The sequence below is a fragment of the Ovis canadensis genome, chromosome 24 (assembly GCF_042477335.2).
Source record: "Ovis canadensis isolate MfBH-ARS-UI-01 breed Bighorn chromosome 24, ARS-UI_OviCan_v2, whole genome shotgun sequence".
Taxonomy (NCBI): domain Eukaryota; kingdom Metazoa; phylum Chordata; class Mammalia; order Artiodactyla; family Bovidae; genus Ovis; species Ovis canadensis.
In genome coordinates, this window is record NC_091268.1 from 18,491,591 (window position 1) to 18,635,769 (window position 144,179).

Sequence of the window (144,179 nt, forward strand, 5' to 3'; positions counted from 1 at the left end):
TTTCTTTTTCTTCCCCCACCCCCACTTCCCTCTCTCTTTCCTTCCCTTCTTCTTCCTTCCTTCTCTCTGAACTTCCTTCCTCCCCACTTCCCTTCCTTCCTTCCTTCCTTCCTTCCTTCCTTCCTTCCTTCCTTCCTTCCTTCCTTCCTTCCTTCCTTCCTTCCTTCCTAAACTGGAGGATCCCCTAACTGAGGGGCCGATCAGGGAAGCCAGATGTACCTGGATGTTCCTGGGCTCAAGCTGAGTGAGTGGAGGCCCCCAGGAAGTGGGATCACCCAGCTCTGTGGACTGAGCGGCCCCGATTGGGAAGGGACGGTTTGTTCTGGAGCTGAGGAAGCTCCTTTCTCCACTGGGGGTTTTCTGTGGCCTGTGTGCCGCTGACCGGTCAGGATCCCCCTTGGGCCCGGCCTGTGTGGAACATGTAGGGGCCAAGGAGTTATTGGCAGAAACACAAGAGCAAAATTAGCTTTCGTCCTCTGAGTCTGTGGCCGCCGGCCAGCATCTCCTTCCAATGCGAACCTTCTCATTTTCATTCGGGAAGTTTTTTGTCAGGTTTATTGCAAATGAAAGGGAGAGCAGACAGAAACAAAGTGACATTTGCTGAGCTGGCTGGATTGTTTCTAAATCTATTGTCAAGAGCACACGAGTGTGTGTGTGTGTGTGTGTGTGTGTGTGTGTATGCGCGCACACACGCCTTTCCAGGGCACTTGCCTGGTGGGTGCTTGAACTCAAGTTGCAGACAGGCCTTATTTTACAACCAGCCTGGGGTCCCCGTGCTTGTGCCTGTCCCTGCATGCATGATACGTGGGCATGAGGCCGATGGATGGCAAGTGCCATTGTCAGCCACCGCTGGAAACATATGCAGGATAGATGGGCACTAAATCCACTGGATAATGGAGAATTCTAATCACTTTCATTGGCATCAAAACTTTATGTTCTGTAAACTTATGAAAGCCATGAAATTAAACTGACTGCTTCACAACAGACCAGAGTGAGTAATCTGACTGAAAAAAAAAAGAAAAAGCCCTCCAGAAAAATTAATTGCTAAACCAAAACGCAAACTAATGCCCTTTTAAAAATGGAGACTGGGATCCTTCAGTCTTCACATTTATTGCCAGATCCCTTTGGCTGTGAGAGTTCGTTATACAAGGTCCTTTCCTGTTTTCCAGAGGAACATGTGGCCTAGGTATGCAGGCTGCGTCTCTCCGGTTGGTGATGGACAAGGAAGGCCCCAACTCCGAGCACGCAGGGAAGGTCTAGGGGCCACCAGGTGACAATCCTAGCATCAGGAGGGCCACTGGGCCACCAACGGAATGCTACTTAAAGGAATGCTTTCTGACTTCCACAAGAGCTTGATAAATGGAGGGGAGAGGTGAACAGTGTTTCCTTCGTGGACAAAAGCCCTCTGCCAGCAGGGCATTTGCTAATATAAAACATCTAAACACCCTTCTCCTCTCCTCCCGTGCACATCGCTTGCTGGCTAGGAGGGTAAGGCTTTTCTCCTAATAGATGGTTGGTTTGAATTTAAAAGTGAAAGAAGAGTTCGTTCGGTCTTCCCCCAGGAGGTGCGCAGCTTCTCTGTGTATCATGTTTGCTAACCAGGTTCACACACCTGTTCACCCAACGCCAGCTAAACAAAGTCAAGCTCAGAGTGAAGAGCGACATACTCCATGGCTGGTGCACCCTGACCCCATCACACGGGGAAAGCACATTTTACGAGTCTTCGGCTGGTGGGCTGTTTTCAGAATACTCTTACAACCCAGGGAATTGGCTGTTGTGCGTCTAAGCAGAAAGATTGGGAAACTGGGCCAGTGAATCAACGCTTACTTTGGATCTGTACTACTGATCAAAAAAAAAAAATTGCTGGAAAAAATGAGCCCCTTTCTTCTATTTTGGCTCAAAGCAGTCCAAAGAAAATAATTTTTGTCTCCCTCCTGTCCATGAGCTCAGCTCAGGGTTGAACAAACTTCAGCAAAATCACAGCGAAAGCTCATTCCCCACGCTCCCCGACTCCTCGCTTCCTTGTTTCTTACCACGGAGGCTTCCCCGGCCCTTTTTCAGCAGGAGAGACCCCCGAGCAGGGTGGGGGGGGTACTTCTTTGTCCTCTGTCTCTACTTGTCTGTCTGTACATGTCCTGCTGGAGGGAAGGGGCTCCTGAACCTTCTGATACTGACAGTGGCCCTTGAGGCCCTGGACACTTGTAGCCACTCTGCATTCTGGATACTTGTTCTCAAGCAAAAGGGAGCTGACGGTGGCCTGGTGGAAACAGGCTGGATCCAGGCTGCAGCCCCTTCTCCCTGAAGTTCCTGAGTCTGGATTAAATTGGAACAACCAGATTTTGACCCCTTGGGCTGCACGGTGAAGCCACACACTGTGAGCTCTGTGAATGGCATTGCATTAAAAAGAGGTCTCAGGAGGGTGGGGTGGGGGGGATCCAAGAAGCAGGGGATATATGTATACATGGGGCTTCCTGGGTGGTGCTAGTGGTAAAGAACCCATCGGCCAATGCAGGAGATGTAAGAGACGTGGGTTCAAACCCTGGATCGGGAAGATTCTCTGGAGAAAGAAGTGGCAACCCATTCCAGTATTCTTGCCTGGGAAATCCCATGGACAGCAGAACCTGGCGGGCTACAGTCCGGGGGTCACAAAGAGACGCGACTAAAGCAACTGAGCACACACAGCTGATTCGCTTTGTTGCACTGCAGACACTAACAACACAACACTGTGAAGCGATTAGACTCCAATTAAAAAACATTAAAATAAATCTCAGAAGTCTCACAGATAAATTCATTTTCTGGTTGATAATTTAAGGTAAGCACATTTTCCACTTGGAAATTGTGCCATGCCAAGAATAAACAAACAACAGAATTTGAGTTATTTATACTGTATTTTGAATTATTCTCCCAGCTTTTCTGAATGTATCACATAATTTTTTTCTGATACAGTAAAACATTTGAATATACAATAGATTACAAGGTCTGTCGTGATGAATTAAAGATAATGTGCTTTTTAATCTGTTTACAGATACAGCTTTATAGTTCACAGATACAGTTCTTCCTGTTTTTTGGTTGTTGACAGAACATTAGCAGTTTCTTACATTATTTTTAAAATTTACAATTAGGCTCCTTCCCTTTATCTGGAAGGAAATGGAGTTCCCCTCTCAGCAGTGCTATCATCTTGTGGAAAAGAGACAACGGGAAAGTGCAGATGAGAAGAAGGTTGGAGGGGAAGAGAGGAAGAACCACGAGCAGGTTCAATACAACGTGACGACTGAAAAAGTAAACTATCCATGCTCTGGAATGGAAGGACGATTTACTGCCTTCCATGAGTGCTGTTCTCCACAAACACATGCAGTGTGCAAGAATGCCCATTTTAGGATGGAGTGTGCAACCACCCAAGGCCAAAATGCTGCTGGAACAAAACCACTGTTGCCCCTTCATGGTGATACAACGATGTAAACAAGGAAAACACGCCCCAGCGACCCGTCAGGACAAAGCTGTCAGGATGGGGTGACACTGCCCTGTCGCGCTGCAGAACTGGTTTTGGTAGAAGGATGAGTGCATGGATCGGGATGGTGGATGTTGATTTAGTAACTGGATCACCCCGGGTACAAGCTCCATGCTAAAACAATGTCTGTTACGAATCATGAAATCAACACAGGGTTTCCTAGAGGATGTTAAGGCTTTGGGTTTTTCACTGGTGCTTGTTTGTGTGTTATTGGTGCTTCAGTTGAATGCAGTGGCATGAAGCAGGTGTGCCCAGCCTCTCCTGGCACAGCCCACCTGATGGCTTATGATGTGGGGCAGTGGTGGCACCCGAGGGGCTGGGCCCCTGCTGTGTTAGGTCACAGAACGCCGGAGTCCCCACTTCGCCGACATACACTTCCCAGCTGGTCCTCTTCTCTGTCCCTGACCACCCCCAGGTCCAAGGACAGCTTTGGGGACTCCAGGACCGTGTGTGGCATTGGTGGGAGTCTATTTGGCTTCCACAAGGGCCTGAGAGTCTGGCTTGCTGCTGCCTGGGCCAGCCCAGGACTGGAGGGATGAAGAATTTCTTTGTGAGCCTGGATCAGGCCCCAAGCCCCAGCTTGCTGCTCGGGCAGCTTCTTGAGGCTAAAACTGGAAGGGACTGGCAGATGGTCTTCTGAAGGGTGCTGGGTGCCACAGGCCTGCCCCAGACCTGGCAGCAGCTTGTGCTGAGGGGTTTGCAGCATCTCAAGCTGGGCCAGATCATGGGGCTTCCTTCCTGTACTGCAGAGGGATGACAGAGGAAAGCCAGTCTCCTCCTGGTGGCCAGACTGTCTCAGGCACGTGAAATGGTCACACTGGCGCTACAGAGCTCCTGCCAGAGGTCACCGATGAGGCTGTTGCTATGGGAACAGATGCAGGAGGTCTTATGTTTGCGATGGTGACAGAAACCACTGGTCAGAAGGAACACAGACGAACTTTTTCGGAGTCTCGGTAACCTACTGAATGGCGAGTTCACAAGAACACAGCAGGTTTTCTCTCAAAGCACGCGGGTCTGAGTCTATTGTAATTCTGCCAACATAACGGACAGTGGCAGGAGATGAGGAAATTTGGAAATGAGCTGCTGAAGGGACTGAAGCGGCACACTGTATTGGCTATGTAAGAAAAGTCACTTCAAGAATGTAGATCACTGTCCACGTGATTCATGTAATAAATTCATTTTGTCTCATTTGAAATATTTTTTTTTTGCAAAAGGATGCTTTTATCCTATCTGGATAAGTGCTTCAAATCTCTTTTCTCTTCCAAGTAATTTTACCTTATCTTCTTAGATTTAGGTTTTAGTTGAATCAATTTCCGAAAGCTTGTGTAAGTCATATTCTTCAATATTAAAAAATAAACAACCAACTGAATCCAAAAGCTCTCTAGGTATTATGGTAGATTAGGGTCTTTAGGAGTCTCTGGAAGTCCTTGACTGAAATTTTGGGAAAGCGCAACTCACATGCAATTAATAATAGAAACAGGAGACCAACGACAACATTCAACCATGCTTTTCTGCGCTAAGTGAACACTCGAAGTGTATCTGCGATGCCACCAGAAGTCTTTACTCTTGAGGAAAAGGAGGTATCATTCCGGCAAATCAAACTTACCAAAGACAAGTTCCACCAACTCATCATTTTGCTGAGATTTACTTCCAAAAGGCAACTATCTGTTTCCTCTGTCCTTTGTAAAGAGTCAACAAAGTTGGTTTTGGCATGGAAATTGTGAATTATTTTATAATATTTCAAGTTTAATGGCTAAATAATGCTTTTTCTTTTCCCTCTAATATTTCCCTGAAATACTGCTGGAGATGTACATACAGATATATAAAGTCATTTCAAAAACAACATACCATCACATATAATAATAAATTTACTGTGTAATCAACAGTTTTTGGGGGAAAAAAAACCCAGATCTTGTGTTAAAGGGACGTGATCTAGTTCTGTTACGTTAGCAGGACACACATGACGCCAATATAATCTGTGTTTCACACGGACCTTTCGGAAGGCACCCACGTGTTGCAAACTTTGCCTCCATTCCCTGATGGTTTTGGTTAGCAGATGGACACAAGCCCATACAGACACTTGAGTAAGTTGAAAACTTCTCCATTCTAAGCAGACACTAGACAATAATACCTTAAACATTCTACACATAATTCAAGTAGCCAGTCTTACAAAAAGAAGGGGAGAGGGAGAGAAGGGGAAACGGATTTACCTTGCTAGTCACTTGCTGACCTACTTCTTCATCTCACTATTTAAACGCACAGTGTTTCACCCCACCACCTGGATTCTTCGTTCTTTTCTTGCAAAGAAAGGGGCTGTTAAGCCATGAGATGTCTGTGTTGACAGGGTGATCTGTCTCTGGCTGTGAAGCTGGGAGTCACTGGCAAGGACTGGCTGAGGATGGCCATCCGCTCAGAGACTGTGGTCCTGAGCTTTCAAACTTGTTGGACAGAAGAAAACTCCTCCACCTTCAATGAGGTATGGTGAGGACAGAAGGGGTTCCAGGTGCTTTGAGTTCCTTGGCAGAAAACTGTCATAGAATGAGAGGCTGCCTTATGTGTAGAGGCACATTTACATATGTGAGAACTTAATTTTGTGGCTGAAGAGTTACTTTCTTTAAATCAATAAACATCTGCTCGAAGTGTTGCCATCGGTTTGTCTGTACTCCTGAGGTTTGGGAGTGAGGCAGCATAGCAGTGAAACCTACTTGGGAGGTCAAAGGTGATGGTGGGCAGGGGGTGGGGGCCGCGGGTAGAGGGGAGGGAGGCACAAGTGTCCCTAGAGAGGAGTGGCCTCCATGAGACTGAGACCGGAGCTGGGGACTGGAGGCTGTGAAGCAGGGAGGGTTGGAGATGGAAGCCTTGGGCGCCAGGGTGTCTGTGCCCAGGGGACTCCCAGCAGAGCGTGCTCAGCCACGTCACTCCCCTTCAGCTTCCTTCCCGGAATCACATGGACAAGTCCAAACGGTTCCTGCTTTCTGCGATCACTCCTCTTGCCCTATCAACCTACAGGGCAAGAATTTTGCTTGCTGAGAAGATGGAGGAGGTCAGAGGAAGATGGAGGAGGAGCAGCTCTGAGAATGCTGCAGCCTGCTGGAGGCCCCTCGGAAGGAGGTGTGATGGGCAAAGGCTGTGGTCCTCTGACCCCCAGCAATTCCCCGGGAGGCAGCGGGGGCATGCTTCACTGAGGGTGTGGCTCCTAAGAGGCTGCCCCCACCCTGGTCTGTCCAGGCCAGTGCCTCACCCTGCCCAGCTCTGAGATCCCAGGCGCCTTCTGGAAAGGCCTGTTTTAAAAATAAAATATACGGCCAACGTGGAGCGCCCCCTCCCTCATGGAGGGGCTGACCCAGTACTGGGGCAGCTGTCTTCTCTGAGTGGTACCTCATCTGTCGCCCTTTCTTCACAGAGAGACTGAGTACTCCGTGAGACTGTGAACACGAAAATCATCAGTAACAGACGACACTAAAGAGCCACCATTAAAAAATGTCAACAAGGACAGGGGTGTCTCAGAATCCTTTTCCGTTTCCTCGTGGGGAGCCATCAGGAAAAGCAGTGACTGATCCCAGGGGCTCCTCAAACAGCCTCAAGTGGCATGGTGCAACCACCACGTGAGTGAGGTTCGTCATGTCTCAGGTACTCAGCGCATACTGTCTGAATGTTACTTATCTGCTGGAAAGACTCTGACAAGCTTCGTCTTTATACTGAAAAGTTCTTTGAGTGGCTCTTCAGAGGTACTCAGGTAATTCAGACATTAAAGTCTAAAATATAATTAGACTGGAAATGCGTCTATCAACAAGCAGCATTCACCTGTTTATTCACATTTCCAATGGAGAGTCCAGAAATGCGTGGAAACTTCACCCACAGGTGCTTGTAATTAAAAATCACCATCCATCCTGTTATTGTAGATCACGGGTATTTTGGTTTGGATGGAGGAACATGAAGTGAGTTTATTTTTATGTGCATTTTCTTTTTCTGGAGAAAGGAGTCACAGCTTTCCTCAAATTATCAAAGCCTCTGTAAGCCCCCCAAAAGGTTAGGAATTGCTGCTATGACGACTGAGATTTCGGGAAGCGCTCAGATTGCTCAACGTCTGACTGCATAACTCCTTCCTCCTTCTGACTTTCAGGCCCAGCAAGGATGTGAGAATTCCCCATGCTTGGGTTACGCTGATGTAAAGTTAACAACTCTTTGAAGTCATGTTATTTAAAAAATAATTTTTACAAAGGAAGAGTATAAAAATAGGACACTTGGGGAGATTTTGAGTTTACGCCTATGTGGTGTGCAAGTGTGTACTTTTTCTTAATCACTTCCTCTCACTATCTGCTGCCCCAGTCTGCTTCCTCTCCCTGGCACTTGGGATCGAACCCAGGTGGTCACCATGACAGATTTCCACCAGAGAAAAGCCGCCACGTGGAGAGATTTCAGCTGAAGGAGAGAACTTGTGTCCAGTCCCAGCATAAGGTCCACATGACAACCACAGTAAACCACACCACCAGACGAGCTGGTGTGACCCAAAGCCCCCAGTTACCCAGAGACACGTATCAGGCAGGACATTTCAAGAGCTCAGAGATCACTTCCCAAGAGACCAGAGAAAAGGCCAGCCCTCAACTTAGGTAAGGTCAGTTCTTCACACTTATTTCAGAACTGTCTCTAAAATGCAAGCTAAAGTATTTTTTTTAAAAAGGGATAGAATAGATGAAAAGGAAAGTGAAAGCGAAACCACAAATGGTAAGACCTGGGGCTTGCTGTGAGAATTAGAGGTTGCCTTTCAAAACTGTTAGAGAAACCTCGGAAAGTCCCTGGGATGTCCTTTCTAAGAGAGAAACACAACAAAGACTGCTGTTCCCTCACCTCCTGGAAAGTTCCTGAAGATGCCTGCACTACAGACTCAGAGGAAAGAGCACCCTCATCAATGAGCACTGTCCTCACGGGTTCCATCCAGGATGACCTAGACTCTGGGTGCCTCCAAACTGATGAGTAAGGCCAGGGCCACGTCTGCAGCCCCCTTCCCTGAGTTGACAAGAGGGTCCCTGCTTTGCAGTTGCACCTAAATACCGCCAGGAAAAAACACAGGGAAGCTAACCCCCAGCAGAGCCAGCATTTGGCTCCAGGTATGGAGGTGCTGTGAGCCCCTGTGACATGTGAAATGGCATGTGTATTTTCCAGCAAAGACACTCTGAATTTAAACAGATTCTGAACTGGGTTTGTGACCTTCCGCATGACACGGGCCTCCCAGAACTCTGCAAGGGAGAGGCTATGTGGGCACGTCCTTTTAAAAAACTGACTTTATTTTCTCAGTCAATTGCTTGAGATATTGTGGGAGAAACTCTTTAGGAGGCCGAATAAAATCAGGATATGGTCGCAAGCAGAATTTGTGCTGTAACCTGCTTCTGTTAAAAGTCCCATATAGAAATAAATACTTCTCAAAAAAAGTTTACTATAGCAAATACAGTCATTTAAAACACACACACACAATAGGGTTTTTAGTTGCCTTGTTTTCAAAGTCACAATGTAAAAGACCCACAAACCCTACTTCAGCCACAGATGGCTGGCAAGGAGGACTGCTTTAATCTCGGAAGTGGTACCAGTCTTGTCAGTGAGGAAATACCAGGCAGCAAATGTTGAGATTTTAGAATATTTTAATGTTCATTTCTTTGGGGCGGTGGGGGGTGGGGTGCATTTTGAAATTATCAGGGTTAACAATTTAAAAAGGGTAGAGCAAAGGAAAGATGGAGAACTCAAACAGTTGGTTCTCAATAATTTGATTTCAGATTCTAGGCATGACGTGATTTTCCGAAACGACCACCAAAAAGTGCTTACCTCGAAAACCTAGAAATGCAAACGCGGACAGACCTTTGGAAACTACAAATCACGACAGCCCACGTAACGGGAAGCACACGGCCCTTCGGCTCTCAGTGTCAAGTGCAAGTGTGCAGGCGCCTCCACAGCACGGTCAGGGTCACGGAGCCGCGGGGAGCCTCCAGGCTCTGTGAGGGTTTCATAACTGATGCTCTACGTTTGTCTGCATTGGATACAATTCTGTGTGCTTGTTTATATGGATTTGTACATGGAGAATTTGATCAGACCTGAGGCCAAGAAGAAAACAGCAACTGCAACTCAAAGCAACTATATTTACACACATTCAATTCTGAAGTATTGCTTCCTGCCCTAAGTTCACAGGAGGTATGCCGCTCTGAAGGACACCTCCACCAAATCGAATCGGGAGCGCCTGAGCCTGCTGCTCAGCAACCGGCTGTGTCAGAGGCCCAGTGGGGCCCCTGCGGACACTCCGTGGTTCTGCGCTGAGGTACGCTTCTGAGCAGTGGCTGGGAGGGACCCGAGTCACGAGTGGAACACCCAGAGGGAACACCTGCACTGGTTGCTTAGGAAGGCTGGGGTGTTTTTTAAAGACAATTTAAACCGTTCTTTGAAGGATCCCATTTGCACAATGCTGAACCGGACCAGCGGGGGTCACCAAGCTATCCCTGTATCTGCAGCCCCTTGGCTTCCTAGGAATCACAAACAACCTTTGCAGGAGGGGAAGGAAAAAAAAAGAGTTTGCAAGGGAGGAAGTGTGTGCAGAGATGAGCTTTGTGGAGCAGAACAGCAGAAAATTCAGCAACGGCCCAGCAGCTCCTGGCCAACGCGGTTGCTGCAGAGCCTGAAGCCCAGGGGTTGGGGGGTAGAGGGTGAGGGCCAGACATGACACACACCTTAATACTGATGGAAGGAACCCCTGATGTGCCCACAACCCCGACGGACAGGCAGAGCATCAGGTAGTGTTTTTAAGAAAAAATAAAAGTTCTGCAATATTTTATAAGAATACATTCTTTAGAAGCAAGAGGTATTGTCACAGTCATCCTTTCTCTGGCATTGGAAGACCAACAGTCTGACAGTAAAACCTGAAGGCAAATCCCCCTGGACGTGGAGATCCTGGCTTGTGACTACGCTGCTGGGGGCCATCCCAGGCACGTCACTGGGGAGCTGGCTGATCCAAGTCAATACTTGATGGTGCCAGGGAGGGCAGATTCTGTGCGAGTTTGGCAAAGAGGAGTGATACAGGGACTTGGTGTAGATGCAAAAGCTACACAGAGATTTGCTGGGGACGAGAAAATGCACAGGGCACGTCGGTGAAGGCCTCACACAGACAAGGACCTAGCCCTCCCCTACTGCACGGGCTGCAGCCACCTTAAGAGGGAGGCGTCATGTGACTGTGACAGGACAGCTCTGGCCTGAGCTCAAGTCCACAGAAACTGCAGACTCAGTGTGGCAAAACAATTACAAGGGGGATTATGGGATTAGTAACAAAGGGCACAGAAGCGAGTCCCTTGGGTTTTCTGTACTCCCCTGGGTTCCGACACCTCATTTACATCCAAACGATTCTGCCCCTACTGACAGTGTAAGAGCTCCACCTAAAGAGGACTGGGGTCCACTCACCAGGCCTGATCCCGCCACAGACAAGCGCTGCGCAGGCTGAGAACGGAAAGAGTGGAGAAACTTCCCGAAAGTGGAGGCCAAGCATTGCCTGCCAGCCCTGGTGCTCAGCCCAGACCTGCTTCACACCGAGTCGTTCTGACCCAGTTCCTGCCATGGGCAGACCCCATGGGCGAGGGGTAGGAGCAGAGCTTTTGTGTTCGAAGTGGTGGCCGAGGGTGCCCCGACCCAGAGCACGGGCCATGCCCACTGGGGTCCTCCTCCTCAGGGGAGACGGCCCAGGGTGGCTGGGGCTCTAATGGCCCCATCTTCATCCTTCCGCTGTGACCTACCCCCCACTCCAAGCCTAGTTCCCTTCGCTAGAGAGAACAGCCCAGCAACCCTCCCCGAGACACACACGGTTCCTGATAAATAAATAAATAAATAAATGCAACCCTCGGATGTTTATTTTCTGTTTCCCTCTGGGACGAGTCACCTTCAAAGACGAGCCACTCCACTCCAGCTGGAAGACCCCTCAGGGCGAGGGCAGAATGGAAAAGGGCTTTTAGATACCTGAGGCCGGGGTTCACAAGCTGTGAGACCGGTTGGCGTTTGGAATCTTGGCCTGCATGAGGAGGAAGCCCTAAAGCCGCTGGGTGTGGGGGGCCAGTGGGTGCAGCCACAGCCCCCAAGGGCCCGATCGCCCTGGAAGGTGCGGGTAGGGGGTTGCCGGCTCCTTGTGGTCCTCAGCCTGCACCCCCAGCACCCAGCCCAGGGAGTTACTGGCACTTGATCTCATGTTCATGAATACAAGTGTGTGTGCGTGTATGTGTTTACATAGAAAGGTCAGGTCACTGGAAAAAACACTAGTGTGTATACAGGAAAAAAAAAAACCTCAAAAACATTATATTAGCAAAAAAAAACAAAAAAAAGTGTCTCGTGAGAAAAAGCAATAAAAATCTGATTTTAACCACAGCTTCTGCTTTAACGTCCGCCACCATCCAGCGCCACGCCCTGGCTGTGCCTCCCTGGACTCCAGGTCGCGCCAGCCCCTGAAGGCACTTGTTCTCCACGCTTCTGACGGTCACACCGAGTGGGGGAAGGGGAAGGAGGCGGATGAAAGTGAACCCTGAATGACTGTGATCCACACAGGGGTTAGGGCTGCAGTGACCACACGACTCGCCGTCCGGGGACGGGGACGGTGGCGCCTGGACGGACAGAGCACCGCGGGTGGGCTGGGCCGCGTCACGCCCTCTCTGAGACATTGAGCTTCGTGAGTTCATTGGCTTCCTCCATCCCCGCTTCTTCACAGTCGCTTTTCTCTATGGCTTTGCCGAACCGACACCTTTCTTCGGCTCTGACGGGCTCCTTCCAGGGTCTCTTAGCAGACGAGTGAGCGTCCCTGGTCTGGGCGTTGTTCTCGGAACCCGGGGACACCTGGTCCGGGTTCTGAACGGAAGGCACCAGGCTGGCTATCTCGTCTGTGGGGGAGCGCCCGATGCTGCCATCCACCTGGACCCGGATGTCGGGTGAGATGGACAGCTGGTGCTGCGGCACCAACCCACTGTCTGTGCACTTGGGGTACAGGTAGGTCTTCATCTGGCCTTTGCCCTTGACGTTCACCGTCCCTCGGTAGTCAAACTCGTAGCCCATCTTGCTCAGGACACGGTAGCTCTCCTCGCTGACCTGGATGCGGCACTCCACCCCCGTGGTGTCCATCCTGCTGGCGATGTTGACCGTGTCTCCCCAGATGTCATACAGCAGCTTGGTGGTGCCGATGACGCCCGCCGTCAGGGGCCCATGGTTGAAGCCCACCCTGAGCTTGAAGTTGAACCACAGCATGTTGTTGTTGAAGTCATCCACCACACGCATCATCTCCTTGGCGAACTCGAAGAGGATCTGCAGGTGCTCCTGCGGGTGGCTGCCGTCGCGGCACTGCGTGGTGTTCAGCCCGGACGCGGCCATGTACGTGGCCCCGATGGTCTTGATCTTCTCGATGCTGCTGTAGTCCGGCTTGCTCAGGAGCTCGTCAAAGTCCCCGATCAGCTCGTTGAGGACCCTGTAGCACTCCTTGCCGCCCTCGTAGTTCTCCTCGTAGAACTCACTGAAGTTGACGATGCTGGCGAAGATGACGCCGCCGCTGTCGTGGTTCTTGGAGTAGGTCTGGGACACCTTCAGCTGCTCGGCCACGTGGTAGGGGATGATGTTCCTCAGCAGCCAGTCGGCCTGGTCCCTCATGCTCTGGATCTTGGTGCGGTGCAGGTCCGCTTCCACGTCCCCGTGGTAGTGCAGGCGGTAGCTGACTTCAAACTCCCGGTTCAGGAACCAGACCAACAGGAGCAGGAGGAAGAAGACGAGAATCACCTCCTGGCCGATCAGGGTGGCTGGGCTCCTGTTGTCGTGAGGCAGCGAGGCGTTGCACAGCTTCCTCGTGGAGCTGGAGGGGAAAGAGAGGAGAAAGGGCGTGCCTCCTGAAGTGTAGCTTTAAGTAAAGTTTACTGCCCAGCACTTCCAGGTCCGAGCCAGCCCTGCCTAACCAGCATCCTGCACAGAGCTCTGTGCAGCTCGAACCTTCCATCACCTGCAGCTGCCGAGTGACCTGTTTCTGTTTAGAAAGATGTGGCAAGGTAGAGTCACTCTTGTAAGATTTCTATATTAAGTGCTCTGTTTTTCAGAAGTCTTTAGCTCCTTGATTTTTAAAATCTTGTCTGTTTTCCCAACTTTCTATTTTGAAAAGTCTCCACCTTACAAAAAAGGTTTAGGAGACTAGCAAAACACACATTTGTATACCCTTCTCCTGCATGAAACTGTTGTTGACATCATGTTACTTTGCTTTCTCCCCCTTTGTCAATACACACTCCACACGTGTGCACAGTGGTATACACGTACAAGCACACTCACACAGGCACACTTTGCTGAACATTCTGAAAGTAAGCTGCAGACACCAGGCCACTTCAGTCCTGAACAGCTCAGGACCTGTCTCCTAAGAGCAAGGCTATCTCCCTGGGAACCACACCACACTGCCATACCCAAGATATTTCCTATCCTCTGATACTTTGATACAATCTGCCTGCCCCCTCCTTCCCACCCACACCCCCCCCCCCCCCCGAGTTAGTTCTGTTTTGCCAAAGTCATTTAAGACAATTTTAACATTTTTTTAAAAATATATAAAATGTATACTTTTAAGAGTAACATACTGTAAGAAACTCAAACAAATTATAAGCAATGGAAAATAAGTGTCTTTCCTATGCAGTGCCCTTTCCCACTATTCTAACCCTTGGCTGTGCTGTCACAACCAGACGCTGGCTGAGGTGCTTGACTTCGCCCATCTTTGGGCTTCTAGGAACAAGGTTGCAGCCGGCATTCCCAAGTGCATCTTTGTGCATACGAAGGAGCCTGTCTGTGGGATATACTCCTGAGCATGAACCTGCTGAGTCATGTAAAATACCACACACTTAGAATTGCAGTAGAAATGTCCAAACTGCCCTTCTAAGGATGGAACCCATTTCTCTTCCTTCTGACGACCGAGTCTGCTCAGTCTGTTCTGCGGCTCCACGCAGTGTCATGGAAGTGCGGTAGGGACACAGCTGGCACCCGAGGACTGAAGATGAGCATGGGCTACTGCCTCTTCTAAAGTTTATTCTTTAAATAGATTTTTTTTCTCACTTAAAAATACTACATACTCAGCATAGAAAGGTTAGGGTAAAAGTAGAAAGAAAGAAAAGATTCACCGTCATTGCACTATCCAGAGGCAATCACTGTTAACGCTTGTTGAATTTCCTTCTCATCCTTCTTCTATCAGCTTACATGGCTGTGATTGCTCTGCTCATGTAAACTGTTCCCTGCTGTACTCTAAAATGCACAGAGCGGGCTGCTGGGTCACTTATAGGAATATAATTATGTACAAAACAGATGGATTCTGAGTGTAGACAGAGCTGTGGCACAGAAAGCTCAATTCTGTAATCAGAGTCCTTTAAATGAGTTTTACTGTTAGCAGTAACTTAAGGATATTAAAAATAATGAAATTGACCAATCTGGCCATAACGCCTTCCATGAAACATAGTCCCAAAAGCCCCAGCCTTGGTGCAATGGCCAGGTTGGCTCCCCTTGAAGAGCTCTGGGATCCTTGGGCAGGTTACGCCACCTTTCAGGTCTGTTTCCTCATATGTAAACGGAAGATGGGCTGGAGTATGGCCAAGTCTCTACCGGCCCAAAGGCCTGTGCAGAAAGGGCCTGAGGCTGTGCCGTAGAGAGGCCCATGGGCAGGGTGCCCTAGGTTGGCATCAGGAGCTTGGCTTTGGGGTATTCCCACCAGTCCCTGTGTTTGTACAAACAAGAGTGTATGCTGAGCACTTGCCCTGTTTCCAGAAATCTGGGATTTTGGAACATGCCAGGCAGAGGATGGCCACGTGATGCGCTTCCCTGTTACAGCTCGTTGCTGGGGGATTCAGCGCATCCTGCATGACCCCACTGGGAGCAGACTCTTGAACACAGGCATATGGTTTCCTCTGGCCTTTGTCTTATGCACCCTTGCCCCCTGATGATTGTGCTTTCTGTCATTTTTGCTGTAATAAACCATGGTCATGGGTACAACCATATGATGAGTTCTGAGTCCCCCAAGAGAATGATCGCTGAGGGTGCGTGGTCTTGGGGACCCTTACTTCATGCCTAAGAACCAGGAAACAAAAAAAGACCTCTGTGGCATGATTCACCACACTTAACTCATTAATTTTGCCAATTGTCACTTAAATGAATGGCAAAATATACTATGAATCACAAGCACTAAACATAACTATTTTAGGTACTGAAACAGACCCACGTGCAGCCCCTTAAGCCCTCTGGCTGGCCCAGAGGAGGGGAGAGTCTGCAGGGAAGAGTCTTCCCTGCGTGAGCTCCTTCCCTTGGCTGAGGAGTTGGCCTTTCCTTCATTTCTCGGAAGAGGTAACACTGAGGAACAGCATCTTTATGAGGAGATGTCACCAAGGCTTCAGGTCACCTTGGAACCAGGCATCGTAGAATCCAGAGGGAGAAGTGGGCAGGGTGCAGACATTGACTGGGCTGCGGCCAAAGCCAGCAGTGCGGCCTGAGCCTGGGACGGGCACGAGCCAGTCTGCTCTGGATGGAGCAGGGGAATGTGAGGCGTGGGCGCTGGGAGAGGGAAAGGGAACCACAGCACTGCCGGCTCTGGCCTTTGCTTAAGAAGGAGGGAGGTTCAAAAGGGAGGGGATATGTGTATACCTATGGCAGATTCTTGCTGAGGTGTGACAGAAAACAACAAAATTCTGTAAAGCAATTATCTTTCAATTAAAAAGAGAGAGAGAGAGAAAAGGAAGGGTCCTAGTGCACAGACTGTCATGTCGTGCCCTGGGCTGCCCTGCAGCCAAAGAGATCTGCCACCAGTGGGTGAGAGAATTACCTCCACTCTACACCTGTGTTTCTTCTACTGTAGAGGGATAATGAAGGCAATAGCTCTACTCCTAAATTCAAATAGTGAAGGGCAGTCCCTAAAGAAGGGATTTGATATGATAAACGCAAGAGACAACTCAACAGGCGGACAAATGGAAGTCACAGTAAGGGCAGAGTTCATTACCGTGGAAGAGAGGGATTACAAAATAGAGAGAGACAGAAAACAAAGACCACTGGTCATCCTAGCCAGCTCAACATGGGGTGTGTCAGCATGCTGGTGTATTTCAATGCCATTAAAAATCTACGCCTAGGACGGGTGCAGGGACCCAGGAGGAGACGTGATGGGGAGCTTCCGGGCTGCGGTATTGTTCCACTTCTTGGTCTGGGTGTCGGTTAAACGGGTGTGCTCGCTTGTGAAAACTCACTGAGCTGTTCTCGTCATGTAGGGACTTCTCTGTGCATATGTATTCTACTTCTATTGTCACTTTAATTCTTCTCCCCAACATCTAAATGTACGCAGATATTTAATTTTTTAATTACAGAAATAGAAAAAAATTACCACTTACCATTAGATCATAAGGATTACATATCCTACTTTTTAAAATATATAATGAAATACCTACCTGTAGCTATAAGACATATGCAATTTTACATAATAAGTGAAAGATGAAAAAATCATGAGTGCTTTCCATAACTTCCACATTTTAATGGCTGCAACATTTGGGTACATGTTTCATAACTAATTCTCTTTTACTGACAACTTAACTTGCTGATGAACTTTCAATATTATAAAACACTATGATCAATACCTGGGGGCATGTGGCCTTTACCAAATGCTGAATTATTTCCTCAGCAGATAAGCTTAAAAATAGAATTATTAGGCTAAAGGTGACAAACATTTTTAGGACTATTTTTCATAGACGGTCAAGTTACTTTCCAAAACTATGGTATCATTCTGAAAAGTGTTGAAGCATGGCAGAAAAAGCATGGCCTGGCAGTGAGGGAGGCAAGGGTTTAAATACTGCCAGTTACTAGCTGTGTGTCCACAAGCAGGTTCCTTAACTTCTCTGAGCTTCAGCTTCCTTATCTGGAAAATAGGGACAAAGTCTCCTAATGTATCACGTTATTATGCAGATTCAATAAACCTGTATTAAACACCACCATCAATTCATAAATGTGCCATACCCTGGTCTACACTGGGTATCCACCTAGTAACATTTTGAAGCAAAAATTTAGATCAGGTCTTAATTAGTTCTTTATGTAACAGTCCCACAAATACTTTTCTCAGTCTGCTGGTACCATCCACTCAGTCAGTCTTATTTTTTTGTGAATGTGGTTTTATTTATTATTTATAAGACTGGAAAGTTGTCTCTGTCTTAGAGACTTAAGAACTGATTAATTTTATTTTTTTCTTGATATTGACATACTTTTAGATAATTTTTAAAAATTTTGAGTTCAATTTATTTAGAATTAAATTTGACATTTATAGTAAGGAAAGGACCCAACATATTTTTTTTTCAAATTTCTAGTCAGTTAATTTAAAATATTTTAGTGAATAAAATACTCTGATTTGTGAGATTTCCTTTTTAACAGTCGTATAAAAAAGGTCGGACATAAAATTAAACTGAATATAATATCAGAATCCTTTGCTTTTTGAAAGTTCGCTTTTTGCTGCTTTGCTTGGATGAAAGACCTATATTAGTACCTGTTTTTGCTAATCAAAGAAATCTGAAGGGGATTTTGGCCTTTAGGGAAAAAGGCAAAAAGTAAAAATAGTGTTCTGCGTCTGTTCTGCAGTGAATGTTAGACAGCCAGCACCACCCTGAACAGGGGGAGTTCCTCCCCAGGTACGACTCAGCATCGCAGCATCGGCCACCACAGCTCTGAGCTGTGAGCATCAGTGCTTTACCTTGACTCATTTTGTGCCTCCAATAGCAAGCTGTGTCTTAAGGTAGCTGCTTCTTCACAGTTAGGGTTAGGAAAGTTTTCACAGGAATGCTCCACTGTCAAGAGAGCAGGAGAAATCTGCCTACATCTTAAAAATCATTTATTTTCCCAATAAGGTATTCTAAATATGATCTGTTATTTTAATAAACAGATATTTTCCGCTTACTCTTTTAAGAGTGAGTATGTTGTTCTTTTTGTTCAAGACACAACTGTTTCAGGAAGCTTAGAAATAACCAGCAATAATATAGTTACTCTCATTTATTCAGATATAGGCACAATGTTAAAAGCTTACCTGAAATTCTGCACTGCATCAAGGTGTGAAATTACAGTGGAACTGAAATTAAAATGCAGAAAACTATGATTATGAAAAGCTAGGAAGGCACTATACAAAGCAATCTGAGAACAGTTTAAATAAAAACAACTTTCCTATTTTCAAGGTGGAGTTCAAGGTAGGCAGTTAAGGATAGTAAATTTTAATTATAATTTGATGCTGTGTGCTAATGAAGAAAAACAAAATGGTAAAGACAATGATGTAAAAGCCTTTATCAGGACTTCCCTGGTGGTCCAGTGGTTAAGACTCCTCACTCCCAGTGCAGGGGGCTTGGGTGCAATCCCTGGTCAGGGAACTAGATCCTGCATGCCACAACTAAAGATCCCATGTGCTGCAACAAAAATTAAAGATCCCACATGCTGCACTAAGACCCAGCACAGTCAAATAAATAAATGAATATTAACAACAACAACTTTTATATTAGCCATGGAAGGTATGCACAGCCAACAAAGAGCAAAATCAGGAAAGGTCTCTAAAGCCTTCATTTCGTTGCTAAGAACACATCCACAGTATCTACAGGCTGGAAACTTTGGTCATTTTCAGACATCGAAGCCTACTGACAGAGGATCAATTTCAAAAGGCCCTGCTAGAGGTGCTGCTGAATCATTTACTCTGGAAGCTGAACTTTGCTATTGGTGGTGCCCAAAGCAATCAAATCCCAATTTTAGGGCATTGAACCACACGTACCTAACAACCTCTCTCTTGGTGCTGCTGGGGAAGGTGCCCAAGACACACAGCCCATCCTCTCCACAGCTTCCTTTGGGGTCACCTTACACCCAGTATCCAGTCAGGCCCACAGATCACCTGAACCTCGCCTCTCCCCGCGGCAAGGGCCCTGACACTTCGCCCTCCAGGGCCCCAGCCTTGCTTCCTGCAAAGGGGACCTCTTGGAGCACCTGGGAGCAGCTCTCCTGGGCAGCACAGGCCAGTGAGGGCTCAGAGTGGCTTACGTGATTACAGAAGCTGCCTTCACAGAGAAGCAAAGTGAGAGCTACACACGAAACGCAAATTCTAAGACTTTATGTCCCCTTCTCATCCAGTCCAGACAAGACGGTGACACTGCTATAACCCACGTGTGTGTCCCCCGCTCCCAGAGCTGGAAGAGCCTCCCATCTCCTCAAAGCTAGACGAGTCGTCCCTGCTTCATAGGAATTGAGTTCGTGTTTTGTTCCCTCTATGAACAAAGCTAGTGGAGGTGATGGAATTCCAGTTGAGCTATTTCAAATCCTAAAAGATGATGTTGTGAAAGTGCTGCACTCAGTATGCCAGCAAATTTGGAAAACTCAGCAGTGAATACAGGACTGGAAAGGGTCAGTTTTCATTCCAATTCCAAAGAAAGGCAATGCCAAAGAATGCGCAAACTACCACACAATTGCACTCATCTCACATGCTAGTAAAGTAATGCTCAAAATTCTCCAAGCCAGGCTTCAGCAATACGTGAACTGTGAACTTCCAGATGTTCAAGCTGGTTTTAGAAAAGGCAGAGGAACCAGAGATCAAATTGCCAATATCTGCTGGATCATCGAAAAAGAGAGTTCCAGAAAAACATCTATTTCTGCTTTATTGACTATGCCAAAGCCTTTGACTGTGTGGATCACAATAAACTGTGGAAAATTCTGAAAGAGATGGGAATACCAGACCATCTGACCTGCCTCTTGAGAAACCTGTATGCAGGTCAGGAAGCAACAGTTAGAACTGGACATGGAACAACAGACTGGTTCCAAATAGGAAAAGGAGTATATCAAGGCTGTATATTGTCTGCTTATTTAACTCATATGCAGAGTACATCATGAGAAACGCTGGGCTGGACGAAGCACAAGCTGGAATCAAGATTGCTGGGAGAAATATCAATAATCTCAGATATGCAAATGACACCACCCTTATGGCAGAAAGTGAAGAAGAACTAAAGAGCCTCTTGATGAAAGTGAAAGAGGAGAGTGAAAAAGTTGGCTTAAAGCTCAACATTCAGAAAACAAAAATCATGGCATCTGGTCCCATCACTTCATGGGAAACAGATGGAGAAACAGTGGAAACAGTAGCAGACTTAATTTTGGGGGGCTCCAAAATCACTGCAGATGGTGATTGCAGCCATGAAATTAAAAGACGCTTACTCTTTGGAAGGAAAGTTATGACCAACCTAGATAGCATATTCAAAAGCAGAGACATTACTTTGTCAACAAAGGTCCATCTAGTCAAGGCTATGGTTTTTCCAGTATTCATGTATGGATGTAAGAGTTGGCCTATAAAGAAAGCTGAGTGCAGAAGAATTGATGCTTTTGAACTGTGGTGTTGGAGAAGACTCTTGAGAGTCCCTTGGACTGCAAGGAGATCCAACCAGTCCATCCTAAAGGAGATGAGTCCTGAGTGTTCATTGGAAGGACTGATGTTGAAGCTGAAACTCCAATACTTTGGCCACCTGATGCAAAGAGCTGACTCATTTGAAAAGACCCTGATGCTGGGAAAGATTGAAGGCAGGAGGAGAAGAGGATGACAGAGGATGAGATGGTTGGATGGCATCACCGAGTCAATGGACATGAGTTTGGGTAAACTCCAGGAGTTGGTGATGGTCAGCAAGGTCGGGCGTGCTGCAGTCCAAGGGGTCGCAAAGAGTCACACATGACAGAGCGACTGAACTGAACTGAACATGCCCCCTATCCTAGTTGGGCTCAGTAGTGACAGGGTGGATGGGCTGAGAGGATCCTGCGAGTATGAGGGTGGACTGGATCAAGCAGAGATTCAACCACCAGCCCCACTTCAAGATCTCCTGCTTGATTTCTGGGTTCCCCATAGCTAATGCCCTCCAGATCCAAGTGGAAAAGGTCCATCCCTGTGACTGAATGGCTGATGGGGTAATTGTGATGGACTTAAATAGGAAATGGGGTACGTCAGGGCTGTATATTGTCACCCCGCTTATTTAACTCATATGCAGAGTACATCATGAGAAATGCTGGGCTGGAAGAAGCACAAGCTGGAATCAAGATTGCCAGGAGAAATATCAATAACCTCAGATATGCAGATGATACCAACCTTATGGCAGAAAGTGAAGAGGAACTCAAAAGCCTCTTGATGAAAGTGAAAGAGGAGAGTGAAAAAGTTGGCTTAAAGCTCAACATTCAGAAAACTAAGATCATGGCATCTGGCCCCATCACTTCATGGGAAATAGATGGGGAAACAGTGGAAACAGTGTCAGACTTTATTTTGGGGGGCTCCAAAATCACTGCAGATGGTGACTGCAGCCATGAAATTAAAAGACGCTTACTCCTTGGAAGGAAAGTTACGACCAACTTAGACAGCATATTCAAAAGCAGAGACATTACTTTGCCAACAAAGGTCCATGTAGTCAAGGCTATGGTTTTTCCAGTGGTCATATGTGGATGTGAGAGTTGGACTGTGAAGAAGGCTGAGCACCGAAGAATTGATGCTTTTGAACTGTGGTGTTGGAGAAGACTCTTGAGAGTCCTGTGGACTGCAAGGAGATCCAACCTGTCCATTCTAAAGGAGATCAGTCCTGGGTGTTCTTTGGAAGGAATGATGCTAAAGCTGAAACTCCAGTAGTTTGGCCACCTCATGTGAAGAGTTGACTCACTGGAAAAGACTCTGATGCTGGGAGGGATTAGGGGCAGGAGGAGAAGGGGACGTCAGAGGATGAGATGGCTGGATGGCATCACCGACTCGATGGACGTGAGTCTTGAGTGAACTCCGGGAGTTGGTGATGGACAGGGAGTCCTGGCGTGCTGCAATTCATGGGATCGCAAAGAGTCGGACACAACTGAGGGACTGAACTGAACTGAACTAAAAGGTTAAAAAGTGTATTACTGAATTTCATACTGTTTGGAAAGAGCTTTATAAAGACCACAATTCCAGAAGGCTGAACACACCTTCAGAAGGAAAAAGGACACTTGTTTTGCTTAAAGTAATTTAACTGTTCAGTAAAGTTTCCTTTCACATGCTGAACAGCAGTAAATTCCCTGAATAAATTGAATGCTGAATACTTTGAATTCTCTTTTTGATCTTAATTTGCAGAGAACTTGAACATCTTTCATGTCGCTATTATTTTATTAAGTAAATTGAGGCAGGACACTCATTCTGTCCATTACTGACCACTGCTTTGGTAATATCCCAAACGCACTATGGCGATTTTATCTGGATATTGAAACAAATCAGACCATTTTCTACTTTTGAATTTATGAAAGCAGTGATTCTCAGTGGTAATACCACTCCTAGGGGAGCATTTTGGAGAAGGGAAAGGCTACCCACTCCAGTATTCTTGCCTGGAGAATCCCCATGGACAGAGGAGCTTGGTAGACTTCAGTCCATGTGGTCACAAAGAGTCAGACATGACTGAGCGGCTAAGCACAGCACAGCACAGGGGAGCATTTTGGGAATACTCGCGTCCCTTCTGGTTACCATAATAACTTGGGGAGCCAGGAATGTTAGATGTCCTGCAGAGCACAACGGAGAAATGTCCCATGTAACTTTGAAATATCCTGCTAATCTAAACCCACTGTAAATATAAATAAATGGTTATTTAATGTGTGCTAACATAAAACATTTTCATAAGCAGTTACACAAGAAGTCCAACGTTTAGAAACAGAAGCTTAATGATTTGAGACATTCCCTCCAAATTTCTGAATAAATTACTTACTATGTGCACTTTGCTGTCCAAGGTAGCATCATATTTCCAACTATATATTTAGTTGAAAAGGTTAAAGGCCACAAAGCCAGTTGCAAATGTGCAACTGGTAATTTAGGAGAACCAAAACACAACTTAATCAGTAGGACACATGGAAAGCAGAAGCCTTGATGGATTCATTAACAGAGGCTGTTTTAAACACAGCACCTATCAGCGCCATCCTATATATTTTAATTTTTATATTTTTCATAGCACAGAACAGATTCTGTCCCCAGGGGTCTTCACAAAGCTCCTGTTTCTTTTTCCCCACATCACCAGTGAGAGAGCTTTGAAGGCCGTTTGAGTAAAATGTATGCTTCACTATGTGGAAGGATTCAAGATAAGAGGTGTATTTCTCATGATTTCTCGCTGCCCTAACGTTTCATGTCATAAGCTGGAGAACTGTTCCGACACAGGGTTTATGAATAGGGCCAGGTCCCTCGCGAGGCCATCGTTCTTCAGCTCCTCCACCTCGACAGTCTGTGGCCTGTCTCAGCACACCAGCCCTACCACAAGAGGTCAGAACCAGCCACTTCTTCTCATCTGTGTGTCACGTCCACCTCTAACATTTTGTTTTCTTGATAGTCTTGTATGCAATGGCTTCTGGTTCTACTTTCTTAAATTCAAACTTCCTCATTGTAAATACAAACGGCCTTCTACATCCACAGGTTCTGCATCTCTGGATTCAACCAACCTCAGATCAAAAATCCCTTCTCCAGCGGATCTTCCAGACCCAGGAATTGAACTGGAGTCTCCTTCACTGCAGGCAGATTCTTGACCAACTGAGCTATCAGGGAAGCCTGGTAGCCACTCCAGTATTCTTGGGCTTCCCTTGCGGTTCAGCGGGAGAGACCTGGGTTGGATCCCTGGGTTGGGAAGATCCCCTGGAGAAGGGAGGAGCTACCCACACCAGTATTCTGGCCTGGAGAATTCCATGGACTGTATAGTCCATGGGGCCGCAAAGAGTTGGACACAACTGAGCAACTTTCACTTTCATATCGAAAATATTATGAAGAAAATTTCCAGAAAGTTTCAAAAAAGCAAAATTTAAATTTGCTGCACGCTTACAACTTACAACATAGCACTTGTACTGTATTAGGTATCATAAGCAGTCTAAACAGCTTTGTAGGTTATATGCAAATGTGGTGCCATTTATAGGAGGAACTTGAACATCCTTGAATTTTGGTATTAGGGCAAGGGGTCTGAGAACCAATCCCCTGAGGATATCGTGGGACAACTGTGAGTTCTAGCATGTGACTACTGCATGACGTTAGCTGGGGGTGGTCACCCCATGAAGTCTACAGGTAAATACATATTTTGCTATTAAAAATTATTTCCTTTTTCTTTCCTTTGCATATTACTCTTTGGGCATTTCATCAAGTTGTTGACTTGATGAGGCTGAAAGCTATTTCCTGTTAAGACACTAAATGTCTGTTGGGGTGGAGGGCATTAGTACTGATGAGAAAGAACAAGTGACAGACACAATTCAATAGCAAAACCCAGAAATTTAATTGAAAAACAGGCAGAGGATCTAAATAGACACTTTTCTAAAGCAGACATAGAGATGGCTCATAAGCACATGAAAAGCTGTTCAATACCCCCCTAATTATCAGGGAAATGCACATCAAGCAAAACATCACCTCACACCTATTAGCACAGGTGTAAACAAAAAAAAGGTAAGAAGTGACAAGTGATGTTGACACATGGAGACAAGAGAACTCTTGTGCACTGCTGTGCTGGGCTTAGTCGCTCAGTTGTGTCCGACTCTTTGGGGCCATAAGCTCCTCTGTCCGTGGGATTCTCCAGGCAAGAATACTAGAGTGGTTTGCCATGTCCTCCTCCAAGGGATCTTCCCAACCCAGGGATCGAACCCAGGTCTCCTGCATTGCAGGAGGATTCTTTACCAGCTGAGCCACCAGGGAAGCCTAAGAATACTGGATCAAGTAGCCTATCCCTTCTCCAGGGGATCTTCCTGATCCAGGAATCAAACTGGGGTCACCTGCATTGCAGGCGAATTCTTTACCAGCTAAGCTACCAGGGAATCCCCTGTGCCCTCCTAGTGAGAAGTAAACTGGTGCAGCCACTATGGAAAACATTATGAAGGGTCTCCCCAAAATTAAAAACAGAAGTTAGCAGTTCTTCAGAAACATCTGAAGGGAACACAAACAGCAACTCGGAAAGACATCTGTATCCGCATGTCCATTATAACACTATTTACAATAGCCAAGATGAGAAGGAACCTAAGTATCTGTCAAAGAATGAATGGATAAAGAAGACATGGTATATATGCAAGAGAGTATGATTCAGCCACAAAAAAGAAAGAAATCCTGCCATTTGCGACAACATGGACAGACCTTGGAGGCATTAAGAGAAATAAGCCAGACAGAGAAAGACAAATACCATATGGTCTCATTTACATACAGACTCTAAAAACAAGCCAAAAACCCACCATGAACAGATTGGGCTGCTAGAGGCAGGGGTGAAGGTGGATAAAATGGGTGAAGGTTCTCAAAAGGTACAAAGTTCCGGGCATAAAGTAGGTAAGTCCTGGGGAAATGATATATACCGAGGTCAGTTCAGTTCAGTGGCTCAGTCGTGTCCGACTCTTTGCGACCCCATGGACTGCAGCACGCCAGGCCTCCCTGTCCATCACCAACTCCCAGAGTTTCCTCAAACTCATACACCGTGGTAACTATAGTTAATAATACTGTACTATATATTTGAAAGTTGCTGAGAAGTAACATTTTTTCTTTTTTTGGCTTCACATCACGGCTTGTGGGATCTTAGTTGCCCCACCAGGGATTGAGCCTGGGCCCCAGGAGTGAGAGTACCGAATCCTAACCACTGAACTGCCACGAAATTCTCAAGAGTAACTTAACTACAGTGGCCATCATTTCACACAGTACAGAAATACTAAATCATTACACAGTGCACCTGGAAACTAATACTTCTGTGTCAATGATATATCTCAATTAAGAGGAAAGGTGTGAGGGGGACAAAAGCAGTGTCAGGGTAGGTGATGCCCTGCGGGGGACCCCTGCATGGCGAGCAGGGCTCACGTACCTGTCCGGGCACAGGGAGACGTAGAGCAGCAGCAGCAGGGGCCCGGCCCCTACGACAGTGGCCAGGGAGGACCGCATCCAGGAGCTGAGCTGGCAGAAGTTGCAGTATTGCACCACGGCGGTCAGCACGGCCGAGCCCGTGAACACGGTGGACTGAAATGAGGGGAGGGCTCGTGAGGACCCCAATGCGCCCACCAGCCTCCCCTCCATGTGGGAACCCCGAGAGCAGATGACACACTCGCTTACCTGTCCTTCTGTGAAACAGAACACCCTCAGTTCAGGGACAGATCATAAACCATGGGATTAATTAAGTTCCCACAGTTTTCTCGCTTACAGGTGTGTGGGAACCACACACATCACCTTGGCGGGGAGGAAAGGTAGGCTGCCCCCGTGAAGCCACCCTGTCATCAGTTCCCGCCCCAAAACCCATCCTCCAGGCACCCTGCTGCATGTCAGCGGAAATGAAACTGGGGTGAGTAACTATCGAATGCAGCCAGCCCGCCAGCACTTTGTGCTACACTTGCCGGCACCAGAAATACAGTCTTGCTACAGCAGCGTGAATTCACTCTTTATGGGTGTAACTTGGAAGCGGCTTCCATGATCAGCAGCAGCCAGCTGAGGTGCCAGTGGAAGGCTGGTGCCAGTTCTACAGACTAAGGTTATTATTTTTACTTTTCTTTTAAAATAAAGTACAGTTGACAGACAACAGCGTATTACCCTATATCATTTGGATATGTGGGACAGATGCTTCCTCATAAAACATGTAAGGAAATAACTGACTTGGGATTTAGCGACACTCAGCCAGTGGGAGAGGACCCAGCTCCACGGGGGACTCTCCCCAGGCAGGCTGCAGTCTGACCACCCGGCCTGCTCCTCTGTCCTAGGCAAGTCTTTTAAAAAGACAAGTTCAAAGGACTGATAGGGTGTGGGCCTCTGTGTTTAAGTTCTTGTCCCAAGCCAGGAGACTTATTAAAAAAAAAAAAAAAGTGATCCGTAAGCCCAGAGGAACCTGGACACAAAATCACTGCGACTCTACTTACGTGTATGTTTGTCTCAAATTCAGAGGTGATGTGTGAATACACCGACAGGGCAGGGAGGGACACCAGGATGGCCCCGATGAAATGGCGCGGGAGCCAGCCGGCTATCCACTCCAGCAGGCGCTTGGTGCACGTCATCACGTCCTCCAGGAAGAACACCATCCTGGGGAGCAGGGAGAAAAGAAAATCAGCATTTGGGTCTTTTTGGTGCCCCCCAGCTGAGAGCAGGCCCTGGGTCCCCAGCAGTTTGGCGAGGAGCTTGGAGCCAAGACGTGGAAGGAGGCAGGCCCCAGAGCAGGGCTTGCTGTGGGCAAGGCAGTGAAACCCTTTGGCAAAGAGCTGAAGGGGCCTCAGGGGAGGCTGGAGGTGAGCGTGGAGAGGAGGGATCATGCACTGGAAGCTTCAGGGCCAGACCCGAAGCTATAGTTTCCTGTCCTGGGATGCTGGGGAGGTGCAGGGGGGACAGACAGGTGGGAAACAATGCCCCTGGGAGGCTCACAGCCTAATGGTGGGCAGACGAAGGTCTGAGATGGTGGTGTGGTCAGTGTGACAAAGCGACACACACGGGGTACTAGGGAATCACAGCAAAAGGGAAAAATGATGACAAAGCCGGAGTCCGAGAGAGAGGCCAGCTCCAAGCGTCAGGTGGACCCTCGTGGGGACAGGCCTCACTCCACGCTCACACAGTTCTTGAGGAGGAAATGCTCCTTGTCTCGGGGCACAGGTCAGGGCCAGTCTCCCTGTTTCTCTCTGACCCCCAGTGTGGGGCCGTCCTGCTGAGAGCAGCAGGGCTGGAGGAAGGGGTGGGTCTGGGGCATCGATGGCATAGATAGAATCACTGTGAGCTCCTGGGGCTGGGGCTGCCCTGAAGGCAGGCTGGGTGGGTCCTGAGGGCCCTGCCTCCTAGAGGGGCCCTGATGTCTCTCAGACACTCTGTTCATTTTTAAACAGAGTGTCTTTTTATTATTGAGCTAACATTCTAGACCCTTGTTGTGGACACAGTTACAAATACTCTTCTGTTCTGTATGTCCTCTTTCACTTGGGGGTGAAAAGTGATGATGGTGTTCTTTGAAACATGAAAGTTTTAGATTCTAATGAAGTCCAGGTTAGCTACGTTTTCTTTGGCTGCTTGTGTTTCTGTGTCATCTCGAAGAAACCGCTGCCTGACCCGAGTCCATGGACTTGGGCCTGCGCTTCCTCTGGGGGTTTAGGGCTTCACTCTTGCATTCAGGAGACGCCCCTCCCAGGGGCACCCTGCACACCTCCTCTTCTCTCTCTCTCTGCTTTGCTTTCTTGCCCCTTATCTTCCCACTTTCTAAGTGTCTGGTTTGGGAGCTCAAGGGACTTAACTGGTGGCGTCGAGGCTGCAGAGGACACTGACCTGCAGGTAAGGAGGGAGACCCCCTGTGCTGAGGGGTTCGCGAGGGAGGAGTCTATGAAGCAGGGCTGGGCCAGGGAAGAGAAGAGGACCGTCCAGAAATGCACTCACGGAGCCGGCTGGCAGCTACGCCAGCAGAGGGAGCTGAAGGCTAACAGCTGTGGAGCCGCCCGCAGGTGGGCCTTTACCTGACAGAGACCACGAGGGACAGGATCTCCAGCAGCAGGGCCGCTCCGAAGACTGCCACAGCGGCCGGCGGGGGCGGCGTGGAGGCGGCCCCGTACTTCAGGAAGCAGGTGATGGAGAGAATCAGAAACACTGTTGCCGACAGAAGCACATCCAGGAGGGAGCTGAAGGTGGCACTGGCAAAAGTCTTCACGGGAGAATTCTTTATAACCTGTTTGGGAGGTGGCGGTGGGGGAACGTTAACAGACACTGCTGGACGCACCTACCTGGAGGAAGGCGATCCAGGCGGAAAACAGTGGATGTCTGCTGAGCACTTGCCTCCTATGGACCAGGCGCAGGGTGAGAAATGCTTCACACAGCCATCTCCCTACTACTACCCCCTGCCCAACAGTGAGGAAACTGAGGCACAGAGAAGTGCAGAAATTTGTCCAAGGGCACAGAGCAGCTGAGTACAAACCAGTAAATTCTCACAGGAGTGCGGCACACTGAGCCCGAAGTATGCTGCTGACAGGAAAGTCCCGTGCTAGAAGCCAGGTCCCAGACTCGGGGCTTCCTGACAGAAGCAGAAGGCGGGGCTAGAGCAGCAGCAGGTCAGCAGCAACAGTGACGGCAAGAGTCTGCTCTGGGCCTGGGTCTGCACAGGGTGCAGGGGGGATGGACAGGTGGGAAACAGTGTCCCTGGGGGGCTCACAGCCTCATGGTGGGCAGACGAGGGTCTGAGATGTTGGTGTGGTCAGTGTGACAAAGCGACATGCACGGGGTACTAGGGAATCACAGCAAAGGGGAGAAATGATAACAAAGCCAGAGTCCGAGAGAGAGGCCAGCTCCAAGCGTCAGGTGGACCCTTGCAGGGACCGGCCTCACTCCATGCTCACACAGTTCTTGAGGAGGAAATGCTCCTCGTCTCAGGGCACAGGTCAGAGGCCAAGGTGAGGGGCCACCCGAGGTCACACAGGCAAGGAGGAGCCCAGCCAGGGCTGTGGTGCCTTGACCACATCACCCATTGTCCCTGGGCCTCATTTCTTTATCTGGGAACAAGGATGAACTCTGGACCAACACCTTATGGGCAATGGTGAAGCTTCACTGGGAAAACACTGAGTGCAGTGGGGGCCTAAGCAGGGACAGACCAGAACCTTCCGCTGCTCCTGCAACTCTCCCCTCCTCGCCACCCTGCCCCAAGTTCCGGGGGCAGCACCCCACCTGCACCCTAGACTACAGGCTCATCCACTCTCATCACCTTCTATGGCTCGGCCACGTGACCTTTACACAACACAGTCTGATGGTGCCACCCCCTGTTCTGGATTCTTCCCAGCTCCCCCTGGCCTTTGGCATAACGTCCACCATGCAGGAAGCTGCCCACCTGCCACCTCCACCCCATCTACCAGATGGAGGCGCCCCCAGATCCCTGGAGGTACCCAGGCTCCATCTCATCTCCAAGGTTTGCAGCTGCTGGCCCCTCTCTGCAACGTTTCTTCACTGGGTTAGTTGCCAGCCCTCCCAGTAACATGGGCTCCCTCTAGGCCCTCAACCTGGGGTCAGTGTGCTCTGAGGGCTTTTCAGGACCCAGGGGTCTGGGTTCTGACTTCTGCCAGGTTACTGCTTCCCTGAGAGCATCTGTCATCTCTCTGCCTCAGCCCCAGGAGCAGGATGCTCAGGGAGCATCTGGTGATGAGAGGGCTGGGTAGCCCGTGCCTGCTGCTAGGGAGGCTCTACACTCAGTACTGCGGTTGGGGGGTATTCCACTCTAGCGGAGGGATCTCAGCCTCTCAACCTTCCCTGACCTTGGCTTTCTTTTGGCAAAACGGGGATCATCGTAAACCTGCTTGAAAGGCTGCTGTATGGACTAAATGAGATGATGTTCTGCTCTCCAGGCATCAATCAACTGACTCGAAAGTCCACACGAGAAGCCCTGCCTGGGGTGTTCACAGGTATTCAGGTCCCAAGAGGCTCATGAAACCCAACCCCACAGGCATGGCCCACCCTGTCTGGTTCACCAGGACTTTTGAGCCTGGTCGGGCCCTGGATGCAGCAGACACTAAGGGGTGATCCTCTGGATGAACAAATCAAAGTCGAAGGAGAAATCCTTTTGGCTCTGGGCTGGGAGGGTATGTGTTTTTGACCTTGTAACACTAAGCCAGGTTAGGTCTGGGAAAACTGCAGGGGGTTGGCTGCTTGTAACTCAAACCAGGCTCTAGGCTACTGCTTCTGTCCACTGCTCCTATCAAGCCCAACCAAGCGCTTGCAGGTTTGAGGACTGGACACCATATAGAATAGAGAATAAGAGATGGGCTTCTGCCTCCCCAAGCTGAGAGTCCAGGGAGGGAGGCATATGATTTAACAGTCCCACAAGAAGAGGTTTCAAAATGGGATTCCAGCTGTGAAGACATGGTGTAACGGAGGGGAAATCCAGTCTGCAGTCAGGGACTGTTTCTTGGAGGAAGTGAGGTTTGGGCTCAGAGTTATAGGACAGCAGGAATTAAGGCAGGGAAGGGCAATGGAGGGGAGCTCAGCCCTGAAGCATCTGGGAAAGCCCAGCGAGGTGGCAGGCCTCTGACTTGTGTCCCACCTCAGTGGGAAGAAAGCCAACAGGGAACAGGGAGAGAAGTCCTGCTGGAGAACAGAACAGGTGGGGCTGGAGCCCCCTTGCCATACTAGGTCTCCAGGGGCTGGAACACGGCCGGGGAGCCTGGGCACCCACCAGCTGAAGGGAAAGGAGACCAAGAGGTGACAAACTGAGCTGCTGTAGACAGATTTAGGGTTTTCTCCCTTGTGGTGACATTCACATACAGATGAAATTCAGGGCTTACATACATTTCAGGGCTTACATACAGACTGTGGGAGATCAAAATGAGCCTTCAATTTCCCGTTGCTCAGGAAAACGAAAAAAAGGCTGCCCAAGCACAAGACTAAGAACTACTGAGTAAAACTGGCATGTCTTCAGTAAAACTATGAGGAAACACACACCTCTTCTTGATAGCTGGTCCTGTAGGCCCGCTCGAGCTCCGGATCCAGGAAGTTCAAGCTGAACTGGTTAATGGGCGGCTTAAAAAAGTAGTCTTTCATCAGGCTAGAAGAGATGATAAACGCAGTCAATCAACACGCAGCACAGCTGCCACACTCATTCTCTCAGAGGGTCACCGTTAGCTACGGAGATGCCATTTGTGGAGCGTGTCACAAAGGCTGCACCTGAAAGTCATTGCACAATAGACACTGTTCGACCACCCCTTTAGAACTCTCTGGAAAGTCCTGCATGCTTCTATACAGAATCCCATTTCAGGCTGCACCTCCATGAAAGAATGCCCATTCACCATAAATATAACACACAGCAGTAGAACTGTGCTTTTGAAAACATCTTCTGGCATGCAGAATTAGAAGGAGGTGGCAGCTTTTTTTGTTCCATGAAACGCTCCCCTCTGAAGGACCAGCAGGTCCCTGCATGGATCGTGCTTATGTGGATTCGGAGGCTTCCTCGCACACATAATTCAGAACCGGCTGTCCTGTCACTCAGAGCACTGACAGTAATTACCACCGTCACCGCTAACAGGTTGTTATCACAAAATTGTGTTTACAGTCAGTGTAATTTTGGAGCTGTTGTCACATATGCAGATTGCGTGTGAAACCTGAAAAATGATAATGCTCGATGATTTTAATAGCAGAGAAATCAAGCCTGCTTTACATGGCTCTCTCATTCTTTTACGGATGGCTAGCAAATAGTCATATCCTTTTTATCCTGCAGAAAATTACTATAAATCTAAGGGGATGTTAATATAATTTTAAAACGAAAATATAGCTGTGGGCTGTCTCTCTGCTTCACACAGTAACTACCAGAATGATTAAAACAGATAAAATACATGAAGTGCCTATCAGGCGCCCAACACACAGCAAGGGCCACTGCACTTCCTCCTTTCCATGCTCAGACGACTCCTGGTGGTACGTGTGAGATTCCTTACTGGCTCTCAGGTTCAGAAGAGAAAAAAATGCCACCCCCAAGTGTTGACTGCCACCCCATCTTCCCTTTCACTTGGTGAGTGTAGACAGAGGGAAAAGCAACAAAGCAGCTACAAGGAGGAAACATAATGGTTATATTTCTGCAGTCAAGAGGCAAAGTGAAAGTGGCTCAGTCGTGTCTGACTCTTTGCAACCCCATGGACTATACAGTCCATGAAATTTTCTAGGCCAGAATACTGGAGTAGGTAGCCTTTCCCTTCTCCAGGGGATCTTCCCAACCCAGGAACCAGACCCCAGTCTCCTGCCCCTGGTGGCTCAGCTGGTAAAGAATCTGCCTGCACTGCGAGAGACTTGGGTTCAATCCCTGGGTTGGGAAGATCCCCTGGAGAAGGGAACGGCTACACTCCAGTATTCTGGCCTGGAGAATTCCATGGACTGTACAGTCCATGGGGTTGCAAAGAGTCAAGAGGCAGGATCCACACTGTAAGCTGTGCTGCTCGTTTGAAATGAATACTGGGCCGTCCCACTTCTGGGAACAGGGATGAGCTCGTGTTGGATCAATCCTTTCTCAGATAGCAACCACACACCCTGAAGTGTTAGTCACCCAGTCGTGTCCAACTCTTGACAACCCTATGGACGCTAGCCCACCAGGCTCCTCTGTCTAAGGGATTTCCCAGGCAAGAATTCGGGAGTGGGTTGCCATTTCCTTCTCCAGGGGATCTTCCTGACCCAGGAATTGAACCTGAGTCCTCCTGCATTACAGGCAGATTCTTAACCATCTGAGTCACAAGGTAAACCCTGAACAAAATATAAAAACAACTGAGAGCACTGGCGATCAGCCGGAGGCAGTGAGAAAATGGAGCTACACTTGGAAGAAGTTCAATTTGTGGGGTTTTTTCCATCTGCAGAGAGCCATTAGTCAGCACCATGTGTAGGACGGCTACAACTCAGATAGGAAAGCTCCCATCTCACTGACTTGGAAAACCAGGAGAGAGAGTTCAGCATGCCCACAGATGGAAAATGAGGTTGGACATCCCAGAGGGAGAGGACCAGAGAAGGGAGAGCCCTACATTCTGCACACAGGCTCTGCTCCCATCCCTGGCAGACCCCTGAAATGCACATGTGTGCAGCCAACTCCAAGCAGCCTAATAAAAGCAAAAAGAACAGCTGCTGCCCACCTCAGGGGAGACAGAGTTTAGCATTTGAGTTCAGATCACTTATCTGGCTGCTGAAACAAACAAAAAGTTGATACTCTTCAAAGGAAAGTATCAGAATGGAGAGTTTTGTCTACAATGCGCACAACATAATCCAAAATTACTAGACAAGCAAGGAATCAGGAAAACATGGTCCCTCCTCAACAAAAAGCAATCAAGAGAGGCCAACCTGAGGTTACCAGGAGGCTGGAATTGGAGGCTGTTGTTTATAATGTATATATATATGTAACATGTGAAAACCATAACATAAGGGATGAGAGGAGAGGTAATGTACCTACACTGATATAAGATTTCTACATTTAAAGTGAAATGATATAATATTAACGATAGGAAGACTACAAAAATATAAGACTGCCTAGAGCAACCACTAAAAGAAACATAATGCAAAGAGGTATGGCTAAAAACAAAATATATTAAAATTTAATAAAAAGGCAGATATTGTCAGGGTGATTTAAAACACAAGACCCACAGGAGATGTATTTCAAATATAAAGACGCAGGTTTTAATTTTTTTTAATGGAAAATGATATAGCATGCAAACAGTAGCTAGAGTGACTGTTAATATCAGATAAAGCAGTCTTCAAGACAGAGTATTACTAGGCACAAAGATGGACACTTCAAAATGATAAAAAGGATTAATTACCAGGAATATATAACACTCACAAGTGTGTATGTACCTAAAAAAGAGCTTCAAAATACTTGAAACAAAGAGACAGAGACACAGACAATTCTGTGAGATAGATACAGACAATTCCATAACCATAGCTGGAGATTATTTATATCTCAATAATTGATAGAAAATCTTAACAGTTATCTCCATAATGGGTAGAAAAACAGCCCAAATTTTCAGTAGAGAGACACATGATCTGATCACTGCTGCCAATCACCTGAATCTAATTGAGGTTTGTGGATTGCAACATCCTGAGAATGCAGAGTTTTCATTCTTTTTAAGTGTGTATCGTACGTTGACCAAAACAGACCACATGCAGAAATCACAGAACAAGTTCTAATGAATGTAAAAGGAATGAAGTCACATAGTGAGTGTATGCCTTTGATTACAAAGACAATCAATCGAACATTAATAACTAACGTATCTAAGGGCCATTTTTCACTAAAAGGAGCCAAGGCTCTTTGGAGAAATAGCTGATGCTTGTGCTGGGGCAGGGAAAATATAAAATGAGTTGTTGTGCTGGAAAGTAAGAAATGGCTCAAAACAAATGAAAGAGCTATGTCAAAAGGATGCAAGAGCCAGCCTGAACAGGGGCTTCCTGTGGTCAGATTCAGGACGACTAGGGCATCACACTCATTAGGACAGTGATCAATGATGCCCTGTTAAGTAAACCAGGACTCCATGCGGGTTTACATGGATTTCTGTGTCCATACATGAAGAGACTACGTGGTAAGTGGGGAGAGGCTGCTCACTGCAGAATGCCAAGTGTTACGTGGTGAATGCGCCGTCAGTGCTGCAGCAGGACAGTCGCCACGCTGCCCAGCACAGTAAGGACTATTACAGGCAAGAGTCATCAGTGGAGATGAGTCAAGTGAAGTGCGATGAGGAATGGGATCTCTACATGATCCCATGGGTAGCTGACTAGTCACAGGGAGAAAACAAGCACGGACTGCAGAAGCTGGCAACACTCGCCCAGATGATCAATTTCACTGCCCAACAAAGGTCATCACAAGGGCGCCTTGGGCCTCTGGGGCCGGAGAAGGCAAGTCTCCTCCATTGGGTGCGGACACACTCACAGCCCAGACAGAATCCTGAGGGATTCAACACAAATCCAACTTCAGGAAGATTTTATATAAGAGCCTGGCCTGCATGCTTCAAAAACATCAGTGTCTTAGAAGATGAAGGATGGCTGAGGAACTGCCTCCAGATTTGAAGATGGAAGAGGCCTGACAACCACGTAACACAGCATGTGACCCTGGACCAGGTCCTGGACCAGAGGAGAGGACATGCTGTCAGGGACACAGGGGGCCACCTGACAAAACCGGAACAGGAACTGCAGCCTGTAACTATGATCATATACAAGAATGCCCCTGTTCTCAGGAAATACAGTTTTAAGGGGTAGAGAGCACAATGTGTCCAATGTATTACAAATGGTTTAGGAAAAAAAAAACACCACACATAACTTTTACAGGGAGAGAAAAGAGGATGAAGCAAGCACAGTAAAATGTTAAACGTTGGTAAACTGGATACAAAGGGAGAAAAGGGAATCCTCTGTATTATTCACTGTGTTAGTTTCAAATTATTGACACACTGACACTGGAGGGCAAACACACTGGGGGGCAAGGGGACTCAGAAAAGCAGCAGCGGGGGCGGGGGTGGGGGTGGGGGTGGCGCGGTGCATCTACCTATAAATCTTGGCTCCCTCTTACCTGTCTTCCTTGATAACATCGACAAAGTGGGCGTCTGTTTTCTCCCGAATGTTCTTGAACCTCAGCGGAAGGAGAGCCGACTGATCCAGGCTCACGCCTGCCCACCTGCCCTTCTCCTGTAAGATCTCGCACAGAGAGGTCTGACTGTTGGTGAGCTTCTCCTCTGGAGGAGGGCTCAGAAGTCCATTTTGCGTTTTGGAGCTGGGTCCTCCGGAGGCCTACATCAGGACAAGTGGGGTGAATGCAGAGGCTGGCGCGTGGGCCGCAGTAGTGCCGTCCCCCCGATGCAGCCACACCAGAGGCCCCTGGACTGTGCTCCACATGCCGCAACCTGCACCTCCGGGTCTCTGCTCTAACTTGAACAACCATCTGCTTCTCCCCACTCCCCCTGCTCCTCCAGGCAACCAGGATGGTGATGGGGACAGACTCCTCTCTCACCCTGAGGAGGCCCCTCTTCTCTTCCACATCCACCTTCCACCAGCTGCTGAGTCCAGCTTCCAGCCCCACAGAGCCTCCCAAACTCCCCTCAGCCACACATCCTCAGGCCTCACTGCCATCAGGGAGTCCCATCAGGTCAGCATCCATCCTGCTCTTTATCCGTCTGTCCAAAACCCAGAGGACTAGAAGGTGTGCAGTGATGTCACCCAGGAGGAGTTACCCTCAGAACTGAGAAGCTGACCCGACAGGACATCCCCTCTAGTGGGCACACTGAAAGAGGCGCTGGCAAGGGACCAGGGTTGAGAGCCGGTACCTTGGCGCTGTTCTTGGGCTCCTCCTGACAGCCGTTCTGGACCGCTCCGCCTTCTGCACCAGCTTCTGGCTTGGGAGTGAACGTGATTCCACATGATGGGCAGGTCTACAAGAAGAGCACAGAGCGTAGAGCTCACTCGGGCAACACAGCTCACTACGTGACTCAGATGAGTCGGCTGCTGTTGCAATCTGTCACACAAGAAGGGCACAACCCAGTGGAAAGTTTACCAAACGTCTTAGGCAGCGTGAAAATGGAAACACATCCACACAGAGGCCTGTACGTGAATGCACCCTAACAGCGGCTACTCTTTAGCAGAAACAACTCAAATGTCCATCAGTGGATGAGTGATCAATGAAACGGGGGATGTCCATAGAACGAAACATTATTCAGCTCTCCAAAGGGATAAAGCCCTGATATACACGTCAAAATGCATGAACCTTGAAAACTCGCTCAGTGAAAGCAGCCAGACACAAGAGGCCACGTATCGTAAGACTCCATCCGTATAAAATGTCCAGAAAAGGTGACTCCACAGAGACAGAAAGGAGACTAGTGGTTCACAAGAATGAGAGGCATAAGGGGATGACGCAGAGTGACTGGAATGGGTGCGGGGTTTCTTTTCAGGGGAATGAAAATGTTCTAAAATTGACCATGGCGATGGCTGTACAACTTTACGAACATACTAAAAACCACTGAATTAGATGCTCTACAAGGGTGAATTTTATTGTATGTGAGTTATATCTCAATACAGCTATTGTTAAACTAGCCGCTAACCCACACTCGAACCCTAAGTGAAGGTTCTCAAGCTCCCTGGGAAGGTGGGATGTCCCTGTAAAGCAGAGGGATGAGCTTACAGACCCAGCCCTTCTCACACGTTTACAGGAATTAGCTGACCTTGAAAAGACCCAACACTGCCAGGTATAGTATTGATACCACACAGGGAATATAGCCTGTAGTTTACAATAACTACAAAGAGAAGATATGTCAACCGCTATACTGTATACCTATAATTCTTGCCTGAGGAATCCCAGGGACAGAGGAGACTGACTCGCTGCAGTCCATAGGGTCACAGAGCCGGACCCGCCTGGAGAGACTTAGCATCACAACTTGTATCATATCGTACAACAACCATACTTCAACTTGTAAACAAGTACCGACCAGGACAGTATTGCATTGGGCAAAAAGCTTGTTCGGATTTTCATACCATCCTGCAGAAAAACCCAAACGAACCTTTTGGCCAACCAAATAGAAAGGGTAGGGATTTCGTTTCTCACAAACCAGAGTTCAAATCCCTTTTCTTTTCTGGGAGAAACTGTATTGATTCTAAGTTTAAAACAAATGAAACAGAAACCTTAGAGAAATATGTCTGCCCTGATGGAGATGTTCTCATATCTCGACATTCCCTTGATCTCTGGGGGGAGCCCCTTGTGCTCCATGAGGGTCTCACTAGGTAACAGTGGGTGGGTTTGATCCCCTGCCCCCTAGACACACAGCAACTTGAACTATTTGCCTGCTTTGCTTTAATTGGATTAAAACACCTTACATACTGGGTTTTGTCAGGCACACAAATACCCTCTGTGAAACGTTTGCTAGATCATTAAAGGCCTGTCTCTCCCCTTGAGCAGCTGTCGGCATCTCTGACCCCAAGAAGCCCTTGCTGGGGGCTCTGGGGGCACACCTGAATTGAGCAGCTGACATGCAAGGTAGCCTCTCTGCAGGCGCAGTAGGTCAAAGCCACTGTTCTAATGACAGCAGCTGCCAAGACATGGAGACACCTCAGTGCCTAGCATGTGCCAATGCACCCTGTCAGGTGCTTATCCATGCGACACCCATGATCTCGTGTGCCTGATCTCTGTTAATCCTCCTGTCACTGCTGCGAGGCAGAAGTGACTGGCCACAGTGGGGGGTCAGACCATGGGGCTCCTGACCCCTGACCACCAAGCAACAGCCTCTCTCTGCCTCTTTTCTTGGCACAAAGGGGACCCAAGAATAATCCTGGCACTTTGATCTCCTCTGCCTTGTTCTCCTGAAGTGACCCGGGCAGTTATAGCCACCTCCTGGCTCTTTTAAGTGGCACCAAGCTTCACCAAGCCCAGCTAAGGTCCCCGGGACAAGGGACTGTTCGCACCAAGCAGCGTGCTGGCTGTTGCCCAGGAAACCCAAGCTCCCGTGGAGACGGCCAGGAGCAAGCCCTGCATCTTCCCAGGTTACTCCTCGGCCACTCCCATCGGGACGAGAGCTCTGGAGGGAGGTTGGAACTACTTCTCTAACACACTTGGGTGCCTCTGTATTTGTTTTTAACACATTTCACATTTCAACACACACACCTTATACTCTCTTTAGAATGTATGGCACGGAGCTATAAGATAGTTTTTTCTTCAAGACTGCTTCTCTTCACAAGATAAAACCAGCTGTAAGCCAATAGCTGTCAGGGAAGGGGAGGGGGACAGGGAGACCTCTCTTCTGAGAATCAAGGAGGAAACATGAGGAAAGTCCTGCTTTGCCTGCTCAGTCTCAGCAAGCCTTCTAGGACCAGGAGAAGTGTCCCTTGCCTCCTAAACTCGAGACACAGGTAGAACATGGCAGACAGGAGCACGCACGCAGCAAGAGCATGCATGACCCACAGGGGCCTGTGCTGAGTCCTCAGAAGCACCTGGGTAACACTGCGATCAGCCCATTTCCCACCCGAAGGCACTGAGGCACAGAGAGAAGGGACCAGCCCAGAGTCACAGGTGTGGACCCCAACCACACATGTGACACCTCTGGGTGAAGAGGGGCCACCTGCCACATGGGGCAGAGGCTGCCCAGGCTGCAGCCTGTCACGGGAGGGCCAGGCACTCTCCCCAAGCTAGTGGGTCAACACAGGCATGCACACTCCCAAATGGATGACTGCTGTTAACAAAATCCTAGAGAAAAGTAGAAGCCAAATATTAGAGGAAGACAGAAGCAGTAATTATTACAGAAAATGAAAGGCATCCAGAAGCAGTAAGAACAGCAAGTGGACGGCCTACAAATACTGGAGGCAAAGTAACAAACAAACCAAACACACATCTGTAGGAACCAGGCGCAAAACCTCCAAGTCAGGGAGGGCAGAACCCTGGAAACCTCCTCAGGTTTCTGAGCCCTAAACGACCACTGAGTTTAATGACCAAGGCTGACAAGGCAAGAAGAGTGTCATTGTGCTATGATAAAGTTCCATCAGAAAGTCAAAGTAAGAAAATATTTGGTGTTTGGGGAAATTCCCTACGTGTGCAATACTCTACCACCTGATGATGCCAACTGAGTGAACTGGACTAACCTTCCCATTTCAATTCACGTGTAGCGTAGTGCATAACAGTAATACCTATATTTGTAACAAAACAATACAAACATAATATTTTGTATGTGTATACTTAATGTTTTACTTTGAAACACTTTTAGATTTAAACAGAGTGGGAAAGACAATTCAGAGAGTCCCATACGAAAACCCAAGCTTCACCGAAAGTTAGTATTGTACATGAATCGTGGTCCAGTTATCAAAACTAAGACCTTAACACTGGCATCATACTATTAACCACACTGCAGATTTTTAAAATAAAAACTGATTCGTCAAAATTCATTCCACTATTTGCAACAGATTTGCTTTCACTGTATATATTTTACTTTATTTATTTATTTTGGCCATGGCACATGGCATGTGGGATCTTTGTTCCCTGACCAGGGATAGAACCTGTGGCTCCAGCCGTGGAGTCTTAACCACTGGGAGTCTTAACCACTGGGCCACCAGGGAAGTCCCTGATGCAGTTTTCATTCAGATGTTCTTTCCCTGTTCCAGGATCCCACGCACATTTAGTCTCCTCCAGTCTGACGCTTTTGATGAGTCCTGGCCCTTGAACTTGGATTTAGCTAATGTTTTCTCAGAAGTTGTTGGAGGTTTGGGGTTTGAGGGAAGAATCCCATAGAGGGGATGCACTCTTCTCTGCACATAACATGCGGTGGTGGGGGTTGGTTTCATTCATCGTGATGCTAACCATCATTGAAGGTGGGCTCTGCTAGGTTTTCCACTGCCAAGTTACTCTTCTTCCCTTTATTTATTCATTTATTGGCTGAGCTGCACAGCTTGGGCGATCTCAGTTCCCTGACCAAGAACTAAACCTGGGCCAGGGCAGTGAAAGTGCAGAGCCATAACCACTGGGTCACCAGGGAACTCCCTCAATATCCTTCCCTTTAAAATGAATAACTACCTGAAGGGAGATGCTTGGAGGCTATGCAAATGTCCTGTTTGTCCCTAAACTTTTATCCACTTCAGTTAGAACTCACCAATGGATCTTGCCTGAAGCAATTATTACTGTGATGCTCTAAAGCCGATTTTCTTTCTCTCATTCTTTTTATAATCTATTAGCTGGAGTTGTTCTACAAGGAAGAGCTATCGATTTATACGTGATGTGCTTCCTCCTAATTGAAGAAAACATGCACATGACTAAAAATATAGACGCAACTTGAAAAGTCCTTTGAAAAAAAAAAAACAAAAACAAAACTGGCTTTGCATCCACATTTCAGAGCCAGCATTCAGATGACTATGTACTTATCTGTACAGCAGCTTCATGGAGGTACAATTCACATTGTATCTATCCAACTCACCATCTAAGGTATATAATTCATAGTCTTTAGTATAGTCACAGAATTGTGCAACCATCACCACCTGTTAACTCAGACAACTATGGGTTGCCATTTCCTTCTCCAGGGGATCTTCCCAATTCAGGGATTGAACCCAGGTCTCCCGCATTCCAGGCAGACGCTTTAACCTCTGAGCCACCAGGGAAGCCCTTTTACAATAAATATTTAATGTCTAAACTGACGTGAGTTCAATCCCTGGGTCAGGAAGATCCCTGGAGGAGGAAACGGCACCCACTCCAGTATTCTCACCTGGAAAATCCCATAGACAGAGGAGCCTGGCGGGCTACAGCCCATGGGGTTGCGGAGAGTCAGACAGAACTGAGCACTCATGCACAAACTGCACACACAGACAAAGAGAAAAGTCTGTTACTTTTTCCATATACTGATACAATGAAATAAAAGGCCCTCATGTCCTCAAACTGGATTGAGCCTATTCATAATGACTTCACATATAAATAACAAGGAGATCAAAGAGGTGATCATTTTCTTAGAGTCATTTAAAAAGCCACAGCAACTGAAACAGCAGGGTGGTCCCAAGAGTGTGTGTGCATGTTAAGTCGCTTCAGTCATGTCCAACTGTGCAACCCTATGGACTATAGCCCGCCAGGCTCCTCTGTCCATGGGATTCTCCAGGCCAGTATACTGGATTGGGTTGCCATGGTCTCCTCCAGGGATCTTCCTGACCCAGGGATCGAACCCACATCTCTTGCCTCTCCTGCAAAAGCAGACAGATTCTTTATCACGAGAGCCATCTAAGTATAATATAACCCTTATGAGCTGGAACAGGTCCTGTCTGAATCGCCCCTACGTGGCCAAATCGATACCACTAGCCTCATTACCCACTGCAAACAGGGAAAAAGGCCCTGTGAGCACATGCCCTGTGTTCTGAATAAGGGACTGAGGCAAATGCAGGAGGATCAGCCAAGCAGATACCTCCTGGGGAGGCCTTTCAGAGGCGACCTAAGATGCTTCTCACAGCTCATGGGGCTCAGTGGGTGAGCGCCAGTGCTCTAGGGGACCCCCTTCCCCACAATATGGGATGCCAGGACCTTCCTGAGCAGCATCACTCACAGCCAGTCACTCAAGCAGCCAAGGCCTGGGTGTGAAGGGTTCCCTCTGACCTAAAACCTCAGGGCCAAAGCCCTTGACCTCTGACACCACTACTGTTTCTTAGCAGGTCATCACCGTACCCAGACTATTTGAAGAAATGTCAGGGGGCAATTCTCCAGCTGTGAACAGGCTGATAACTTACAGACCCATGGGGTGCGAGTGACAGGAGCAGAAAACAAGACCTCTGCAGGCACTCGCCTTGGCTCTGCTCAGTTCTGCCCAGGCTTCCAGTGCAGCCCTCAGCCTAGCTCTGCAGAGTTACAGAGCTAGTGCATCATGAAAAAGCTAAAAAAGCCAAACAGAAGCTATACTTATCTACTTCATGCCAGGCACCATGCTAGGCACTCAGGAGAAACTGAAGTTATGTAACACATGGGCCCTGCGTGCAAAGAGCTCACAGGAAGGTGCATAAGAAATGAAAGCACATATTTCAGGTTGCGTGTGTTATAACCAAGTGGTACAGACTAACTGAGCTAGACTTCAAAGACAGGGAGGTGGCGTTACTGGCTGGAGGAATCACAGGAAACTAAGGGGGCTGTAGGGCAACAGCAAGAGGGGAGTCTGTGGGGACAGGAAGCAAGCGCATCACAGGAGAGAGGCGTGACAGGACCAGAAGCATGGATTCACTCCCCGAGAGTTTATGCAACCCCTTTCCTCTAAATCCTTGGTTCTTTCTTGAAACTGCAGCTGAGTCACTCCAACACCGAGTTCCCTTGCTGAGTTTATGATCAATCTCTCTATCCAAAACCTTATTCCCTTTCCTGCGCCCTCTGACCTCGACGCTGGGCTAACTGAACACGCCTCAGCCGCTGTCAGGAGACTAAGACGGTGTTGCCGACAGCATCATCAACGCGTTGAATCGCTGCTGTTGGTGTCACTGTCAGGTTGCTTTTTCCAGGGCAAGATGAGCCACAGACCCCAGCCACAGGCCACCAGGGACCCCAGGCCAGAGAATCACAAGCCAGAGCCATCCTGACTCCTGAAACCACAATTAAGAAATGCCACAACATGATGACTAACTCCAGCTTCACTAGTCTTCCCTCTTTAACTCAGAGACCAAGCGGGAGTGGGTCTGAGGCTCATCTCCCACCCTATTGCTCGGCAAATGCAGATAAACCCTGACTCTGTTGCAGACACAGGAATCCTTGGGCTTCATATAGAACTCCTTCCACGAGACAAGCAGGCCCCCAAAAGGTACAGCTTGAAAGAAGAAATCTGTGGTGAAGAGGCCAGGGAACTCTGCGTACCACTTCACTCTCTGGAGACCTATCTGTGCACATTACTGTGCTAAGCTCTGAGCAGGCCTAGAGCAAAGAGACACTTTCAGTGTCACTTAACCCACACTGACTTGACTGCAGAACACTTTTCCCATACTTGACACCTATGCCATCCTGAGAAACTACTGCTCAAGGGAACCTACCTGGGGAAACCCTCTCTCTGACAGGCCCCTTCAGCTGGGCAGGGTTTCCCGTGCTGGGCAGGGGTCGGGGGATATAGGGAGATAGAAATGCCCATGGGAGCCAACTCTTGATGGCCAGGGTGGCAGCAGCAACCAAGGGAAAGAAACCTGTTGACAGAGAGAGTCTGTAGATCCTGGGAAAGGACAGGGAGGAACTTGTCTGTGACCCAGCGAATTAGAAAAGCTCACGGTAGTGTGGATGACACTGGCGACAGGCCAGGGACCCACGTGAGGCACTGCCTGCTCACAGGAGGAATCCTCCCAGAGGCCTGGGCCCAGTGAGTGCTCGTGCACTTGTGCCTCATTCACAGACCCCTACTGGAGGGGAGACCTCGCCTGCCAGATCATAATCAACGTATTCTTTAGAGCAAACCTCAGTTTTCTGCCTTTCAAGTCTAGGATGACAGTTCACAGGGACTCACTCAGGTCTCCGGAGCGAATGACTCTCAGTCGCATGCCCTGGCCCAGCCGACGCCCAGGAACCAGGGCCCAGAGCAGGGCTGTGAGGAGGCACCCTGAGTGGCAAATCCTGGCATGGAGACCAGGCTTCCTGTCTTCTCCTGCTCCTTCCACTCCGTGAATCTAGGAACATTACCTTCAGGGTGTCCTCGTCTCAGGATGGGGATATCCTGTTCTCCTCCAAAAACTAATTTGAGAGGACACTTCATATGCTCTCATCGTCCCCTTCGGGAAGGGGCACAGAGATCCTTCAGGGATCACAAGATTATCTGGAAAATTTACACATGGCAACAGAGTATGCTAAACTGCTTTTGCCTAACCAGACCCAAAATGCCTAAGTACATAAGTAGATTTATAACTAGAATAAGAAATGTTGTCGGGAGGACAAAACACCTTCGTAAGGCAACTGAGTGCAGAACCGCTGTCACTAATGCTGCAGGCATGTGGCGCACTAAGGTCCACGAGGGCCCCGCCTCACAGACACACGCGCACATCATCTTAAGTGGCACACAAATGCAGTGGCACACTAAGGTCCACGAGGGCCCTGCCTCACAGACACACGCGCACATCATCTTAAGTGGCACACAAATGCAGTGAAGCGTCTACTTCTGGCTTGAGTTGTTTCTCTACTTGGCTATAGCCCAGTTGGAAGCCTGAGGAAACACTTTCTCCTCCAGTAAGAAGGCTGGGCTTGGAAGCCACGTTTTTGTCCCCTGCCTGCTCTTCCCGGCCTGGCCTTGCTCAGTGCTGGCCTCTGAGCTGTGGGGTGGCATAGGAAGGGGGTTCCTCTCTCTGATTCCTGGAAGACAGCCACCCAGGCAAAGGAGCTGGCTCCAAAGTGTGCAGGCATTGTGGAAATCTCTGCCACACCCACTGTGACACACCCGCCAGAGAGCGTGGGGGAGAAGCGGGGCTAACATCCTCTCCTCAGCAGGGGTGACTGCACCTTTCCCCTCCTGCTAGGGGCCACAGGGCTAGGCCTAGAGACCGGGGCTGACACCCTGGGAGGAGGGGGTGCTCCTGGCATTCAGTAGGGGGAGGCCAGGGAGGCTGCTTAGCATCACACAGTGCACAGGGCACCCCCGTCCAAAGAGTTCTCCACCCAGAGTGTCAATGGAGTCGAGGCTGAAGCTGACACCAGCAGTATCGAGACTGAGAAACCCTGCACCAAGGAAACAAGTGACGCGTGTGCAGTCCACAAACCTGAACACGGGACCCACACGTGGTACCTGGAGGAGAGGCACCACGGAGTCCAACACAGTGAAATAAGCTGGAGACTGCAGCCAAATGCCACACCATGAAACACCAAGACCACTAGCTTTCAACTGTGTTAATGGACGAGGACACGCGGGAACGTGCTGGTCACAGCCACACCGGCAGGCCATCGTCCTGACCACACATCACAGTGTTATTTGAGAGCACAAAACAGTGAAGTGAAAAGGTGTTAACTGTCTCTTAAAAAAAAAAAGAAACAGCAAATACGTAAATTGTAAAGATAAACAAAAGGTATCGGTGCAGTACCGGAGCTACATCAACTGAGGAGCGACTCGCACATTAGAGTGATTTTGCAGGCTCAGGGTCCATTGTGTTAATTCCTCGGTGGTTTGTTAGGACAGGAATGGGTGCAGCGATGCAACCACCAGGCCATCTCTGTCCCACTGATGAACTACTAGAATGTTCTTGGCAAGCCTGCACTCTTCTAGGGAGCTATACAGCACAGGCTTTACCCACACCAACAAAACCTAATTATATAAAACATTGGATTTCAGGAGACGTATGAGTAATTTGAGAAAGTGGTCTCTGAAATAAGATACGAACTAGGCCTCAAAGCAAGATGCTGAGAGAATCACCTTGACTATCATCATGTTTTGTGATCTTTCAGAAATCCCCCCAAGACATCGTAGCTCATAGAGAAAGGAAATAGTAACTCAAGTTAGAAGCAAGTCTATGTGTAAAAAGAAAATGGTGGTGCATAAAATATCATAAAAGCAAAGATATTAAAAATGCAAAATGCTGCTAACCTTATACTAAATTTTAAAATGTTAAAAAAAAAAAATGAAAGGGCATTCCAAGTCTCTGCCACAGACCTGAAGGCTGCTTATTACTTCACATGTTCTACTGCAGAATTAATATCATGTTTTAGAAGTAGGAAAAAAAAAAAACTAACCTTAAGGTTATCAAAGGTTTTGACAGTCTGCGCCAAGTCACTGACACTCCCTGGCGACGCTGTCCCCTGTCCCCTAGGGCCTGAGGACACCCGTGAGCCGTCAAGGACCTCAAAGCCAGAAAGTAAGGCCTCTGAACAGCTGCAGTGAGACTCCTTCGCTCTCTGACCCGCTATCAGGTATGTCTTCAAACCTATGGATAAAAATTACAGTCAGCACAGGTGACACCAGCGGTGGTCGAAATGCAGCTCCGTCTTGCTCTCTACGCGGGACACTCTCCTGGAAAGTTGAGAGTAAAGTGAAAATGAGAAAAGGTCATATTTTTACTACTGCACCCATGAGCTTCCCAGAGACGCACAGCCTCACGGAGAACACCCGCCTCCAGGACACACCGTGTCTTCCAGCTGTGTTTCCTCTGAGTGGTGGCAGCTCGTGTCACGTTCTGGGGCTGAAATGGGGGTTAAAAGTCCCTCCTTGGAAGGGTCTCGTGGCCTCTTTCTGCCAGCGGCAGAGCCCACTGATGGTGGACCCTCTACAATTCTGTGGTTTGTTTCTATCTGTATTGTTGCTCTTCATATTGGCCACTCTAGACGTGAGGGTCATTACAGACCGTGTTACCTACATCAGGGACTGCCAAACACTCTGAAAGGGAAGACCAGGATGTGTGCCATCGGGGAACTCAGCGCCCCCTCGATTCACGTTCATCGAGTTTCTATGGGATCCAGACATTCATGGCAGGAACATCAGCATATGTCAAGGTGCCGTCTATGGGAATTTTATTCTCTCACCAAATCCTCATTTAAAACAAACAATAAAAGCTGGTTAAGTGGACACCTAGCCTACAACTTTACAATTTCCACTAAAGGCTGTGGTAGCAGTATACACTCCCCTGGGAAGCCGCTGTGACGGGTGGTGGGCCCTGCTCTGGGTGTGCAGGACTATCTGATGGGAAGGTAACAAGGAACAGCTTTTCCAGATGGAACCCAAGGGCTTTCTGCAAAAGAAGCACGCCTGACTGAAAGAAATCCATTGTTAGTCCTTACTGGAATTTGACCCAGACTGTGAATTTATGAAAGGGAGTGACAATATGATTTATTCAATAAATATTTATTTTAGGCCTGGCGTATGCTGTACACAGAGAATAAAATAAGAACAAAGCAGGGTTCCCATCTTGAAGAGTTTAAGCTGCAGCAGAAGGTGGTAAAGAAAAGTCATCATTGAGAGACTCAATCAAGAGGTGGCCAGTGTCTACACTTCTGAATCCATAGATTCTCACAATCAATTCATATTTAATAAATACTCTAAAATTAATCAAATGACCCTGGACTACTTCCTCAATAATCCTTAACCATTTTATAGCTAAACCATCTTGCCACTTCACCTTTCTTTCTCTCTCTCCCTCCTTGTAAAGTACTGTATAGTGTACTTTTTTTTATGTATGTTTTTAAGTCAACTATTCTGAGAATCTGTTGACGACACCTAAAGACACCCAGGAGTGCAGCCAACTCAGAGGTGGGAATCCAAAGACTGAGATGAATAATTTTAGATACTGACTGACTCCAAGGAGAGTATTAAATGCTCACTCTTAACCTGAGGTCCTGAACGTCCATGTATTTTCTCCAAAACAAATATACATCCCAAATATGTATAGGATTCGTCACAGTCCTGACTGACTGCACATAAACTAGAGAGGGAACATTAACTAGAATACCTCTGCCCGGGGATGCAGGGCACGGTGCCAGCTCCACAGCGTAAGCTCCGACGCCTGCCTTGGGGGACACCCCTGAGGCTTGTTGCTGTTCTCGCTCTGAACTGTAGCTACCGAGCTGCCACTCACCGAGCAAACGTGTATCAGGAGCCTCTGTTTACGATGCACTGTGATCGTGCTGCGGGGGACAAGTGTGAACACAGTGGCCATGGCCCTCCCCACACAGGGCGGCTCCGCAGGGGGACCTCAGCAGCGGGTCTAGGCCCAGGAGGGGCCTGTAACAGACTCAGTGGCTCAGGGAGCCTCCTGGGTGACGTCTCCTCCACGCTGAGGAAGACATGATAAAGAGAGGCCTGCCCCGTGAGAGCCGCCAGGACCAGGGGCTGGGGCAGCCATGGTCAGGCCATGGGTGTCGACAGAATAACTGGGGAAGTGGCCTCCAGAAAGGGAGTATTTGGCAGGCAGAGTTGGGGGTGGAGGTTGAGTGTTGCGTGGCTGGAACAGAGGACATGTTGGGGAGAGGGGTGGTCACAGAGGTGCTGGAGTCCATGCCCTGTGCAGGGCAGGCCCACTCCAGGAACCTTCACGCTGGGGCCATGGGGAGAAGGTGGAAGAAGCGGGCAGGAGGCTGAGGAAAAACTGGGGAGCCCTGGGAACACTGGCCACAAGTGGGTGCGGAGGGACTCGGGACAAAGAAGGTGGGAGACAACGGCAGGGGCAGAAACCTGCCCCCCAAAGTGTGGGGCAGCAGGCAAGGCTTCACGGCCAGTAGGTGGGACGGGTGAGGGCACGTGGCTTCCAAGGGCAGGGGAGCCCAGGGCTTCAGGCTCCGTCCCTTCGACATGTGTGACAGAGTGAGACTCTTCATGGCTCTGCGTCCCGCTGAGAACAGGACTCACCCCACAGGGCTGACTGGAGGATTAAATGATTAGCACACGTGTGGCCTTCACAGCAGCGCCTGGCACATGGCAAAAAGTCAGTAACATTAGCTACTACTATCAACCAGTGTGTTTGGCCTGCTTATCGTTGGGAGTCTTTTTTTACGCTCCTTCTGTGTACAAAAGCATTTGGAGGACTGTTAAATCAATAACTGCTCCGAATTTGCTCCTAACTAGAATTTTCCTCTGGTGAGCCCCTAGGGAACCTGTATTAGTAAGACAGCAGTGCTAGTATGCCAAAGGTCAGACACACGGATGTGTGAGCAAATCGGTAACCAAGTTAAGCAACTTTCAATTTATACTTCAATATGAAAAGTTTAAGTGTAAAGTGTAACCTTCTGCTGAAACTGGAGTGGCAAGTGTGATACAGCCAGGCCAGATGTGACCTATCCCAGGGAAGGTACTTGGGCCAGGTGACTGGGCTGCAGCCCCTTTAAAGTCTTCAGTCAGGAGAGGTCATAAGACATAAGGATTTAATGAGTAACCACACAGAGAGAACCAGGGGTCCAAGTTCGTTAGGACAGCTCTCTTTGAGCGGAAGGTCAAAATAAGGCAGCTGAATTATTTATTTTCTTACATACAGTGTAAACAGGAGAACAATTAATAAGATTTCTTATATTCTTTCCTGGTAATTGACTTTGAACCTCACCAGTGTGGATGCCTTCCATTGGCTTAATTTCACAGCAGCTAGAGAAGGTACTCGGAGCTTCCAACAGGCAAAAGTGCCCTCTGTGGCTGCATGTGCTCAAGAGGCTGACGTGGTCAACAGCCTTAACTATAGCATCAGTTCTCTGAGGAGAAAACCTAAGCCTTGCACACAACTCATGTCTAGTTTTCGTGAGCTGAGTGGAATTTGAGTGAGTGCCAAAGTTCATTTTGGAAAAGACAATTCTGGCCTCTTTATTTCTGTCTTTTTCTGCAGGACTTTTGCTCTGGAGGGTGATATCCCAACCCAAGAACCAAGGACAGGAGTGTCAACCCGAAAGAAAAGAGGAGACTAATCAGAAAGGAAAGAATGCCTGGAGGCATGACCTTGGGAGTTAGAGGCGTGACACAGCGGACGGCTGGGAGCTTAAAACAATAAATATAAGGGGAGGCCATCAGCTTGGGCTAATTCACAACCAGTCTAAAAACTCACTTCACTTTGTAACACATTATTCCTGCTAACTAGGTCTGTGATGACCAGGTAGCACAAGTATTATTTAAACTAAAATGCAGTCAGTCAACACAGAAAATAAAGATTAAAACTGTTCAACCTTAATCTACCAAATAACCACGGCCTACAAAATTATAGATATTTCATAACTATCTATCGCTTCTGCTTAAGAAGACCAAAAGTTTTGGTGGGGAAAAAAATTTTTTTTCCATCTTGTTAACATCAAAACATTGTGGATGGGCCTAAGGCCTCTCTACTCCTACATGAAACAATTAATTAATTGCAAGGAGGTGATTTATCTTGATTGTCGCAACACTTGACAATAAATCACAAGTTCTCAAGATAGCAAATGGCTGTGGGTGAGACTTACCCTCTTCTTAAAAATTGAAGTGATGGGCACTGTGCCTACGTGGCTTGACCCTGACTACACATTTAGCCCAACCCGCAAACTCTTACAAGAACACACGTGTGCACACACTTGCCCCATACCTGCTCCCGCGGCTGGCACCCCCTGTGCCAGCCTTCATTGTTTTCGCAGGAATGGGTACATGTAACGGCCAAAGGTGAGCGACCGGGCAATCACCTGGTGACCACGTTCCCATGAGCTGTCTTCTGAACTTTCCTACTTGGCAAGAGGAAGTGCTACCCTGCTCAGTGTTGGAAACCAGCGCAGGGAGAGGCCAGTGTAACCACCTTCAAAGACCTACTCCCTGCACCTCTAAGAAGCTCCAGAATTAGGGTTTAATACTACAGGTCTTCAAAAGCTACAAAATGACTTCTTTGAAAGACAGCATTTGGCTCTTTATGGAAACAGTCTGCTGGGTACTAACCATCTCTCATTCATTGGCTCATTCTCACATTCACTTACCCAGCAAACAAAATATTTATTGAGTAACCTACTGAGGGCAGGGACCTGGGCTGAGTGTTGAAAGGAATGGATAAGAAAAAGGACTGCTCCAGTGTTCACAACAGTGCAGATGAAAACCGTGACCTAAAATGGAAATACAAGTCACCTAATGATGACCCACTTCACAGGGCTGATGTGAGGATTAAAGGAGTCAGTGCTTCCCCTCGGGGCAGCTCCAGGAACACTCAAGAGGAAGTCAGAGTGGACCGAGGAAGGGCATGCAGTAACGCTCACGAAGAGTTAAACGGGAGGACGGGAAGCTGGCAGTGAGGGGGTGAGGGGAGGACAGAGACCACCGACAAGAAGAAAGAATCACATGCAGTCAAGTCTGTGCTGGCAGGAGGTTCACCAGTGACAAAAGGCATAGTTACAGTCAGAAAACAAAAGGAAAGTGAGGGTCTATGGTAACTATTCTGGAATACTACATATGACAGAATTTAACAATCAGAAGCGACTACGAAACAAGACAGCTAGAAGGAAAGGTGTCAGGAACTAAGACGAACTGACAACTAATGAACTGTTGTTCACCTAACGGTGACCCTGAGTGGCCATCAGACATAGGCGAGCATGTCGGGTCACGTCTGTGGCAGTTACAGGAGACACAGACTGTACTCTTCCCCCTGGAGACCTGAGAAATACTAGCTAATTTTAAGATTTTAACTTAATAGTTAAACTAATAGTTTAAAAATTAATTTTAAGAGTTGCAGATTTGCACACAGAACACAGATAACGGAAGATAAGTTCTAGAAAATAAATAATAGAGATTTAAGATCTGGGAATAAGCTAAATAATTGAAAAATAAAACCCCCAAAGGGGAATATATTGAAATGGAAATAAAGCTATAGGACACTAAGCGAAAGAAGCTAGACACAAAAGGCTGCGTCTGACATAGTCCCACTGATGTGAATTGCCCAGAATAGGCAAAGCCACAGAAAGCAGCCTAGTGGTAGCCAGAGGTCTGGGGGTTGAGGGATGGGGAACGACTGTTAATGGGCCAGGGTTCCTTTTGGGGGAAATGATGAAAACATTCTAAAGTTAGATGGTGGTGCCGGTTGCCCTGTATACTTTGGAAGTGTGTACTGTACAGTATGTTAATTACACCTCAATGAGGCTGCTTCTTTTTTAAAAAACAAAACCTACACAAACATTAAGATGCAACAGTCCTGAGATTTGAAGGAGAAATGAAAAAAAAAAAGTCAGTAAGAAATACACTGCCCTTGGGAATTCAAGGTAAAGGAGCGGGCAGTAGCAGGTGAAAGAAAAATATTACAAAGAAAGGCTTGGAAGTAGATAACACAGTAGAGCTAGGGTGGAAAAACATATAAATAAGAAATAAGGCTAAACAGCCTTGAAGAACTAAAAATTCAACATGGCAAGAGTTCAGAAGTCTGAGAGAGATTAAACAAAACACAACAGAAGTTTGACCTTCACGAGATATCTCCAAGAATCAGCAAATTTGCAACACTCACTTCTACAGGCCAGTCCAGAAGAGCTGGGCTGACACTCAGGTTGTCTTCCCAGACCACTGACGCAACACCCATCAGACGACAAGCAAGCCTGCCCAAGCAGCGGGGCTACAGCCTCGCCACTCTGTGGCAGACGGCAGGGCTCTGCCAGCCCCCCAGCACTGCCGCTCCCCTCTCACCCACCAGGACCTTCATCTGCAGAGGCAGGGGAGCCACCATGAGACATTTCCTGGGAGCATCTACAGCTGGGACGGAAGGCAACGCTGACAGCTTCACCCTCCCTCACCTGGAGACTTCATCTTATGCAAAAACAAAACCCCACAGTTCTTGCCACTCCTGACTAGCCTTTCCTAGGAGCGATGGCATGTGCCGTCTCCACCTGTTCCTTCGTGGGAATGTTTATGCAGCCTCTGGCAAACTCCCAAATCACACTTCCAGCACAGTCACACGCCTGCTGCGAGTGTCCTCACTTTCCAAGTCAACCAGTTTTCAGGTCACATCAAAGTTTTCTCTCTTTCAATGAGTGTTTTGCATACCAGCTGGAATGCTGCCAGAAACGGTTTCCCAGATGGCATTTTCTTGCCAGAGGCAGACTTGCGCAAGCCCAGAACTGGGAAACCCCAATCTCTACTTCCTGATCAGGAAGCAATATCGTCTTGGACGTCTCCGGCTTCTTTGATTTCACTTCAGCACTAGAGGTGGTCTTCCTTTCTTAGATCTTTCTCAGCTGTGTTTGTGTGGTCTGTTCTTGATAACCTGAAAAGTATTGCTGGGCAACAGAAGAGAGGTCAAGAGCACACCCCTCCACGGGGTGGGGGATCACCGGCCAGGGGTTCCTTCTCCCATGCTAGCCTCCCACTATAATTCCTGCCTCAAGAAAATCACAGCTATGCTGTAGACTCTCCCAGAGGCAAACTGGAAGTGAAACCAAGGCAGGGAGTAGTAAGTGCCCACCTGTGAGAAGAGGTCGAGGGACAATGCAGGGGGCACATGGACATGCAAAGATGCGACCTACATAAAAATGTGGCCTGGCACTGCAGCAAACAACCTCTCATGCCCAAGAAGGGTGGATGAACCTTGACAAGTCCCCTCGTCTAAGGGTGGAGAGTGGGGCTTTACTAAAGGAGAGGCAGACCCGGGCAGAAGGCCAGAGGCTCAGACTTTCTGGGGAGCAGGGGCAGACACTCCAGCAAGCAGGTCCCTATGCTGTAGAGGCGCTGGCCCAAAACACCACAGCTGAGTTCCTGGACAAGAGGAGGCATAAAGAGCAGCTGGCGTCACAGGAAAGAAAAATGTGTTATTCCCAACACCACCAAAAAATGGGCTTTCTGGGTAGCTCGGTGGTAAGGAATCCACCTGCCAATGCAGGAGACACATGTTCAAGTCCTGGGTTGGGGAGATCCTCCAAAGAAGGAAAGGGCAACCCACTGCAGTTTCCCACCTGGGAAATCCCATGAACAGAGAGAGTCTGGTGGGCTACAGTCTGTGGAGTCACAACGAGTCAAACATGAAACTAACAGCTAAATCACTATGTTAAAAATACAGAAATACAGTTTGAGGAGCTAATGTAAACTGTGGTGACCACAGCTGACAATACCATATTATATAATTGAAATCTACTAAGTGACTAGAACGTAAATGTTCTCTTATACACAAACACAAAAGATAAATACATGAGATGATGAACGTGCTAATTAACTAGACAGGGGAATCCTTTCACAACATATTCATATATCAAATCACAATTTATACTTTACATATCTTACAATTTTATTTGTCAATTTTACCTCAATAAAGCTGAAAAAATTTAAGGAAAGAAAAACACACAGAAATGTACCTAAAGCCATATTAGATTTTTTCTTATTTACATATATTTTAAATAAGCACCAGGTTTTGAGTTTATGGTAAAATTTCTCAGACATAGAAACATGTAAGGAAAAGCAGGCTGAAGACTTGCAGTCCCTCCAGTCCAAGGAGCACAGGGTCGTCTGCAGCATCCAGGTTCCCTGCAGGCCTTCCCCACCTGATTCCTCCCCCCAGCAGAGCATAGAACCATCCTGAACGCCACGGTCAGGGGCTCCTCCTCAAGTGTTTCTTTAGGTTTTCACTAAGTACATATGTAATGCTAACAATACTCAGAGTTAATATATTTTTTTTATGCCTTCACCTAAATGATATTATTTTACAAGTATTCTTCTAAAAGTTGCCTTTTTTTTTTTTTGGTGCAGCAATATGTTTGAGAGTCCTCCACACTAATACATGTGATCCACATTCATTTATTTTCAATACTATGAAATGTTCCACTGGATAAATACATCATTATTCAATAAAGAAAATCTCTAAGTATTACATTAACACCAATGATAAATCCTGTGTTCTGTTAAAAATAAGAGAAATATGGTAAACCAATAAAGATATATTGAATGCAAAAATGCCACTGATTCAAATAATGCATCATAAATATACATTTAAGAAAGAAATGGAACTTGTGAAAAGAAATGGAACTAGTTAAAAAAAAAAAAATCAGGAGAGGAGCTCAAGAATGGAAGTTGCCCCCCAAAAGTCAAAGAAATCCAACTCAGCTAAGATGGCAAGCCAGGCACCACAAAACCATACTGAAACAGAAAACAAGAAACTAGAGAAATGAGAGGAACACAGAGTGCCTCAGACTGTGACTTAAGGAGTCTGAGGGGTGACAACTCCGTTTCCCTGGTTCAGAGACCCCCTGGGACTGCTACAGAGTAAGGTCGTGTGCCTTCCACCCTTCAGCCACACACAGCTGGGCTGGGAGGAACAGGAGGAAAAAGTCCCAGAAAACTGAAGAGGCTTTCAGGGGGTTGATGAGATAATACAGGAAGAGCACTACTGGGGTAAGAAGGTACCCCTGGCAGTCCAAGAGAACAGTCTCTGACAAAGGAAATGTCCTACAGCCATTGGTTCAGCAGTCACAAGCCACGAAGCACTCAAAATGTGGCTACATGAGTGAAAAACTAAATTTCTAATGTTCTCTCATTATAAATTATAGACAGCTACATGCGGCTCGCTACTACCACACTGAACAATGAAGATCTAGACACTTCCTTATTAGAGAAGCAGAATGAACTGGCAACAGAAAACTCCTTATCAACTACAGAAGAGGTATAAGATTAAAAAAAAAATGGCTAGAGAAAAGAGGAAAACTAAATGTGAAACCAGTATGAACTTTTTTATAGATGACATTTAGTAGCAAAGACAAGGGGCACATTACCCTCCACACTAAGAGCAGCAAAGGCAAATTGGAAAAGCAGGGTAGAAACAGATACATATAGAGACAGAAATTGAAAGCAAACAAAATGGTAGGCAATCTTTAAGAATAAGGAAATAGGAGAGCTTGGAAATTTGCTTCAGGGTTCCTAAAAGCAGTTTGTAAAACGAACACTGAGCTCGGTGATCCTTCACACTCATTAAAAGCAACACATGTAGTAAAACACGCCCCTGAACAAATGAGCATCCGGCGGGGGGTGGCTTCTCTGACTGCACCGGCCTGAATGTTGAATTAGGCACGCGGCCATGTTGCTAATGGGTTTGTCACAAGCGGCCAAGGCCAGGCAGGAGAAGGCGTCTCGTGAGCCGTGTTGCTGACCGGCCCCTGCAACCCCAGGCAACTTGTGAAGCAGGTAAACTGACTGGTCACCTCAGCCAACCTCCCCTCTTTCTTTTCCTCCCGGGTCCCCTCTGTCCTGTCACCTGCTGTCCAAATGTCCACTGGCATCCAAGGGATCAAGGGTCCCAGGGGGCCATGACATCACCTGTGACGGGAGGGCGGGGTGAGCCCTGGAGACCCCACCCTTGCCTCTGCTCTCACAATGCAGCTGCCCACAGTGATCAAGAAACTCACCCCTGCAGCTGGCTGACCTGCATGGTGTTCCTTTCTGGTGCAAACTTGGTGAAAATATCTGGTCCCCCATCACAGCCCAGAAACTCTGGGGTCACCAAGAGTCAGGCCCAGATTCTGCCAGGTACCGAGGGAAGGGACCTCCACGCCAAGGGCAAGTCCCAGGTCCCAGCATAAAGCTGAGCTTCATCTGGAATCATCATGAAACAGCATTCCCACTGGATCCTCTGAAATACTTTAAGTTCCCTGAGGACCCATACTGACACCTTCCAGAGACCAGATGGTTCTCAATCCAATCCACCCCAATGGCCCTGTGTTATCCCATTTCTACTATATACTTCCTTTGCAGTGTCCTCTTTATCTTCCTGAATAAAAATAAATTCATGGACAATATGCAACCGTCACCACCAAGATCGTCAGCCACACTTCTACCTATCTCCCACCACATGGCCTTGTGTCAAGCCACCTTGGGACACAGCAGGGAGTGTCCAGGAAAGTGGGTGCCAGGCCACAGCAGGGCCCCTGCCCCACAAGCTGCCAGAAGTCCTGCAGTTCTTTTTCCAAACCTCCCCCTGCCAAGAGAGAACCAGCTGAAAGGATATTAAAAAAAAACTGAAAAATTCCACAATGCTGCATATGCGTCTATTACATCATTGTACATATAATGTGTGTGTGTGTGCGTGTACATGCGTATCGGCAGCAATTTTAAAAGGAAAAGATTCTGAACTTATCCTCCTCACTCCGTCAGCAAATAATGAGCTCCTGAAATCTGCCAAGCATGAGGCAAGGCCCACGACAAAGGCTCTTAATACCGTACATGGCCTCTCCCTTACTCATCTGAGGACTAAGGACTGACAGCACTGGCCTGGAGGCCTGGCACACAAGGCATCCAAACACGGCAGGAGCTGACCGCACCCCTGCAGCAGTGGTTCATTTACACGGCATGAAAATCAAGCGGAGACAGAACAAAGCACTGAAAGTACTGTACTTGCTCTGAAAAGGAACAAGAAGCCACTTGTCTACTGATTCTATCTGAGCACCCACTATATGCCAGGCGAACGCTAATGACAAAACTGCGTGCAGGAGAGACCATTGTCCCTGACCCCCTGGATCTGGGAGTGAAGGATAAACAATCAGCTGCTCCTCACTCGAGCAGGGTAAGGGAGGAGTGTGGCCTGGGTGAGGCTGGACCCCCGGGCAGGGTTGGACCCAGCGGGCGCACCCTGAGCCAGCGCATGGAGACCTCGGCGGAGTTTTAAGTGCGGGTGCACACAGCCCAGTTTTCCCTGTTTTTATTTTCATTTTAAAAAACTTTCAGTTTGAAATAATTTTAGACAATACAGAAAAGTTACAAAAAGAACTAGGAGTTCCCTTTTATTCCTCACCCCTCTTGTCCCGGTGTTACTATCTTATTGTGCAACGTCAAACATAGAACAAGAGGAGGGAGGTGGGAGAGGGGTCCAGGACTGGGAGACACATGAATACCAATGGCCAATTCATGTTGATGTATGGCAAAAACCATCACAATATTGTAAAGTAATTATCCTCCAATTAAAATAAATTAATTTTTAAAAATACAGACCAATAATCAAGAAAAGGAAATCAACACTGGTATAATTTTGCTAACTGGACTACAGACTTTATTCAAATGAAATGTCACCAATGCTCGATCTGATTTTTGCTCCAAGACCCTACCCAGATCCTGGCTGGCTGGGACGGGTGAATGGCTGGAAGGTATCGAGAGCCAGCAGTGGCTCACCCTGACATTACTGCTGTGACCCAAGCAAAGGGTCAGAGCGGCCTGGCCTGGGGTCACCGCTGGGTGGAAACAGGCAGATTCATGAAACAGGTTCCAGGCAGAACCAACAGGCTGGACATGGGGGTGAGGAAGGGGAACAAGGCCGACTCCCCGTGTTCCACCCTACTCAATGGCTGAGGAAAACCGGGGTAGGCACAGGTTTGAGGGGTAAGATCAGAAGCTCAGTTCTGGACTCTTTAATTGTAAGACACTTGCAAAATCCCCCAGTGAGGACGTCAACGAGGCAGTCACAACATCCCAATCAGAGGGGAGATCCAGACCAGAGATGGGATGTCCCTGCTACACCCATGGAGAGGATGATGAGAAAGGAGGGGCTGGGAAGGGAGCCTGAGGACCTCTGAGTCAAGAAGTGGTAAGGGAGGGAGTCCAGCAAAGAAGTCCAAGATGACAGTCAGACAAACAGGATTCTTGAGGAAGCCAAGCCAGAAGAAGGAACAGGCCACTCTGTCAGTTCAGTTCAGTCGCTCAGTCATATCCGACTCTTTGCAATCCCATGAATCGCAGCACGCCAGGCCTCCCTGTCCATCACCAACTCCTGGAGTTCACTCAAACTCACATCCATCGAGTCCATGATGCCATCCAGCCATCTCATCCTCTATCGTTCCCTTCTCCTCCTGCCCCCAATCCCTCCCAGCATCAGAGTCTTTTCCAAAGAGTCAACTCTTCTCATGAGGTGGCCAAAGTACTGCAGTTTCAGCTTTAGCATCATTCCTTCCAAAGAACACCCAGGACTGATCTCCTTCAGAATGGACTGGTTGGATCTCCCTGCAGTGCAAGGGACTCTCAAGAGTCTTCTCCAGCACCACAGTTCACAAGCATCAATTCTTTGGCACTCAGCTTTCTTCACAGTCCAACTCTCACATCCATACATGACTACTGGAAAAACCATAGCCTTGACTAGACAGACCTTTGTCTGCTTTTGAATATGCTGTCTAGGTTGGTCACAACTTTCCGTCCAAGCTATAAGCATCTTTTCATTTCATGGCTGCAGTCACCATCTGCAGTGATTTTGGAGCCCCCAAAAATAAAGTCTGACACTGTTTCCACTGTTTCCCCATCTATTTCCCATGAAGTGATGGGACCAGATGCCATGATCTTCATTTTCTGAATGTTGAGCTTTAAGCCAACTTTTTCACTCTCCTCTTTCACTTTCATCAAGAGGCTTTTTAGTTCCTCTTCATTTTCTGCCATAAGGGTGATGTCATCTGCATATCTGAGGTTATTGATATTTCTCCCAGCAATCTTGATTCCAGCTTGTGCTTCCTCCAGCCCAGCGTTTCTCATGATTACTATGCATATAAGTTAAATAAGCAGGGTGACAATATACAGCCTTGACGTACTCCTTTTCCTATTTGGAACCAGTCTGTTGTTCCATGTCCAGTTCTAACTGTTGCTTCCTGACCTGCATATAGATTTCTCAAGAGGCAGGTCAGGTGGTCTGGTATTCCCATCTCTTTCAGAATTTTCCACAGTGTATTGTGATCCACACAGTCAAAGGCTTTGGCATAGTCAATAAAGCAGAAATAGATGTTTTTCTGGAACTCTCTTGCTTTTTCGATGACCCAGCAGATGTTGGCAATTTGATCTCTGGTTCCTCTGCCTTTTCTAAATTCAGCTTGAAGATCTGGAAGTTCATGGTTCACGTATTGCTGAAGCCTGGCTTGGAGAATTTTGAGCATTACCAGTGTGTGAGGTGAGTGCTGAAAAGCCATCCTGGGGTGGGCAGCATGGAGACTGGCAGCACCATGCCAAGCCGGGATGCACCTGAGTGGTTAGACTCGGTGGGCTGAGGGTGGAAAGCACATGTCAATCCTTCAGAGAAGTGTGGTCATGATGTGTGGCAAAGAACTGGGGTGATGTGGCATTCTGGCGGGGATTTGTGCAGGGCGGAGGCACTCGAGAAAGCTCTGGCTGATGGGGTGGTCCAGGAGAGTGGGGAGGTTAAAGGTGCGGGGAAATGAAGGCAGCTCAAGGAGCAATGCTGCTGAAAAGGGGAGAGAAGACAGAACCCATAAGTCAAGTGAAGGGGCTGGGGAATTACCAGGAGGAGGCAAAAGTCTTCTGTAAAAGGAAGAAGAACCAACTAGATGTAACCTTTTGTAGGCTTTTTGGGAAGGGAGCAGGAGCGGGCGCAGGACTCTCAAGGTTTGGCTGTGGCTGTGAGGATGTCATGTCGGGTTCAGGCTGGCATACATGCTCTCAAGGGGTCATGAAGGTGACAGTGCTACCAGCCAGACAAACAGCAGCGGGGGCTGGCTCTCTCAGGACAGCACTCGAGGGCAAAGAAAGAGCAAAGGCACCGGTGACACACTTAAGTACCTGACGAATAAATATAGAAATGAAGGCGTGAACAGACGAGCTGACATGCTAATTCGCCAACTGACAACCTGAAGCCTATTTGAAGGTAGAGTAAGAGGCGACTGGAGAGGGGACTAGTATGATGGGCTGTGGATGACTGGAGGTGATGTGTGCAAAGGACTCTCATAGTCAACGCCGAAACAACAAATAATCTATTTTCTGTAAAGGCAAAAGGGTCTGAATAGACATTTCTCCAAAGAAGAGATACAAATGACCAGTAAAGCACATAAAAAGATGCTCAACATCATTAGCCGTCAGGAGAACGCAAATCAGAACCACAATGAGCTATCACATCACACCTGTTAGGATGACTATAATTTAAAAGACACACAGTAACAAGTGCTGGCAGAGATGAAGAGAGACTGCAGTCTTTATACACTGCTGGTGGGAAAGTAAAATGGGGCAGCCGCTGTGGAAAACACGCTGGCAGTTCTTCAAAATGCTAAATATTGAGCTCCCAGTGATTCTACACCTAGGTGTCAGCCCAAGAGAAATGACACACGTGTCCACACAAACACCTGTGTACTAATATCATAACAGCATTATTCATAAAAGCCCCAAATGGAAACAACCCCAAAGTCCATCAACTGATGGTCTAGACACACAATAAAACATTCAGCCACAAACAGGAATGGAGTTTTGATCCATGCTACACCATGGATGAACCTTGAATCTTACGCTAAATGAAAGAAGACAGTCACAAAAGATCATCTACTATATGATTCCATTTCTACAACATGACCTGAAGGAAAACAAGGGGGAAGGCTTGTTTTACAGGAATTCAACAGGTCTTACAACAGGTCTACATCAGTTAAGTAGAGTATCAACACAGGGGCAGACAAATATTGGTAGAGGAAAGGGCAAAGTGTTCAGAAACAGACTCACACATGTGGACACAATTTATGACAAAAGCAACACGGCAGAGCATGGGGAAAGGATGGCCTTTTCAAGAACAGTGCTAAGCTCTGAGTGGATATCTCTTGCTTCCTTTTCAGCCACCCTCAGTGTTCTCGGCTGGTAAATACGCACATGGAAAGCTACTGAATATTATCAGCCGCTTAGGAAATGCACACTAACTCCATGAGCTGGGACTTCTCTGGTGGTCCAGTGGTTAAGAATCCACCTTGCATTCTATAAAGCAATTATCCTTCAATTAAAAATAAATAAGTTTTTTAAAAAAGAATCCACCTTGCAATACAGGAGACATAGTTTCGATTCTTGGTAGTGGAAAAATATGATCCCAAATGCCATGGGGCAACTGAGCCTGTGCACCTCAACTACTGAGCCCAAGTACTACAACAAAGATCTTGTGTGCCACAACTAAGACCCAACACATCCAAATAAATATTTTTTTTAATTCATACTAGATTGAACCATGTGAAACTGCCAGAATTTGATCACTGTGATCTCTAAAAATGGCAATTTCATAGTAAAAGGCAAGACCATAGTGGGAGAAAGCATTTGTCTCATATATCACTGACAAAGGACAAGTAGCCTGAATATAAAGAGCTTCTAAAAATCAATAAGAAAACCAAACCAAACAAAACCAGAGCACTCCATAGAAAATGGGCAAGCTACTCAAGTACACACTTGACAAAAGAACAAAACCAGATGGCTGGCTGACGTAAGAAAAGGCACTCAACCAGGGAAACGCGAACCAAATCAGGGACTCACAGATTAAAGCTCCCAACAGAAACTCCACACACCAACCACAGTAGCTAGAGCCAGACTGACTGACAGTGCCCGTGAAGACATGGGGCAACAGGAGCTACTGGTGGGAGAAAAAAAATCAGTAAATTCGCAGATGGGTGTCAACTGTCTATTAAAATTGAAGATACTCATATTCTATGACGCAAGACTCCCACTCCTGGATGACTATTTACCCAAAAGAAGTGCATGCAAGTGTCTCCAGGACACAGCACAGACATGTTTGCAGAAGTTCAGCAGGAGTCAGGATGGACCATCCACATGTCCATCAACAGGACAGACACAGATGGCAGTACAGACCCAGAGAGCACGTCATAGCAGTGAGGGTGGACAGACAACAACCACGATGAACGTCTGAATGGTCCAACAGGGATGAGCCCCGGAAGCATACTGTGGAGTGACGGAGCAGCCCCAGCAGAGGGCATCCTGCAGATCCCGTCTGTATGAAATGCAAACGCAGGCAAAACCAGCTGATGGGGCCAGAAGTCAGGGTGAGGTCCCGGCAGGAGGAAGAGTGAGCAGTACTGAGGGGCACACAAAGGGAGGTTCAGGGGGGCTGGAAGCATTCCATCTCTTCTGGGTGCTGGTTGTGCAGACAGGTCCACTTTGTGATAATTCTTCAAATGTACGCTTACAAGTCATGCATTTTTATTTATGCAAATTATACATCAACGTGGAAGTCTGTTTTTAAAAACAGGCATCCAAAATCTTCAAAAATGCCAATATCATTAGAAACAAAAAAAGGCTAGGAAATAGTTCTGGGTCAAAGGAGGCTACACAGATGTGGAACTAATGCAGTGAACAGTCCAATCCCTGACTGGACCCTGGATGGAAGTAAGAAAAGCTCTGAAAGCTAGCACAGAATAACTGGGGACAACTGATGGTGAACACCACATCTGCCTGGAGCACTGTGTTAATGTTAACATTTCTTGATGTGGTAAGTCTTTCTATGCAGGAGAAAGTCCTCGTCCTTAGGAGACACATGCTAAGGAATTTAAGGGGGCAGGGTCATAATGACTGCAACTTATTCTCAAATGGTTCAGTGGCTCAGGAAAGAATAAAGAGGAGATATACACACACACACAGATACATATAAAGAGAGTGCATATATACACATATATAAAGGACATACAGATATACGTGTTTGCATAAATATACACATACATACCTTTAGAGAGCAAAAGAAAACAAATTTGGTAAAATGTTGAGTTGGTGAATCCAGGAGAAGGGCAAACTAATGTTCACTACACTATTCTTTCAACTTCTCTGTGGGTCTGAAATTTTTCAAAATAAAAATTGGGGGGAAAGCAAAAGGGAACTAAAAATCTGGCAAAACCAAACAACCTAATCAAGGTGTTTACAGAGGCACTCTTGGTAAGAAAGGGCTTCCCAGATGGCCTTAGTGATAAAGAATCTCCACCTGCCAATGCAGGAAACATAAGAGACCGAGGTTTAATCCCTGGGTCAGGAAGTGACTTGTTGGAAGTGATCCCCTGGAGGAAGAAATGGGAAATTCTGGAATTCTGGTATTCTTGCCTGGGAAATCCCATGGACAGAGGAGGCTGGTGGGCTATAGTTCACAGGGTCACAAAGAGCTGGACACAACTGAAGCGACTTAGCACACACACACACACACTTGGTAAGAAAACCACAAAGAAAAGAGGTGGCCCCAGGAGAGGGCAACACCACAGTTATTTCTGGCAGGATGAGAGACGTTGGGGGCACATGGGCAGTGGCAGAGCTCTCTTTTTTAACTTGGTCCAGAAACACAGGGTGGCCACTTTAATCAGGTCGTAGGTGTATTTTATGCAGTCTTCTGTAGCTGTGTTGTTTCATGATTTTTACAAAGCTGTGGTTTTATGAAAGAACAAAGAGACTGAGCAGAGTAGAGCTGTGTCTGCAGTGTGAGAAAAGCAATTATAATCAAGCAGGACGAAGAGAGACCAGCTCGGTCGTTCAGCTCCAGCTCCACGGCCTCTGCAGGCCTCACCGCGTAGCCACATCTGGCGTGGCAGCTGCTGGCGTGGTTACACGATCATAATAGCATTACTGCCTCTTCACTGCCAAATGTTCTCACAATTTGGTTGCTATGAAAACACACCTAACTTACACTGAAGGATGATTTATTAAAGGTATTGCAAGATGGTGGTTTTTTTTTTTTTAATGAAACAAAATTGTTTCCTAGCAAGTCATTTTCCCATAAATCGCAAATAAAAACTTAGCAAAAATATTTAAAACTCTCATAGGTTTTGGTTCTTAATTCTCTTCTCCAGACAGTGCTATGAAGATAATTAGAAACAAAATGTTTATTGTTTACAGCTGCCTTGGAATTTAACTCCAAACGAGTTAGTCAGTAGATGAATTAACTGGAGAGCTAAACCCGCATGATTCCATGTTGAGGACAAACCCTCTCCACACACAGATGGAGGAACCCATCTCCAGTGACTCAGTGAAGTCACTTCCGACAAGTGACAACAGTACCTGTGTTCCATTTCAGCTCACAGACTCCAGCGCCAAGTTGCTTGGGTTCGGAACTCTCTACGTGCAGCCTGTGGCGTCTCAAGCAAAGGACTCATGCCTCTGTGTCTTCATCTGAAAGGACGTAATACCACCTACTTGACTGGGTTGTTCTGAGAATTACACGAGTAAATACACTCAGAGGGCTGAGGGTCATGCTGGGCACATACAGACATCACACAAGGCTTTGACCAAAGACCATCTTCATGTGAAAGAGGACAGTGGCGGCACATGGTAATAAGCTGGCCGAACCACCTCGCCCAGAGAATGTGGCCGAAAGCATCCCATGTGAAGGAATGGGCTCTGGCGGGTACACACCACTCTGGAATCTGAGAATGCTAGTTCTAGCATCAGGCTGTTTGGCTTTAGGTACCAGTTCTCCCACCTCGAAACTACCTGTTGTTTAACACTCTTGCTCCAGTTTACTCGTTTGTAAAACTGGAGCAATAAAGGTTGCAAGCTTACAGGACAGTTGTGAGGATTAAAATAATGTATGGAAAATGCCTGGCATGTAGTAAGCACTCAGGAAACGTTTGTTTCCGCTACTGTCACGCAGGATATCTGCAGTCTGCAGCCTGAAAGAGTACGGAGAGCTGTGCCCCTGATGCCGACCTGTTAGAAAGTCATGTTACTGTTTGGTCAACAGTGTGGATGAAGACACAGAAAAGTTGGTTATCACGAGTGCAGATGGGAGGACCAACCAAAGATGCTTGGGTGTCAGAGGACCTCCTGCCCCACTGACCAGGGCAGCCAGCAGGTCAGGACCACACGCTTCAGGCCCTGCACTGACTGGGAATGTGAAAAGAGTGTGCCCGCTGCTTCACCTCTTCCTTCCAGAGCCTGTGCAGATTGCCTCTTATGGCCCAAGCTGCATACGCAGAGATCCAACTTAGCCAAGCTGACACATGAGTCCACCATAGTCCACTGTCGGCTTGGCACCCATATATACACATTCTGTGTGTGTGTGTGTGTGTGCACTGCGTGGCATGCAGGATGTTAGTTCCCAACCAGGAATCGAACCTGTGCCCCCTGCAATGGATGTGCAGAGTGCTAACCACTGGACCACCGGGGAAGTGCCAACGTGCACTTCTTTTTAACCACAATTAATGAAGTCAATGGTAAAATTGGGCTTCCACCTGATGTAATGCAACCATCCCTCTTACAGCCAAAACCACGCTCACCCTCTCCTCCAAAGAGAATCTAGGTTCATGACCTTAGGCGGTGCACTTAGCACAGACTACGGTGGTCTGTTGTCTCATTGCTGAGGCTTTCTCTCTCTCTTTTTTCATTCTTTCTTAACCAAGAAAGCCTCTTTGGCAGGAGCAGGCAAGGTACAAGGTGATACTCTCCTGCTCTTCAAATCTCTGCTTTGAAGACAAATGCCTGGTGAAGTTGCTGGGTGCTATCAGATTCCTGGTTCCTTCCTTGAAAAGGAACTGCTCATTAAAATGACATTCAATTAAGCAAACATTTAAGGAGTGGCTACTGAGTGCAAGATATTGATTCCAGGTTAAAGTATTAAAACAAGCCTTTCACCTGCTGATTGAATTGTCTTTAATAACTATACCTGTGTAGTACTTTTCATTTCCATTACCTCATTTGATTTTCCGATGAGATAGGTGAAATAATCCTGCCACCAATAGAGACAGGTAGGGGGGTTGGCAGGGGTAGTACTTAACCACCAGGTCCAGGTTTAAGCTGGAGGTAAATATCCATCCAGAACGTCAGGATGGAAAAGACCACGTAAGATAAGGCAGAAAATAAAGGCTCAGAGAGCAAAATCACATACGGAGCATTAAAGACCAGCAATGTCGTCATACTTCTCCAAGGACAGAGGGTTCCATGAGGACCTCACTCTCACCAACAAGGGAGCTGCCTCTACTTACCATTCTCTATGTTTCTATCCATATTTTTTCCTTCTAAATGGCTAGACTCTTATCTAAATTTTTAGATTTATTGCCATATTCAAGGAACACTTGACTGCAACAGCGTATAACTCTAAAATCACGAAGTACTAGCAAATTCCATCTTCATATTCTATCATTTTACTGCTGTGCAAGTACCAAAAAAAGAAAATGATGTGTAAAGGAAAAGCTGATGATTCATAAGTTTAAAGTTTCCTTTTGTTTTTATTTATCTGAATTCATTTTATTTTTATTTTTTGGCCATACCACACAGCTTATGGATCTTAGTTCCCCAACGAGGGATCAAATCCACACTGCTGCGTCAGAAGCTTGGAGTCTTAACCACTGGATGGCTAGGGAAGTCCCTGAATTCATTTTTAAAAATAAAAAGGAAAAAATGTAGGACTCCGCCACACTATTTTTAGATTATCTTATAATTTTATATACAGACAAAGTATCATAAGAAAAGGAATGTACCAACAGAACAAAATCAAAATCTCATTCTCTCTTGATAATTTGGAGTCTTTGATTCTTCCCCTAGAACTTCTGCTCATTGTACAAAGGAGCACATTAACAGTGTTGCTAAAAAACCTGTGTGACCTAGGTCAGGACACAGAGGTTCTACGGATCTCAGTTTCTCCCTTAAAGAAAAAAAAAAAGACAGTGTAACTAGAATCATCTAAACTACAAAACGCCTTTTACTAAATCTTTGTAAAAAGGATTTATAAAACTAATAAAATTGATGATCTGATGCAGGCTATTTTGTCCAGGACAAAAGGAAATCTAAAACACAGCTCCTGGAGAGTAAGACCTGTTTTAGAGACTTGGTCTTTCTCATAAACCTATGTTATCAAACTGTTAACAATGTAGCCACCAGCAACAGCACAGCTCAATGTCAACAAACATACTGCATTTAATCCTGGAAACAGAGGTGTGCAGCTGTTTTTCATGGAAATCAGCTTTGTCTCTGGCTAGTCACAGATCCCAGGTTAGAAAGCTGATCTGTGTGAAGCACAGAGACTGTCACTTCTGAACCTTAATATATTTAAATACAATCGCTAGATTGAGCGGGCATCTAAGTCCTACCAATCTTCCAGGACCTCATCGGAGGCCACTCCAGCCCTTCGGCCAGGCGGGTGAACTCTCCATCCCGCCTCTGTCACCCCAGGAACAATCTGTCTCTCCCCAGACAAACACTGCTCTCCCAGCATTCCAGTGACTGGCTCCCGGCTGCCCTAACCAACTATAAATTCTCTGACACTGCGCTGGCTCTGCATTGTTCACGAAGCAACCACGCAATAAACATTTGTTAGCATAAACTCCTATAAATTAATACAATCTTCTTAATTTATGGGCATGAATACAAATTATAAATCTTTATAAGTGACTCTGAACAGAGCCCTGAAATGAAGAGCCCAGTTCCATCTTTTAGACCCCTTGACAATATTTGAGGGGAAGCTGAGAACAGAAATAAAACCAAAATAAAATGGTTACTGAGAAAATATCAAAGCCTAAGTAAGAAGAAGCAGTTTGGGGACTTCTCTGGGGGTCCAGTGGCTAAGACTCCATGTTCCCAATGCTGGAGGCCCAGGTTCAGTCCCTGGTCAGGGAACTAGATCGCACATACCACAACCAAAAAGAGATCCCACGTGCCGCAACTAAGACCTGGCGCAGCCAAATAAATAAATTAAAAAAAAAAAAAAAGAATAAGCAGTTTGTGCTCTTTTATATAAGGAAGAGCCAAACAATTTTGCTTTCTAATTTTCTTGCTTAATGTTAGAGAGGAAAAGGACCTCAGATAATAACTAGCTTTGAAAATTCTTATGACTTTGTGATTCATTTAAATGATGAAACTGAGGCTAAAGCTTTAGGTAACTGTCCAAGGTCACCTTAGTAGTAAGCGGCAGGGTTTCAGTTCAGTCGCTCAGTCGTGTCCGACTCTTTGCGACCCCATGAATCGCAGCACGCCAGGCCTCCCTGTCCATCACCAACTCCTGGAGTTCACCCAAACTCATGTACATCGAGTCGGTGATGCCATCCAGCCATCTCATCCTCTGTCGTCCCCTTCTCCTCCTGCTCCCAATCCCTCCCAGCATCAGGGTCTTTTCCAATGAGTCAACTCTTTGCATGAAGTGGCCAAAAGCCTGAACCAAAGCACATAGGTTTTCCTGTATTTCCCATGGTTACGTTAATAGATATACTTTGTGAAGAGCCATGTGTGAGCACCGCTACATTGTTTATATTAGCTTTGTAAATAAGGACAAAATTGTATCAGCCAGGCAACTTTGTTGCTTGTGTGTGTTCACAGTGCATGTGTATTTTAAGCACTAAAGATATAAAGGGAGAAACCAACAATGTTTCCACTCATGCAGAAGGAATCAATTTTAAAGGACAGCGCTAGTGGTTATTTCCAAGGCCATGTTAGATGCCTATACTTCATGGAACAGGGTTGAAGTTAACTGTTCTAGTGTCCTTTCACTTAAATCTAGTACTTTGCTCTCTCTAGCAGAGCTGGAAAGAAATTAAGAGTCTCTAAAAATTCCAGGCAAGTCATCAGTGTACATAGTCTTAAACCAAGATTCTTTACTAGTCTCCTTATCAAGGTAGTATTTCTCTCCAGTTAAAGACCAGGGGATTTATATATCTGTTACAAAGTCACTATGTAAAAACATCTTCAGGGTTGTTGTTTTGTTGTGTGGAGGGGAGGAGGGAACTGGATTGACAAAGAGGCTTTCTTTGCAAGCAACTAAATTCTGTGTGGCCCCTGAGACACCGGTGTCCACTCAGGATGGAAAGGGAGATGACATGGGTGTGTACAATCACAGGTCTTTACAGCTTTGCCTGTGGGAAACTGAGAAGTTGCTCTGAGCAGGAGAGTTTCCGTGTGAGAGCAGCCAGGTAACCACAGTTCTACCCCCTCCAACACACACTTCTTTAAACATAAATAGCATTTAGACATCTTTCATTCTTAGCTTTCAACACTGCACACACGCAGGTTCCAGGACTGGCAGACGGCCTGCTTTCCTGATCAGTGGCGTGGGAGATGGGTCCAGGGCTACGCACAGACTTTGCTGACAGTGTCTGAAAACCATACAGTATACGCTCAGAATACAAGAGAAACAGACCTTGGTTCTGTGATGAACTCGCATCCCCTGGTATGTCTGCCATTGTTTAAACTGCAGATCCATCTAACCTCCCCCTGGACCTCTCACTAGATGACAAGGGGGCCTCGTGGCGGCAGCGGCTCTCAAGTCATACTTCTGTGCTCCTCCGCCCCACCCTGACCCACTTGGATCTGTAAGGCCGTCCTCCCCTCGGCCCCAAGGGAGGACTCAGTTCTCCACCAAGCTCCTCCTGGGCGGAATCAGGTCTGAGGCTGGGAAGCACGCCAAGCAGAGATCTTTACGTGGGTTTTTATTCCCTGCCATTTTTCAGGGAAAAGGAAACACGTGACGATCAGAAACTGTCAGATAGACGTAAAAAGAGATTTAATTAATCAAAAATACTCCTTTAAAGTTGTATTTGCACTGCCATTTTAAAAGGAGATAACACTAATAAGACTAGAATGAAGTCTCTATTAAAGGAGAGTGACTGCACATTGTTCAAATCTCAATTACCTCTTTGTTCAACGCTGAAGAACCATCCTCAGTGAGTTATACACTCTTACTAAGACACACAGCAGTTCATCTTTCTGTCATGTTCTCGCCCTTCTGTAGCTTATGCAACTTCTCTTTTTTCAACAAATGGTGGTACAATGCCAAGATGGAGTTCACTATGAAAACTGAGCTATTAAAACCTACCTAAGAATAACGCAACACTACCTCCTATGATTTGAAAAGGTGAAAAAAACGTCAGCATGCTTTCAAGCACGGCTCAGGCTGGCACCTCGCCCCACCTGCAGAGGAAGACCAAAATGGGAGCCACAGGGCTGTGGCCACAGCCCAACCCCTGCCTTCCAAGGGCCCACCTCTGTCCTTTCGAGATACAGTAGGAATTCCCTGAAGTGAGGAACACGTGTCGTCATTCACCACCCTCTCTTCTTCAGAGCGTGACTCGGTGTCCAGCACAGGGTGCGTGTTCAGTGATGCTGGTTTCCCATCATTTACACTGGCCACCCTCCACCTCCAGCAGGGCCGCTCCAGCTCCCAGACCACTCACAACCCTGGGGCTCTCAAGGAGCTATGTGGGCAGGGCTTCCGGTCACTCACGGGATAAAACCCAACACTGTCCCCATCAGAGGAAGCCCCTGGTCTCCAGATCATGACCTGAAGCCCAAGCAAGTGACCAGAAACTCCCCGGGGCCATCAGGACTCGAAACGACCGAGGGGCCTTTGTCAGCTATGAATCCGATAAGGAACAGTAATCCCAGATCAGAAAGGTTCAAATACACGGAAGCGGGGACAGGGAGAGCAAAGGTCGGGAGGAGGCAGCACTCACCACAAGGCGTTACCAATGGGAGCCGCCAGACAGCCGCTGCCGGCGTGCCACCCACCACGGGTCTGCTCCCAATGCCGTGGCCTACTCAGGGCCACCTGCTCCCCTACCTCCCACAGCTGAGCAGAACCAAACCTGAGCCACAAGAAGGGACCAGGGAAATACAGCTCCAGGTGTTCCCTGCCATGAGGGCACCGCTGAGAGCAAGCACCCAGCTGACCACTCAGCCAGGCCCAGGCACTCTGCTGGAGTTGAGCACCACCAGGCGTTCTTGACCCTATCAGGCCCAAGCCAAGCTCAAGGATACCAGCTAACAAAACACTGGACATTTTCTGCCAGATCATCCTCAAAAACAGTCACTGGAATCTCTGCAGCAACTCTCTGAGCTACTTCTGTGGTTAAGCTGAGTGCAGACAGAATTTTCCTCTGATGCTCCAGGAAACCCAGCCCACACTTCAACCCAGCTCTGCCAGGGTGCTGTCATCTCCACGGGCCCCTCATTGGCAGCGCCAGCTGATTCTCCCAAGTGTCAGCATCTTTGGGCTTGACTGGGCTTCCCTGGTGGTTCAGATGGTAAAGAACCTGCCTGCAATGCAGGTCCCAGGTTTAATCCCTGGGTCTGGAAGTTGCCCTGGAAAAGGCATGGCAACCCATTCCAGTATTCTTGCCTGAGTAATCCATGGACAGAGGAGCCTGGAGGGCTACAGTCCAAGGGATCGCAAAGAGTCAGACATGACTGAGCGACTAAGCACAAGACACAAATACCAATAAAGACCTTTTGCTGACTTTATGCTAGAAACGTTCTGTTCAGGAAACCACTATAAAGAATGTCCCTAGACGAACAGAATGTCTTTTTCAGGCAAGAGTTAGACCTAAAAGTTTATGTACTGCTTGCTGACACAGGCTGGAGGAGTCTGCTCAGTACTGGAGGCACAGGTGGGTCCTGGGCAGGGGAGTAAGTGCCAAGGTCTAGATGAACCTGTCTGTGAGACTGGTTATATACGAGGGACTGACCGAGCAAATGTATCACAGATGATGGGAGAAGAGAGGGAGGACCAGGGAAATGGGGAAAGAGATGAGCCGTGTGACCTGAACGGTAACTGTGGCGTGAACACTGTGGCTCTTACAGCCACCTCAGTAGACAAAGAGCCAGAAATGTATGTGTGCACACAGGCATCTATAAAATGTGCATCCTGATGCACATGTTTGGAGGGGAGTTCGCACATGCACAAGTTCCCTAATTATATCCAATGAAAAGGCCTAGTTGCCACAATGCCCCCGTGTGTGTGTGCTAGTTGCTCAGCCATGCCCAACCCTTTGCAGCCCCATGGACTATAGCCCGCCAGGCTCCTCTGTCTATGGGATTTCCCAGGCAAGAATACTAGAGTGCATTGCCATTTCCTCCTCCAGGGGATCTTCCCAGCCTAGGGATCAAACCTGTGTCTCCCACATCTCCAGCACTGGCAAGTGGATTCTTTACTGCTGAGCCACTAGGGAAGCCCCCCACCCCCGATACTGTCCCAGTAGCAATGCACATACACTGCACTCAGAACTTGGTTTCTGAAAACTATTTTCTTCTCAAAGGAACCAGAGCTTCTTGGAGAAATGACTGATTCCAAGGCTGGGGAAAAGAAAGACCAGGATCCACCTGAGTGTGTTGTGCCAGAAGAGGAAGGATGTACTCCAGGAATGACGCAGACATGTCAAAAGGACACAGTGGCTCCCACTGGCCAAATCTGGGACAATCGCAAGGTCAGAGCAGACGGTGACAGAAAGGATTATAACCCAATGAATAAAGTTAAGATCTGCGAGTCTGCTGCTGGAAAGAGAGGGAGTGAAGAAGGAATAAGGCTTCACCTTACGGAGGGACATCAACCAACAAATGCAAGATAAACCATGTGATTAGAAAATTGCCATTCAGCCACCACTGCACCAGTTGATTCAGGTAAGACTCATCAAAGGATGCTGAAACTAGTGGGTAAAAGCTGAATGAAAGACAGTCTCACAGCCTTACACAGCCTCAAAATATTTCTCCTCAAGTAGTTATTCAATAATTACAAAATGCTAATTAATTTTGTAGCGAAGAAACCTGGCAGACACCTTCTCAACCAATGATAACCCCTAACTAACATCTCTGGAGATGGGACAAATCAAAATTGTGTGCCCTTCCACTGACACACTTAGGAGGACACAGCCCCACTTCTGCAGCCCTGCCAAAAAGGTACAACCTGAATTCCATCATGAGGGAACACAGACAAAACCAAACTGAGGGACATTCTGCCAAAGTAACTGGCCTGTTCTCTTCAAAAATGTCAAGGTCATGGAACAGAGACAGGGAACTGTTTCAGATTGAAGGTGACTGAAGAGCCATGACAGGTGATGTAATGTATGAGCTTAGACTGGCTCCTGGGCCTGTACAAGAAATGACTGGATAAGTGACAAGTGTGAAGGGGGGCTGCGAAGGGTATGGTGACAGTGTGGTGGGTGTACAATAACTACACATGATGTGTCCTTGTCTTTAAGAAATACACAGGGAAGGGACTTCCCTGGTCCAGATGTTGAGAATCCACCTGCCCACACAGGGGACATGGCTAGTCTGGGAAGATCCCACATACCTTGGGGCAACTAAGCCCATAAGCTGCAACTCCTGAAGCCCATACACCCTAGAGCCCATGTTCCACAACAACAGAAGCCAACACAATGAGAAACCCACACACGACAACTAGAGAGCACCCCTCACTTGTCGCAACTGGAGAAAGCCTGTGTGCAGGAGCAAAGACCCAGAGCAGCCATAAATAAATAAAAAGAAAAAAGTATACAAGGAAGTGTTTAGGGACTCTAGGGACTCTTGTCAGCAATCTGTTCCCAAATGGGTCAGAGAGGGAAAAAAAAAGAATGTGTGTATGTGGTTTGGAGAGAGACAAATGTGGCAGAACATTAACATTTAGGGAATCTGGGCTAAGGGCTTCAATGGACCCGAGACCCCAACCACGCAGTTCTGGTCACAGCCACTGGGCACAGCTCTTAAGACGACCCACTCAGGCTGACCCACTGGACAAAAACGTGTGTCAGTGGTGCCCTTCTAACTGGAAATGCTAATCAATGACATTTGATCATCGATGCCAAGAGTGGAGACTAGGACATCACCATCCCCTAAGAGAAAGGCTATGTCGCGTACCTCTGAACCCCTTCCCCACGTCACATTTAGGGTCTTGTAAATGCTCAAATAGTAGGTGCTCAAACAATGCATGTTGAATGCAAGCTCCCTGTAGTGGGCTGAAAAGTGTCCCCCCGATTCATGTCCACCAGAACCTCAGGACATGGGCTTATTTGAAAACAAAGTGTTTGCAGATGTGATTATAAGTAATCACATAAGGTTCAAGGTGAAATCACACTGGATTTGGATGGGCCCTAATTCCGATGAGTGTCCTTACAAGGGACAGAAGAGAACACACGGAGACCCAGAGTAAGCCATGTGAAGATGGAGAATGTTGCATGTACCACCAGGGAGCACCCAGAATGGTCAGTGGGCCCAGGAGCCAGGTGACACTCCTGGGATGGGTTCTCCTGAACCTCCAGAAGGAACCAACTGCCTACGCCCTGGCTCTGGACTTCTGGCCTCTAGCACTGTACAAGTGGCACTTTATTGTAGGAGCCTGGGGAGTGACTATATGACTCCAAGAATATGTACAATGGCTTTGCAAACAATACTAAGATCTCCCTTACCATATTTACATAATTAAGGTAAAGCATTTGACATATTCCTATCTCAGCTGAGTGACTATGGCATAGTACCTTATGTCACACACCACATAAGCACTGTTTCTTTATGACTCTATGAGCTGCTCTTAATCTGCTCTGGAAGAGTGGAGACTGTCAGAAGTGTGTGCTATATTTATTTTTTCTTAAGAGACAAACTGACTTCTAGATTACTGACAGCCAGTTTTAGACATTCTGACATGTTACAAGTAAACTACAATAAAAACTTCCTAGAATAAGGGTGAAAATGTGGGAATGAACACGATATTTAACAGCTGGGCATTCCCAGCCATGAATCACACCACACACAGCACAGAGATATGAGAGGACTGGAAAGAGTTAAACAACGCAGGGCTTATGCAGAAACACAGTTGCTGTCCTTGTAGTTCAGTCAGTGAAACATAAAATAATATTGATGTCTGAGAAGGGCTTTCGATGGGAACAGCGGCTCACATTCATCAAGAGAGCACTTGCCCTTCCTCGGGAGCGTTTCACGTGGGGCCGCGGGTCTATTTATAACGGCTGGCATCGGGCGCCACAATGGGCGATTGTATTGTGCAGCTGTTTGTGTGCATCGAGAAGGGCAGCCGTGGACAGCCTGCACTTTGATGTTTCCCTTTTTTGGAGATTTAAAATAACATTTAAAAAATTGCCAACCAGCAAGGTCACAAAATATTTTTGGATGGCACGGGAATGAGCACACAGTCGTGGGCCCTTCAGACCGGCAGCCTGGGACTCGGCCAGCGAGCCTGATTGCACAACCTCCCGTCAACGCCAACTTTGCGAGTTATTTGCCTGGGAGTGCTCACAGACCATTCCTTCCTGGTAAAGAAACTGCACTGGACACATCTGCTGAGGGTCTCCCTGACAGGGAAGACCCGACAGAGCAAGGATTTCCTTGGCGGCCTCACTTCCCACAGCAACCACTCTCTCTAAGCCTCTTTGCTGCCCTCACCTCGCAGCTCCCCCAAAGCCTGGCCCCCTGGCTGAATCTTCTCTGACACACCACGTATTTCCCTAAGATATGTGTTCACCTTCTGACGCCCTCATCCTACACGTGTGGTCCACAAAAGCAGGGACAGATAGAGTGTCTGTTCCCTTCACTGATGGATCTGCAGAACTGAGACATGGGACTGGCCTACACTATTTACTGAGTGTGTCCCTGTGAAGTGACTTAAGTAGCAGACAATAGTTTCTGGAAGCACATGGGAATCCTGAGGACCAGGGTCAGGTTCCAGAATTCTCCCCCAACCATAAAGATTTGGGTTTTATTCACATACACTCACAGCATGCAAAAACAAAAATGGACTTCATACATACTTGATGTCCTCAAAGTGGTAAAATGCCAAGAAAGACTAAAACCTCACAGGGTTCAATTCTGAAATTGTATTCATTCAAATTGTGTCTCTGACACTATTTGAATCACTGTTTATCCATTGGGCAAACCCTGCTGGAGGTGTCCGACTCGGGAGGCACTGGTGCTAATTAAAAGCACGGCCCTAATTCACCGAGTATGAAAAAACATCAACTAAGGCAAAAGGACACTCTGTTGTGCACAACAAATGACCCGAGATTTTAGTCTTTTTCGGGATCTTACGGCAGTATGCATCTTCCCAGGTGGCACAGTGGTGGCCAACGCAGGAAACACAAAGAGACACAGGTTTGATCCTTGGGTCAGGAAGATGCCTGGAGTAGGAAATGGCACGCACTTCACTATTCTTATCTGGAGAACCCCATGGACAGAGAAGCCTGGCGGGCTACAGTCCATGGGGTTGCAGAGAGTCAGACATGACTGAGCCACTGTGCACACACACACAGGGTGGGAGACACACTCTAGACCTGAGGTTCACTCCACGGGCAGCCACTGTGTGCTTTTGCAGCAACATCCAGGTGGTCGCAGTCACTCCAGCACCACTCCACAGCAGTATATCATGAAAACTTGATGAAAAGTGAAAGTGCATGTCACTCAGTTGCGTCCAACTCTTTGTTACTCCGTGGACTACACAGTCCATGGAATTCTCTAGGCCAGAATACTGGAGTGGGTAGCCTTTCCCTTCTCCCAGGGGATCGTCCCAACCCAGGAATCAAACCCAGGTCTCTCCCGCATTGTAGGTAGATTCTTTACCAGCTGAGCCACAAAACTTGATTTTAGGTAAATAAAATTCAAATCACCACTGGGAAATTCTGGAAGGTCAGGAAGAGGCAGAGATCAGGGCTCCAGTGAAAGGGGACAGGGCACAGGCAGAGGGAGGAGAAGAGTGAGTGGGGACATGGCGGGGCTATCCTGGGGGCTTCTGCTGAGCCTCCCTCCCTTCCACACTGTGCAGGCACAGCCAGACTCAGAAAGCTGGCTCCACTCAGCAAATTCACAGGTGAGGAAGTTTTCAGAAATGCTTCTGGGGTGGAAATTCACTAGCAGAATGAAGGTTTGGCTTCTTAAATGTGAGTAACTTCTTATCAAAGACACCTGAGGAATGATAAAGCCTCTGCAGGTAGTCAGCGAGATGGCTGGCTTGCTGAGGACCTCTGGCAAATAAATGGCTTTGAAGCCACTTCTTAAGCCTGTTGGGCACTGTTTGAAAGGCACTGGCAGGGAGCTCTCAGTCAGGGCTTGGGAATCTGAAAGTCAACAACTGAGAAGCAGCGGGTCAACTTCCCCCACAGACTCCTCTTCCCGCACCCACAGAGGTCATCTTCAGAAAAATCTATGACATCCTGGGTTCATAAATAATTTCCTCAACATCAGAGCTCAAAATATTTATAGACCTGCTGCCTCACGCACAGCTATCTTCTTACCTGCACAAAAATTCTGTGGCTCCAAAGCAAATGTAAGTTGGGGGAGGGGGCCGGGGCGGGGGTGTGGCACAATAGTCCTCTCAGGAGTCAGAACCAGCCCTCACTGTAAAAAGCAGAATTCTAACCTCAAAGTTGGTCTCCTGGGACCACCAGGAGGCAGCATATGATCTATGAGGGCCAGACAAATAGACACCCCAGCTGACCTCTGCACCAGCAATATTCAGTGCCACACCTGCACACAATGGGTCCTCAGGAAACATACTTCCTTGTTACATTCGAGCATGATGAAGGCCAGAGATGTGCAGAGCTCTACATGTGTGTTTTTATTATCGGTTCCCACTGACAAGCAGTCCACACACACACACCCCCATCCCACCAGTCGCGACCCCTGTGATTTCTGAAGTTGCCACACCTGAGCTGCTGCAGGCCTGGGGTCAGACAAGAGTCAGTCTCGAAGCCCTGCCGTGAGGGTCACGGTCGGTGCCGGTGCAGGGCTGGTTCCAGCTGAGTTCAGCCCAAGACCTCAGTTCTTTCAGGTCACCTGCACTGGTGAAACTTACCTCAATCTTATTCTGCTACTATTTTATGTCTATCATAGGTCTTGGCAGATAAAATAACGTGATTTTTAAAAAACTGATGTTTGGGGCTTCTTGGTGGTCCAGTGGTTAAGAATCCACCCTGCAATGTAATGGACACCAATTTGGTCCCTGGTCTAGGAAGATTCCACATGCTGCGGAGCAACTAAGCCCGTGCCTCGCAACTACTGAGCCTGCACTCCAGAGCCCATGAGCTGCAACTACTGAAGCCCACGTGCCTGGAGCCTGTGCTCCACAACAAGAAAAGCCACCTCACTGAGAAGCCCGCCTATCACAACAAAGAGTCACCCCTGCTCGCTGCAACTAGAGAAAACCTGCATGAAGCAAGAGACTCACCACAGCTGATAAACAAACAAATCTTTTTAAAAACTGATGGCTGTTTTCTCATTTCAAAGGCAATAAATATATTTCTGCTGGAAATACCTAAAAAAGTGAAAAGTGTAGTGTAATGGAAAAATAAAGATGATCAGCAACCCTAACCAGAGAGATCAACCACTCTTAACTTCCTTACTTCTTTAACACCATTTTTAAATAGTAGATTTATTGAGATAAAATTCACACCTCATACGATGTACCCGTTTAAAGTACAAAAGTCAGACACTTTCAATGTATTCACAGAGTTGGGCGACCACAGGCCGATCCACGGAGAACATTTTCACCGCCCTGAAAACAAGCCCTGTGCCCTCCAGCAGCTTCTATGTCCTATATTCTATGTGCTTCTACGTCGCCTGGCCTTGGACCTCTGCCGTGTGCTTGCCAGCAATGGCCTGCTCCCCGACCCCTGTGCCCCTGCAACAGCACCCCCGACGCCCTGCCCGGTAGAAAAGCCTCAACTCCACTCAGAGGTTCAGCTAAGCTGCTGTGAGCACAAAGAGGCCTCATTTTAGATATCCTCTCCTATCTGATTCCTAATTTGTAATAAAGAACAACAAAAAGATGATGATGAACAAAGGGACAACAGGAGGAGAGACAGGGGAAGCGTCTGCTGCTTGCTCCAAAGTCCCAAGCGCTACCACAAAGCCCATGACAGAGACTGCTGCTACCTGCTTCTCAAGGCCAGGATAGCAAGGACTGTTACCAGACTCATTGCAGAGACAGGAAAACCGAGGTCACAGAGGCTTAGAGGATGGAGAGCTGAAATCTGAACCTTCGGCAGCATGATGCCAGAGCTCAGGCCCTAACTCTGCTCTGTGTCCCCTCTTCTTTCCGAGAACTCTCTAAAATGCAGTCACGCCAGAGTGACATCACAGGGGACATGACTGATGGGCACTTTCCCGCAGAGACTGGGAAGGCATGCACTCTCAGTAGGATAAAGGGCAGCAAGGCGGGGACCCGGCAGAGAGGCGACCAGGCAGGCGAGTGCTGCGAAAGGTGCAGGCAGAACTAGAGTTACTCACAAACCACAAGTCACACCAGTCTGAGTATTCTGTCCCTGCTAGGAGAGGGCCCCTTGTCTCCTTTTAGTCCAACTAATTATTATTAACTCCTTGGAGCTAAAAGGAGTCCCTGAGTTAAAAACCACTGTGGCAAAGGGTAAGTGAACTGTGTGGAGAGGGGATACAACCAAAAGCACAATGGCTAAAGCAAGCCTTTGGTCTGGAAGCCACTCACTGGTCTATCAGCAGAGGCTGTCTTTACCAGAACAGAGGATGCTTTTCATTTCCATTCTATACACCTCATGCTGCTGTGTTTTTATAACTAACTTAACACCACCTAGGACCCTGGGGTGGGGGGAAAGATACCAAAAGGCAGCTTGGTAAAAGGGAGTGGGGGGAGGACAAAACTTCTGGCATAACAAGTGAGAAGCTTCTCCAAAAGCAAAGAGAAGAACTGGATTGTCAAAGGCAACGATTTCAGGAATGGAAATCAACCAAACAACAAATCAATCAGGGTTCACTCAAAGAGAACTACAGAACCTTGCATTAGAGCAGTGTGGATGCATGGCATTCTAGCCCCGTGGTGCTCCCACCCCTCTCCCCAGCTCCATCATGGTGTTGGATCCACTAGGGCAGGACAGGCTATGAAAACTGGTGTCTCCACTGCTGGAGGAAATGACTGATGGAGCAGAGCACACGCCCAGGGCATTACCATAAACAACAGTGATCTCGGAAAGTTATACGAGGCCAACATCTCAGAGAGCCTTAGGCTGCAGTACTGATCAGGGTAAGAAATGGACCGGTAGACTAGCCAAAAATACATGAGATAGATGCTAAAAACAAGAGAGCTATAGTGGACAAGCGTAAGCTCCCACGTATCCCTGGCATCCTGAAAGGGAAAAACATGCAGGAGAGACCGGGGAGGGCCCTAGTTCTCTATTCCTCCCTGGCTGAAGCGAGGCGGTGGTGGAAAGTAAACCAAGCTAGACCTAAATGGCCTGCACCTTGCACATATTCCTCAGTGTACACACACATTCACTGCAAAATGATGAAGCTCTGCCAGTTTAAGGTGTTTAAACATAACTGATCAATCACTGGCTGACCATTAAGCTATGCTGACACAGGGGCAACCCTTAGGAATCTGGGCTTAAATATAAAAATAAGAAAAGAACAGGATCAGCAGCAGCTGCACACTGCTAAGAAGACATAATCTACAGAATTAATCCAGGCAAGGCAAAAAAATAAAAAGCAATGAAAACAAACCTGGATTTTTGTCAAGGGTGATCAGAATCTAGAGTTGCTATATTATGTGAACTAAAATATCTAGTTTAAAAAATAAAATATGAGACATGCAAAGAAACATGAAAGCATTGTGAACAATACTCAGGAAAAAGAGCCATCAACAGAAACTCTAAAGGGGGGTTCAGATACAGAACTTGAAAAAATTCAAAGTAACTATTATAAATATGGTCAAAGAAATGAAGGAATCTGTGTTCAAAGAAAAAAGGAAAGTATGAACACAATGATTCACCAAATAAAGAATATAAAAAGAGAGAAAGAGAGAGAAATTATAAAAAAAGAACCAAATAGAAATTCTGGAGTTCAATAAATGTAGTAGAAAATTCACTAAAGGCTCAATGATAAATTTGATGTGGAAGAAGAAAAAAAAAATCAGCAAACTTGAAAGTATCCAATATGATGAAGAAATAAGAAAAAAATGAAAAAAATGCACAGAGTCTCCAAGACATGAGGGATACCACCAAGAATAACAACATATATGTAAAGGAAGCCCCAAAAGGAGAAGTCAGAAAAGAGCACAAAAGCTGTTTGAAAAAAAGGCCAAACTCCCCATATTTGATTTTTTAAAATTGATCTTCAAATTCAACAAACTCAAAGTAAGTTCAATAAACTCCAAGAAACACAAACACAAAAAGATCCACTGGATTCAGTACAGTCAAATCTTCAAAAGCCAAACACAAAGAGAAAAGTCTGAAAAGCATCAAGAGAAAGATGTTATCATATAAGATGGACCCACAAAAAGATTAACAGCTGACATCACATGAAACATGATAGAAACCAGAAGGCAGTGACAAAATACGTTCAAGATGCTAAAAGAAAAAAAAAAAAACCTGAAAACTGTTAACCAAGAATTCTATATCCAAAAAAACTATACATCAAAAATGAAGTAAAAATAAGGACATCCCTAGATTCCAGATACTGAGAGAATCTGCTGCTAGCCCTGCCTTACTAATACCAAAGGATATCCTTCAGTCTGGAAGTCAGCACCAGATGGTAATCTGAATCTACACAAAGAAAGAAAGAGCACCAGTAATGGTAATTACATAAATATAAAAAAGAGTTATAAATAGTTTCTTGCCTTTTTCTCCCCACAGGTAATGATTTAAAAGACATGAACATAAAACAATAACTATAGACCTTTACTCTAGATCTCATAATTCAGTTACATAAAGATGTAATATATATGACAGTAATACCACAGAGACACAAAGGGGGGAAGAGGAAGCGATTTAATGGGGAAACTTTCTATATCTTATTGAAAATGAGTTAGCATTAAGCAAAAGTAGATCATGATAAAATGCATACTGTAATCTCTAACCACTAAAAATATAACTCAAGAAAAATCTTGTTAAATTAAATTTAATTCATTTAACATTAAATTTACAGATTAAAATAGAACCTTAGAAAATATCTATTTAACACAAAAGAAGACATAAAGGAGCAATAGAAGAACAAAAAAAAAAAAATTGTGAGACAGAGAAAACAAATCCAACCATATCAACAAATACACTAAATTTGAGTGGGTTAACCACTCCAGTAAAAGGCAAAGACCATCCAACTGGATAAAAAACAAAAACAAAGCAACAAGCATTGACTGTATATCACAAGGAATTATATTAAATATCTTGTTATGACCTATAGAAGAATGTAATGTGCAAGGAAAAAAACTGAATTGCTATTCTGTACACCTGAAACTCATGCAATATTGTAAAACAACTATAGTCAATAAAAAATAAATTTTAAAACATTAAATAAAAACAAAACCCAAACATATGTTGGCTACAAGAGACATAAATAGGTTGAAATAAAATGATGGGGAAAGATACTATGCAAACAAAACAACAAGAAAACTGCAGTCACTATACTAATATTAGAAAAACTAACTGTAGGACAAAAAAATGTTAGACAAAGAGAAATTTTTCTAATGATAAAACAATCAGTTCATAAGGGAAATATAACTATTATATACACATAAACACTTAAAACAGAACCCCAAAATATATGGAGCAAAAACTGACAGAGGAGAAGAAGACAACTCAAAATAATATTTTAATTGATATAACAATTAAACAGAAAACTAGCAAAGATATATAAGGCTTGAACAACCAACTTAACCTGACATCTACAGAACACTTCCAGCAACAGTGAAATACATATTCTTTTCAATTACACATGTAACATTCTCCAGTGCAGACAATAGGCTAGGCAAAAGAAATAATTAACAATACATTTTAAAGGATCAAAATCATCTAAAGCGTGTTGTCTGCTACAATGTAATTAAACTGGAAGTCAAGAAGAGAAATTTGGGGGAACCTCAAATATTTGGAAATTAGAAAACATGCTTAAATAATTCAAGAATCAAAGAAGAAATCACTTCAAACTGATTGAAAATTAAAACACACCAGATCAAAATTATGGAACTCAGCCGTGGAAAGTACTGAGAGGGAAATTCAAAATTTTTATAAAAATCCTAGAGGGGAAAAAAAGAAAAGTCTCAAGCCAGTAATCTAAGATGCCACCTTAAGAAACCAGAAAGAGCAAATTAAACCCCAAAGAAGCAGAAGGCAGACGTGAATAAATATTAAAGTAGAAATCAATGAATTAGAAAAAAAACTAGAGAAAATCAATGAAACTGAAAGTTCATTCTCTGATCAGAAACAAAGCAAGGATGTCCATTCTCATCACTTCCAGTCAACAGTGTATTTACCGGAGGTTCTAAGCTGTGCACCATGGCAGGAAAAGAGAATTTTAAATATATTAATAGATGATTGGAAAGGAAGAAGTTAAACTGTCCTTATTCACATATGCCTGGATCCTGTACACAGAAAATCCTAAGGCAACTACAAAAAAAATTTACTAGAATATGTGAGTTTTAACAAGTTCACTACATACAAGATCAATATCCAAAAAAAACAACTGTATTTCTACATACCAGCAATGAACAATCCAAAAATAAAGAAACAACTCCATTTATAACAGCATTAAAATTAATAAATATTTAGGGATAAATTTAATAAAGAAGTACAAAATTGTTGTATGCTAAAAAACACACTCACCTAGAGCTGGACATCCTGGAATGTGAAGTCAAGTGGGCCTTAGGAACAAAGCTAGTGGAGGTGATGGAATTCCAGTTGAGCTATTGCAAATCCTAAAAGATCATGCTGTGAAAGTGCTGAACTCAATATGCCAGCAAATTTGAAAAACTCAGCAGTGGCCACATGACTAGAAAAGGTCAGTTTTCATTCCAATCCCAAAGAAAGTAAATGCCCAAGAATGCTCAAACTACCGCACAATTGCACTCATCTCACATGCTAGTAAAGTAATGCTCAAAATTCTCCAGGCCAGGCTTCAGCAATACGTGAACCATGAACTTCCAGATCTTCAAGCTGAATTTAGAAAAGGCAGAGGAACCAGAGATTAAATTGCCAACATCCGCTGGATCATCAAAAAAGCAAGAGAGTTCCAGAAAAATATCTATTTCTGCTTTATTGACTATGCCAAAGCCTTTGACTGTGTGGATCACAATAAACTGTGGAAAATTCTGAAAGAGATGGGAATACCAGACCACCTGGCCTGCCTCTTGAGAAACCTGTATGCAGGTGAGGAAGCAACAGTTAGAACTGGACATGGAACAACAGACTGGTTCCAAATAGGAAAAGGAATACGTCAAGGCTGTATATTGTCACCCTGCTTATTTAACTTACATGCAGAGTACATCATGAGAAACACTGGGCTGGAGGAAGCACAAGCTGGAATCAAGATTGCTGGGAGAAATATCAATAACCTCAGATATGCAGATGACACCACCCTTATGGCAGAAAGTGAAGAGGAACTAAAAAGCCTCTTGATGAAAGTGAAAGAGGAGAGCGAAAAGGTTGGCTTAAAGCTCAACATTCAGAAAACTAAAATCATGGCATCTGGTCCCATCACTTCATGGGAAATAGATGGGGAAACAGTGGAAATAGTGGCTGACTTTATTTTTCTGGGCTCCAAAATCATTGCAGATGGTGACTGCAGCCATGAAATTAAAAGATGCTTACTGCTTGGAAGGAAAATTATGACCAACCTAGATAGCATATTCAAAAGCAGAGACATTACTTTGCCAACAAAAGTCCATCTAGTCAAGGCTATGGTTTTTCCAGTAGTTGTGCATGGATGTGAGAGTTGGACTATAAAGAAAGCTGAGCGCAGAATTGATGCTTTTGAACTGTGGTGCTGGAGAAGACTCTTGAGAGTCCCTTGGGCTGCAACGAGATCCAACCAGTCCATTCCAAAGGAGATCAGTCCTGAATGTTCATTGGAAGGAGTGATGGTGAAGCTGAAATTCCAATACTTTGGCCACCTGATATGGAGACTTGACTCATTTGAAAAGACCCTGATGCTGGGAAAGATTGAGGGAAGGAGGAGAAGGGGACGACAGAGGATCAGATGGTTGGATGGCATCACTGACTCAATGGACATGGGTTTGGGTGGACTCCAGGAGTTGGTGATGGACAGGGAAGCCTGGCATGCTGCGGTTCATGGGGTCACAAAGAGTCAGGCACGACTGAGTAATTGAACTGAACTGAAAAAACATATTATTATTGAGATATTAAATAACATCTAAATAAGTGGAAGGAGACAGATACTGGTTCTTAGGTTGAAGCACTCAAAATTGTTAAGATGGATTTTCTCCCCATATATACAGATTCAACACAATCCAGTAAGTTTTTCTTATAGAAATGGACAAGAATGGGCACGAGTAGATAACTGAAGCTGAGTTATGGGGACCTGAGTTCATTGTACTGTTGTCTTCACCTTTATATGCTTGAAGTTATCCATAATATAGCATTTTTTATTTGTTAAAAAAATTAACAGAACTTTTTTCTGCTAGATGAGATGCTTCTCAATTCATGCATCATCGAACAAAGCCAATGAGATCTCAAAAATTAAATTAAAAAATTAACAACTAATTCAGGGGCTGCCTTAATACTTGTCCCTCTTCATCCTCTGCCTGCATCACTCAGCTCCAGATTGATCATGGCTCCAAGTCCACTCTTAGTACAATGGCTAGTGGATGGATGGGTGGGGAAAACTTAAGAGGGCAAACATACAAAGTAACAAAGGAAGGATAAGGGAAAGATCGGAAGCATTAGCCACAGCAGTTCCTGAAGTCTAGTCAGTCACCAGGCTTAAGTTTTTGGCAGCTTCCAGCCAGCCACTCCACAACCTCACGTGTCAGTCTCTAATGACCTATGTGCTGGACTGGAAGCTCCTAAAGTCTATTACAAAACGCCCCTCTATTGTTATGTCAATTATACCGTAATTTACTTGGATCTGAGCTAAGTACAAATTAGTGGTGCTCTAAGATCAAAGCATCCAGGGTTTTAAAGTTGTCATCTTCACTGCCCCGCCCCACCCCATCCTGTCTGGAACACCTGCACACGCCTTTTACTTTCCATTCCCAAGTGTACACTATAAAGCCCTCACAGAAAGGGAAAGTAAGCTGTGTTTTCGTTTCCGCCCAAACACTTGGTGCTTTCCAATTTTTTTTCTTTCTTCCCTAATGGAATAATACTTTACATTTGTCATGCATTATTCATCTCCTCTTAAGATCCTTACTACAACACTACAACAGAGACAGGGAGGGCATTAAATCTGAAATAATGGTGAGGTCCAATGTTACATAGTAGCAATCAGCCTCCTGTACAGGCCCCTTACTTTGACAAGTGGGTCATGTTTTCTACTTCCTGCTGCTGCCTCCCAAGGCCGGGGGCACTTCCAAGCAACAGACAAGGGGCCTGTTCCAAGGAAGGAAATTAATTTGCTTGAGTATCTGTGACGGGCAACTGAGAAGTTACATCTACATCTCATCATGGAATGCCCTCAAATTTACAAACATGTACACTCGAAGTTTTAAAAAGTATTAAGTAGCTCAATTATAATACTTAATACTGTGTAAGCCTTTTGTCTGGAAAAACCACTTGGTTTTCTCATCTTGATTAACTACAACAAACTCCTCTTTGCTCCTTGACTAGATACTTTTTTATATTTTATTTTTAGAATTTTATTTATATTTTTGGTCAGGGCTTGTGGCATGTGTGATCTTACTTCCCAGGAATCAAACCAAACTCTGCATTGGAAGCTCAGAGTCTTAACCACTGGACTGCCAGGGATGTCCTTTGACTATTTTTTAATTTTCTCTCCCTAAGCTACATCCAATAGTTCTACTATTTAATGACAGAGATCACATATCCAATAACATTTCCATAAGCCCCAAGAAGAAGGTGAATATTACTCTTTAGAACAACAAATAATTCATATCAAAAAACTTAGTTTCAAACAGGAGCAATTTCAAAACTGCCCAGTTAAACATAAACTTGTCCATCCCAGCTTTCTTATTTACATACAATTCAAAGAAAGTATTTGCTTTTCCATAAATTTCCATTTTCTTTAGATGCAGAAAAGATTCTTTATTACATCAAAGCAAATGCAACTTTACTAGTTCAATTTCCTTATCTGTTATACGACTAAACTGAAAATCATCATCTGAGACAGAATCAAGAGAAAATTTTTGCTGATGCCTAGCTCTTATGAAAAAGAGTTTTAAAAACTAGCAATTTTTTTTTTTATTAGAATGATGAGTGGGAGGGGAGGTGATGAGAAAAATGCACCCCAAGGTAGAAACTTGAACTCTTGCCCTAAGTGCAGGTTTTTTAAAAAAACTGGATTTACGAAATAGATTGAAACAGTATGTATAACCAACATTAGTTCACAAGCAGATTAAAAACACTAATTTTTAAAATCCTTCTTCTTGTACCACGGCTATTTTTATGTTGGCCAAGCAAGTTGCTTCCTCTCCCCAGGATTCTGACAATGCACATAATCTGACGGCATTACACACACCACAACTCCACTGCAGACCAAGATGGTTCTGGGTCAAACCCAAGCCTATGGTTCAAATTAGGATAGTTATCAAATTAAGATAGTTCTGGCTCAACTGAGTCATCCTGCACACAGGCGGCTGAGTCAATTTCAAGGCTAAGTGCCTGCTCTGGGGTAACTGCACAACCCTGGCAACCCTCCCAGAGGGCTGTACTTAGGGTCTGTCCTAAACATAATTGGGCCCCCAGAGGAATTCCAAAACCAACGCAGCCTCCAGGTGACCCTGGAGAGCAGGTTAAGTCAGGGCCCAAGCTGATCAAGAGGATGGGCTCTCTGCCACCGGCAGTGAGATATCACTTCCCAAGACGCACTCTCCTCCGTGAGCTAATGCATGCAAATATTTACTTTGTGAATTTGTACATCTTCGCTATCTGAGCCACCAGGGGCTTCCTTGGTGGCTCAGATGGTAAAAGAGTTGGCCTACAATGCAGGAGACCCAGGCTCAATCCCTGGGGGAGGGGAAGATCCTCTGGAGAAGGGGATGGCAACCCAGTTCAGTATTCTTGCCTAGAGAATTCCATGGACAGAGGAGCCTGGTGGGCTACAATCCATCGGGTAGCAGAGTCAGACACGACTAAGCAACTAACACACCTCACTTCATGAACAGAATCAAATGTCTGAACCTGTTTTTGGTGACTGAACTAACTCCACAGTTACACCTTTCGTGAAAAATTGATTCCTTCTTTCATTAAATAGGCTAGAGAAAAAAAAGGTAGCAGAAACATTTTTTTCCCCTTTCGCTTTTGAAATTTGAAGGTGTTTAAGAAGTTTTCTATTTGTGGGGAAAACCAAGACTTTGGATATTATGATTTATAATTCAAGCTACTTAAGAAATAAAGAATGTATAGAATGTGGTATTTTCACCCCAGGCCAAGTTCACCCCTGATCAACACCCAGCATACAGCCAGGGTTTATTCTGAATTCACTTTGCCTCACCTATGCCTTCAATGCACATTTCTACTAGCTTGTGCTAAGTTGCTTCAGTCGTGTCTGACTCTTTCCGACCCCATGGAGTGTAACCTGCCAGGCTCCTCTGTCCATGGGATTCTCCAGGCAAGAGAACTGGAGTGGATTGCCAGGCCCTTCTCCAGGGATCAAACCCAAGTCTCATACGACTCCTGTGTTGGCAGGCGGGTGCCACCCGGGAAGCCCCGTTTGGCGGCAATGAGCACTTAAGAAATAGGTCAGCATTTCCTTTATTATTATTTCCTGCACTTTACATCATCCTTTCTTTTCTTAGGGAGAGAATACACACACACCCTAGAGCCATATGTTACAGTAACTCTAAGCAGAGAAAAGGCATATGTGGAGCCTGTACATATCAGTTCAATAAAAAAAAAAAAAAACTATAAGCACTGAAAAGGAAGGGATTTTAAATTTATACGAATCCTTACCAAGAAAATCTAAAGACTGGGTGAGTTTTAAACATCACAACAAATAAGCATTCAGTTAAGAGGACTGTTACACAGAAAAAAAGCTTTATCAGTTTTAAAGTGTCATATGAAGTGGTAAAGAATCCCCCTGAATGCAAGAGAAGGCCTGCATTGCAGGAGACATGTTTTCAATCCCGGGGTCTGGAAAGATCCCCTGGAGAAAGAAATGGCAACCCACTCTAGTATTCTTGCCTGGAGAATTCCATGGACAGAGGAGCCTGGTAGGCTACAGCCCATGGGGTTGCAAAGAGTCGGACACAACTGAGCAAACACACGCACATGAAATTAAATACTCACCACACAATCCAGTAATTCAACTCTGATGTATTTAACCAAGAGAAATGGAATTATGTGTCCACGAAAGACCTGTGAATGTTCATAGAGGCTTTACTCATCACAGCCAAGGACTGAGAACAACCCAAACAGCCATCAGCTGATGAGTGGGACTTTTTAATTGTGGTAGATCTATCTATACAAGGACTATTACTTCACCATAAAAAGGAACACACTTTGGATTCATGCAACAACATGGATGAATCTTTTTTTTTTTTAATTATTTATTTTGACGGCACTGGGTCTTAGTTGCTGCATGAGAACTCAGCAGCATATGGGATCTAGTTTCCTGATCAGGGACTGAACTCAGGCCCCCCTGCATTGGGAGCTTAGAGTCTTAGCCACTGGACCACCAGGAAAGTCCCTGGATGAAATCTTAAAAGTGATATTCTAAGCGAAAGAAACTTGTCCATTTAAATAGCTGTGTGTTAGTTGCTTAGTCATGTCCAACTCTTTGCAACCCCATAGACTGTAGTCCACCAGGCCCTTCTGTTCATGGGATTCTCCAGGCAAGAACAATGGGGTGGGTTACCATTTCCTTCTCCAAAAGGAACTATAGAAAGAAAGAAAATGAAGTCATTCAGTTGTGTCTGACTCTGGCTTACACTAAATTCTGTGATGCATCCTGATTTGAGGGATGTCTAGAAAATGCACCTCTCAGCATTACGATATGTAGTAAGACAAAACTAGAAACAATCTGAATTTCCAACAAGGGAGATTTCCTGGACAAAGTCATAGTACACCAGTGATAAAAGTTTATAGTCATTTAAAATAATGATATAGATGTATACAAAGATTAGTGATGTAAAGACGCTCACAATCTATTAGGTGAACAAGTTAAGTTATAAAACAACATGTTTACTGTGACACCCTTTGTTAAAAGATAATTATTGGTATGTACACCTGAACTGAAAAGGTCTAAAAGCTTTGTACTGAGAGGTTCACAGTGGCCATCTCTGGGTGGTAAGCAGTTTTTTAATCTTTTGTTTGCTCTTCTGTCTTTTCTGAAGGTAGACCACAAACATGTTTCATTTTTGTTATTAAAAACATGTAAGTATAAGATATCCACCCACCTGGTCATCTGTCTAAGCATACGTCTTCAAAAGTCACACAATTCCTTCAAGATGCAATACTGACAGAAGGGGGAAAAAAAGGTGAAGCAATCCAACAGCTCAGGCGGGACACCTTTACACAAATCACGGTCATTCGTTTCAAGGGATAGTACATCCTTACAAATAAGAATATGTGAATTAAAGAGATGCACGAGAATCTAAACAAAATAGCAGCAGACATCAATTTTAACCAAGAAAAAAATCACTGCCTGTACCTCAGGATGTGAAGGAGTTATGGTCTTACAAAGAGGTCACTTCAGGTAATGGGTGTTATATAATTCTTTGTTTTTATCTTTTTGTTCCGTTTTTCATATAAAATTAGATAGAGGCAAAAAATTAAGACTTTCCAGAACCATGTTAGCATTTCATAGGTCTCTAACATTACTCTCGAAAAACATTCCATGTAGAAACCAACAGGCAGCACTCTTTCTGCATCTTGTCTAAACTCCTTAGCTCACAATTTTGTTTTTCTATAACCTGTCCAACAAAACAGCAAATTTCACACAGAAATGCCTATGCTATAGGGAAATGTACCAAGAAGTCTCCTTCATCTCTGTGTGTGCTTCCCCCCTCCCTGCCCCCAGCCTATTTTCTGGTTAAAGAAAACATTTGCAAGTTCATAAAAACAAGGAACTAAAATTAGATAGACGAGAACTGAACCTTGACTCACGGTAGGGAAAACATTATTTTTAAACTGCGAAATATTTATAGGCCTGTGCTCTATGGAAAAGGAAGACAGGCGTGCTAATGTATGTCGACGGAACAGCCCGGGGCCAGGACAGGAGGCTCAGGAAAAGAAAATACTTTCACTGTGTGTTTATATTCCAGGGGCCACAGGCACTTCATGTATTTTTTTTTCTCATGGAATACAAATTAGAACCAATAATCGCAGAGTATTTGAGAACCCTGCTTCACTTAACATTAAAGAAAATGCTGTAAACAGTTCACAGCCCACAGTAAAACCATCTTCACCTCCTCTTGTTGCCATCCTTGGGACCGAGAGTGCTCCCCAGCTCCGGAAGAACTAGCTTTGCTCTAGACACTTCATCATCCCTACAGGACAACCAATACTTTCCAGCACTCCAGACAAAAGTTTAAGAAATATGTTTGTTACAGGTTTTTTTTTTTTCTTTTTTAAAAAAAAGAAAAGAAAAAGACACAGAGGTGAAATCCAAGACACTTAGCAGGTGACTATGAAGGAATAAATCTCTTACACATTAAAACCACATTCATTGTGACATTCACAGCACTGCTCAAAACCTTCAAGAGTGCTTTACCTCTTATCACATCAAGTCTAAATGTCTTCCTTCATTCATTTACACCCATGGGGTCAATGGCAGAGCACCTGCAGTGAGCCTCCATCCAGAGAGGGAGGAGGGTGGCTATGTCTGCAGGGGCCAGCGGGTCAGAGCTGATGTCAGGGGCCAGGAGAGTGGCGGAGGGGGGCGTCCTTCCAGGGGGCCTGCCCTTTGAAAAAACTCAACCGGTGAGGGTGTGGGCTCAAAGCAGAAAGAACTGCTGTGCCAGGTCTAGGGACTGGATCCATTTGGGGGAAATGAAGAGAAGACACACAAAGTCTGAGTTGGTTGCATGATCCAGTTTCATAAGTTTCTCCTAAGAACAAGCACCTAAATTTTCATCTTAAAAATACTGTATTTTCACTGAAACCACAGCCTTAACGCTGTACATCCCTAGGGACCATTTTCTTTCTTCAGGCACCGCCTCCAACTGTTCTCAACAACAGACGCCTGATACTCTTTGGGGGATCTCCCACTTTTTCTGGAAAGACACCCCTGGCCCCAGCTGATGAAGCAAGTTAAGTCCAGGCCAATAGGGTCTCACTTCCCTTCTGGTGATCATGGACATGGTCCTGCTCTATCCAAAGAGACCTGAGGGAGGTCTGCTTGGGGACACCAAGGAAAAGTTTCATTACTAATAAAACAAGACATGCATGTGAGGGAAAGGCCCTCTTCTTTGACGGATGTCATGAGTCACCTGGAATGTCTGCAACCACCTTGTGCCATGAGGGAAGACATCTCCCACACAGCAAGGACAGCAAAGCGCAAAGACAGACAGCACCTGGGCCCTTGAAAATATCATCAAACCTCTGACTTAAGCAACCCTGGAACTGTCACACTTCTTGTTCCATGAGATTTTTTTAAAAATTCCACTATTTCTAGCTACTTTTAGTTGAAGTTAAGTGAAGTGAAAGTCACTCAGTTGAGTCTGACTCTTTTACGACCCTATGGACTATACAGTCCATGGGATTCTCCAGGCCAGAATACTGGAGTGGGCAGCTGTTTCCTTCTCCAGGGGGCCTTCCCAACCCAGGGATCAAACCCAGGTCTCCCGTACTGCAGGCGGATTCTTTACCAGCTGAGCCACAAGGGAAGCCTAACTTTTAGTTGGGTCTTCATTAGTTCACACACTATTAATTTGAAACTATCTTCACTTTACTTGTAAGCTTTTCTACATATGTTTGCCTCCCTGATGGAGTAGGGAGCGTTCTACTTTATGGGGAAGCTTTGTTTTATTTTGCAGCATCTCCTCTTCTTTAAGGAAAGCACAAGGTAAGAGCTCTGGCAGCACCTTACACAGTTCGGAGAAGACATTCGATCTGGTGGACGTAAGTGTTCCAGGTCCTGGTGAGAGGTACACACTGTGATCCCCCATGGCTATGTCAAGTGTCTCATGCTGTAAGATCCTTCACTCTACACTACCCTCCTTAGCAACCTTGTTCCTATTAACCAGGCCCCCGCATATCTGGAGTTCATGGAGGAAATGCCCTGGGCAGTAGTTAAGAATATTCTAACCCCTAGAAAAATACACTATATTCCCCAATGTAAACCAACACATTGGCACCGAGCTTACCGATCACTCTCATGACCAGCATGAATCAGTCATCTTAAACTTCTACAACGCAGAATGCTGATGGAAATGAAGGTTCTGAATGACTGAAATGGTGAACCAGATCCCCCTGGAGCCCATGGACTCCCCCCGGGACTGCTGGCTCTCCCAAGAGGCTGCAGCAGCACCATCCACCTCATCTTCCTCCGTTGTGCAGAGATGAGGTACAAAACCTCTCTACTTGTGGGCATCATAATCCAGCTGCCCTACAGGGCATTCCAAGCTGTGCACAAGGGCAACTTCTCAGGGGGAGCAATCAACACACCTTGAGGTAGTGACACCACTTCCCAGAGTTGGGGGCCAAGGTGGTGCTGGAGCATCTGCCCACCCCACCTTCTGAGCAAAGGGACTCCACCCTTACCCTCCTCACTATGGAGGTGACCCTTGCCTCCTCCTCTGCCCCGAAGGAGGAAGAGTCATTTTCTGATTAGAAACTCACTTGTCTCTTCTTCTGCCCTGAACAGGACTGACGCTTGGTAACACTGACAAGTTCACATACTCTTTCTTGTTTTAACTATGTAAAAACAAATACACACGAACTATGAACCAATGACCATGTTTGGGAGCTGAGCTCTTTCAGCGGCCAATGTTTTTTTGGAAAAAGGTTCTATATTAAGGCCGCGCTGTGGGAACACTGCTGGCTGTGCACAGTAGTCCGCATCCCTGCGCTGGAAGGACAGCTAACAGGAGTGTCCACACAGCACGGGAGGCCCCGGCTCACTCGACCCATGAAACCAGAGGGGAAGCCTGATTCTACCATGCCGTATTTATACAATTTGGATTCATTCGAACAAGGAAGTTCTTATTCTTAGAGCTGTTTAGGGCTTCTTCTTTTTTTTGGTCAATATTTAAATAGCACTTTTTTTTAAAGCTTGCCCTAGATACCAACTGTTTATCTAACACACAATTCCAAAGTTGCCGAATCCAGTGCCAGCTCGGAGGGGACAGTTCAAACCCATATGTTTATCAGAAAGAAAAGACCTCTAAACACGTGTCATCTACGTTATCCTTTCCCTAATACCACAATACCACTCCAGCTCACAGGGAACAAAGTCATGATTTCAATCAGGACCCCTCATTCATCATTACCTATTCCAGCTTGGCTCTCAACCTGGAGGATGTTTGCTGAGACATCTGATTGCCAGATGTGACTCATAACACAGTCCTTCTTACAAGTTTCTCATTTTAAAAAGTTGCAGAGGTTTGTCCAAAAGCTAAACATAGAGTTCCTCTATGACCCAGCAATTCCACTCCTAGGCATATACCCAAAAGAACTGAAAACATGTGCTCAAAAAATAGAAGGTTCACAGCAGCACTATTCACTGGAGTCAAAAGGTGGAAATCGCCCAAATGTCCATCAGCAGATGAATGGGTAAACCAAATGTGGTCCATCCACACAGTGGAGTATTATTCAGCCACAGAAAGGAATGAAGTTCTGATACATGCTACAACACGGATAAACCTGGAAATTATTATGCTACATCAAAGAAGCCAGACACAGAGGCCACAGATGGTCCATCCACATGAAGTATCCAGCAGAGGCAAGTGCATGGACACGAAAAGTAGACTGGATGCCTGTCAGGTGCTGGGGAGAGGGGGGCACAGGGAGCAACTGCTTAATGAATGTGAGGTTTTCATCTGGAGCCATGAACACGTGCTGGAGTTGCAGGTGATGGTTGTACAACACAGTGAATACACAAAATGCCACTGAACTGTCGACTTAATTTTATGTGATGTGAATTGCATACCAATTTTTTTAAGTGAACAGAATATCAGAAAACGGTAGGATTACAGCAAGGGGATGGGCGGCAGAACTTAGAAAGTTCTTGTGGTACAGGAAGTCTGGCATCAGTTTATAAAAGCAACAGGGGCAGCACCACCAGGCTTGGGAGCCAGTCAGGTTTAGATAAATCCCAAGTACCCACTCAAGGACTTTCCATGACAGTCTTACAACAATTATCATTAAGGAATGTCGACCCCCTCCTCCCAGGCTCTGGGCAAGCAGCTCGGGAGGCCCCATGGAGAAGCATGAACTAAGCACTTGATCTGTGGAAAATACCTTTTTCTCTACCTGTAAAAGGGTACAAACAAGTTGAAGTGCTGCACCAACGCTCTTAAATCAGCCACAATATTAATGAACGTCTCTTTGGAGAGACAAATGCACCTTCCGCCCACCAGACACAAAATCACTACCCGCAGTGACTATGCCCTCACCCTGCTCCACTCATTCATGGGGCCCCACTGTGTCCTGCCTCCTGTTCTCTGGTTTACAGTCCCCTGACTGCCACTCGTCCTGATTCGCTGTGCCCGGAGCTCACGGCAGGAGAGACGCATCTGCAAAGGGCAGGCGAGTGCCAAAGACGAAAGGTAAGCTCCACCCAGGTATGAGGGAAGCCTGTAACCGACATTACCATCGACTGCGTGGGTTTCATCGCTGATGAAACAGGTTGTGGGGAGGGGAGCAGGGTGAAAACCAACATCTGCTGAACACCTACCAAACACCAGGCACTCTTACATGCACGATGGCACTGGACTGATTGAAGCTAGAACCTCTCAGGTCAGATGACACACTTCCCTAAAGAGGAAACCAGTGCTCAGATGGCATATGTTAGCATGTTGACTACCTGGACAGTTAAAACAATGACAACCCATCCTCCTACAGATGGCGTCTACCTTAGTTTTTAACCTCAGAGAACAACCTTACTGAACCAGAGGTCAGAGACACAGGAACATAACCTGAGGAGTGAGATATGAGCATGGATCAGGTAATTCTGGGGTTGCTTGGGCCTGCACTGGGCACCTGGGCCCTTGCCAGGCCCTTTGGGAAGAACAGACCGTTCTAAAACAAACCACCATAGATGAACCTATACTAAAGGCCAGATAACTAAATCTGGGGTGTGCAAACCCAGGCACACCTACAGCTTAAACCAAAAAGGAAGAAACAAGGCCTCTCCTTCCTTGGCAGTGGATTCGAGGACACCGGACACACACAGCTTCTACGCAAGGAGCTCTTCTTACCGAATGTTTCTTGGGAAAGTCTGCAAAGTACTTTCTCAAAATTCTGGTAAATCTCAACAGCAATCAACACTTTACAAATTTAACGTTCATGTTTTACCTTTACAATACAACCAGTTATAGAATTAACGGTTAGTGAATTCTAATGAATTCATTATTAGTTATAGAATCTAATCTATAATTCCCATTTTCTATTTCTACACACTCAAAAGAAACCTACTTCAGTCTTGTGGAAAACATGCTCCATTTATGAAGGCGCAGATTTGATTCAAATTTCCCTTTCTCCTCCCCTTTAAAAATATACTAAAAATAACTGTCATAACATCTTACTCATCCTGAACTCAGTACCTGGCAACTTATTCAGAATATAGCTGACAACCAAAAAAAAAAATCACACAAAGATGGAACTCAGTCTTTTTAATCAAAGTATATCTATCTGCAGGGTTAATGAGTTTGGTTATTTGGGGTTTTTTCAGTGGAATAAAGTGAAAACCAGGAGCTAACCTGTCACAGGAAAGCATACTGATAGCTACATTAGCTGATAGCAAGAGAGCAAGCAGAAAAAGTATTTAAAAACATAAGAAATGGAAAAACAGAGCAATCTTAGTTTATCTAAAGTAAAAAGCAAATTTCCTATTTTTATAGGCAAAATGCTATATCAATAAAAGCCAAACAACAAGCAATAAAAATAACTGAGTCAACAACAAAATTAAATTTTATTTGGTATATTTCATTTTAATGAAGATTAAAAAAAGTATTTCATACATTTCAGAAACATAAAACCAAACATTTAAACTGGTTAAAATAGGAAAACATCTGACTGACTACAGAGGAAAATCTCCAACTCTTCACTTGACAAATTCCAAAAGATTTACTATATTTGATATTTATATCTAACAACATATCAAATGAGGCTGGTTTCAAAGTCAACCACATGCTACTCCCAAGGCTGTCTATTCGGTAACTGGCTGGAGAAAGGAAGAACATCGGAGAATATAATATTTAGTAAATCCAAATCAAGCTACTGGAGAAGGAAATGGCAACCCACTCCAGTATTCTTGCCTGGAAAATCCCATGGACAGAGGAGCCTGGTTGGCTACTGTCCATGGGGTCGCAAAGAGTCAGACACGACTGAGCAACTTCACTTTCACTTAAATCAAGCTTAGAAAAGAGGAGAGCTGTTTTAAAAAAAAAAAAAAAAGCTGATTATGTGAAGCATTTACATTAAATTATAATTCAGCAATAAATCTCATTTAATTATCTTTCAGGAAAACTTTAAACAGTAGTGAAAATGAAATAGCTAAATTTTAGTCGAGTTATATTATTAAATTAAAAAAGAGACTTTTATCATTTCTATTTGTATTCAGTTTGTTGATTTCAAAAAAGGAATCACTTTTCCATCAACTGATGAATGGAAAAACAAAATCTGGTCTATCCATACAATGGACTATTATATGACCAAATAAGGGGACAAGGTAAAGACACAGACACAACACAGGTGAGCCCTGAACAATCTGCTCAGTGACAGAAGTCAGACACAAAAGGCTGCATACCGCATAATTCTGCGTGTATGAAATGTCCAGAACAGGCAAATCCACAGAGATGGAAAGTAGACTAGTGGTTGCCAGGGGCTGGGAGGTTTAGGGGGGAAATAGGGATTGAGTGCTAATGTGTGCAGAGGTTCATATGGGAGTGATAAAAATGTTCCAGGGACTTCCCAGGTGGTCCAGTGGTTAACAATCCATGCTTCTGGGGCTTCTCTGGTGGCTCAGTGCTAAGGAATAGCAGGAGACACAGATGTGATCCCTGATCCTACATGCCGCGGAGCAGCTAAGCCCATGTGCCACAATTATTGAGCCTGTAATCTAGAGCCCACGTACTGCAGCTACTGCAGCCCATGAGCCCTAGAGCCCGTGCTCGACAACAGAGAAGCCACCACGATGAGAAGCCCGTGTACTGCAACCAGAGAAAAGCCCAAGCAGGAACAATAACCCAGGATGGCAAAAATAAAAATAAATAAATAAAAATTTTTTAAAATAATCCATGCTTCCATTGCAGGGAGCATGGGTTTAATCCCTGGTTGGTAAACTAAGAGTCCTCATGCTGCAAGGCACTGTCAAAAAAAAAATTTTTTTTTAAGTTCTAAGACTGATTATGGTGATGGTTGCACATATCTGCGAATATACTAAAAAAAAATCACTGAATTGCGTAAACGAGTGAGTAGTATGGCACAGTATATGAATTATACATCCAAAAAAGCTGTTATTTAAAAAAAAGAAAAGCTCAAAATCATCCATCCTAATATTCCTTGTTCAGGAAAGTTCCACACACCATAAGCAATGTTGTTGAAAGAAACAGAAACCTTAGTGAAAACTGGAACGCCTCCAGGGCAGTATATGGAACTGGAAATTTAATAGCTACTAAATAAAGCAACATCATGACTAGAGCTATGAAAGCAAATATTTCCATTTGAACTTCAAATGGCAGAGGGACAAAGTTGTTATCTTAGGATCGTGGGCTCCAAGAGTGTTCATAAATCACCATTTCTTTCAGGAGCCAGAAAGAACACAGGGTTAATTAAGTTATTTCAGCTGAGAAAGTCACTCTGAAATGTGTGTGAGAGACCAGAAAAGTCCTCTGAGATGTTTTACTTGCATGGTAGTTCCACAAGTTTTTAACCTCCTGCAATGACTGACACACTGAGTCAGGCACTTTAGTCAGTAGAAAACATATGACTCCAGCAGGCTGTGAATAACAGCTTCTCTAAGGGAAGCTACAGTTTCACAAGTTGGGCCTTTGTTGAGGTGAAATTCTCTCTCAGGTCGGATGACACATGTACTCAGTGTCAACGCTAACTTTCAGGGCAGAGTAGTAGACTGTTTCTCCTTTTTACTTCGTTTCACCAACCATGCAGTTCACAGAAAATGTCATATTACTTTCCATGAGCTGCTTTGCAAGGCTTTGCTATTTTGTAAGAAGAGAGGATAAGAAAACCATTCAAATCTTTTATAAATCCTTTATAATGAAATCTAAGGGTTTCCTTTTATCACTGTGACCTGTAATTTCTAATTAACAGGCCTAAGGTAGACTCTTCCTGGGCGTATTAATTTGGGGCCTACTGAAGTCACACTAACTATAAAATATATAGGACCTTGGCACCCTAAAAATACAGTCAGCTGATCTAGGAACCCACTTCGGGAGCAAGTGAGTCTTTTATTAATGGAATAATTGGTAAGCACATTATTAACCCAGTGTTTGCTCTGTTCTATTAGGGAGAAACTTGCCAACACAAGTGAAATTCATTTTACTGGCAAGTAACCTTTCAATCTCTCTCCCAAATAATGTTCAAACAGGAACTGAAGCACATTTTTTAAGTATTATTTAATCACTTCACATTTTCTCCAAGCCATTTCCAAAGAATGTCTCAAACTTTCAAAATCAAATTGGGTTCCTCTAATGATACCCTGCTTTATACAACAATTGTGATTTTTTTTTAAAAAAGTATAAATTACACTTCTATAACTCAATCTTTATTTACTTATATTTGAAGGAAGTAAAGAATCCTTTAGAACATTAAGCATTTCACCATGCCCTGCAATTTAGTGGTTAGGTAAATCTGAGTTTCCATATGCTAAATTTATCTAAATGAGGGTTCATAGTTTAAACAAGTGGATAAAGAAGAAACCAGTTCCTCATATGAAGAATGTGTACAGTGTTCCAATCACAGAGCTCAGCTGTTCTTAAAGAATGGTGTGGAATTTAAAGCACATCTAGTTCACACTTTATGCTTTACAAACAGGAGGAAACTAAGAACCAGAGAGATTATTTTCCCAAAAGTGCTTATCTAGTTAGTGGAGAAAACATTTTAAGATGAAAAGCTAATCTACTAAACAAATTTGTTTTTTCAAATAACAAGATAATTCTATAAACATACTTTTCCTTCAGAAATACTCCCCTCTCCTGGTTTTAGACAGCTCATTCACAAAACAAAAATTAATGACCACAAGAGGCATTTCTCATGGAGAAGAGAACACATTTATGAAGTTACAGAATGCAGTGTGATCCACACTTGTGATGTTAACTCTTGATAGGGCAAAACTAACTAAATTCACATGCAGTAGTCTCTTCCACTTAAAATGTCAAAGCCTTAATAGGACATTGTATGCTGATATCCATAAACAAGAAAATAAAATCACCTGCATGTGGGTTTTCTTCCTCTCTACAAACTACGTGGTAAAAAACCAAAGTTGATATTTCCCACACGATTCAAACACAAATATAAATGATCCAAAAGCTGCTTTCAGTAGCACATTTTTCCTTGGAAGGAAAAAAAAAATGAATAGAATTTAATAACATTACATAAAAATCCTGGAAATTATGTACAAAGATTATGCTGGAGCTTTGCCCAAAAAAGGATATGCTGGCTTTCCATGTGCATAAATGATAATCGAATAAGAATTTTAAGGAGCTACAGTATTATTAAAGATAAATATACTTATTGAAATCTCTGTCTTAAAAAGCTTAAAAATTATTGCCTAAACTAAGCCATTCAACCCCACATTTCCTGGGCCTTAAATAAACACTTGGGTTTTCAATCCTCTGTGCTCCTGCTTGGCAGCCTTCCCCACAGACCCAGGAGCCCAGGACTGCCCCCACTCCCCACCTGTGGCCAGTCCACACTCCCAGGCACTCTCCCATCTCGTTGTCTAGGGCCTTTAGAGACCCTGCTCTCAGCCTCGACTCAATTAACCACACAGCTATTTCTGAAAGGCCAGTTGCTGCCTTCTCTCTATCTTCCATGCTGATGTCTGTGGCGTGGTTTTCTACACATGTCTGATGCTGGGAAAGATTGAGCGCAGGAGGAGAAGTAGGTGACAGAGGATGAGACAGTTGGATGGCATCACCGACTCAATGGATATGAGTCTGAGCAAACTCAGATTGTGAAGGACAGGGAAGCCTGGTGTGCTACAGTCCATGGGGTCGCAAAGAGTCGGATGCAACTCAGTGACTGAACACCACCACCCATCTTCATTCATTCATTTGTTCATGTCACAAATATTGAGCCTCTGCTGTACACCAGTTATGTTTCTGGAACCAGGAATACAGCAGTAAGTAAAATATGCAAAAATTCCTGCTCTCGAGGTACATTCGAGCGCGGTGGATACAGATCAGAAGTCAGATGAACATTACTATACAGCACGGAAAGGGGAGTGGAGGGGCATCCCTCCAGGAGTCGCCATTCACAAGGGGCCCGGGAAGGGAATTCCTGGAGTGGGGCTGCCCAGAACTTTCCACAGCTGTCCTGGGAGAAGCAGCTTGAGAGGCAGGGGGTATGCGCTTCAGTCTGCAAACAGGTGACCTACATTTTGGTCTAGGATTCCTTTCATTTTCTTGTTCTGGATCCTTATTTATCAACATTCGAGGGCACCTGTCCTTCAACAAGCAGTAGTGAGAAGATACGGGAGACAGAAAGCTGTGTTGCTCTATAATTGTCAATTGTGAGACTGTAAATTAAAGCTTCTGAGGAGCTTGAAGAAGCACAAACCATTTGTTCAGAAGTGCTCTTTCTCCATATAAACAAGCATATACTATTAATTTTCTTTTCAAAAAGGGAGAGGGTAAAGCTTAGATCAGTCTTGCTCAACAAAAATACCACACAAACAGAAATAATGAGATTTTCATGCCTATTATTTCTCTAATCCATAAAAATGTTATGAGGTAAGTACGAGAGCTCTCAGACACTGCCAGTTTGTATGAAAAGGACTCAGGGGCTAACTCAAAAGGGTTTTCCCAGGGGGCCAAGAAGGGACAATTTGAGCATCAAAAAAAAAAAAAAAAGATATCTGTAATGGAGTGAAGAATACACCAAAGAAGCTAAAATCCAAGAGTTTACATTAATTCTTTTTTAAAAAGCCACAAGTCCTCTTCAGAGGATGTTAAGAAACCAAGTCAGCCTGAAAACTGGTGGACAACAGGGAGGAATCAAGCAAATGAAACATAAACTTCTAAATATACACAGATCCCAAGATCCTAGGATTTCACAATGGTTGAGATAATAACATGCCTGAAAACATTGTGTGAACAGCAAAGAACTGAATGAAGAAAGGTATAGCTGTTTTTCTGTTGCTGCTGCTACTAAGAAAACATTCTCCACTTTCAGTAATGCTAGTTAGTGAATCTAATCTCTACTAACTACCATGTGCCAAGTACATTTCTAAGTATTTAATATTATTTTCTCCTTTAATCCTTACAACAATTCTGTGAAGCAGGTACCAATGTTTTCTAATACAGTCCTTTGGGAATAAATACTGGCCCCAGAATTTGGTAACTTCTCTAGCTGGATGACTACCACAAGTTACTTAACCTTTAACCTCTCAGTACTCCAGTTCCCACACCTATAAGGAGGAAATGGTAAGTCTCCCTACTTCCAGATCTTTTTGTAATAAGATCAGCAAGTCTAGAATGTATTTGTTTAGGTGATTTTTTGATTCACATCTATTTAGCCTTCTAGGTTGTAGGCTGTTAAGGAGGGCATCGTGCTCTATCTCCAGAACCTAGTCGAGCCATTGCAAATAGTTTTTTTTTTTTTTAAGTCACTCAATGTTTATTGAATAAATAAAGGAATTTATAGCAGAACACAGTAGAGCTGAATAACTAACTGGTACAATATCTCCAGAGTCCCAGAGGTGAAGATTTTCCCATAATTTCTCAACTATCAAGGGTCACGTCGCCTTAAGTACCTCTAAGATCTGGGGACAAGCAGCAGCCCAAGAACAATACTGTCTGAACTCCCTCGAGCTTTCAGTAACGAAGCTGCCAAACTTGGCAGCTACAGTTTAACTAGGGCAAGTTATCCATGTTTTTGTATTTTGGACACTTGCCCTTTTTCATTCAAGAAACTGTCACAATCACAGTCCCTGGTGTGTTCTCGGTTTCAGTACCCAATTACACAAGAGGTGCACCATCTAGATAGAGGGCAGGAGAAAACACACCACTGACTGCAATATGGAACATGACTCCTCAGGCAGAAGAGTTGGTTATTGTTTACTGAACGCCTTTTGCAGTCACGTCGCTATGCTAATAAGTGCTTTATCTGAATGATCAACTCGTTCATAGTCTTCCAGCAGGCCTCTGACAGAGGCAGTCATTCCTGGCTTCCCTGGGTTCCACGATTCAGAACTGAAAACTGATTCCAAATGTATGGGAAACCAAAACCCACGCACCGACCGCTACACTACTCCACCAAAGAGGGAGCTCGGCAAAAATAAATCAAAAAACAAAGCTGACGTTCTTTATCCTGACCTCTAAACACCAGCAGCAGGGACTTGGCAGAGTCACAAAGGATTTTTTTTTTTTGAGAAAACGGAAATGCATGAACTGAAGTCACTTGCTACTTCCACAATAAATGTCACACGTCCATCCTAATTCCAACATGAACTCTACCATCTACATGAGAATGTGTCCGGGAAGTAGGTACAAACTCTCGCTCTTCCTTTCTTACCACTCAGGGAAGCAGTTCTCAGAGCAGTATGCAAACCCTCAATGGTCCCTAAGACTTCTGCAGGGCATCTGTGAGGCTGAAACTATTTTCATACTAAGACACGATTTGCCTTTCTCCGTGTTGACATTGGGCTTCCCAAACGGTACTAGCGGTAAAGAACACCCCACCAATACAGGAAACACAAGAGACACAGGTTCAGCCCTGGGTAGGGAAGATCTCTGGATGGAGAAGGACGTCGCAACCCACTCCAGCAGTCTTGCCTGGAGAATTCCATGGACAGAGGAGCCTGACGAGCTTCACTCCATAGGGTCGCAAAGAGTCAGACACGATTGAGTAACTCAGCACACACCCACATGTTGATATTGGCCTTGATGATACAAAAGCAAACGTGATGACACAAAGCCGACATTCTTCATCCTGACCCCTAAAGAGACTGCCGGTGCCTGACCATGAATCTGGGCAGTAGCACCAAACTCTACTGGTCATTAACCAGCTCTGTCACACCACACACTTGCAGAAGGAAAAAACAGTCATTTGCACTTAAGAATGTCCCCTGATGAAGCAGTAAAATCAAATAATTGTGTTAAATGTTGAGTGTGTTCTGCAGGATGAGGTTGGAATGCACCTACAACTCTGCCCTAAGAACCAAAGTGACCGGTTGTCCCCAAAAGCGTCTATGCTCCTGTTTGGGCTGCTTTTTTGATAGAACATCGTTTATACTTGATGCACAGACAGACTCTGGTCATTCACTTGAGTATCTGGCAGACTGTTCCTAAGAAATGAATGAAATGAGCCTGTCCCTTCAATGAAAACAACTGAGAGTATTTGTTGCCAAGGATGAAACTCAAACTTTCAAGGGAAAACCAGAATTTTGGAACGTTTTTATCCGCCACTGTGAAGCTGACATCGTCCTAATATTTAAAGACTTCATGCTGACATTTGGAAGATCTGCATAACTCAAGAAACTGTAATTTTCTAAATGACCAATGCATGATGTCACAAAGTCACACTTGGGTAAAAAGTTCGTTCAAAAATCCAACAGAGTTTTGACAGCAGACAAAAAACTGATTAGCTATTGTAACTAACCCTCAATAAACTACCACTTCTTGGGTGTTTGCATAGTACCAAAGAAAAATATCCACAGCTATCTAAATGGCTATTAACATGCTCCTCCACTTTCTTACTATATATCTCTGTAGAGTCAGATTTTCCACACATTCTTCGACATACTGCAACAGACAATGCAGTTAAGAAAATCCGGCTGACAGGCTTAAAAACGGCTCATATGGTAAATTTTTGTTATGTTGTACGTAATGACCATATTCTCACAATATCAAAATCTAAACAAAAATACCAATACTGAAATCACCAATCAGCAGAGAGATTAAAATTTAGGCCCATGTGCATACACCATAGAAAATTCACTGTGTTCTTCTTTTCAAGATTATTACTTCACAGCAAAGTCCACAGGAGACACTGACCGGTATAGGTAGAAACACAATTATTTGAAGGCTGGTTAGTAGACGAGAACCCTGACATTTCTTAACCTATTCTATTTGCTTCTTTTCAATTTTTTCCTTTCTTAGTTATCCTGCCTGAAAAGATTACTCTCCTCTCTTCATTCCACCTGCAATTCAGCAAACCATATCCTTAACTTTCTTTGCCAGAGGCTAATTTACTCAAAAGCTGGTCCTCAGGATCAACAGCTGTGTGCTCCTTCTGGAAGCCATATAATTTGGTCTGAAGGAGTCTGAATAAACTGTCACCAGGGCTGCTTGAGCACCAACTCCACAGCTGTTTGCCGTCTCCGATCCCAGATGTCAAGTCAGATTTTCTGCTTCATCTTATCTCTGCCTCCTTGCTACTCCAGAGGCTGTTGGCTATGTGCATGAGAGTCCACTCAAGGATGCAGGCGAGCATGGAGTTTCTGTTCAACAGGACTTAAGAGGGGACACTGAGAGGTCAGCCATGGGCAAGCTCTACAGTAGCAAGTTGTTGTTGTTCAGTCACTAAGTTGTGTACAACTCTCTGTGACCCCATGGACTACACCAGACTTCCCTACCCTTAATTATCTCCTAGAGTTTGCTCAATCTCATGTCCATTGAGTCAGTGCAGCCATCCAACCATCCCATCTTCTGTCGCCCCCTTCTCCTCCTGCCCTCAATCTTTCCCTGCATCAGGGTCTTCTTCAATGAGTGGCAAGGGGTATGGGTTAGGCTGGGGACAAGCTATCAAGTGAATCCAGGGGTACAAGCAAACTGCACCCAGAACTAGTACATAGTCAGGGATCCTAGCTGTAGCTAGCAGGGAACCAGGAGCCCAGACTCCCAGTTTGGGACAGCCGCTGGCAGAGGCTGAAGTGCTGTGTGTCCCTGCCCACTGTCAGATTGAGGTGAGACTCCAGACAGGGTCTAGACAGGAACTCTCCCAAGTGACACCAGCACACGGTGAAGGAGTCAGTCACCGAAGTGGCCAGTGGGTGGCCATCTCTCCCACGCACATCGACAGATCTTTCCCGGAGCTGCTCCACAAGTCCAAAGCTTGGTTTGGAGGGAAGGTCTTATTTTATTTAGCTTATAACAATGCAATATTGTTGGTATTCCCTCTATAAATACATAACTGTTGGTGTCGATTTAGGGTGACTGAGCACCTTTATCTTCCTAGATCAATAGTTAAGGAGGGAAAATAAGATGTCTGTAGATATTTTCTGAGTTTCACTTCCTTTGTGACTCTGCCTATGAGAGGAAAACCTGTAACAACTGACAGTACTCTTTTTCGCTTGTGGCCCAAGACAGAACACAACAGCCAGTATCCTCTTGGGCCCAGTGGAGTGGAAGGACACTTCTTGCTATCACTCAAATCAGACCATTTCTGCCTAATCTTTAATAATAATTGCCCCTCACTTTCTGGATCATTTTCAAATCCTAGTCTTCTGCTGAAAATTCTTTCAACCTTCTCTCTCAGTGACTGGCCACTCTCTCTAAAATTTCACACACACACACAAACACACACACTCTCCCTAGTCTCCTTCCCGCTGTATGTCTTCTCCTTAGAACTGAACACAAAACAAACTATCTTCTACTTTTACAAAGAAGAACTTTTTGTGTTTTGTTCACTGCTGTATCCACAGCACCTAGAAATGTGCCCCAAACAAAATGCTGAATGAATAAATGGACAAGCCAGGGCTTCCTGGCCTATTTCATATTCTACAACTCGATCCTGCATTTTCCATTCACACCACAGATTTTTCAAAGGCCTCCCTCTCGCCCATTCCTGATGCCAAATGATCCCCACATCAATTCCAGAACCTGCCCTCATCCTCTGTTTAAATGTGGTTGTGGATCCAATTCAGTTGATCTGACTGCTGCTCACATCGGTTGCCTCATCTCCATTGCCATTCTTGTTACCTTGGTCCAGGCCACCAAGGATTTACTGCAATGGCTCACTAATCTCCAACCCACTAGAACACTGCCTAGAACTGAAAGGGTAAACTTTCTAAAACTGCAAGTCAGAGCACCTAAGCTTCCTGCCTAAAGCCCATCATGGTCCCCCATTACCTACAGGACTGAACCCAAACTCCTTCCCAGGTAATCACAGCTGCTCTTGTCCTGATGAACTACTTAACCTGCCCAGTCTGCCAAGAAATGTGACCCCCAAGCCTTTGCCCAGGCTTCCTTGATAGTTCAGACGGTAAAAGAATCTGCCTGCACTGTGATAGACCTGGGTTCAATCCCTGGGTTGGGAAGATCCCCTGGAGGAGGGCATGGCAACCCACTCCAGTATTCTTGCCTGGAGAATCCCTATGGACAGAGGAGCCTGGCGGGCTGCAGTCCATGGGGTCACAAAGAGTCGGACACAACTGAGCAACTAAGCACAGCACAACAAGCCTTTGCCCACGCTTCCCTCACTGCACTGAATGTTCTTTTCTCCCCTAGAGAACCACTGCTTGACCTCAAGACCCACCCTGGGCGCGTGCACCTCTCTATCGCATTCCCAACTCTGTGGACTCGAAGAATGTTTACAATCTGCACGCTCACCCAGGTCAGGAACCATCACGACTCCACCTGTGTGTCCAAAGGGCCAGGTGCCATGAGAGAACAATAAAGATGTTCGAGGGGTGAGTGACAGTGCAGAAATAACGACAGCCCACTTCCCACAAAGCCCATTCAGACAAACTGCCTCCCACACTGCCAGGCTAGCGCTGGAACCCCCAGTTTATTCCACAGATCTTCATTTCTACAGAGTCCTTGACTGGGTATAACCCAATATCAGAAAAGGGGACGAGAAGAAACGCTAGCATTCAGCATTGCATAGAGAAAAATACCTGCCACAAACCCAAAGATGGGCTAAAAGGAATCTTATGTGTATAACCTTAACTCCTTTTGTGGAAAGGGTCTTCTACAAACTATGCTAACATCTCAGCTGAGTAGATTTGTACAGCGTCGGGAGAAGTGAACTGTGCAGTTTAAAAAAAAAAAAAAAAAGAGGTCAGGAAGTTGTGTAGACATCCTCTATTACTGGGGTCCTGTCCAGAGGGTTTCAAAATGAGCTGAATAAAGCAAAAATCATGGTCTCAGGGAAACTGTTAAAGAAGAGAATATTATATTTTAAAAAATCACCAGTTTGGCTAAGGCTTCTATCTTTCCCCATCCTCCATCCAGTGCTAAAATCTTCCCTTATAAATATACAGTGCACACAAATTTAAAGAAGAAATTAATTTACCAAATTTACACTATGTGGGTTTTTAAAAATTCACTCTAGCTTTTTTTTTGGTGGGGGTTGGGGGGTGTCAGTGTCTTTGAGACCTTTGATCTGTAAGTTAAAAATAAAATTACACATAAACAAAAATGGGTACTGCCAAAGAGTCAAAGACCTGGCAATTTCCAGACAAAATGATTTACATCTGTCTTTATTTTTGAAATTCAAGCAATACACTGCTTAGAGCACCACTTACAAAATTGCTATCATCGTCACACTTAATCTAACATAGCACAGTGCTGCTCCATTCTCTGGAATCTGTCCCACAATCCCTGAGGATGGAGCCGGGGACACTCAGATCCTAAAGGTATCAAAATGATACCTTTGATATCATATCTGTATCAATGATACAGAGCAAGGGTTGCATCTGTACCCTACTCCACTGCCATCTCCAAACTCCAGAGCAGGGGCCACCGTCCTACAGATGAAGACACTTGTCACAGTAGAACCTCAAGCCAACTGTAGACTGCAGTTTCTGACCTCATCAATGAAGCACTGCAAGCTCTCTGCTAGCGTTAAGTCCGACTCTGTGTCTGACTCTGTGCAACCCTATGGACTGTAGCCCGCCAGGCTCCTCTGTCAAGAATACTGGAGTGGGTTGCCATGCCCTCCTCCAGGGGATCTTCCCCACCCAGGGATTGAACCTGTGTCTCCTGTGTCTCCTGCATTGGCAGGAGGGTTCTTTACCACTAGCGCCACCTGGGAAGCCCCCTTCCCTGGTCTGCAGCACTGCTAATAATGCTGTGCAAAACTACCACAAAGGAGAGGCAGAGGGAAGTTTGAGGAGGACAAAAGAAGAGAAAGTATTTAGCAGAAAGCAGACACAAAGCTCTCTAGGCAGAGAGAATTATCAGGTGAAAATATTCTTCTATTCTACCCACAAATTCCTCAACTGTTAACAAAATTAACAGAACAAAGAAAGATCAGGATAAGGATAAAGTACCCTCACCAGATAACAAATAAGTAAATGATAGGGAGAACAAAGGAAATATCAACTGAGCACACAGGTGGTGTGACGATCCATCCAGGCCCTCAAACTCAACCACTTACGAGCGCAGATTTACACCATTACTTCTCCTGTCTCTGATTTAAGATGTTACTTCTCCTTCTGAGTACTCCCTTTCCAGGGGCTTTTCATCATGTAATTATACAACGTGGGGTACCACAAAACACAAATACAGTTTTACAAATGTTGGCTTTTAAAGATCAATGTTATTGTCTCTACATACTTCCAAAATAGATGTTCCTCTTATCCTGAAGACCTTAGTAAAACAGAAGGATTTTTTTTTTAAAGGAGGGGAGGATGTTACTTAAAATTCTTACTTTTGATCCCAGTTACCTATAAGTCATCACTTCCCAGACCTCAAAGACTTTTGTCCTGAGTGAAAAAAATAAAATTAAAAGAAGCAGCTTGGTGAAAAAACAAGAATAGCAGTAAGGAACTTAAGACAGGGAAAATCTGAGGAGCTGGGGGAGGAGGTCTAAAGACGGCTCTGCGTATATGTCCCACTTTCAAATCACCTGGTGGTTTGAGAAGTTCAATATTCTAAAATGCTGCTGTCCATAAGGTAAGACAAATACCATGATTAGAAACCATAATGAGATATATGAAAATTGAAAACTGAAAATCAAACATTTAAAAAAGAGACCTAGGCAAAAAGCAGTGTGCACTTGAGGGTACATAATTTCATCTAATTCTCAAGGATCCTGCAAGGCTTAGCTGACCTCTATTCCAGCGAAGTGAGGCCTAGAGAGGAGAAAGGCATAGAAAAATGTTTTGATGGGGCTTAAGGGCAACCTAACGGAGCACAAAGGCAATTTTTTATGGTGCTTCAAAGTTCTGCCCACTGAAGGGCTCGGATCCCCTCACACTCATTGGACCTGCCCCAGCATCTCAGAGACATTAACAGCCGGCTGGCGGGCAATACATTTTCAAAGTTCTCCCTCCTTCTAAAGGTGTCATCTAGGTCAACACTGTTACAGTGAACAGACCTGTGATTTCTGACTCACTGGGGGAAAAGTCCCACTGGCCCTGGGAGACAACTGATCTGCCTCCAGATACTGATACTGAAAAGAGATTGTTTTGTTTTTCCAACACAAATGGGATAGGGGAGGGAGATGATGAGGCAAAGAAATGCACATACCTTTCAACTGGTCAGCAACAACACTCTGGCCAAGGCGTTCGGTAACTTTCCCATCCTCCATTTCGTACCGGTCATCTAGGTATTTTGCGGTGGCCTCGGAAATGTGGACCTTGCCAGCCACTCCCAGCTGTTCCATGAGATTGGCCAAGTTCACATCATTGGACCACACATCAAATTTAAACCTCCTCATGCCCAAGATGCCACAGAGGACGGTCCCCGTGTGAACCCCAACGCGCATGTTCACCATCTCTTTCTTCTCTTGGCAGAACTGCTCAATGGCTCTTATCATGCCCAACCCCATCTCGATGCAGCAGTAGGCATGGTCGGCCCTTGGCTCAGGACACCCAGCCACACAATAGTAGCAGTCTCCCAGGGTGCTGATTTTCTCACATTTGGTCTCCTCACACAACTGGTCAAAGCGGCCGAACAGATCGTTGAGGAGACCCACCAAGGCGTGGGCAGACTTATTGGCACTCATCTTGGTGAAGCCCACGATATCTGCAAATAAAATACTGACTTCTTCAATCTGCTGCATCTTAAACGGGCGAAAAGCGATAGGGGCTTTCTGGATGGAAGACTTCTTCTTCCTGTTCTTAGGGCTGGAGGTGGCGTGCCTTTTGACAGAATTCTCGCTCTCCTCATCCCCCTGTTTCATCAAGTCATCAGCTATGATTCTTGGCATCACAGAATGAATCATCCTCTCTTTCAGGGCTTTTTCCACTTCCAGATCCTTTCCGTGCATAATAGACTGGCCCACCTTGAGGAAGGTGCTCCTGGATCTCACCTGGGACATGATGAACAGGTGGATCCCGATGGCGTGGATGCAGAGGTGGAGCAGGGCCCGGCTCAGCAGCTCCCAGTGCAGGGCCTCCGGTCCAGGTGAGGGAAAGCAGGCTTCACCTTGGAAGTGGTAGCCAAAGGTCTCAAAAAGAACAGAATAGGCCACTCCCAAAATCAAGCTCAAGTACAAAGGTAAGTGCATGACGGTGTAGAGCAAAAAGAGCACTTCGATGCACATGGAAAAGCTCCCCACTTGAGATAAGCAAGTGTCTGTGGGCCTGGCAGCCCGAGTATGATTGAAGTTGTCAACTCGTCCTGAGAGTGGCGTCAAAACCTGAAACTGGGCAGCCAGGGTCAGGGCGAATACCAGGAGGGTGAGAACCAGCGAAGTCCACACGTAATGGCGGGCGTACAACTTGGTGAAGGTAAACAGAAAAAAGCCCACACACACCACGAGGAAGCACAGAGCAGGGGCTACCATGACAATCAGTTTCGATTTCATGTGGACCCCAAAATAGATGCTCCAGAGCAGGCAGGCGAAGCCGATGTAGAAGAGAGCATACCGGAAGCGGCGCTGGGTCTGCGGGAAGCAACGCTCCATGCAAGCCTCCTCCAAATTCACGGAGTCGAACTTGGGGTCCCACCACCGGCTGGAGGCCCGTTCGAACAGCTGGGGCAGCTTCTTCCTCCTGCGCAGGCGGCCTCCCGCGCCCATTCTCCGGGGGACCCCTCCGGAGTCCCCGGAGCTGCTGCAGCTGGAGGAGATGCTGTACTTGCAGTGCTTTGGCTGGCTGTTGGAGGACGGCTGCTTGGGGTTGATCCTGACCCGCACGCTGTTGCTGTCTCCGCTGGAGTCACAGCTCACCTCGGTGCTGTGGTGCTGCAGCAGCTGCTGGTGGGGCGGGGAAGCCATGTTGCCGAGCTCGGAACCCTGCCGGCCCGGGTCACCGGGACCTGTCGGCGAGACAGCCAGAGTCAGCCCGGGGTCTATTCCTGCAGGAACGCGCACCTGAAGGCCACCAGCCCTACCGGCTTCCTCAGCGGGGGCCCCGGCGGTCTACTGGGAAAGCCACCGTCTGCTCACGACGACTGGGGAATGTCTGAGCGCTGCTCCACCGTCCCCCCTTGAGGCCGACAGCAGCCACCCGGCCGGACCGGGAGCGCCCGGGGGTCCGCGGGCGGCCGCCCCCGCGCCCGTCCAGCGCCACCCGCGCCCGCAGCGCGTTTCCTCCGCGCGCACTCGCCTGCTCCGCCGCCCGCTCCTGAGGGAAGTCCAGCCGAGCCTTCTCACGCCGCGGGCCGCTCTCGCAAACACAGCTCTCCCGGCTGCGGCCGCCGGCCCCTCATGCTGCGCACGGAGCGGCGCCTCAGCCGCGTCAAGGCCGGCGGCCGGACCCCCGCCCCCGCCCCGCGCGCGGCGGCCCCGCGGGCGGCGGGCGGGCGGGCGGCGAGGCCCGGCGCCCCGCGCGAGTTTGCGGAGCCTGGGGCGCTGCGGCCGCCCCCGTCGGCGCGGCCCGTCTAGCGGGGCCTGACCCGGCCGCGCCGCCCCTCCCGGCCTCCGGGGCCGACGCGGCGGGCGGGGATGCCCCGCTCCCCGGAGCGGCCGGGCGCCGAGCGCAGGGCGCGGCGGGCGCGGGCCCCTCAGCCGGCGGCCCGTGCGCGGCGCTGCCGCAGAGCCCGCTCCCGCGACGCCGACCCGGGACGCCCGCCCGCCGCCTGGGGCCGCCTCCTGAGCTAGAGATGCCGCCCCGGCCGCGGCCGCCGCCGAGCCCCGCGCTGCCGCTGCCTCATGTCGGAAGAGCCGCCGCCGCCGCCGCCGCCACCACCATCTCCGGCCCCCGCCCCCTCCCGCTGTCACTGACAGACTCGCGCCCGCGCCGCCCCTCGCCCCGCCGCAGCGCGCACGCGCGGCCCGCGCACGCCGCCGCCAGGTCCGGGGCACGCGCACGGTGCGCGCGCCGGGACGGCAGGGCTGCGGGACAGGGGCGGGCCGTGTGCTGAGGCCCCGCCCTCCGCCCTGCGCCCGGGGCCGCGCCGCGCCCTGGCCGCGGGCTGCGCGCGATGCCGGGACTGTTAACGCGGCTCAGAGACCGCCGTTCCTCGCAGGTCGGCTCCCAGACCCGCTCGGGGAAACCTGAGGGCATCTACTAGTTAAGGAGCTGCTGAGGTGCGACGTTTGGGACGTGGAAATGTTTGCCCTCCCGCTCAGCACACCTTGTTTATAAATGGAAGTTTGCAACTCTTGCCTGTGCCTAAAGGGAGGCTTCCCTTTCTTCATAAGCAATGAGCAAGTGTCACCCGGGACTCGAGACCCTCCCTGAGCGTGTTTGTGGCGACCATCGCGGTGCAGTCCGAGTCCCAGCCTCTGCTGGCCAGACAGACCCTCAGGAGGCCGTGGTTGACCCTGGAAAGCTGGTGCCACTGAGACGCAACTTCTGTGGCCCCAGGGAGGGTTTCCCTTCCCGTCCTTGGGTTGTCTCTCCCTCCTCCTGGACAACTGTTTTTCCGTTTCCACAGAGAAGTTTTCAAAGCAACAGTGAGCTGTCTGCAAGGTGAAATACAGCCCTCTGTTCCCCAGGGCATGAGTCCTGACTTTGTCCTCTAGGCACCTCACAGTACCTCCTGCCAGTCACCAGGGTCTGCGACCACCTTGCCTCACCAAGTTTCACTGCTAAATTAGAAAATAAAGTAAAATGCCGTTTGTCTGCATGGTGGAATATTATTTGGCCATGAAAAGGGAGGGGTGTGCTGATTCACTGCTGTAACCTGGTAAATCTTGAAAACATGATGCTAAGTGAAAAAAGCCCATCAGGAAAGACTTCATATTGTACAATTCCAGTGTATGAGATGTTCAGAATAGGCAAATCCAAAAAGATAGAAAGTAGATTAGTGATTGCTGGAGACTGGTGGTTATGAGAATGTTCCGGAACTACATGGAGGTGGCAGTCACACAATACTGTGAAAGTACTCAGTGCCACTGAACTGTACACTTTGAAATGGTTCAAATGGTAGATTTTATCTTATGTGTATTTTATCACAATAAAGGAAAAAGAAAAACACAGTAACTTTGCTGTGGTATTTCTGCAAAGAGTGAGTAACCATCTAATCCTGAGAAAAAATCAGACAAACCCCAAGTGAGAAGTGTTTCTCCCAAGTTATTGACGAGTACACATAGAAAGAGTCAACATCATGAGACACCAAAGTACGCTGTCACAAGTCACAGGAAACTAAGGGATACAACAACTCAATGGGATGTAGGATCCTGATTTGGAACCCAGAATAGAAAATGCCATCTTAGGGAAACTTGAATAAGGTCTGTAGTTTGGTTAATGGCATTGAGTTGTGAGATGTTGATTTCCTGGTTTGGATCATTGTACTAATATGATTGCATATGTGCGTGCTCAGTCACTTCCAACTCTTTGCAATCCTAGACTGTAGCCCACCAGGCTCATCTGTCCATGGAACTCTCTGGGCAAGAATAGTGGAGTGGGTTGCTACGCCCTTCTCCGGGGGATCTTCCCAACCCAGGGATCGAACCTGCGTCTTCTGAGTCTCCTGTGTTGCAGGAGGACTCTTAACTGCTAAGCCACCAGGGAAGCCACTAATTTGATTAGGTACCACGGTAACATTAGGGGAAGCTTGGGTGTAGGGTATAGGAGAACTCTACTTTTTGCAACTTTAAAATTGTTTCAAAAATAAAAGTCATAAAAAGTTAAAAATAAAAATAAAACCTTTATTGAGCTTCAAAGATGTGCCAGGCACTCTCACATATTCCATTTTTTGCAGATAAAAAAAAATTGAAGTTCAGAAGAGCAGTCAGTGAAATAAGCGTAGGAAACTTACATTGAGCAAATGTGGCGTAAGTACCAGAAACCACTGGATGCTTTCACTTGTGACCTTTTTGGTCCTCACCACAACCCTCTGAGGTAGATATTATTGTCCCTATTTTAGAGATGTGAAACTGGGAGCTGGAGAGTGACACTCTCAAAGTCAGACGATGGGCTAGGGACAGAGCTCAGATTGAAAACCAGATCAGAGTCCTGCGGCCAAGAAGCTCTGAGCAGCCAGGCACCACTCTGTGAGCTTCCAGGTAGCCCTTTAACCACCCCGCTGCCTCCTCTGTTGACCGACCTAGCTGGACAGGAAGCCCTGGGAGACAGTGCTAACTGCACTACCGCCCCCCATTCAGTGCTATCCCATGCTCCTCATTTCTGATTTCCTTCAATAATCTGAAAGTTGGCCTGTCTGAGCTTTTCCTCCTCTCTGCAAATCATTTCAATCCACCCACTGTTGCTGGTGACTTTGACACTGTAAATCAGTCATGTCAGGTTTTTAGACACAGGAAATGGTCATATTCACCTTCTCTTTTGTCTGTCTTCTGGAAGCAGTTAGGCAACGTTCCTGGCTGTTGAAACCTATAAACTGCTAGAGCATCCTCAATCTCCAGGTTAGGGCTTAAGTCATTCCATAAACCCTTGAGCTTGGGGACAATGTGCCTGGCATTATGTGTTAGGTCCTGGGTTTATAATGATATTCATCTTCCCCCATGGCTGAGCTGGTAAAGAATCCACCTGCAGTGCAGGAAACAAAGGAGACGTGGGTTCGATTCCTGGGTTGGGAAGATCCCCTGGAGAAGAAAAAGGCAATTCACTCCAGTATTCTTGCCTGGACAATCCCACGGACAAAGGAGCCTGGCAAATTTCAATTCACAGGGTCACAAAAGAGTAGGACACAACTTAGTGACTAAAGAACAAAGAGCAAGTTTCTTTAAGTACATTTTAAATCCCGAAACATTAAAAGCTTAGAAACTATCTTTTCCTCCTTACTTGAGTTACACGAAGGCATAAAGACATGAGGTATAAATGCATCAAGACACAGATAAACACCACGTGAATCATAATACAAACATCTTGGGTTCATGAAATGACTCTATGGTTAGCAAGAGGCTGGTGCCCAGGGCAGCAAGCAAACCCAGTATAGGGCTACACGGAGCAGAGATCACAGCTTCCTGAGATTCAGGGAGGTCAGGGATAGAATGCTAGTTCCCAAGGCCCAGGCAGCCTTGCCAGGACAGAATAAAACCTCATTCCTGGGCTGCTCAAGTATTCTGAGAAGGCGGAAGTCCTGTTATCGCCTGTGCTCCTGCTACAGGGCCCTGCGGGGAAGAGGGGCCAACCTCACTCAACTCAGCGGTTCAGAGCTGGTCTTCCTTCTGACACTTTATCAGCTGAGCCTATGGTCACAGTGCCATTTGCAGGACTGTGGTCTGGCCTCTGCCCCACCAGGGACAGTGGCCATGCAGGAGTGCCCTGGCTGCTAAGACAGAGAGCCGGTAGGTCTCCCTCCCTGGCTCAAAGTGGAGTCAGAGAGGCCTGGCTGCAGGCAGTTCTGAACTTTAGTACTTCAGAAACCTACTGCCTGCTCCCAACAAGTAGGGGAGTCGGGGAAAGCATGGGAGAGAAAGGGATATTCCTCAAGGACCAGCAAGTCCCAGTGGGGCTGAGGGAAGAGGCCGGAATCTCTTGAGGATTCTGGGAGAGACAGCAGGACGGTGTGAGGCCAAAGCAGTGGGCTCTGCAGTGGGACTGCCTGACTTCAAACCCCAGCTCCACAGTTTGCTGTGCAACCTTGGGCTAGTTACTTAACCTCTAGGAACCTAAGGGCCCTGCTCTATAAACTGAGGCTCAAAATAGAACATACTTCATACAGTTACTATGAGGATTAAATCATATGAGCCAAAGAAAGTGCTTTATGCAACAACTGGTATGTCAGCCAGTTCGCACCAGCACCATCAGAGATGAGCCTTGCGGGAGGGTGTGAGGGTTAATTTCATGTCAACCTGTCTAGGTCATAGTGCTCAGTTATTGGTCAAACATCACTCTAGATGTTGCTGTGCAGGCATTTCTCAGACATGCTTAGTAACATCTAAATTCATAGCCTCTGAGCCAGACAGACCACCTCCCCTAATGTGGGTGGGCCTCACCCAATCAGTTGCCAGCCTTCAGAGAAGAGACCAAGGTCCCGTGAGGGGGAGAGAATTCTGCCTTCAGACTGCAATGTCCACCTATCTGACTTTCCAGTTGCTGCCTCCCCCACGGATTTCCAACTTTCCAGTCCCCACCACCTCCCTCTGTAAACACACATTCCACTGGCTGTTTCTCACAAGACCCCAGCTGACACACCAACACTGAGTCTTCCAACCCGTATGCGTGCCCATGGGACTGGGAAGCCTCCTTGTGTGGGAGGAGCCCTCGCTCCATCACAGGAGAGAAAAGGACATCCTAGCCAAGGAGGTGCCCACTCCACTGGGGGCTTCGAGGGATGGGAGGCGAATGTCACCACCTCACAGAGGAACCCGAAGCTCTGGGCTGAGGGACTTATTCAGGGTCATCAGCTAGGAACAGAGCTGCTGGGCTTGAGCCCGGATCTGCCCACTTCACAAACTGTGGGGCTTCTCCCATCAACCAAGTGAGTGGCATCCATCGGAGGAGGAGAGGAGTTAGTACATCAGGGAAGGGGGTGGAGGGCAGGGCGGCGATGTGGGGAACAGACAGAGGGTCAGAGAAACCACAGGAACCCAAGCCAAGAAGACAGGGAGGGTGAGCCCAGTTCTGCTTTAGAGGGCTGACTGCATTTGATTTAAAGATGCCTGTTTGGACTCAGTGTCCACTCTCCCCTGGGTCTCCAGCCTGCTGCCTGCCCTGCAGACTTTAGGTTTGCCAGCCCTCGCAATCATGTGAGCCAATTCCTTAGAATAAATCTCTGTGGATGGATGGACAAGTGGACAAATAGTTAGATGGACTGAAGGGTGGACAGACCTAGATACACAGATATATGACTGAGCATAAGCACAAGGAAGGATAGATAGATCTGGATCCGTCCATTTACCCTACCTATCTACCTACCCATCTATTCATCCATCTGCTATATGCATGTTTCTGTTGGTTCTGTTTCTCTGGGGAACTCTGCCAGTGGGGTCAGCAGGACCAGGGCCCAGGAGCCTTAAGGACAAATGTCCCAGAGAAAGGCCTGAGCAGGTGGTCTGCCCCCAGGAGGTTGAGCAGGCCAGCTGGGCAGGGCAGAGGGGACGTGAGGCAATTAAGCGGGACAGCCAGGGTGGGGCCGTGCTGAGGGAAGGTGTGTGGGTGTGGAAGCAGCCCTGGCTGAAGCAGCCACACACAGAACCCCTCAGCAGACACCGCCCCTACCATATAGATCTGCTTTCATGGGTGGAGCCAGGGTGGCTGCAGAAAAGTGCTTGGGAAGAGAAAGGAGCCTGCCTCTCCCATCCAATGATGTCACCATATAGATGATGGGACCAATGATGTCATCTATAGATGCAGACGCATCCCTGCCTGAGGGCATCAGGGCTCAAAGTCAGGAAGAGGCAGAATGACTTGGGAGGCAAGTCTGGGAGGCTTTCTTTGGAATCTGGGCGCAGCTGCCAGGCATGGGATCGGCATCCAAGAAGGGACCGTCTGCACGTTGTTGAAGCTCAGGCGATTCCAGAGGTAGGGGCTGGCGTGAGAGAATAGCCTCCTGTAGACAGAGGCTCCAAAGGCCAGCAGTGGGAGCTGGTTTCATCCAGAACCCTGCTCACAGCCTGGGGCAGAGACACTATCCCCACCAGATGCACTAAAAGCCGACCTTGGTTACACAGGGCAACTGGACAGACCTCACGACCCGTTAACGAGAGAAAATGGTATGGTGGCAAAGTGGAGTCTGTCAGTGCCAGAAGCTCCTCTGATCTTTATTAAAAGGGTTCCTGTGGCTGGCTGGACTTCCCTGGTGGTCCAACGGTTAAGAGTCCACCTACCAATGCAGGGGACACAGGTTCGATCCCTGGTCCTGGAAGATCCCACATGCCTTGGAGCAACTAAGCCCATGTGCCACTATTGAGCCTTAGGTCTAGAGCCTGGGAACTGCAATTACTGAGCCCTCGTGCAGCAACCACTGAAGCCCGAGCACTCTAGAGTCTGTGCTCCACAACAAGAGAAACCACCCCAATGAGAAGCCCGTGCAACGCCACTAGAGAGTACACCCCGCTTTCTGAAACTAGGGAAAGCCCGCACAGCCAAGACCCAGTGCAGCCAAAAATAAATGTTCAAAGGCATTCTGCTGGGAATGGACCCTCTGCCTGCCCTTTCCAATAACTGCTGTAATATCATATGCTTGCACCTAGTCTTTCTTCCAACAATATAAACGCCGAGAGAGGACAAGCACAGATCAGGTCACCAAGCAAATGGTTTAGAATGTCGGGGCCCGCGTTTTGTTTCTACATGGAGGCCCAGCGACACTGCAAAAAATGCTCCTGCTCCAAACACCTAACAAGAAATATTTTTTTATTCCAGAAAGAAAAAAAAAACACAAAACTTCACCATTTTAACCACTTTTTAGAGTACAATTCAATGACAATAAGCACGTTCATATTATTATGCAACCATGACCACCCTCCAGCTCCAGAATTTGCTCCTTTTCCCAGACTGAAACTCTGTCCCCATTAAACACTAAGCCCCAATTTCCTTCCCTGGTAACCTCTATTCTACTTTCTGTCTCAATGAATGTGACTGTTCTAGGTGCCCCATCTAAGAAGAATCAAACAACAGTTTTTTTTTTCCTTTCGTGTCTGGCTTATTTCACTTGGTATAATGTCTTCAAGGTATACCTATGCTGTAGCGCCTGTCAGAATTTCATTCCTTTTTAGGGCTGAATAACATTGCATTGTTTTTTTGTATGTACCACATTAATTCAATGTACTGTACTTTGGAAATTAATTGCTTATTGTTTGCAAATATTTTCTCCCATTCCTTAGATTGTCTTTTCATTTTGCTTACAGTTCTGTTTGCTGTGCAAAAGCTTTTTAAATGTCAATGTATTTTTCAAACTTTCAGCAAATTAGGAATGGAAAGAAACTTCCTTAACCCAACAAAAAGTACCTACGAAAAAAAATCTATAGCAAACCTAATACATAACAGTAAAATGTTAAAAGTAGACCCTTTAAAAATCAGGAAGGACAAAAATCTTTCTCTGCTTCTTTTCAACTTTATTCAGTGTATTCCAGCCTGTGTAATAAAGCAGTTAGAAAAACAAAAGGTATAAGATTGAAAAGGAAGAAACAAGCCTGTCAATCAGTCATTCACAAATCTGTAGTCAGCACCTACTCTGTGCCACACACTGTTGTAGATGCTGGCAACTTAATAGTGGGGAAAAACAGACAAAATTCCTAACGTTATGGAATGTATATTTAAGTCACAGGTGGGAAAAAGCCAGACAATGAGCAAGACAAATAAAGAAAATTCTGTAGTCTTCTAAAAGGTGGTGAGTGTGCTATGGAGAAAAATAAAAGTGGAAGTGGGCTGGCTGGGCTGTGAGTTGGACTAGCTCAGAGAACACAACTCGCTTCCTCATCTGTGGGGAAGGCAACCCTGAGATTACACAGAAGGCGTGCTGGTCAAGTGGTTACAGGATTGCTGCAGCTTTTTAACAGGGTGACCAGGGTAGGTCTCACTGAGAGAGGCATGTTTGGGTAAAGATTTGAAGAATGTAAGGAGTGAATCATGGGGCTTTCTGGGAAGCAGTGTCCTAGACAGAAGGATGAATGGGCGGTAGGAATTGCTGGAGATGGGAGCCCGTCTGGTGGGTTCTAGGAACAGAAAGAAGGCCCAAGGGAGTTAGCCAAGGAGACAGTCCCAGGAGGTGAACTCAGAAAGGTCACAGGCATTACAAGCCACCATAAGGACTTGAGCTTGTTCTCTGAGCAGGATGGAGATCTGGAGAATTTTGAAAAGAATTGAGAGGAGTTATGTAATTCATCTTACATTTTTACAAAAGGATCCCTCTACTCATGTGGGGTGTGGATTATAAGAAAGGGCAGAGGCAGGAAACCCAACTAAGAGGCCATTTCAACGGCCCAGGTGTGAAATGACAGTCCTTCAGCCCAGTATAGTAGCAGTGGACAGAGTTAAAAGTGGTAAGGTTTAGGACTTCCCTGGTGGTCCAGTGGTTAAAACTTCGCCTTCCAATGCTGGGGGTTCAGATTCTATCCCTGGTCAGGGAGCTAAGAGTCTACACGCCTGGTGCCCAAAAAACCAAAACATAAAAAAAATATTGTAACAAATTCAATAAAGACTTTAAGAAAAAATGGTCCACATCAAAAAATCTTCAGAGAAAAAAAAAAAAGTGGTGAGATTCTACATACATTCTTAAAGTATAGCCAACAGGACATGCTCATGGATCTGATAAGGAATATGAAAGAAAAAGACGTCAACCTAACTTCAAGGTTATCAGCCTGAGCAACTGATGGAAGGAGCTAACATTGTAACTCTTTGCAACCCTATGGACTGTAGCCCACCAGGCTCCTCTGTCCATGGGATTGTCCCATGGAGTGGTTTGCCATTCCCTTCTCCAGGAGATCTTCCTGGGGATCGAACTCCAATATCCTGCATTGCAGGCAGATTCTTTACCATCTGAACCACTAGAGAAGCTCTGGTGATAGAGAAGACATTTCTGAAAAAGGTAGGCTTGACCCTGGCTGCTTCCACTGTTCCCATGAAAGTGAGGAGCTGCAGACACTTAAAAACTCTCTATCTCAATATTTACACCCAGCGGTGATCTGCCAGCCACATGGCATTAAGTGCGGGTATAATAGACTCACCAGGCAGCCCCTTGATTTGCGTTGATCAGAAGTTAACTGGCACCCAGCAGGCAGCCTGCTTGCTCAAGTCAGGAGCAAATCCCATTCATATGTCAGACCACTAGTAAGAGTGGAAAGAAGTGATTATCATGTGAGGTTTCCTTGGTGAAAGCAGATATAATTTTGGGCTTTCTTCTCATTGGCAACTCTGCTTTGACAATGGTTTATTCTGAAAGATTATTGTGAGTCTTGGAATAACCACAGAATACCCAGGACACTTTTAAATTCTTGGTCTGATCATCGTGTCAAAAAGTCCAGCGAGCAATTCCTCATGTCACCTTGACTCCCAGGGTTATTCAGGGAAAGTTTTACTGAGTCCCTACCATGTGCGTCCATATTTTGAACTGAGTTACAGCGGGTGGTGGAAAATTCATCACAATACCAATCCACTTACTGTGTGACTATCAACACTTCCTTAACCTAATACAACATCAAAATATCACACTTTTACATTTAAATGATTCTATTTATAACCAAATGCTGCTGTCCATTGTGCTCATCTATTGGCTGTGGCCAGAGCCTTTCATGTCTACTGTGCTATACATCAATGGGCACTTTTCTCAAAAACTCATAATCCAGGAACCGAGGTAGCAGCTTAGAGCCATGTTCATCATTACATACACAGACTGTTAGAAGATGAGTGAGCTACAAGACTTCCCTGATAATCGGGTGGCTGAAACTCCACGCTCCCAATGCAAGAGGCCAGGGTTTGATCCTTGGTGAGGGAACTAGATCCCGTGCCTCAACAAAGAGCGTGCATGGCACAACTAAACATCCCACATGTGGCAATGAAGAGCCCGCGTGTGGCAACTTAAGACAGAGCACAGCCAAATAAATATATTTTTTTAAGAAAATGAACCAACTAGGGTTTTTGTGTTTTTTTTTTTGGCTAGTTTTTTAAAAACCTATATTTGTCAATGCCAACAGAAAAGTCACTTGGACCTTGGTTCTCTCCCCTTTCTTTACCAGGTGATCAGTTTGGGTTGTCAAAAAGTGTCCACCCCTCTATTAGCTGTGTTCAAGGAGAGGAAGTCTCACCTTTCAGTCTTGAAAACTCCCATTCAGGCAGCTGGTCCCTAGCCGGAAGCAGGGCTAGAAAACGCACACACAGAAGGAGGGAAACTAATTGGTAGAGAAAAGCCAGGCAGCCCACCTCTGTGTGCGCAGTTTATTCCAAGACAAGGGGTTGGTTCAACACCTTGGAGTCCGGAACACACCTTCCCACTCCTGGGACGGGGACGTCAGGACAGCCCCCCAAAGCTGGGCCTATGGAAAGCCGAAGCACATGAAGTCGGGCTGTCCCTTCTCTTTCTGTGCGCCTGTCTCCCGCAGTGAATGGATCCCACCTTGGCTAGACCCAGCCAGCAGACTCCACCAGAGTTGAGATGAAATCCCAGCTCTGAAAACTGCCACATGAGCCCTTGGGCAAGTCGTTATTTATCTCTCTGAATTTCAAATTCCTCTTCTGTAAAATGAGGATAAGCTCTGCCTTGTCTTGTTCACAGAGTTTTATGTGACCCAAGAGGAAAAAGTAAATGAGAAAATGCTGTGTATACACTGATGAAAATAGACTGGGAAAAATGCAATGTTATTCTTGTTAGTCTCAGCTCTGCTCCTAACAGTGGACACTGGTCACTCTTGGACAAGTGACCTAAGATCTTTAAGTCTAAGTCTCACCTTTTTTAAAAAAATGTTTATTTATTTGTTTTATTGTTTGTTTGGCTGCTCCCTGTCTTCCTTGTGGCACAAGGGATCTTCTATCTCCACTGCAGCAAGTGGGATCTTTGGTTGAGACACATGGGATCTAGTTCACCCACCAGGCATCGAACCCAGGCCCCCTGCATTGGGAGCACAGAGTCGCAGCCACTGGGCCACCAGGGAAGTTCCTAAGTCTCCTCATCTTTAAGGCAGGGAAAAGATTACCTGCCTCAGACAGTTAAAATAGGGTATCAGAGACATACATTCATAGGTGAGGAAAACTATAATGTTATTGTTATAAAACAATAAAAGTTATCAAACTGTTTGCCACTGGAAAAGATCCTTTGGAGAATACTTCTGTTAAAAGTAAATGAAAGGGACTTCCCTGGTGGTCCAGTGGTTGAGACTCTGTCCCCAGTGCAGTGGGTCCAGTTTCGATCCCTGATCAAAGGACTAGATCCCCCATGCTGCAACTAAGATCCAGAGCAGCCAAATAAATAAACAATTTTTTAAAAAAAGTAAATGAAGGACTTCCCTGGTGATGGAGTGGATAAGAATCCGCCTGCCAACACAGAAGACATGGGTTTGGTCCCTGGTCCAGGAAGATTTCACGTGCCGTGGAGCAACTAAGCCTATGAGTCACAGCTACTAAGCCTGTGCTCTAGAGCCGGGGAGCTGCAATTACGGAGTCCACACACCACCGCTACTGAAGGCCGTGCGCCCTAGAGCCTGCGCTCCACAAGAGAAACCATCACAGGGAGAAGCCCGCGCACCACAGCGAGGAGCGGCCCCTGCTCGCCAAAACTAGAGAAAGCCCTCTCAAAGCAATGAAGACCCAGCACACCAAAAATAACAAATAAATAAATAAAAGCCTTAAAAAAAAAAAAGTAAATGAACATGACAGAAGCAGTACAGGCTTATAACGTGAAACTTAAAAAATATTACAATACTGTGGCCCGCCGTCTATACTCATAATTGAAGGAAATGCTGAACATCCATTAGAAGTTGATAAAAATAGAGATGTAATTTTTTCCCATCCAAACAAAGCCCATAAAGATAGGTATAAAATGTGCGGTTCCTGGCATACAGTAGGTGCTCAATAAGAGTTAGTTACTATAATTACTAGTGGACTGCCCGGGAATGGGCTTCCCTGGTGGCTCAGATGGTCAAGAATCCACCTAGAATGTGGGAGACTTGGGTTGGATCTCTGGGTTGGGAAGATCCCCTGGAGGAGGGCATGGCAACCCACTCCAGTGTTCTTGCCTGGACAATCCCATGAACAGAGGAGCCTGGAGGGCTACAGTCCACGGGGTTGCCTAGAGTCTGACACAACTGAGTGTCTGAGCGCTGAGCACTCAGCCTTCCGACAGCCACAACTGATAACTACACAAGATCTGAGAAACGGACTCAAGCAAAGTTATCAGTGGCTGATGAAGCCTCGTCACGTCCCTTCCCTTCCCTTCCCTTCCCTTTCTGTCCTTGGGCTCTATCACACCTAAGTCATCCACACTTGCCACCCATGAATGTGTGTGATACAACATGGACGAAAAGGTCCCACTGCCTCCCAAACTCTCTCTCCAGGAAGTGGGAGGGATGGGTCTGAGCTAAGACAGTGCCGTCTCCCTGGCAACAAAGCAAACTGGTTCATCCCAAGGGACTGGACTTCTGACCTGGACCCCAACACAGGAAGCAACAAAAGAGTCAGCTTTGGGCTCTCACAGCCTTGGCACCCACCCTTGCTGACACCCCAGGCTCCACCCAGATCCTCCGCCCTGGGTCCCATACTCCCAGCCACACTCGACAAAGAGGCTAGGCTGGGGAGACCTAGGGCGCCAGCCACACCCAGATGTTCTCACCACTCCCCGGAGCCAAGACACCCTGGCTGAGAAACAGAGAAGTGAAACCTATAAGTAATCAGGGCTTGTTTCCAGGCCTCCAAGTTCTCCCACCCTGACCCATCCAGTGTGCATGTGTGTTTAGACAGAGGTCTGTAGATGACAGACACATGGACGACACAGGGAGAGCCCAATTAAATGCTCGACACACACTTTCTCATTTGATCCTGTTGAACTGGGCAGAAGTGTTTTCCTGATGAGAAAACTGAGCTTTTACAGAGGCTTAGTTAACTCAGCTGAGGTCGCCAGCTGACAGGAGACTGAGGTGAAGCTGGCACCAGATTTGAAAACTCACCGGGCGCTGAGCACCCTACCTGAGCTCCATTGGGCTCCCCCACTGTCTCCCAGACTCACCAGACAATGTCAGGACCCCATACCTGTGCCCAGCGCTGGCCTCCAGTGGCACAGCATCCCTGCCTTCCCGAGACCCTCCTTACACAACGGGCTAAAGCCAGATCACTGTCTCAAACACCAGGAGGAACTGGTCAGTTTTTCTTTGGTCTCCACCAGAGCGCAAGCTTTGCTCATGGCATCAGGGGTTCATGAGCCAAGTGTTCACCCTCAGAATGCAGGTCTGGACGAGTAAGCCTGGACTGGATCTCTGAATCCTCAAGCTTTGGTTAAGGGGCTCAGGTAGAACTGGCAGCTGAGGGAATATTGCTTGAATAATCGAGCAAAAGCAGCAATGTTTTCATCTGCCAAATGTTAGCTCACAGTATTATGATTATGTGCTGTGCTTAGTTGCTCTGTTGTATCCGACTTTTTGCCACCCCATGGACTGCAGCCAGCCAGGCTCCTCCACAGTTTGAAAACTTAGGACACTGATCAGATTACATGCACACATAAAGTTTTTACTCTGCTAAAGTATATACAGTAAAATGTACCATTTCGATCATTTTTAAGTGCACAGCTCAGTGGTGTTAAGTGCACTCACATCACTGTGTACCCATTACCACTGTCCATCTCCAGAACAATTTCATCTTCCCCAACTGACACTGTATTCATCCAGCAACCCCTCGTACCCTATTCCCCCGGCCCTTGGCAACCACCATTCTAGTCTATCTCTATGAATTGACTATTCTAGGTACCTCATATAGGTAGAATCATACTATTGTCTTTTGGTGTCTAGTTTATTTCACTTAGCATTCGTGACCTCAAGGTTCATCCATGTTGTCGCATGTGTCAGAATCATATAATTTTTAAAGCCCACTCAAATGTTGATGACCTCTTGCTGCAATCAGGGCCCATTCTCAATGCTCCTGATCAAGTCAGCCAATGAAATCAGGTTTAAAGGGTCCAGTGTGCTACTGAAGGAGAGACAGCCAACATCCACCCTTGAAGATGGCCTTCCTCTCCACCCTTGACAATGGCTTTCTACACTTCAGCCTGTAGACTGTGGACTGAGTAACAAGTAACAGAGGGAGTCCACTACCCACTCCTCGGGTCATACTCTGGAGCAGCATAAAGTGGCCACTTTGTCTGCCCGCGGATCTTTCTGTAAGTTCCAAAGGGTGCCAAGCCTTCCCATGCAGTAAGACAACTCCTTCGGCACCACAACCGTCGGTATGCCTGCTGGGTGGCTCCAAGAAGGCCTTGGAATGAAGACAGAATGGAGATCGAATTCCAGGCAGCGGTAGGAAGAGCGAGGGAGGCAACATTCACTGAGCCTCTGCTCAGAGCAAGTACCACGCCAGCTGTGTCCACACACAGCACCCCACTCAACAATCCCATCACCAGTCCAAGAGACGCCATCACCTTCTGTTCATAGCTGCAGAAACTGAGCCTCAGTTGAGTGGATAAACTACCAAAGGTCACAGAGCCAATTAGCCTTGGAATGCGAAAGCAAATTCAGGCTTGTTCAGACTCAAAGCTCCTTTCTGAAGCCTGTGATGCCTCATATCCCATGAGGGGGAGTGGTGTGTTCCTCACCTCTCGCCCCCATGCTCTCCCCCACTTAAGACCCTGGGCATGAGACACTTTAAAGGTGGGACCTGTGGAAATCGCAAGGAAAGGGTGTTATCTTCTCTCCCACACAGAGACCATGAAAGGGCTTCAGAGTCCCTCTAAAAAGGACATCTGGAAAGGACAAGTCTCCTACAAGACCTTACACGAGAAAGAGGCCAATGCCTACAGCATCGACAGCTTAAGCATGGGCAGGGCTGCTGGCTGAAGTGAAGGAGGCTCAGGCAGTCTAATTAATGATGGTTGAGTCATAAGAAGAAAGAAAAGTTGGCTCTGAGCTGATGCTGAAAGAAGGGTACCCGCTGCGAAGTGCTTAAGTAGACAATATTGCTGAGATGTCAATTCTCCCCAAATTGATCAATAGATTCTACATAAATCCAATCAAAATTCTAAAAGGCTTTTTTTTTAGAAGTTGACAAACAGATTCTAAAATTTAAGTGGAAACAGAAAGGACCTAGAATAGCCAAAATAACCTTAACAAAGTTGGAGGACTTACAGTAGCCGATTTTAAGACTTACTATAAACAACAGTAATCAAGACAGTATTAGAATTAGGATATACAAACAGACCGATGGAACAGGAAACAGAGTCCAGATATAGACCTACATATATATGAACAATTGACTTTCAGCAAAAGTACCAAGATAATTCAATGGAGAAAGAAAAATCTTTTTAACAAGTGGGCTAGAATAACTGTCTACCCAAAAAGAAAAAAAAAAGAAACAACTCATTACATTACACCAAAAAATTAGGCTTAGGGCTTCCCTGATGGTTCAGTGGTAAAGAATCCACCTGCCAATGCAAGAGACACCGGTTCAATCTCTGATCCAGGAAAATCCCACATGCTGTAGAGCAACTAAGCCCGTGCCCCACAACTATTGACCTTGGGCTCTAGAGCCCATGCTCTGCAACAAGAAAAGCCACCGCAATGAGCAGTGCATTAACCAAAACAAAGAGCACCCCCTGCTCACTGAAGCTAGAGAAAGCCCACGCCCAATAATGAAGACCCAGCATAACCATAAATAAAACAATTTTTAAAAATAAATAAATCCTAGACCTAAATGAAAAACTGAAACCATACAGCATCTAAAAGAAAACAAGAAAATGTCTTTACGACCTTGGAACAGGCAAATATTTCTTAGGCAAAACACGCAAAAAATTAGCCACCAAAAATATTAGTAAACTGGAAATAATAAAAATGTTAAATTTCCAACACACCAACCCAAAGTACTACAGTTAAACAGACTGACAGCACCAAATGTCAGTGAGGATAAGTGAAAGTTAAAGTCGCTCAGTTGTGTCTGACTCTTTGCAACCCCATGGACTATACAGTCCATGGAGTTCTCCAGACCAGAATACTGGAATGGGTAGCCTTTCCCTTCTCCAGGGGATCTTCCCAACCCAGGGATGGAACCCAGGTCTCCCTCATTGCAGGCAGATTCTTTACCAGCTGAGCCACCAGGGAAGCCTGTCAGCAAGGATATGGAGCAACCAAAACTCTCAAGTGTTGTTGACAGGAGTGTAAGTGGTAAAATCGCTTTGGAAAAAAGTCTTTCAGTTTCTTATAAAATGAAAAATAAAATCATAGACTTAGCAGTTCCATTTCTAGGTATTTCCCTAAGAAAGAGGTAAACGTGTCCACGAGAAGACTTCTACAAGAATATCCATAGCAGTTTCATCTGTAGTGTCCAAACTTGGAAATGTCCCAGATGTTCATCTATACAAAAACACAGCAAAGTCATACTACTCAGGGGAAAAAAAAAAAAAAGCCACAATCTACAGTCACAACATGAACAAATCTCAAAAACATGATGGTGAAAGAGAGGATATACAAACTCAATTATATGAAGTTCTAGAACAGACCACACTGTCATATCAATATGCAGAAAACAGCCACGTCCATACCATATATTAGTGCATATATGTGGAATCTAGAAAAAATGGTACAGATAAACTTATTTCCAAGGCAGGAATAGAGGTGCGGCTGTAGAGAATAGATACATGTGGACACAGGTACAGAAGAGGAGATTGGGATGAACTGGCAGATTAGTAACGCAGATAGCTAGGAGGAACCTGTTATAAAGCACAGGGAACTCAGCTCCATGCTCTGTGACAACCTAGATGGATGGGATAGAGGGAAGGAGGGTCAAGAGGGAGGGTTTATACAAATGCATGTGATTGATTCACTTCTCTGTACAGCAGAAACTAACACAACATTGTAAAGCAATTATATTCAAATAAAAACTTTTTTTCTTAAAAAAAAAGGGACATCATTGAGACAGCATTGCGCTCGGGTGGTAACTGGATGACGCTTGTCACAAGGATGAGAAAGTCTGGAGGTGAAAAGAAGAGAAGAAGGGAAAGAGAGAGCAGGAGGGAGGAGAAAAGAAAGGGAATCCCCTGGAGGGTTGTGGTTAGGACTCTGCAGCTTGGATTATAGAGGGCACAGGTTCAATCTCTGGTTAGGGAACAAAGATCCCACAAGCAGGCAGAAACGGGGAGGGAAACGGGGAAGGAAAGAGGGAGAGAGCTGGAGCCATGCAGGTCCGACTCCAGAGAACACGACCTGGGCCACTGCAGCTCAGAAGCCTGTGAGGCCAAGGGGACAGAATAGCCCTTGGTGGCCTGGGCATCTGACCCCTTGAAGCCACAGACCTTGTCCTGGATGCAAATCAAGAGGAGCACATGAGGGGGAGCTATAATAAACACCAAGGGGCAGATTTTGCAAATAATTGTTTTCACTGTCACTCCTTAAAGGGCTAAGATGCTGAAGTCTGAGAAGCAACATTTCATTCTCCCTAAGCCATCAGAAACAAGTACGAGGAGAACTCTCTGTACTTGGTAAATCCGCGTTGGTGTGGGCCCGCGGGCGGGTGGCAGAACACCGCAGAGGGGGTGGACACAAAGGTGCTGGGATCCTAGGCAGCGGAGCGGCTCTTCCAGATGGCCCAGGCGTGGGGCTGAGGGGGCTGCCGCAGAGAAGGCAGAAGGCAAACCGGGAGTGGAGCTCGCTCCAAAGAAAGCGCGGGGAGGGGCGCACGTGCGCCTCCCGGGGCCGGAGGCGGGTGGACAGGCTTTTGGAGAAGCTCTTCCTTAGCAGTGAGCGCCCCGGACACCCGAGGCTGTTGGGTGGGCTAGATCAGCAGTGTCGGGTCTGAGGGGAACCCGGAGCTGGGGGCCCTGGCTTAGCTGGGAACTGACCACCCTGGGCCAGGCATTTCCTCTCACAGGACTGCTTCCTCATTCTGAACTGCATGGTGGGAGGAGACGTGACAGGCTTCCCTGCTGATGTCCAAGACCGACTGGAGCATCACTGTTGCAAGAGAGAGGCTCAGCGACCCTCTCCCTACCCCAGACTCCATCAGAATATATTTCTAGCACCTGCCTCCCTTCAGCTCTTTGTCATTTTCCTCCAGCTAGTTCTTAGCCCCTTCCCTTTCTTTCTGGGTCAGGAAGGCAGTTTGCAAAGGTGGCACCCTCCACATTTACCAAGGAACACCTGGGCAGAGTTGGATACATGCAGAGATGAGCTTGCAAAGCTCTTGGTACACCTGCAGCTCTGTGACTTATGCCCAAAGGCACTCAGCCTGAGAAAGCCAACATCTTGGTGGGCCTGGGGGCTGGCCTCAAGCCACCGTGACACGCCCAGGGCTGCACTTCTAGTGACTTCTCCTCCAATCACCCAGACCGTGACTCCTCCCCTCAAACCCTTGCTCCAGTTAGACTTGCAGGACAAATAAGACAAACCAGCAGTATGCATTCAGGACCCTGAAGATGTGGAAATTGCAAGAGTCCTTTTCCCCCCAACCATGACATTTTCAGGAGCAGGGGTGAGACCCAGAGATACCTCAGGCTGGCTGACTCCTCCCTAGTTCAGTCACTCAGTGATGTCCAACTCTTTGCGACCCCATGAATCGCAGCACACCAGGCCTCCCTGTCCATCACCAACTCCCGGAGTTCACTTAAACTCATGTCCATCGAGTCAGTGATGCCATCTAGCCATCTCATCCTCAGTTGTCCCCTTCTCCTCCTGTCCCTAATCCCTCCCAGCATCAGGGTCTTTTCAAATGAGTCAACTCTTCCCATGAGGTGGCCAAAGTATTGGAGTTTCAGCTTCAACATCAGTCCTTCCAATGAATACCCAGGACTGATCTCCTTTAGAATTGACTGGTTGGACCTCCTTGCAGTCCAAGGGACTCTCAAGAGTCTTCTCCAACACCACAGTTCAAAAGCATCAATTCTTCGGTGCTCAGCTTTCTTCACAATCCAACTCTCACATCCATACATGACCATGGGAAAAACCATAGCCTTGACTAGACGGACCTTTGTTGGCAAAATAATACCTCTGCTTTTTAATATGCTATCTAGGTTGGTCATAACTTTCCTTCCAAGGAGCATGAAAATTTTAATTTCATGGCTGCAATCACCATCTGCACTGATTTTGGAGCCCCCCAAAATAAAGTCTGACACTGTTTCCACTGTTTCCCCATCTATTTCCCATGAAGTCTTAGTTTTCTGAATGTTGAGCTTTAAGCCAACTTTTTCACTCTCCTCTTTCACTTTCATCAAGACTCCTCCCTAACTTTCTGCCAAATATGCAGACCTGCCTCTGCTGAAGAAATGAAGACATTTCTAGGATTATGGGGACTTCCCTGGTGGTCCAGTGATTAAGACTCCATGCTGCCAATGCAGGGACCATGGGTTCAATCCCTGGTTCGGGAACTAAGATCCCACATGCTGTACAGCATGGCCTTTAAAAAAAAGAAGAAGTTTTCTTGGTTAGAAAAACCTAAGGAAGACAGAATCCAACCTAAGGAAGAGGAATTGATTTGGGACAATGGAGGAAGGGAGAGGGTGCCTGAAATTCTGGGTGGGAATGTAAATTCACCCAAAATGTGTAACATTCTCCTCTACTCAATAAAGTTGACTAATGAAGTAGTGACATTTGTTATTATCACTTTTACTTCTTTTTTTTGGTCCTTTAAATTGAAGTATAGTTGATTTTCAATGTTGTGTTAAATTCTGCTGAAAAGCAAAGTGATTCAATACACATACACATACATTCTTTTTTATATTCATTTCCATTGTGGTTTATCATAGGGAATTGAATATAGTTCCCTGTGCTATACAATAGGACCTTGTTGATGATCCATAATAGTTTGTGTCTGCTAACCCCAAACTCACACTCCAACCTTCTCACATCCTCCCCCCTCACTGTTACTGTTTTGAAGTAAAGTAAGCTCAGTCGTGTCTGACTCTTTGCAACCCTGTGGACTGTAGCCTACCAGGCTCCTCCCTCCATGGGATTCTCCAGGCAAGAATACTGGAGTGGGTTCCCATTTCCCTCTCCAGGGGATCTCCCCGACCCAGGAATCGAACTTGGGTCTCCTGCATTGCAGGCAGATGCTTTAACCTCTGAGCCACCAGGGAAGTTACTGTTTTAGTTCTACTTTTAAAAGGCAGCATTTTAAAAACAGCTTTATTGAGATATGCTATGTATGCACAAGATTCATCTATTTAAATTGAATAATTCCATGGTTTTTAGTGAGTTCACAGAGTTGTGAAACCATCACCACTAATTTTAGAATATTTCATCACCCCAAAAAGAAACCCCATACTCATCGCTAGTCACTCCCATTCTGCCTCTCCCTATTTTCTAGCCACAGGCAACCACTAATACACTTTCTATCTCTGTAGATTTAAAAGACTGAATTTTGCTCCATAAGGTACTTTTCCTACAGTTAGGAGATGGCATACAACAGATGGCAGTGATGTCTTCAGATCTTATGACTCATAAAAATGGCCAACAAAGAAAATATGCTTAAAAATCACTGATCATGGGGAAATGTAAATCAAAACCATGATGAGATATTACCTCACACCCTTTAGAATCAGTCAGTTCAGTTCAGTCACTCAGTCATGTCTGACTCTTTGAGACCCCATGAACCACAGCACGCCAGGCTTCCCTGTCCATCACCAACTCCCGGAGTCTACCCAAACTCATGTCCATTGAGTTGGTGATGCCATCCAACCGTCTCATCCTCTGTTGTCCCCTTCTCCGCCTGCCCTCAATCTTTCCCAGCATCAGGGTCTTTTCAAATGAGTCAGCTCTTCGAATCAGGTGGCCAAAGTATTGGAGTTTCAGCTTCAACATCAGTCCTTCCAATGAATATTCAGGACTAATCTCCTTTAGGATGGACTGGTAGAGTCCTTGTGGTCCAAGGGACTCTCAAGAGTCTTCTCCAACACCACAGTTCAAAAACATCAATTCTTCAGCGCTCAGCTTTCTTTATAGTCCAACTCTCACAACCATACATGACCACTGGAAAAACCATAGCCTTGACTAGATGGACCTTTGTTGACAAAATAATGTCTCTGCTTTTGAATATACTATCTAGGTTGGTCACAACTTTCCTTCCAAGCAGTAAGCATCTTTTCATTTCATAGCTACAGTCACCATCTTCAGTGATTTTGGAGCCCAAAAAAATAAAGTCTGACACTGTTTCCACTGTTTCCCTGTCTATTTCCCATGAAGTGATGGGACCAGATGCCATGATCTTAGTTTTCTGAATGTCGAGCTTTAAGCCTACTTTTTCACTCTCCTCTTTCACTTTCATCAAGAGGCTTTTTAGTTCCTCTTCACTTTCTGCCATAAGGCTGGTGTCATCTGCATATCTGAGGTTATTGATATTTCTCCCGGGAGTCTTGATTGCAACTTGTGCTTCTTCCAGCCCAGCGTTTCTCATGATGTACTCTGCGTAGAAGTTAAATAAGCAGGGTGACAATAAGCAGCCTTGATGTACTCCTTTCCTTATTTGGAGCCAGTCTGTTGTTTCATGTCCAGTTCTGACTGTTGCTTTCTGAGCTGCATACAGGCTTCTCAAGAGGCAGGTCGGGTGGTCTGGTATTCCCATCTCCTGAAGAATTTTCCACAGTTTATTGTGATCCACACAGTCAAAGGCTTTGGCATAGTCAATAAAGCAGAAATAGATGTTTTTCTGGAACTCTCTTGCTTTTTCAGTGATCCAGCAGATATTGGCAATTTGATCTCTGGTTCAGGTATGACCTAAATCAAATCCCTTATGATTATACAGTGGAAGTGAGAAATAGATTTAAGGGACTAGATCTGATAGACAGAGTGCCTGATGAACTATGGACAGAGGTTCGTGACATTGTACAAGAGACAGGGAGCAAGATCATCCCCAAGAAAAAGAAATGCAAAAAAGCAAAATGGCTGTCTGAGAATGCCTTAAAAATAGCTATGAAAAGAAGAGAAGCCAAAAGCAAAGGAGAAAAAGAAAGATATACCCATTTGAATGCAGAGTTCCAAAGAATAGCAAGAAGAGATAAAAAAGACTTCCTCAGTGATTAGTGCAAAGAAATAGAGGAAAGCAATAGAATGGGAAAGACTAGAGATCTCTTCAAGAAAATCAGAGATACGAAGGGAACATTTCATGCAAAGATGGGCTCAATAAAGGACAGAAACAGTATGGACCTAACAGAAGCAGAAGATATTAAGAAGAGGTGGCAAGCATACACAGAAGAACTGTATTAAAAAGATCTTCATGACCCAGATAATCACGATGGTGTGATCACTCACCTAGAGCCAGACATCCTGGAATGTGAAGTCAAGTGGGCCTTAGGAAGCATCACTATGAACAAAGCTAGTGGAGGTGATGGAATTCCAGTGGAGCTATTTCAAATCCTAAAAGATGATGCTGTGAAAGTGCTGCACTCAATATGCCAGCAAATTTGGAAAACTCAGCAGTGGCCACAGGACTGGAAAAGGTCAGTTTTCATTCCAATCCCAAAGAAAGGCAATGCCAAAGAATGCTCAAACTACTGCACAATTACACTCATCTCGCATGCTAGTAAAGTAATGCTCAAAATTCTCCAAGCCAGGCTTCAGCAATACGTGAACCGTGAACTTCCAGATGTTCAAGCTGGTTTTAGAAAAGGCAGAGGAACCAGAGATCAAACTGCCAACATCTGCTGGATCATCGAAAAAGCAAGAGAGTTCCACAGTTTTGAACCGTGGTGCTGGAGAAGACTCTTGAGAGTCCCTTGGACTACAAGGAGATCCAACCAGTCCATCCTAAAGGAGGTCAGTCCTGAATATTCATTGGAAGGACTGATGTTGAAGCTGAAACTCCAATACTTTGGCCACCTGATTCGAAGAGCTGACTCATTTGAAAGGACCCTGATGCTGGGAAAGACTGAGGGCAGGAAGAGAAGGGGACGACAGAGGATGAGACGGTTGGATGGCATCACCAACTCAATGGACATGAGTTTGGGTAGACTCCGGGAATTGGTGATGGACAGGGAGGCCTGGTGTGCTGTGGTTCATGGGGTTGCAAAGAGTCGGTCATGACTGAGCGACTGAACTGAACTGAACTGAATGGTCTAGTGGTTTTCCCTACCTTCTTCCATTTAAGTCTGAAATTGCCAAGAAGGAATTCATGATCTGAGCCACAGTCAGCTTCCAGTCTTGTTTTTGCTGACTATATAGAGTTTCTCCATCTTTGGCTGCAAAGAATATAATCAATCTGATTTCGGTATTGACCATCTGGTCATGTCCATGTGTAGAGTCTTTTTTCCTGTGTTATTGGAAGAGGGTGTTTGTTATGACCAGTGCATTCTCTTGGCAGAACTCTATTAGCCTTTGCCCTGCTTCATTCTGTACTCCAAGGCCAAATTTCCTGTTATTCTAGGTGTTTCTTGATTTCCTAGTTTTGCATTCTAGTCCCCTATAATGAAAAGGACATCTTTTTTGGGTGTTAGTTCTAGAAGGTCTTGTAAATCTTCATAGAACCATTCAACTTCAGCTTCTTCAGCATTACTGGTCTGGGCACAGGCCATTCAATATCACAGTAATCCAAATCTATGCCCCGACCCTTTAGGATGGCTACTATCAAAAAAAAAAAAAAAGGAAAAGAAAATAGGGTCTTCCCTGGGGGTCAGTGGCTAAGACTCTGAGCTCCCAAAGCAGGGACCCCAGGAGTGATCACTTGTCAGGGAACTAGATTCTACATGCTGAAACTAAGAGTTCACATGCAGCAACAAAGATCGAAGATCCTGTGTGCTGCAGCTAAGACCTGGCACAACCAAGTAAATAAATAAATAAAAATTACCATGAAAACAGAAAACAGAAAATAAGTGTTGCTGAGGATGTAGAGAAATTGGAACTTCCGTGCATTGTTGGTGGGAATGTAAAATGGCACAGTCACTATGGAAAAACAATATGGCAGTTCCTCAAACACTTAAAAATAGAGTTATCGATCACAACACTATCCAGAAATTTCACTTCTGGATATACCCTCAAAAAATTCAAAGTAGGGTCTTGGAGAGATATCTGCACACCCACGTCCATAGCAGCACTGTTCACAACAGCCAAGAGATGGAGGCCACACAAGTGTCCATTGACAGATGAGTGAATAAGCAAAGTGTGGCACAGACATACAATGGAATACTATTCACCTTGAGAAGAAAGGAAATTCTGACACACAGTACAACATGGATAAACCTTGAGGACATTATCTCAGTAAAACAAGCCACTCACAGAAAGGCAAATATATGGTGTGATTTCACTTATATGAGGTCCCCATGGATACCTTGGCTGCACTGGATCTCCCCTGTGGCGTCTGGGCTTCTCTAGTTGTGGCACTTGGACTTAGCTGCCCTGCGGATGTTGGGATCTTAGTTCCCCCCCCAGGGATGGAACCCCTGCCCCCTGCATTGGAAGGTGGATTCTTAACCACTGGACCACCAGGGAAGCCCCTTTAGGCACTGTTTTAAGTTGCTACGTTTGTGGCTATTTGTTAGGCAGAAGCAGAAAACCATACAGTCTCCTAATTGGGGACAAAAAAAGAGAGAAGATATTTGGTGGGGGAGAAATGAATCTCAGTGACTGACTTTGGCTTCTTCACATAGTTCCACCTCCTCGAGTTTTTGAGGACCTGCCACTCTGCCCACCGGCCCACCACGCCCCTGGCCCTGGGCACACACTGCCCACCGGTGGGGAGCCTCCCCTCAAGCCACCACATCTTCTCAACTTTAGGCTGAATGCTTCCAACAGAGAAGCCACAACCGGACCTTTTTCATATTTCCCAAAGCACCCAGGACAGGGCCAAGCACACAATAAACACTCAGAAATGTTTTTGGCTTGAGACATTTTCTTTCAGCTCCAGTGACCAGCGGGGCCAATGAAGGAACCCGAAACCCAGCCGGCCACAGGAACCCAGAGAGCTCCTCCCAGGAGACTCTGGTCTCACAGCGTCCTGGGGTTAACGAAACACCAGGAGACACAGGAGATGCGAGTTGATCCCTAGGTCGGGAAGATCCCTGGAGGAGGAAATGGCAACCTGCTCCAGGATGCTTGCCTGGGAAATCCCATGAACAGAGGATCCTGGCAGGCTGCAGTCCATGGGGTTGCAAAGATTCAGACACAACCAAGTGTGCATGCACCACATGCAAGGTGGGGATACCCATTTCTGCAGCCTGACCTTTCATTAACACTGGCAAGTCATATTTTCAAGCACAAGTGGGCTACCACTGCTCTCAATCACAATCAGTTTTTTTTTTATTTGAATGTTTACTTACGCCTGGAATGTGCAAACAAAGGAAGTGAGACTAAAGAGGATGAGAGAGCTCACACAACATACTACCTGTATTTCATTCAACAACAGATTTATTCCGGATACCCACCATGTCCAGACACCAATCAAAGACCCTGCAGACAGAGAATCAGATCAGAGTGATTCTAACCCTTGAACTTGAATCCAGGACTCCCCTGAGCACAGAGGCTGTGGCAGTCTTTGACAGTTTAGAGACCAGGAGACTGAATTTTCTCAGGTTGTGAAAATGAGTGGGGGCAAACCCAAGCCTGCTCTGGGGAGGCAGTAGGTGGGGTCCCTTCTGAACCCACCCCTGGGATTCTGTCCTGCCTTCTGTGCCCCACCCTTGACTCCCATCACAGGCAGTGATGTCACTGTCTAAATAACTGTGTGACAATCTTGGCAAATTTCATCCAGAGCCCTCAAGCACAGATTAAAAAGTAAGTCCATGGCATCTGAACAGACCTTTGGGATTCCCTGGTGGCTCGGATGGTAAAGAGTCTGCCTGCAGTGTGGGAGACCTGAGTTTGATCCCTGGGTCAGGAAGATCCCCTGGAGAAGAAAATGGCAACCCACTCCAGTATTCTTGCCTGGAAAATCCCATGGACGGAGGAGGAGCCTGCTGGGCTACAGTCCATAGTATTACAAAGAGTCGGACACAACTGAGCGACTTCACTTTCACTTTCACTTTCACTTTCACTTACAGTTGACAAGGCACTGTCACGTTCATTGTCTCATCTGATCCTCCCAGGAGCCCTAGGAAGTGGGTAGGGTAAAGATTATTATCTCTACTTTTTTTTTTTACTCACTAAGTCCTTTTTCTCTTACCTTGGATGTGGGGTATCTCTTCATGGCTGCTCCAGCAAAGTGCAGCCGCTGCTCCTTACCTTGAATGAGGGGTATCTCCTCACGGCCGCCCCTCCTGACCTTGAATGTGGAGTAGCTCCTCTCAGCCCTCCTACACCCACGTAACCACCGCTCCTTGGAGGTGGGGTTGCTCCTCTCTGCCGCCGTCCAAGGTAAGAGAAACCCAAATAAGATGGTAGGTGTTGAGAGAGGCATCAGAGGGCAGACACACTGAAACCATAATCACAGAAAACTAGTCAATCTAATCACACTAGGACCACAGCTTTGTGTAACTCAATGAAACTAAGCCATGCCGTGTGGGGCTACCCAAGACGGCTAGATCATGGTGGAGAGGTCTGACAGAATGTGGTCCACTGGAGAAGGGAATGGCAAACCACTTCAGTATTCTTGTCTTGAGAACCCCATGAACAGTATGAAAAGGCAAAATGATAGGATACTGAAAGAGGAACTCCCCAGGTCAGTAGGTGCCCAATATGCTACTGGAGATCAGTAGAGAAATAACTCCAAAAAGAATGAAGGGATGGAGCCAAAGCAAAAACAATACCAAGCTGTGGATGTGATTGGTGATAGAAGCAAGGTCCGATGTTGTAAAGAGCAATACTGCATAGGAACCTGGAATGTCAGGTCCATGAATCAAGGCAAATTGGAAGTGGTCAAACAGGAGATGGCAAGAATGAACATCAACATTCTAGGAATCAGCGAACTAAAATGGACTGGAATGGGTGAATTTAACTCAGATGACCATTATATCCACTACTGAGGGCAGGAATCCCTTAGAAGAAATGGAGTAGCCATCATGGTCAACAAAAGAGTCCGAAATGCAGTACTTGGATGCAATCTCAAAAATGACAGAATGATCTCTGTTCGTTTCCAAGGCAAACCATTCAATATCACAGTGATCCAAGTCTATGTCCCAACCAGTAATGCTGAAGAAGCTGAACAGTTCTATGAAGAGCTACAAGACCTTTTAGAATTAACGCCCAAAAAAGATCTCCTTTTTATTATAGGGGACTGGAATGAAAAAGTAGGAAGTCAAGAAACACCTGGGGTAACAGGCAAATTTGGCCTTGGAGTATGGAATGAAGCAGGGCAAAGGCTGATAGAGTTTTGCCAAGAGAATGCACTGGTCATAGCAAACACCCTCTTCCAACAACACAAGAGAAGACTCTACACATGGACATCACCAGATGGTCAACACCAAAATCAGATTGATTATATTCTTTGCAGCCAAAGATGGAGAAGCTCTATACAGTTAGCAAAAACAAGACTGGGAGCTGACTGTGGCTCAGATCATGAACTCCTTATTGCCAAATTCAGACTTAAACTGAAGAAAGTGGGGAAAACCACTAGACCATTCAGGTATGACCTAAATCAAATCCCTTATGATTATACAGTGGAAGTGAGAAAGAGATTTCAGGGACTAGATCTGATAGATAGAGTGCCTGATGAACTCTGGACAGAGGTTCATGACATTGTACAAGAGACAGGGATCAAGACCATCCCCTTGGAAAAGAAATGCAAAAAAGCAAAATGGCTGTCTGGGGAGGCCTTAAAAATAGCTGTGGAAAGCAGAGAAGCCAAAAGCAAAGGAGAAAAAGAAAGATATACCCATTTGAATGCAGAGTTCCAAAGAATAGCAAGGAGAGATAAGAAAGCCTTCCTCAGCGATCAATGCAAAGAAATAGAGAAAAACAACAGAATGGGAAAGACTAGAGATCTCTTCAAGAAAATTAGAGATACCAAGGGAACATTTCATGCAAAGATGGGCTCAATAAAGGACAGAAATGGTCTGGACCTAACAGAAGCAGAAGATATTAAGAAGAAGTGGCAAGAATATACAGAAGTGAAGTGAAAGTCGCTCAGTCATGTCCAACTCACTGCAATCCCATGGACTATACAGTCCATGGAATTCTCTAGGCCAGAATCCTAGAGTGGGTAGCCATTCCCCAATACACAGAAGAACTGTACAAAAAAGATCTTCAAGACCAAGATAATCATGATGGTATGATCACTCATCTAGAGCCAGACATCCTGGAATGTGAAGTCAAGTGGGCCTTAGGAAGCATCACTACAAACAAAGCTAGTAGAGGTGATGGAATTCTAGTTGAGCTATTTCAAATCCTGGAAGATGATGCTGTGAAAGTGCTGCACTCAATATGCCAGCAAATTTGGAAAACTCAGCAGTGGTCACAGGACTGGAAAAGGTCAGTTTTCATTCCAATCCCAAAGAAAGGCAATGCCAAAGAATGCTCAAACTACCGCACAATTGCACTCATCTCACGTGCTAGTAAAGAAATGCTCAAAATTCTCCAAGCCAGGCTTCAGCAATACGTGAACTGTGAACTTCCAGATGTTCAAGCTGGTTTTAGAAAAGGCAGAGGAACCAGAGATCAAATTGCCAACATCCACTGGATCATTGAAAAAGCAGGAGAGTTCCAGAAAAACATCTATTTCTGCTTTATGGACTACGCCAAAGCCTTTGACTGTGTGGATCACAATAAACTGTGGAAAATTCTGAAGGAGATGGGAATACCAGACCACCTGACCTGCCTCTTGAGAAACCTATATGCAGGTCAGGGAGCAACAGTTAGAACTGGACATGGAACAGCAGACTGGTTCAAAATAGGAAAAGGAATACATCAAGGCTGTATATTGTCACCCTACTTATTTAACTTCTATGCAGAGTACATCATGAGAAATGCTGGGCTGGAGGAAGCACAAGCTGGAATCAAGATTGCTGGGAGACATATCAATAACATCAGATATGCAGATGACACCACCATTATGGCAGAAAGTGAAGAGGAACTAAAAAGCCTCTTGATGAAAATGAAAGAGGAGAGTGAAAAAGTTGGCTTAAAGCTCAACATTCAGAAAACTAAAATCATGGCATCTTGTCCCATCACTTCATGGGAAATAGACAGGGAAACAGTGGAAACAGTGTCAGACTTTATTTTGGGGGGCTCCAAAATCCGTGCAGGTGGTGGTTGCAGCCATGAAATGAAAAGATGCTTATAGCTTGGACGGAAAGTTATGACCAACCTAGACAGCATATTCAAAAGCAGAGACATTACTTGGCCAACAAAGGTCCGTTTAGTCAAGGCTATGGTTTTTCCAATGGTCATGTATGGATGTGAGAGCTGGACTGTGAAGAAAGCTGAGCACCAAAGAATTGATGCTTTTGAACTGTGGTGTGGGAGAAGACTCTTGAGAGTCCCTTGGACTGCAAGGAGATCCAACCAGTCCATTCTAAAGGAGATCAGTCCTGGGTGTTCTTTGGAAGGACTGATGCTAAAGCTGAAACTCCAATACTTTGGCCACCTCATGGGAAGAGTTGACTCATTGGAAAAGACCCTGATGCTGGGAGGGATTGGGGGCAGGAAGAGAAGGGGATGACAGAGGATGAGATGGCTGGATGGCATCACCAACTCGATGGACATGAGTTTGAGTGAACTCCAGGAGCTGGTGATGGACAGGGAGGTCTGGCGTGCTGCAGTTCATGGGATCACAAAGAGTCAGACACAACTGAGAGACTGAACTGAACTGAAGTCCTTTTTCAACCCCATTAACTGTAGCCCACCAGACTCCTTTGTTCATGGGGTTTTTCAGGCATGAATACTGCAGTGGGTTGCCATTTCTTTCTCCAGGGGATCTTCCTGACCCAGGGACTGAACCTGCGTCTCCTGCATTGCAGGTGGATTCTTTGCCAATGAACCACCATCTCCACTTCACAGATGAGGAAACGGAGGCTCCAAGAGTTGAGGTGATTCACCCAAGGTCACCTAGTTTAGAAGCCAAAAATTCATGTTTCTTCCCTTTCTATCATCTTGTCTCTAGTCTTTGGGACTAAATGGGAATT

At 46.2% G+C, this 144,179-nt stretch overlaps 1 protein-coding gene across 1 annotated transcript; it reads right to left on the reverse strand.

Moving 5' to 3' along the window:
- Nucleotides 1-9,126: 9,126 nt before the first annotated feature.
- ADCY9 (adenylate cyclase 9) lies at nucleotides 9,127-113,926 on the reverse strand. The gene is made up of 11 exons (XM_069570663.1): nucleotides 113,840-113,926; nucleotides 111,816-113,549; nucleotides 47,077-47,267; nucleotides 37,229-37,333; nucleotides 36,478-36,695; nucleotides 31,902-32,004; nucleotides 28,940-29,148; nucleotides 27,377-27,536; nucleotides 26,338-26,489; nucleotides 18,564-18,605; nucleotides 9,127-13,355 (listed from the first exon to the last, which is right to left on the reverse strand). Exons 2-11 carry the CDS (start codon nucleotides 113,506-113,508, stop codon nucleotides 12,164-12,166), a joined length of 4,065 nt encoding a protein of 1,354 aa, XP_069426764.1. The 5' UTR covers nucleotides 113,509-113,549; nucleotides 113,840-113,926; the 3' UTR covers nucleotides 9,127-12,163.
- Between the last annotated feature and the right edge of the window lie 30,253 nt (nucleotides 113,927-144,179).

Bases quoted from the DNA above. Each gene is read 5' to 3' on its own strand.
- ADCY9 (XM_069570663.1), bottom strand. From the start codon at position 113,508: ATGGCTTCCCCGCCCCACCAGCAGCTGCTGCAGCACCACAGCACCGAG. The intron at 47,268-111,815 runs GTATGTGCATTT...TTTTATCCATAG, and splicing joins TGTTGCTGACCAGTTGAAAG to GTTTGAAGACATACCTGATA. The intron at 18,606-26,337 runs GTACGTGAGCCC...TTTTAATTTCAG, and splicing joins GTCTCCCTGTGCCCGGACAG to TTCCACTGTAATTTCACACC.